The following is a 133,373-nucleotide window of genomic DNA, read 5'->3' as shown; positions in this document are numbered from 1 at the left end:
TTATACTATACTATACCATATTTAGTATAATGGAATGTATTAGGGTTATTCAGAGAAACAGAACCAATAGGATATGTATATTCAGCAATAAAGATTTTTTTTTGAGGAATTGGCTTATATGTTTATGGAGACTGGCAGGTCCACAAAATTTGCAGACTGGGCTGGCTGGCTAGAGACACAAAGAAGAGTCAATGTTGCAGTTCAGATCTGAAGGCCATCTGCTGGCAGAGTTCTTTCTTGTTTGTGGGAGCTCGGTCTTTATTCTGTTAAGGTCTTCACCTGATTGGATGAGGCCCACCCACATGATGGACGGCAATCTGCTTTACTCAAAATTTACTTTTCATGTTAATCTCACTGAAAAACCACCCTCACAGAAACATCCATAATAATAATTGACCAAATGACCCATGCCAAGGTGACACATAAAATTAACCATCACATGGAGATATAGTTTTTAATATATTGTCTAAGAATATATATATAGAGATATATCTATATCTATATCTAAAATGTATCTGTTAAAGGGAAAATCATATGGAAAGACCCATTTTAGGAATGCATATGTATCCTCAGTGATTCCTCCACTCCCAGATCCAGTGCTTCTGGCAAAATGCAATAGCTTGGAGGATAATTCAGACTTTGTCTTAGAAATAAAGAGAGGCCAATGAAGAGGTTCCATCACATGTGTGAATCATCTGCTCTACTTACTACAAAGCATTTCTCACATTAATATACTTACATTTAAGACCTAATTACAGTTAAAATATTTTAGTTTAATGGTCCTCAAACAGAATACATTTCCAATTTCAATGATCAGCTTTTATTAAATTTTAAAGAAGAATGTCAAAAGACTTTAAGCATTTCTTGCAATAATCCCTCATAGATTATTTCTGACACTTTCTTTCTAATGATGTGTTCTTTGCTATTCAGTTGAGGCTGCTCATATTGTGTTTAAGGATTTAAATTTAATCTTGTAATTTTCATGAGAGAACCAACCATTTTATACAGCTTCTCTGTAGTGCAGCTCAATAATCCCTGAGATTAATTCTATTTCTTGAGAAAGCATACCTTTAGATTTATTTGCACACCAAGATGATGAGAAACATATTATTAGTATAGGAAATTGCTTTATATTTAGGTAGCGTTTAATGAATCTTTCTAAAGCCAATACCTAAGTAAGTAACTACCACTGAGGGTAATACAGGGTAGAGGTATTGCTAATACAACATTTTCTAGCAGTGCCCCTAGTCCTGAATGCTCCATCCCTTTCACAATATTTTCCTTCCCAAGAGGGACCCAATATCCTGATTTTTTAAATCAGCATGTCCTGATTTGGGGGATAGTTTTCCCTATTGTGCAATTAAAAACTATTTTGGTTCCGTCTACATATTAATCATGTGATCTGTTTATAAGACCTTACTCTAACTTCTTTCAGAAAATAAATGTTTGTAAGATTCGCCCATATTGTTCCTTGTTTCTTTCTGGCATCCATTTTCATTCCTGCTGAGCACACCATGGTACACTTTTTCTATCCATTGAACTGCTGACGGGCCTTTGTTTTGCTTGTAGGATTTTACAATAACAATGCTGCTCTGGGACCTTTTGTCTTGTATTCTGATGCACATAAGAACATATTTCTTTCTGTCCCCACTGCCATAAATGAGGTGTCCAAATGTGCGTGGATCTCCTTTTGAGCTATTAGTGTAATACTGTGCAAATAGCCGAGATCAAATGATCTTTATTTCTACAGCTTTATAATATAACCTAATTTCTGGTAGAAAAGCTACCCTATCATTTTCCCCCCTTTTTAAGTATGTCTTTATGGTTGTTTGTCCTGTGAATTTCCTTGTGAATATCCTTATGAGTTTTAGAAAAATTAAAACAAGCGTTTTAGCACACTCTCACTATCCTTTTTGTTTCCTCACACTATCAACACAGCAGAAGCCAGTGCACTCTGGGGGGTCTAATTCTGACCTCCATCCACCTGGAAAAATTGAGGCAAAATTTTAATGGCCTAGAAGCCACTGAGGAGGCAGGAAGTATTTAAGGAAAACCCCTTCCCACTCTGTGAAGTAGAATAAAAGTTTATATAAATATCATCCAGGAAATATGTGCATTCCAACAGAATTTGCTCTTTGAGTAGTGTGGTGTGATGTGTATGTACATTTATTTTATCTTTGTTAATTTTAGACAATAATAAAACTTGCCAGAATATTATCCTCTGAGCATTCCAGTTAATTTTTCTTATTTGGATATTTTCTTTAAGAAGGTCATCATGGTAGGTCTCAGTTCGAAAAAATGAATTTGAGGGTCTAATGTCCTCACAAATATTTATTTTTCTCTTTTCCTTTCAAATATTCTTGGTGTAAATTTTTTTCCTTCAATACTTTCAAATTTTTGCTTCTTTATATACTTGCACCCACTGTAATTTTTGAGCTCAGTAAGCATGTGTGTAGACGTCTTCTTTGCCCTTCATACTCATTGTTTTATTATAATGTATCTGGATGTGTGTTTCTCTTTTTTAAACATCTCCTTTCAATATTCCCTTACCTTCTTTAATTCTGTTATCTGGGTGTGTCTGCTCCTATCATTGATACTTATTAGCATTTTTAGCTTTTCTTTAATATTTTCAGTGGCTTTGCCCCTTTCCAACTGCACTTGCAGTTTCCCTATCTGATAGTTCAGCTTCCCATTTCATATTTAACTACATCAGCCTTACTATTCCACTACTGTATTTTGACGATGATGTCTTATTCCCAATAATTCTACATTTCTACTTCCTTTTCTTGTTCTGTGCTATTAATAAACACCTCATTTTGAGCATAATCTTCATGTATCTTATTTCATAGACATATTTAGTCTGTGACAAAAGATATTTATTCAGTGTTATACACAGCCACATTTCATGGTGGTTGAACTTAGAGCTTTGAAAGAGAAGTGTAAGAAGAAGGTACCTTCTTTACCAGATATTGAAACACACTAGAAGGTGACAGTAATGGAATTAGGCGTTAGTGAGAGCCAGTTCCAGTCTGCAGCTAAGTGTACCCTAAATGATGAGTGGGAGTGGGGTGGCAAGGAACAAGGTGAGAAGGCTCACACCTCAGCAGAATCGGGGAGATAAATGAGAAACTTCCTCATGGCAGCCTCCTATAAGATAGGAAGGCAAGTGAGAAATACTGTGTGAAAACTCTTCATGAGGTCCTACCGTGTTCCTGGGACTTTCTGCCAACACATAGGTCAGACTGCAGTAGGGCCTTGCCCACATGGCTTTATGGAGACATGGAAGATCATAAGGATGCCTTGGTGAAGCTGTCCCCATATGTATGGTACTGGCACAAAAACAGACAAATAAATCTCAGAGACATTCTCAGACCCATATGGGAACTTTGGTATGATATATATAACGTCACAAATCAATGGCAGGGAGGTTTGATGTCTTGATATTCAGACTGCTTAGCTGGTCTTAGGCCTTATAATGGTCTTGTGGGAGGTGCCCCCAGCTGACCTCTCTGACTTCATCCCTTCCTGTTATCACTGACTTCTCAAATACACAAAGCCCTTTTGTCTTAGAGACCCTGAACTGATATCCCCATCTCCTGAGTGAAGTTATCCCAAATGTTCACATAGCTTGTTTCCTCATCTCCTTCATGTCAATATGCAAAAGTCAACCACCAAGAGATGTCTTCACTGAACAATCTAAAACACATCAAAACTATATTTTCTATTTCCAAAAGAAAATCCCTAATCCTGACAGATTTATAGGGGGAGGGCTCTATGAAATAGTCAATGAAATGATAAATCCCAATATACTCAAAATCTTTCAGAGATAATCAATTGCAAACTAATTTTATAAGGTTAGAATAATATTGTTGTATAAATGCTGATTAAATTCAGCAATGCATATAAATTGTATAACCTTGGGTTCATCTCAGAAATGGTTTATTATTAGGCAATACACAAATGTTATTCACCATATTAATGGATAAGACATAATCATATGATCATCTTAATAATGCAGAAAAACATGTACATAAAACCCAAATTTATTTACTTTAAAAATACAGACCTATCTTTTGGGAAAACGGGACAGCAGCATGTAAATCTTACACCACACACAAAAATCAACTTAAAATGGATCAAAGACTTAAACATAAGACAAGACACAATAAACCTCCTATAAGAAAATGTAGACAAAACATTATCTGACATGTATCTCAGAAACATTCTCCTAGGGCAGTCTACCCAAGCAATAGAAATAAAAGCAAGAATAAACAAATGGGACCTAATTAAACTTACAAGCTTCTGCACAGCAAAGGAAACCATAAGTAAAACAAAACGACAACCTACAGAATGGGGGAAAATTTTTGCAAATGAAACTGACAAAGGCTTGATCTCCAGAATATATAAGCAGCTCATACATCTTAACAAGAAAAAAACAACCCAGTCCAAAAATGGGCAGAAGACCTAAACAAGCAATTCTCCAAGGAGGAAACACAAATGATCAAGAGGCACATGAAAAAATGCTCAATACCACTAATTATCAGAGAAATGCAAATCAAAACAATGAGGTATCACCTCACACGGGTCGGAATGGCCATCATTCAAAAATCCACAAATGACAAATGCTGGAGAGGGTATGGAGAAAAGGGATCCCTCCTACACTGCTGGTGGGAATGCAGTTTGGTACAGACACTGTGGAAAACAGTATGGAGATTCCTCAAAAGACTAGGAATAGACTTACCATATGACCCAGGAATCCCACTTCTGGGCATATATCCAGTAGGAACCCTACTTCAAAAAGACACCTGCACCCCAATGTTCATAGCAGCATTATTTGCAATAGCCAAGACATGGAAACAGCCTAAATGTCCATCAACAGATGACTGGATAAAGAAGATGTGATATATTTACCCAATGGAATACTATTCAGCCATAAAAACCGACAGCATAACGCCATTTGCAGCAACGTGGATGTCCCTGGAGAATGTTATTCTAAGTGAAGTAAGCCAATAAGAGAAAAAAAATACCATATGAGATCACTCATATGTGGAATCTAAACAAAACAAAACATTAATGCAAAAAAGAAACAGGCTCATAGACATAGAATACAAACTTGTGGTTGCCAGTGGGTAGGGGGGTGGGAAGGGATGGACTGGGATTTCAAAATGTAGAATAGACCTGCCTCCCAGATCAAGGCTGTTTCTGACTTTCCTGAGTAAATATGTCCACATCTCTTGAAAGATAGGCCCTGGGTAGGAAAGACACTTGCCATTGGAGGAGGTTAAGAATTAAGCAGGTGAAAATATTCAGATTTCTCCAGTTGCCTACTGCTGCGTAACAAACAATGCTAAGGGTAAATGACTTGAAAGAAGAAACATTTCATTGACTTTCATGATTTTCTGGGTCAAGAATTTGAACTGGGCTCAGCTGAGTAAACTTCATTCATGTCGCTTCGGTGGAAGTCACGTGGTGGTACTCTGCTGATAGATGGATGGCAGCTTCATTCAAATACGTGTGCCTTGTTGCAGGCGACTGAAAGGCTGGGCTCAGATGAGACTCTTAAGCTGAGAACCTCCACGTGGTCAAAGTTCTTACATGGCAACACAGCACCCCCATGACTGTTCTAAGAGACCCCATAGACCACAGCAGTTGTAACTCCCTTTGCTTTGACCTATTCTCAGAATGTTACACCCATCAAAGCTTTTAATCAAGCTAGTTATTAAGGTCCATCCAGATTTAGAGGAATATGAATTAGACTCACTTTTCAATGGGAGAAGTAGTGAAGAACTTACTGCCATCTTCAATATACTGCAAGCACCACTGGGCAATGGGACACTACAATTGCAAAGCCCAAAAGACAAGCTGTGGGGAAGACTCCAAAAAATCCCAAACTCTAGACTAAATAACAAAGATTGGAATATTATGAGACCATTGAGGACAGAACAAGAATGTGGAAGTTTCTGAAGCCTTGGGAAATACAGGATTCTCAGAAGTGATCTTGAAGGAGGAAAGAGATGTCATCAGTGAAGAATTAAGTAATTTATCAGTTGTCAGTTACATAATAATCACCGATTCCTCTAGCACATAAAGATTTTGAGAGCAAAGGCGCCATGCCTGTCCTGTCCACAGTATGCACAGAATTTCACACAGCTGTCACAACAGAGTGAATGTTTGTGTCCCTCTAAAGTTCATTTGTTGAAATCCTAACCCCCAATGTGATGTGGTGGTATTAGGAGGTGGGGCTGTTAAGAGGTAATTAGGTCACGAGGCTGGCGCTTTCATGAATGGGGTTAGTGACCTTATAAAAGGACCCCAGAGAGTTCTCTGGCCCTCTTGTCACCACATGAGGATACAAGAAGTTGGCAGTCTGAAACCTAGAAGACGGCCCTCACCAGAACCTGATCATTCTGGCATCCAGCCTCCAGAACTATGAGAAATAAATTCCAGTTGTTTATAGGCACTCAGTCTATGGTATTTGGTTCTAATGGCCTAAACTGATAAGACAGGTATGATTTGTTCATCAGGTGTCATCAGGCAAAGGAGATCAGGTATGAAAAGTCACAAAAATACAAATGTAATATATGCAAAGAAAGGGGATGAGATGTGCAAGGTCAATGGTTTGTGTGCATGGAGACTACTGCCAGGAGGTGACCCTGCAGGAAGTGGTTAAACAACACATCGAGGGGCTTGGGGACCTCGCTAAGAATCCTATTCTCTATTTTAAGGGTTAGGTAAGTCGAGGAGGGTTTTAGGCAATAAATTTAGTGTTTTAGGAAAATAACACTGATTGACATGAAGTGAATGAGCCAGTGGGAAGAGAATGGATACAAAAAGCCCAGTCAGGAGGAGAATCTAATATTGTCAAAATTAAGACGTGTCCTTAACTATATTTACATGTTTTGAAATCATACTTGAATGGAAAAAAAAAAAGGTGATCTGTTTGCAGAAAAAAAAAAACCCTTGGAGACAAATAGATGACATGAATTATAAAAGACAAGTATAATGAAACTAAATATATGTAAACCAAAACTTGTTGCTGCCTCTACAGCCTGTTTAAATGAGATAAATCCTGGGATGGACACTTATGATTGACTACAGAGAAGCATGTGAGTCACTGACCTCCCATAGTGGAGGAAGCTTCCCCATAACCGTAAAAGGACTTTAGAACTGAGAGGGACCCGAGTAACTACACAGTGACTCATCTCCATTATCTGACCCTAGGTTTCTTTCACCATCGCTCTACCTTAATATGGGTTCACATTTATAGCCAAAATACACGTCGAAAAAACTTACATGTCCTACCACTAAAAATGAATAAATAGAATAATGCACATTCATAACATTTTCAATTACATGGAAGGTGTCTGTAATATAACGTTGCATATAAATAAGAAATTATATGAATAATAAATATGGGGTTTTGATTAACTGACTTTAGAATAGTTTTGGATTTAGAGAAAAACTGAGCAGCCACTACAGAGATCGCCCCGTACACCCCATCCCCACACTTAGTTCACCTATTATTGGCATCTCATATTAGTATGCTGCATTTGTTACAACTAATGAATCAAATTAAAGTTCATAGTTTTCTCAGATTCCCTTCTTTCACCTAATGTCTCTTTTCTCTTCCAGGATTCTATCCAAATGCCAAATTACATTTAGTTGTCATGTTTCCTTCCTTCTCTTGGCCGTGAAAATTCCTCAGATTTTGCTTTCTTTCTTTCTTTCTTTCTTTCTTTCTTTCTTTCTTTCTTTCTTTCTTTCTTTCTTTCTTTCTTTCTTTCTTTCTTTCTTTCTTTCTTTCTCTTGTTTTTTTCCATTTTCTTGAGCTATAATTGATATACAACAGTGTATTAAAGTTTAGAACATAATGATTTGCTATATGTATACATTGCAAAATGATCACCACAATAAGTTTAGTTAGCATTTTATCACCTCACATAGTTACAAATTTTTTTCTTATGAAAACTTTTAAGATCTACTCTTCTAGCAATTTTCAAATGTACAATACAGTATTGTTAACTAGAGTTAACATGCTAGATACGATCTCCCCCAGGACTTTTTTTTTATCTTACATCTGAAAGATTGTACCTTTGGCCACCTTCTTCCTTTTTCCCACCCCACCTCCCAACCTCTGGCAACCACAAGTATGTTCTCTGTTTCTGTGAGTTCAGGTTTTTTAGATTCTACATATAAGTGAGATCATACAGCCATTTGTCATTCTCTGTCTGCCTTATATCATGTAGCAAGATGCCATCAAGTTCCAGTCATGTTATTGCCAATAGAAGGATTTTCTTCTTTGTTATGGCTGAGTAATATTCCATTGTATATATGTATCAAATTTTCTTTATACATTCATCCATGGATGAACATTTAGATTGTTTCTATATCTTGGCTATTGTAAATAATTCTGCAATGAACATGGGGGTAAAGACATCACTTTCCTCATTACATATTTGGAAAGAGAAGAACACTCCAATGTGTATTTCATTTATGTGGGCTACCTAGGATAGTCAGTGTTTTCTGTACTTAAATCCTTTTGATATTAGGAAGTGGAGAAAAGTTTCCCTTAAAGTTGGTAATTCACCAGAGACATGAGGTCAGAGAGCAGAGAAGGCAGCTGGGAGTGTTGAATATATAGGAGGAGAAATAAAATGTGTATCTGGTGACCAAAGTGATGGATTATGCTGGAAACTGGCTAGATGCTCATCAATTTCTTTTTCTCTTTCTGGACTCCTGGTGGATAGCACATCTAAGATTCACTTACACTTACCATGCAAATTACTTGGTGCCAGTGGAAAATGGGCAGAAGTCATTGTGAAATTCTGCCTTATTAGGCTTTCTCATCTGTGCTCCTTCCTCGGATGGCTTTCTTATTCCTTAGTGGTTCCGTTTTTCCCACCTTCCCTGGATTTAGTACTCTCTTGGGGGTTTGCAGGTTCAGATGACGGGCAGGAGGTGTCTTGGTTAGGGTAAGACTTAGTGACCCCAAGCCACTGAGTGTCAGGCTGGTTGTCTCATGTCCACACATTTGTGCTGGGTCTGGCTGCCATGAGGATGGGAAGGGAGGCAGGGGCAGTCTTATCTTGAAAATAAGACATAAATGAGAGCATATCAGCTTATGTCACAAACTTGAAACCATGTCAGCTACACTCTCCACTGTGGCCTGAGGGCACTAATTCCAGATGTTTCCAAGGGTTGAGTCGTGTGGCCTAAAAGAATACATCCCTTGTATAACTGGTCTATCTTTAGTCTATGAAACCTCCTGCACGTGCTGCTTTTCAAAATTATTTGATGTGTCAAATAGTACAAAAGCGTGTATTTTGTAAAAATTTTAAACATTACTTATGACGCCACTTGCTGAGTCATTGTATTTTACGTTTTGAAAGATTTCACCAGTGACTCTGCAAAGACCCATCTCTGCCCTACCCTATGACTGGAGGATATGCAAGACCCTTATGATTATAGTGCTAATAATAACAGTTATATAACAGCACTGAGTGTGCGCCAGGCCCTGGGCTTTTCATGTCACTTCCTGTGAAACAAGTTTCCCATTTTAGCCACTGGAATTTTACTTAGAGTCGGTTCCAAAACTTGAGTGAACGTCAGAAGGCCCTTAATAGTACAAAGTAGAGTGCTGGACTCCACCAGAATCTTGCCGCAGTAGGTCTGGAATAGAGTCCAAGAACTTGTGTTTCTTACAAGTTGCCAGGTGATGTTGATGCTGTTCTTTCTGGTACTACGTTTAAGAACCTCTGAACTGGAGGGAAATTCACTGATACTATACTAACACCCTGGAGGGAGGTATTATCATCTTTACAAGTCAGTCCCTAGAGGCTCAAAGAGGTTAACTGCCTTGCCCAGGACCACACAGACTGAAAGGACAGAGACTTGATGTAGAGACCATGACAATCCCAAAACCTATCAGGACTCATGTGTCAAGGGGATTCTGAGGTGAGTTGTGGCCCACAGTAGCCCTGTAAATCTGGGTATGGCCCTTTAAGAGGAAGTGAAGCCTCACCTGGGGTGGTGGAATCTAGAGGCGTTTTTTTCCCAGTGACCTTCCCGTGTCTGTTGGTCTTTTCCAGGAACTAGAAGCTCTCCCCTAGTGAAACCAGGAGGGGCCCTGCGGGGCCCTGCCGGATACAAAGACTTCCTGTGTCCCCTGTTTCACGTTCATAGGAAAAGGCCTTAGTCTCCTAAACCTTCTCTGAGTTCCAAAGAGCAGATTCAAACCGGTAAACCGTCCTAACTAGAGAAGTGAGAGAACGCAGAAACAAAGGAAAAGCAAGCCCAACATAATCTTTTCCACGACTGTTAGCTTAAAAGGATGACTTGATTTATGATGCCAAGCTGTCGAGATAATGTCCTGTGGCTTCAACCAGCTGGCCCCAAGCAGATGACACCGGGAGGGGCATAAATTAAGAACTGAAACCCTTGAACTATCACGAAGGCTTTAAGTAAAAACAAAATGCCAACCATTGCTTTTGCTCTTTCCTAGAAAGAAGTTAAGGGGCCCAAGGCTGTGATTTACTAGTTTGCTGTGCAGGAAGACATAGATCAATCACAATTACCAGTGACACATGGAGTCACAAGATGGTGCCAGGAAGTCTGCAACTGAGGTCTTATCAGGAAGCTGTAGTGACAAAAAACCTCTCCTTTTACCTTTTTTGCCTTTAAAAACCTTGCACCCTAGCCAGCCAGCAAGACGGATTTGAGACAGTCTAGGTCTCCCATCTTCCGGGTTGGCACCTCCTCCACTTGCAAACCTTTCTCTGCTCCAAAATCTGACGTTTGGTTTTTTTGGCCTCACTGTGCCTGGGACACAAGAACTTGGGTTCAACAACACTAGCTTGGCAGGATGTGGTGCAAAAACTACATTACTGAAAATCCCATGTATTGACAGGGGCATGGATTGATCACAGCCCAGACGGGGAGTGAGTTTTTGCAGTTTGCAGGAGTGGGGACCGGACTTACGGCATTTCAGTCATTTAACTCATGACCAGTGGGTCCACACCTGCTGTGGAGAGCTGGGCTGAGCCGCCCTCCAGGTAGCTTTTGAAACCAAGCAGGGAAGGTTGGTGACGAAGATGAGGCCCATCACCATGTCCCTGTACAATTAGTGTCCCCCAGTGACCTCTTTGCCTTCCTGAGACTCTTGGTCCCTGACTGGGACCCTCCTTCCCCTCTCCCCCACCCCTGGGCGGCGCCCGGAGCCTTGTGCAAATTTTACTGGGGTGGGTTTGGGGGCATTGAGTAGGGGTAAAGGGGCCTGGTGAGTCCCAGGGACCTGCCCCATTTACCCACTTCTCACTGTCTCATTTTGCCCATAGGGTTCCTCACCCTCTCAAGCTCCCACTTTCTTGATCCTAGTGCACGTTATAGGGAGTTGTGGTGTCTGGAACTCTCCCTGCTCTTGCAAATGAAAACAAATCCAGACTTCAGTAAGAAGAGACCATTCAAAAAGACTGTCGCAATTGACAGAACTGTATCTCAGAAACCTGCAAGCATATCAATAGAAAAGGGTTTTTCTTTTATAGGGAGGGGTAAGCAAAAGCAGAAACTTTTAAAGGGAAGTTGGGCAAGCAAGGAATAGCATGATTGGCAGCAGTTTGATAGGAAAGTTGTCTTGCTCTTCTCAGCTGATGCTTAGGGTAAGCTGATGGGGTAGGAGGGGCGAATGGGGGGGGTCATGTTCTGCCTTTCATTGCTTGCTAAAGGCTTGGGGTCAAACCTGAGTTTAAGAGCAAGTGTGAGGAGAGAAGCCTGATTAAAGTTTGGTCCGGACAAAGCAGAAGACAAGAAGTGGGCACTCAAGCATTTGATGAGTCTGGAGACCCTGAGAGGCATCACTCCCATCCAGGGTCCTGAATGCAGGGGGTGTACGGAGAGGTCCCCAGTTTCAGTTCTAATCTTAAGTGAGTGATCTCGCTGCCCTCAGACTCCATTTCCTCTGGTCTAACAAGGAAGTGGTGACAATTCCTTTTCTTAGGTTGAGGGGACCTGATGAAAGTATATGTGTGATGTGTGTTCCCAGTGCCCAGTGAATCTTCATGCTTTTTGAAGGGAACAGCTCCTCTGAGGACTTTGATGATCTTTAGAGCTTATCTGGGGAAGAATCCTGCCCTGGAGCCTTCCCAGTCTGGCAGAATTGGCAAAACCCTCGAGGGCAAAGGCACAGTGGGAGGGACAGCATCTTTAGAATTGTAGCTTCTCTGCTGGGGCAGGAGGGCCCCCCGGGCAGTCTGGAAGTCCACAAGTTCACTGGATGTGTCTTTGTAGTTGCCATCTGTTTATGGCAAATGTATATGACTTTCCACTGATGGAGAATCCACATTTATTTTATTATGACATTTATTTGCATTTGAAAAGTGAGAGTTTTCAATAATGTAAATAAATGAAGAAATTCAATAATGATAGTGTGGAAGAGTATTCCGTTCCTTAGGGTATAAACACATAACAGGACCTGGGTTACTCTAGCATGTAGCCCTGCTGACATGCATCATAGCCATGATCATCAAGACCTTTCTTTTTTGTTCATTTATCTTCCCTTTGGTTCCCTCACTTTCTCCCTGCCTTGCTCTAGCATCCCATCCTCAAAGAGGCCTTCCCCAGTTGCCCCATGTAGAATCACTCCAGGTCTCTTTAATCTCTTCACTCTGTTTGGTTGTCTTCAGAATCTTTACGGTCATCTGACATTCTCTTCCTTATTTATTTAGTTCCTTTTTGTGGATCTGTCTTCAACCCTGGTACATGAGCTACTACTCTTCACCACTCTGTCCCCAAGACTAGAACCAGCTGGGCCTACAGCAGATGTTCAGTAAGTGACTGAAGAATGCATGATTCTACTTATGTGAACTCCAGCTTCGATTTCACAAGTTCACACTGCCTCCGTGATTTAACGCCATTTTTCCTGAGAAGAAGAGGATTAATTTATGATCCAATATGCTTCAGAGTGTTTAAGAATGATGGGACTATACTTCAATAAAAAATACATATATACTTCAATTAAAAAAAAGATTAAATTGCAATACAAAAAAAAAAAAGAAAAGAATGAAAAGAACAGATGGGTGTTTCAGACATGAGGAGCCTATGGTGAATTTACAGATGTAAATGATCTGGCCAACAAACAGCTGCTTGACCAAAAAAGCCTGTAGAGACAAAGTGGAAGAACATTTTTTGAGAGAAGGAAACTAGTTTCTACAAGGCTAGTAAGTAAAATTCTAAGTATTCCACATGCAAATACTCTGTTGAGAGGATGTTTAGCTTGATGTCAAAATATTGGGCTGTCACCAGGAATGATTGTAATGTGGGCTTGGTAAAACCAGACCTGTAAGTCAAAGTGAATTTTATGTTTTATTGTATTCAGTTTTAACACTACATAAAAGAAAGGAAAAGAATGTCATAAAGGCTACAGGCAGTTCAGAGAAGTTTTACTGGAAAAGGAAACAGAAAGAGTAAAAATATCCTAATGTACAATGGGACAGAAAGAAACATTTCTTTTAAATATAGATAATATCTGTTTAATTAGTCCTATTGTATTTACATTCTGTTTTTAAAAGTTCGTACTTTTACGTATCTTAAGAATACATAATATAGTGTACAAAATTTAAATATCTAGTAAAAAGTTAAAACGTTACATCAGAGGACAGAACCATTTTTCTCACACGTGTGTTTAATTCGTCTTAGTATTATTACTAACTGCCACTATGCTATTGATGTTCTATTTAATAACAGCATTTCAATAACAGAAAAGTAAGCAATACAGAACGATCATTTCAAACACCTATTTCTCATATTTTATGTTAAAGTCATAACACATTTTAGTATACATTATTATGGTTTGGGGAGTCTGGTATGGTAGTGTCCTGGGTTGACTCTCTACTTGGGGCCTCGGCGATCATGAACTCCTGCATCCTTGTGTCTGCATAGGTATTATTCGCCTCCTTCCGGGCCGCGACGCCCAACCAACAAAGCGCCAACTCTAACGTGGACAGTCAGGTCCTGGTGTCAGCGTGCGCCTGCGCATTCCCAGTGCCCACGAGAACTCCCAGAAGTGTCTGGGGCGCCGGGAGAGCGTTCGTCATGGGTAGCGGGCTGCACACGTTCTCCTGTTTTACAGCTCCAGACTACGTTTCCCACAGGCCACTGCGATCAGGCCTACTTAGTCTGGGACCACATTTCCCAAAGGCCGCCGGGGCAACGCGGAACTCGGCTTTTCTCCCTCTGCTGTTTGTGATTGTTGGCGTGGCAGTAAGCTGTGAACTTTGGTAAGGAAAGAGTCAATGCGCGATCGCCGGGGAGAGCTCTGCAGACTCGGACCAAGCCCACAGGATAACTTGGTTTTGGGAAGGGAAGCAGTGAGTGCCGGGCGTGCGGGCCGGTGCGGACCCCGGACCTTGCTAGACTGGGAAAGTGGGCCCGAGACGCTCTGGGAGTGGACGAGACGCTCGGGCGCTGACCCGGCTATTCCTGTCAGAGGAGGGAGGCTAATTGTGTGGCGCGGACGGGGAGCATTTGAGAGAGAGAGTGCGGAAGTGAGCCCTCGAAGACTGAGAGCGGGACCTCCCTGTGAACCGTGCGGACTTGGCTTCTCAGCTGAGAGGTGTGGCACTGTGACCCATATTGCAGGTGCTTGCTGCTGCCTGCCCCATTCCCCTCCCAGCCGCATGGGTCTGCCCCCAGACAGCTGGCCCCCAGAAGGAGGTCTGTTATTGAGCCCCAGAATGAAGTTTCCAGCAGGAAGGCATAGAACTGATCTGGAGATGGGAATTTTAGAACAGGAAAAATGACTGCCAAGGATCTGTTGCACTGATTACATTTCCACAAATTCATATAAGAAGAGAGAATAAGATGATATTGATCATAAACATTTACATCAATCTCCGTATTGCACAGAAACAATAGGACTCAACCTTTGTTAATTATTTCAGTTTTACATTTCATTGCAGAATGATGCCTCTGTCTGTAATTTCTACGGAGAAATTAATGGGGAAATTTAAATGTCAGAGAATCTTTTCTAATATTTTTTATAAGAAGAGTTGTATCATAAGGCCAGACTCTAAATGTTTTAGTTAGAATCTAAGAAAGCATGCTAGAGATAAGTAAAAATTGGAAACAAATTTTTACTTTTATGAAGGTGAAATAAGGGGCAGGTAATATTCTTCAATAATAATAACTAACCCATGTTAAACAATTATTCTATAACTGTTTCAATGGATTTTCTTATTCTTCTTATCCCTATTTTAATGATGAGAAAACTGAGCCACTGAGATGTTTGTAAATGCCTGATCAATATCGTCTATATTTTCCCTCTCCTGCGGTTTGACCGTATCCTAAGGCCACAAAAGAAGTTCTGGTTTGGGTGAGAAGGTCCCTTTTTCAGTTAGAATGTAGGAATGGAGAAGGAGAACCTGTTCACAGCAGAACTGTGCAGCCCAATCTTATATCCAGATCAGCTTTCCCAAAATGAAGGCTTAGCCAGAAAACCTGCTCAAGAGTCTGATTCCGGCTTCATTGAAGAATTGCTGTTGTTCTGCAACCAGCTGTTTGCAGTTTGGTTTACTGGAACTTGGATTTATCCAGAATCCCTCTGTTCTGTCACAAAATGTTATGTGAGGGTGGTTGTGGCATAGTTCGGAAACTGAAATTGGGTGACAAGGTTTATTGGCTGAAGTTGCTGAGGACACTAATGCCCCCTTTTCTTATTTCAGCTGTGGATTTTCTAGAGTTTGAACCTTTCTGGTAGAGGAACCCCAGGGAAGACTGATCGGTTCTTAAATTTCTAAAAGCATGGCTCACGTAAGTTGTTGTTTCTCTTTGAAATATTGGGGATCTTAGATTACATAGATAATTGTCATTAATTAACCTGAAGTGTTCTTCCTATGAGACCACCATCTAATTACCTGCTTCTTGATTCCTCCTTCATGAAACTGCCAAATAACTGCTTCCTCCTTAACAGGGGCCCATTTCTAATTGGTGTTCGTGAATTCATTGAGCAAATTACTGAACAGGCCCTGTATGATAAGTCTTTGCTGAAGGACTGTGATGGAGCAATGACAATATGAAGTCTCATGAAAAAATTATTTGAGCTTCCTTTGTCAGTCTGTGGTTTGGTAAGTTCAAGATACCGATCGGCCTCATTTTGACAAGACATCGGAAGACTTAAAATTTCCCACAGACCTAATAAGATGAGATTTTGTATTGGCTGGTCTCAGTCTTAAAATGGTGAGGTCACATGCTCTTTGAGGCTTTTAGGGACACATTAGAGCTGTGATTGTGATATTGATACCATGGTTCTTACCAGGTGGTGCCTGAGAGAGTGGTACTGGGTCAGTTTCGTTGTGGAATGGGACCTGCTGGACTTGAGAGACTTAAGATTTGGTTCTGAATCATCTTCATCAAAATCCACTAATTGAAGAATAGCCAAAGTGTGGAGTAAGGAATGCTGCATGACAATATACTAATAAGCATATTATAGATTACCAGAACTGGGAAAACCCAGGGCATTTGGTCAAATCTTGTATAAATGTTAAATAATTACCGACTCTGATATATATCCTTTAGATGTACTTTTATGCCACCATAAAAAATTTATCAATACAAGGAAAAACGCTTATGATACGATTTGACATGACGATCATGAAGACTGAGGAATTAACAAATTTGTATAACATATATTTTCTAAAATATATATTTTATGCTTGAAAAAAACTTTTTCTCTTAAAGGGAAAATAATGTAGAGACTAATAGTTCTTGAGAATGTATTAGGGTACCTAGCAGACAGTGTCGTTGTGTATATTATTGTATTTAACAGAGAAACTTGAATTATTTTATGCATTTCCCAACTGATCTGGAGTATTGTGGTATGCCACTACATAACAGAAAATTTTGTCCATAGCCCAGGATTCCTCCAGAACATGAAGATATTTTGCCTCATTTATTTCTTATATCGTAAGCCTCCAATCTAGTTGATTGCTATATTATTGCTCCTCTGATACATTGAAACTCTTTATTTCCTCTCCTTGCATCTTGAAAACATTTCCTTCAATTTCACCAGAAATATGTGGGTTTGCAGTTTCAGGGATCAGTGACATTCAGGGATGTGGCCATAGCCTTCTCTCAGCAAGAGTGGGAGAGTCTGGATTCTGCTCAGAAGGACTTGTACAGAGACGTGATGTTGGAGAACTATAGTAACGTGGTCTCCCTGGGTGAGTCTACTTTTCTCAAATAAATTAGAATCTGCTCCCTGAAATGCTTTCTTCATTGTACATTTTAGGGCTGTCTTAAGAAGTGAACATAATTTCTTCTCCCTGTTCCCAAAGAAATAGTTTGAGTTTGTTAGATTGAAATTAGTGAAATGGCAAGATTAAAATTCTAGGGTGCTTATTGCATAAACATTGACAAAGGCTAGATTTACTAGTGTGTTTATGCCAAAAATTGCTCTGTTAGTATGTGACCCACCTGCAGGCAAAATAACTAGACAAAGGTCCTCATTTGTCCTGTCAGAAGAGCCTGTGCAGTTTATATAGTGGTGGACTGGATAAACATAAATTATTTAAACCTGAAATGCTCTCATTTTATTTCTTACAAAACAATTTACCTGATTTTGTAGTTAAAATTTATAATCTATGAGCTTTGCATTTAAGATTAAATGAATATGCTATAGATACAGACATCTCAGGAAATGTTCTTTTATTCTCTTAGAAAAATAACAGTAATAATATTGATAACTCACGTTGTACTTACTATGTACCAGTCACTCTCTTAAGCTCTTTATAAAAGTAGTACCTCATAGGGTAGTTGTGAGGATAAAAATCAGTTAATATAAATCAAATACAAATATATGTAACTGTTTTCGATGAGAACGCTGAAGGACAGTGAGTTTAAGGGAGTTATCCAAGGTCACAGAGCTGGTATGTGACAGAACCAGGAATTTGAACCCAGGTACTCTGGTTCCAGTCTTTGTTCTCAATTACAAGGTCATGCTTTCTGTCAAGACTCAGAAGGCAGGCAGACAGGTAGGTAGGTAGGTAGGTAAGTAGATAGATAGATAGATAGATAGATAAATAGATTGATAGACTGATAGACTGATAGATTTCACTTAAAAATAAGACCCTTCCCCCTCCTGTCTGGATTCTTGAATCGCCTTGCAATTTTCTTCTCTGTAGTACTTATCAGTATCATTTTGACCTTTAGTTTATTGCAGATTTAACCCAAACTTAGAGTATTTTTGAATTCATCTTTTATTTCTTTTCTACATCATATGGCATTCTTACCTTGCCAGCAGGTCATTCCCGTTCTAAACCACATGTGATTACCTTACTGGAACAATGCAAAGAGCCCTGGATGGTAGTGAAGAAAGACCAGAGAAGACAATACACAGGTGAGTAAGAGCGTGTCAAGTAGAGAAGCCATCACTGCTGCAAAGAGCCCATGTGGTCAGGGAGTAGGCACATCTCTGTCCAGCTGTTTGGAAGTCTCTCTTCAGAGGCCTGAGGTGTGGGCGAAAGGTGAATATCTCACCAAATTTTCCAACTCTTTAGCAAGTTTAACATTCACTCACCTCGTATTTCCCCGTCACTTGATTAGGCTTATTCTCTTTCCTAGCACAGTATTTCAGCTGCTTTCAGTTCCTCTTTTGCTTTTAGATTATTTATATATTCTGAAGTGGTGATAATTGAACAGAGACCAGAACAAGAAATAAGAGCTTTGGCCATATGATTATGTAGACCATTTCAGGCAGAGTGAACAGCAAATGTAAATTCCTTGAGGTGGGAATGGGCTTTGTGTGATTCAGGAGCAATAAGCAGAGAAAAACAGAATTAACGAGGGGAGAGTAACAAGAAAAAAGGTAGAATGTTAGAAGGGGCCAGGTCATCTATGTATTCTTTGTTACTTATGAGGAATTTGGATTATCTTATGAAAATGACTAGAAGCCATGGTCTAATTTATGTTTTTTCCAGCTTTAATTTTTTTAAATGTCTATTAAATACAAGATGGAAACCAAGCAACCCCATTAAAATATACAGCTTAATGAGTTGTGATAAGGCAAAAAGCCTTATACCATCACCCTGAGCAGATGATAAAATGTTTTTAAAAAAAGAATTTCAGGCTTACAGAAAAGTTGCAAAATTATGCAAAGACTTTTCATATACTCTTCACTCACATTCTCCAAATGAAGAGACCAAACTTTTCTACTTCCCCCTTAAGCCCTTTGCTTGCCTCTGCTGAAATCACAGTCCTCTTTCTCCCTGTCTGATGAATGACTCCCAGCCACTTTAAACCTTAACCTCACTACCAGTTTCGCTAGCTTTTCTCAAATTACTCTAGTTCCCTTTCCAATAAATGTCCACTGGTTATTTTGGGGGTTCTCGGGCTGTCAGAGACCCCACATTGCTGCCGTCTGCTTTTTCCTGCACAGATGTGTAGAGGATAGACTGAAAGAGAACAAGAGTGAGACCAGGAAAGCCCGTTGGGAGGCCAGTCGTGTGGTGCAGACTGGGGTTGATAGAGGCTTGGATTAGAATGTTAGTGGTGGAAAGTGGTGAGAAGGTGTATTTTTAAAGTTTGCTGTACCATTTAAGTAAGTTGCACAAATTATAACACCTCATCCCTAAATACTTAAGAATGTACTAAGAATAAGGACTTTATTCTCCATACCCACAAAAAGAAAACCATAATTTTACCGGCAGTGCCCACCAGAGGGTCGTCTTAGACTCAACTGAACATTGAGACTTAGACTGCCCTTGTGACCATGGCTTCCTCTGTTCAGCATATCCCACAGTAGGAACCCCAGCTCGCCAGCAGGGCAGCATCTGCTGTCTCTTAGCATGAATCTTTAACAGTGATTCATGTAGGAGACCCATAACCGTCCGAAAAGGTAAGGTGCAGAAAGCCTCATGTTTCACAAAATTCAATGCCTGTAACAGTTCCATGGGATAGCTTCCAGGGTCCCCAAGAAGACATGCCATTTAAAGGAGATACTATATTTAGGGAAGCTCATAGTATGGGGTTACCATCACATATTTGCATTTTCTCTTAGTCCACATGCAGCGAATCAATCAGTGGTCTTTTTTATCATAAACTATATTGATAAGAAAGACAGAACACCACATACCATTTTCTCATCCAGAACAGTGCTGTCCAGTAGAAATGCAATGCAAGCTACGTATGTAATTTAAAATTTTCTAGTGGTCAAATTTAAAAAGAAAAAAGAATGGCGAAATTAACTGAATAATGTATTTTGTTTATTTCAATATATTCCCCCAGTACTATCCTTTTTCTATACAATCACTATAAAATTATTAATGAGATAATTTACACTTCTCTTTGCACTAAGTCTTGGACACCCCAGCACACCTCAGCTCAGTCTAGTCTCATAGCTAGTGGTTCCCATGTTGGACGTGCTGGTCCGCAGTGCTCCTCCCTTTCTCTCTGCATTCAACTGCTGATTTGTCTGATGTTTTATGAAATGTCTCCCTTTGTCAGTTTTCTTATCTTTGCTATTATAGGTGGATAATGAAAAATTTAGAGCTCTAAACTGTATTCAATAAAAGCTATATATTTTTTAAAAGACACAAAGATGACACCTTCAAGCTTCTTTCAAGCCTTAAAGGATGATGGCAGTCCTTTGAGCAACACAATAAGAAAATGGTGTAGGACGATGAAATAATGATGATTTATTTCACTAACTGTGCCATCTTCTTAGGCAGTGCCATCATTCTTCCATTTTCTTATTTTAGTCTCTTTTTTTTTGCTTACTTGGTGTAATTGGTGAGTAATGATGAAATAACTTTGAATGATGAAATGAAAGAATGTTCCACAGAACATTATTCTTACATTCTTAAAGGAAAAATGAGATGATTGCTATTCCGTAATATATCTTAGTTTTACAAAATAATCCAGTAGAACCCTATATATTTTTAAGATAGAAGATTTATACATATATATTCTTTTTCAGATTCTTTTCCATTATAGGTTATTACAAGATATTGAATATAACTCCCTGAGCTATACCTAGGACCTTGTTGTTTATCTATTCTATATAAAGTAGTGTGTATCTGTTAATCCCAAACTCCTAACCATCCCCCCGCCCCGCTTTACCCCTTTGGTGACCATAAGTTTGTTTTCTATGTCTGTTAGTCTGTTTCTGTTTTGTAGATAAATTCATTTGTTATCATTGTTTTTAAATTTCATGTACAAGTGATATCATATGATATTTGTCTTTCTCTGTCTGATTTACTTAGAATGGTCATTTCTAGGTCCATCCATGTTGCTGCAAATGGCGGTTTCATTCTTTTTTATGACTGAGTAATATTCCACTTTATATATATACTGCATGTTCATTCATCTTTTTTTAACATTTTTTATTGATTTATAATCATTTTACAATGTTGTGTCAAATTCCAGTGTTCAGCACAATTTTTCAGTCATTCATGGACATATACACACTCATTGTCACTTTTTTTCTGTGTGAGTTATCATAACATTTTGTGTATATTTCCCTGTGCTATACAGTGTAATCTTGTTTATCTATTCTACAATTTTGAAATCCCAGTCTATCCCTTCCCACCCTCCACCCCCCTGGTAACCACAAGTCTGTATTCTCTGTCTGTGAGTCTATTTCTGTCCTGTATTTATGCTTTGTTTTTGTTTGTTTGTTTGTTTTGTTTTTGTTTTTTAGATTCCACATATGAGCGATCTCATATGGTATTTTTCTTTCTCTTTCTGGCTTACTTCACTTAGAATAACATTCTCCAGGGACATCCATGTTGCTGCAAATGGCTTTATGTTGTCAGTTTTTATGGCTGAATAGTATTCCATTGTGTAAATATACCACATCTTCTTTATCCAGTCATCTGTCGATGGACATTTAGGCTGCTTCCATGTCTTGGCTATTGTAAATAGTGCTGCTATGAACATTGGGGTGCAGGTGTCTTTTTGAAGTAGGGTTCCTACTGGATATATGCCCAGAAGTGGGATTCCTGGGTCATATGGTAAGTCTATTCCTAGTCTTTTGAGGAATCTCCATACTGTTTTCCACAGTGGCTGCACTGAACTGCATTCCCACCAGCAGTGTAGGAGTGTTCCCTTTTCTCCACAGCCTCTCCAGCATTTATCGTTTGTGGACTTCTGAATGATGGCCATTCTGACCAGTGTGAGGTGATACCTCATTGTAGTTTTGATTTGCACTTCTCTGGTAATTAGTGATACTGAGCATTTTTTCATGTGCCTATTGATCATTTGTATTTCTTCCTTGGAGAATTGCTTGTTTAGGTCTTCTGCCCATTTTTGGATTGGGTTGTTTGTTTTTTTCTTATTAAGATGTATGAGCTGCTTATATATTCTGGAGATCAAGCCTTTGTTGGTTTCATTTGCAAAAATTTTCTCCCATTCCATAGGTTGTCGTTTTGTTTTACTTACGGTTTCCTTTGCTGTGCAGAAGCTTGTAAGTTTCATTAGGTTCCATTTGTTTATTCTTGCTTTTATTTCTATTGCTTGGGTAGACTGCCCTAGGAGAATGTTTTTGAGATGTATGTCAGATAATGTTTTGCCTATCTTTTCTTCTAGGAGGTTTATTGTATCTTGTCTTATGTTTAAGTCTTTGATCCATTTTAAGTTGATTTTTGTGTATGGTGTAAAGGAGTGTTCTAGCTTCATTGATTTGCATGCTGCTGTCCAGTTTTCCCAACACCATTTGCTGAAGAGACTGTCTTTATTCTATTGTATACTCTTGCCTCCTTTGTTGAAGATTACTTGACCAAGAGTTTGTGGGTTCATTTCTGGGCTCTCTATTTTGTTCCATTGGTCCATATGTCTGTTTTTGTACCAATACCATACTGTCTTGATTACTGTAGCTCTATAGTATTGTCTGAAGTGTAGGAGAGTTATTCCTCCAGCCTCTTTCTTTTTCTTCAGTAGTGTTTTGGCAATTCTAGGTCTTTTGTGGTTCCATATAAACTTTTTTATGATTTGTTTTAGTTCTGTGAAATATGTCCTGGGTAATTTGACAGGGATTGCATTAAATCTGTAGATTGCCTTGGGCAGTATGACCATTTTAAAAATATTGATTCTTCCAATCCAGGAGCATGGGATATCTTTCCACTTTTTTAAGTCTTCTTTAATTTCCTTAATCAGTGTTTTATAGTTTTCCATGTATAAGTCTTTCACCTCCTTGGTTAGATTTATTCCTAGGTATTTTATTACTTTGGGTGCTATTTTAAAGGGGATTGTTTCTTTACTTTCTTTTTCTGTTGATTCATTGTTTGTGTAAAGAAATGCAACCGATGTTTGAACGTTAATCTTGTAACCTGCTACCTTGCTGAATTCTTTGATTCGTTCTAGTAGTTTTTGTGTGGACCTTTTAGGGTTTTCTATATATAGTATCATGTCATCTGCATATAGTGACACTTTTACCTCTTCTTTCCAGTTTGGATCCCTTTTATTTCTCTCTTGCCTGATTGCTGTGGCTAGGATTTCCAAGACTGTGTTGAAGAGGAGTGGTGATAGTGGGCAGCCTTGTCTTGTCCCAGATTTTAGTGGGAAGCTTTTGAGTTTTTCACCATTGAGTAGCTGGCTGTAGGTTTGTCATGTATAGCTTTTAGTATGTTGAGATATGTCCCCTCTATACCCACTTTGGTGAGAGTTTTTATCATAAATGGGTGTTGAATTTTATCAAATGCTTTTTCTGCATCTATTGAGATGATCATGTGGTTTTTGTCCTTTCGCTTGTTGATGTGATGTGTAATATTGTCTTTTAACAATATCCTAAATTGTTTCTTTTGTCTCGGAATTTTTTTTTTTTGTAATCAATTTCTACTATGTTTAGAGGTTATAGTTCGGTGCTAAATGAAACAGAGGTTAGGCTTGCTTTAGGGGGTGTATTAATTAGTATTCCACTGCTGCATGACAAACTCCCACAAACTTAGTAGCTCCAAATTACACTTATTTATTATTTCGTAGTTCTGTAGGTCAGGAGTTCGGCACACGATGGCTAAATCAAGGTACCAGCTGTGACTGCAGTTCTTTAGGGCAGGGGGTCCTCTTCCAAGCTCACTGGTTATTGGCAGGATTTGTTTCTTCTTACATTTCCCATGTGGCCCCTCCAACTTCAAGCCAGCAACCAGGAAGTCTCAAGACTTTCAGTGTCTCTGATTCCCCTCCTTCCTTGAGCCAAGAGAAAGCTCTTTTAAGGACCTTTCCAGAGAATTCAAAATAATCATCATAAATCAACTAATTAGTAAACGTAATACCTTTTTCCATGTGAGACAACATATTCATGGGCATGATGAGGGCAAAGGTCATGAAGGCCAAAATGCTGTCTACCACAGGGAGGTTTGGGAGAAAGAAAAATCATAACAAAGAGAAATAACCGCAATTGAAAATAGGTAAGAATTACTGGATTGAAGCATAAGAACAGAAAAGGCATGGGCATCCTTAGACAAGGTCAGCAGTTTCCAGCACTCCTGATAAAGTTACATCTTACCTTAAACATATATAGGATGAGAAGGATCCAGTCTGCAAACAACACATGCCAAAGGGTTTGAGGGAGTTGAGGCCACCTGCAGATGGAACCGAAAGATGAGAAAATCTGTGACATTTTCCAGGTGCTGAAAGGGGGGGGTGAGGTAAATAGGGGGCAAAGGGAATTATGACTTGGTATGAGGCCTAATAGGTAAACAGGGACCATATTGTTCATGGAAAGATACATGGATTCTATTCTGAGTGTAAAGAGAAACCATGGAGGGTGGGAGGGGAATGAAATTTCATCTATATCAGAAATTGTTAGAAATGTGAAAAATGTTAGCACCCAGGAACTTTCCCTGTGTTTTCTGCTTCATGGGGTCTGGGATGGTGTTTGAACATCAGTTTTTTTAAACAAATTCTTCAAAGATTCTGACCCACCTGTAAATATCAGAAATGGAACCCATTTTACTGATCACCAGCTTAACTATTTTACATCAACTCTCATTAATCTCCACATTTCTCCTTGCTCTTTTTTTAATTTCATAACAGCATTTTAGTATTATCTAGTTACTTGTTTCTAATGGATATGATTTTCAATTTGTCTCTTGCACTGACATCTAACTTTTTTCATAGGAAAACAAAATATTTGGGAGTTTTTTGTTTTCTTTCAGATTTTCAGCCGAAGGATGAGATAATCAGCCATAAAGAAGTTACCACCTATGAAAAATGTACATCTTTTGCTCAACATCAGAGAATTCTTCATAGAGAGAAACTATGTGGATGTCAGGAATGTGGGAAGACTTCTTGTCAAGCCTCAAAGCATGTTCCACATGACAGAATACATTCTAGTGAAAAAACCTACAAATGTGAAGAATGTGGAAAGAACTTTAGTAACGGACGTCAGCTTACTATACATCAGAGATTGCATGTTGGTGAGAAGTCCTATAAATGTAAGGAATGTGGGAAAATTTATATTAGAAGCTCAGCCCTTGTTAAACATGGAAGAATTCATAGTGGTGAGAAGCCATATGTCTGTAAGGAGTATGGGAAGACCTTTAGCAGTAGCCATCAATTTACTGAACAGCAGAGTCCACATACTGGTAAGAAACCATATGAATGTCTAGACTGTGGAAAAGCTTTTTATAGTAACTCATACCTTGTTCAACATCAAAGAATCCATAATGGTGAGAAACCTTATGAATGTAAGGAATGTGGAAAAGCTTTTATAGTGTATGGAAAACTCATTCGGCATCAAAGTATTCATACTGGTGAAAAACCTTTTGTATGTGAAAAATGTGGAAAGGCCTTTAGTACTCGCTCCCCCCTTGTTAAACATCAGAGAATTCATACTGGCGAGAAACCCTATAAGTGTAAGGAATGTGGCAAAGCCTTTACTGCGTATGGGCAGCTTACTCGACATCAGAGTATTCATACTGGCGAGAAGCCCTTTGAATGTAAGGAATGTGGAAAGGCCTTTAGACTTAACTCATTTCTTAATGCACATCGGAGAATTCATGCAGGGGTTAAGTCCCATGAGTGCAAGGAATGTGGGAAGGCCTTTAGTCGTGCCTCATACCTTGTTCAACATGAAAGGGTTCATACAGGTGAGAGACCCTATGAGTGTAAGGAGTGCAGCAAGGCCTTCAGCACTGGCTCCCACCTTGTCCAGCATCAGAGGATTCATACTGGTGAGAAGCCCTATGGATGTCAGGTATGTGGCAAGGCATTTATTAGCCGCCATCAACTTACTGTACATCAAAGGGTTCACAGTGGTGAGAAACCCTATGAATGCAAGGAGTGTGGAAAGGCCTTTAGAGTGCATGTACATCTTACACAACATCAGAAGATTCATATTGACGTGAAACCCTATGAATGTAAGGAATGTGGAAAAACTTTCAGTCGGGCCTCATACCTCGTACAACATGGGAGAATTCATACTGGTGAGAAGCCCTATGAGTGTAAGGAATGTGGGAAGGCCTTTAGTTCTGGCTCTTACCTCATTCAACATCAAAGGATTCATACTGGTGAGAAACCTTATGAATGTAAGGAATGTGGAAAAGCTTTTATAGTGTATGGAAAACTCATTCGGCATCAGAATATTCATACTGGTGAAAAACCTTTCGTATGTGAAGAATGTGGAAAGGCCTTTAGTACCTTCTCATACCTCGTTCAACATCAGCGAATTCATACTGGCGAAAAGCCCTATGAATGTAAAGAATGTGGAAAGGCCTTTAGTTCTAGCTCCCCCCTTGTTCAACATCAGAGAATTCATACTGGCGAGAAACCCTATAAGTGTAAGGAATGTGGCAAAGCCTTTACTGCGTATGGGCAGCTTACTCGACATCAGAGTATTCATACTGGCGAGAAGCCCTTTGAATGTAAGGAATGTGGAAAGGCCTTTAGACTTAACTCATTTCTTAATGCACATCGGAGAATTCATGCAGGGGTTAAGCCCCATGAGTGCAAGGAATGTGGGAAGGCCTTTAGTTGTGCCTCATACCTTGTTCAACATGAAAGGGTTCATACAGGTGAGAGACCCTATGAGTGTAAGGAGTGCAGCAAGGCCTTCAGCACTGGCTCCTACCTTGTCCAGCATCAGAGGATTCATACTGGTGAGAAGCCCTATGGATGTCAGGTATGTGGCAAGGCATTTATTAGCCGCCATCAACTTACTGTACATCAAAGGGTTCACAGTAGTGAGAAACCCTATGAAACCCTATGAATGTAAGGAATGTGGAAGAACTTTCAGTCGGGCCTCATACCTTGTACAACATGGGAGAATTCATACTGGTGAGAAGCCCTGTGAGTGTAAGGAACGTGGGATGGCCTTTAGTTCTGGCTCTTACCTCATTCATCATCAGAAGATTCATACTGGTGAGAAACCTTATGAATATAACAAGTGTGGGAAAGCCTTTACTGTGTATGGACAGCTTATTGGACATCAGAGTGTTCATACAGGTGAGAAGCCTTTTGAATGTAAGGAATGTGGGAAGACCCTCAGACTTAATTCATTCCTTACTGAACATCAGAGGATACACGCTGGTGAGAAACCCTTCAGATACAAAAAATGTGGGAAGGCCTTTAGATACAGTTCAGCCCTTAAAGCACATCAGAGAAACCATGTGTGTATAAAACCCTAAGAATTTAAGGAATTTGGAAAGTCCTTTTTGTATAGCTCAACAATCGTTCAACGTCAGAGAATTCATGCTGGTGAAACTTTTGAATATAAAATGTGTTGATCAGCCTTTAGAAAATATTCTCACCTTTCTTTTATTAGAGAATTGATAATGTAATTCAGGAAACATGAGAAAGCGTTCATTCATCATTCCTGTGTTTACAGTATCAGAATATCATCACCCTCTGGTTCAGAAAAAGGTGGGAAGCATTAATGCTCATAGCATGAAATTTTGTGACATAGTCTACTATGACTGGATGAGTAAGTGACTTTAAAAAACCTTCCAGTTGCTTTTAAAGCATTTGAAACTTCAGATAATTCATCCGAATTTCTTAAAACCATTAATGTGATATATTTGGGAAAGCCTTTAGCTGTGGGACACGTGTTAGCTCTCGTCATTGTCATTCTGACCTGACAACCTGTGTGACACCAGGTACTGTACTTTTCATCTCAGGGCATTGTTTTAAAATGGTGATGATGACAGAACCTATGAACTTGTGAAAACCTCTGTTCATTGTTTATTAGTTTTATTATTACATTATTTTTTTTAACTGCTAGTGAAATTTTGAGAGTACGACCCTACAGGTGTAGTTAATTTAGAAATGTCCCTCTAGCCATGGACCCATTTTAGAATTTTAGATAAATCTTCCTGCATAAAACTTTGTAGAAAGGAAGAAAAATGAGAGGATATTTATTTAGAACTCATCTCTTAAGTTGAATCAAACAATTCATCAAATATGCCCAGCCTTTCAGTGGATGTGAAGTTGTTGAGAATAGCCTCTAATCCACATTATTTGTCCAAAATTCAAGATATGTTGGAAATTAATAATAGGTAATAGATAGGAAAAATAAACTGTCCACTTGGAAATTTCTTTCGCAACTTTTTAAAAATGGAAATTTCAATGTAGAGAAAAGTAAAAGGAATAGTAAAATTGCCACCATCTTTGGTATCATTTGCCTTATTTATTGCACTCTGTCTCCCCCTCTGTCCATCTGTACATGGTTATGTCTGCATGTGAGAGTAAGCTGGAGACTTTGTCCCTAAATATTAATCTTTTACTCTTGAGCCCCACCTTTTCACTTGGTTTTTTATTTTTTGAAAAGTCCAAGGAAGTTGTGTTACAGAATGCGTTGCATTCTGTATTTAATTGTTTCCTCACACTGCTGTGTAATTGGTTCCTTTATCCTAGGTTTTTTTTTCTGTATTGAAAGTTAAAAAGATTTCATTGGGTTGTGGAGAACACTTTCAAGGTAAGGCTGCAAATATTTGCAAACACATTATACCAGATTTTCCCATAATTAGTAGTACTAATTGGTAATTGGCAAAGATAGTCACTGCCAGAACTTTCCATCATACAGCTCCTTTTTGCAGTTAGTGATCTGAATAGGTATATTTGTAACATCTCCATTTGGCAAGTGACCAACGTGTGTAAGTATAAATTTGAAATTATGGCCTATTGAGGAAAGAATAATAATAAGGTGCCTATGTAACAACTTTTGGCATGAGGTCAGAGCTGTAATTGGAAAATTAACTTTTTAAATAACCAAATTAAAAAACCAAATTAAAAACTAGAAAAATAATGCCTACAGGAAACCAGGATTAAAAGCCAGAATTTCACTTTGCTCACCTCTTTATTCCTACCACCTATACAATAATTGTCACAGTGTATGCGATTAATAAAGCTGTTAAAAGAGGGAATGATCATTCACTTATTCTAGGATCATTTCAGGAGTATTGATTACCATACATCTCAAAATGGCTTTGTTGAAGATTTTTTCATTTATATATTTTTAAATCAGCTTGTCAGTTTCTATGAGGGAAAATGGATTTGAGGATTATAATGTGGATTGTATTGAATCTATAGATCAATATGGACATAATTCACATCTTAGCACTGTGGAGTCCACCAATCCATGAACATATATGTCTCCTTTTATTTAGGTCTTTAATTTCTCTGAGTAATGTCTTGTAATATTTAGTGTTCAGGTTTCCTACATTTTTTTTAAACTTATTCTTAAGTGTGTTGTAATTCTTGGTGTTAATGATAAATGCTATTGTTGAATTATCAGTTTATATATGTATATAATGTTTCTGCATATTGACTACTGTAACTAAGTTTGTTTATGAGTTTTAGTTGCCTTTTTGTAGACGTCTTAGAATTTTCTACATACAAAACCATGTCCTTCGGGAATAAAGACACTAGCATCCAGTACAATGTGGAATAGAAGGGATGAGAGTGGACATCTTGGCTTTTGTCTAATCTTGGGGAGAAAACATTTAGTTCTTTACCATTAAGCCATTAAGTATAATGTTAGCTTTTGATTTTTCGTAGACGCCGCTTATCAGAGTGAAGGATTGCCCTTTTATCATTAAAGTGAGTTGATTTTTTCTTCATCAGTTGAGATTATCATACAGTTCTTCTTTATTGTCTTCATACAGCGATTTACATTGATTTTCAAATGTTAATACCTGTTTCATTCCTAAGATCATCGTATATGTGTCATACACTTCTGCTTTCACTTTGCTGTTTATTAAAGAATGTTTACATCTGTCTTGATGATGCTGGTTTTTAGTTTGAGGTTACTGAGGTATAATTTATATACAGTAAAATTCACTCTTTTGGGTGTACAGTTCAGTTCCATGGTTGTTGACAGATACATGCAGTTGCATAACCATAAGCACAATCAAGATACAGAATGTTTCTATCACCCTAAAAACTTCCCTCATACCCCTGGGTAGTCCATTACCTTCCTCCAACCCCAGCTCGTGGCAACAACTGATCTATATTTTTGTTGTTTCAAGAATGTCATGCAAATAGTTGGTAGAATTTTGTTCCTGGCTTTTTTCATTTAGTATAGTGCACTTACGATTCAACCATTTTGTTGTGCTTATCAGTTGTTCTTTTTTTCAGTAGTATTCCATTGTGTGGGTAAACCAAAATCTAAACCAAAATCTCTATTTGTCTTTTCCATTTTGCCACTTTGTAGGACTCATTAGGATGGTGTTTCACCAGATGATAGAAATTTGGGTTATTTCCAGGTTTTGACAATCATGAATAAAGGTACCATTTCCACATTTGTGTGAAAAAATATTTGCATTTCTTTAGGTAAATACCTAGGGATAGAAGTGTTATATGGTAATTATATGGTTTTTTTCCTTTTTTAACATTTTTTCTTTTTTTTTAAATGTGTTTAATTTTATAAGAAATTGCCAAGCTGTTTTTCCAAAGTGGCTGTAACATTTGACATTCCTCCATCAGTGTACGAGGGTTCTATTCTTACACATCCTCACCAGCACTTGGTGTTGTCAGTTTGTTTTGGTTTTCAGCCATTATAATAGGTGTCAGGTAGAATCTCATTGTGGTTTTAATTTGCATTCTCATAATGGCTAATGATGTTCACCCATATTTGACATCCATATATGTTTCGTGAAGTATTTGTTCAAATTGTTTTGCCATTTTAAAAACTGGGTTGTTCGTTTTTGTACTGTTGAGTTTTGAAGATTTCTTTATATATTCTGGATATAAGTTCTTTGTTGGATTTGCAAAGTTTCTTTCCCAATCCAATTTCATTCTCTTTATTGTCTTTTGTAGAGTAAAGTTATTCATTTATATAGTCCAACTTATCATTTACTTTATGGATAGTGCATTTGGTGTTTTATAGTTTCACAGTTTACATTTAGATCCATGATCCATTTTGAAATAACTTTTGTGTAAGATGTGAGGTTACAGGTTGAGGTTCATTTTTTTGCATGTGAATATTCAGTTGTTCCAACAGCATTGTTGAACAGATTATCCTTTCTCTATTGAATTGCCTTTACAGCCTTGTGAAAAATGAATCTTCCATCTCCTGATAAATATCATTGTGCCTATTACTGGCCCAAGGAAGACTAGATGTATCAGAAAAAAATATGAATAATGATGGAGACTTATCAATAGGTTCTGATCAATTTATAACCACACGCTATGAATTCTGTTTTCCTTCTTTGGCACTATGTTTTGGGCTCCATAGTGTTCATCTTGTACCAGGCAATAGCAGTGAGTCCAATATGTTCACAGCACCAGCCTCTCCCCTAACGTGATGGCCACCCACACTATCATATGAGTTTTTATGTCTCTATTTGTCTTTTCCATTTTGCCACTTTGTAGGACTCATTAGGATGGTGTTTCAGTGTTTCCTCTCTGAGGAAACTATCGAACCCCCTGAAATATGCCCAAGGATACTGATATTTGGCATAATCACAATGAAATGATGGCAAAAATCATAACTGTGGCATAATTTGAAGCAGAGCTACAAATCAATTGTTCATTGCTGGACTTTTAAATATAAATGGATAGCTATGGATCACTGGATATTTGAAAAATAAGAAAAAGTAAATAATAGAGGAAATATGGAGTAAAAACTGCAGGGGAAGAAAACGTTGAATTTTAAGTATTGTCAGGGAATATGAGAATACGTTGCATCCATGAAATAACAAGATTCTGTTCAAAATAATACAAGAATGAAAAGAATTATTGAACATTAAAATGAATGTATATTTTTAAAGTGTTCAGTAGAGAGGTTGAAAGGTAATGTTCAGGAAATATTCCTAAAATTGGGGAGGAGGGACATAGAGGAAAAGAGAAAAGCAAAGAAAGTAAAAGAAATAAAGATCTGAATGGAAATCAATGAAGTAAACTGAATAAACTGTAGAGAAAATCAGTGAAACCAAAAGCCTTAAGAATAATAAACTAGATAAACTTCTAGCCAATACCAAGAATAAGAAAGGAGACATCACTATAGATTATACAAATATGAAAAAGGAATAAGTGGAAATTTTGAATCTATTTATACCAAACAAATGGATAACAAATTTAATGGAAAAATTCCTTTAAGGTACAAATGACTAAAGTTCACATAAGAAAAGATAACCTGTAGAGTCCTACACCTCCTCAAGAAATTAAATTTGGAATTACAGACATTTACACAAAGCAAACTTCAGGCATAAATGCTTCAGTGGTGGGTTCTACTAAACATTTAAAGAAACCATACCAATTGTACACAAACTACCCCAAAAAATTGAAAAGTAGGAACTGCTTTTCACCTTACTCTGTGAAGGTAACATTTCAGTGACACCAAAAACCAGACAAAGGTATTACAGAAGAAGCATAGACCAATACCCTTCATTAACATAGATGCAGAACCGGAATAAACATTTAGCAAATCAAATCCAACAATAGAACATATCAAGAAAAAGTAGAGTTTATCCAAGAAATGCAAGGTTTGATATTTTTAAATTAATGTTAAAAAAGGTAGAATATACAATTGTTGGGGGGGTCTAGGATGATCCCCCAACTTCCTACTTCTCAGTACCCTCACTCTTGTACAGCCCTCTCTCATTTTACCAGAATTGACCTATGTGAACCAAATAATATGGCAAAAGTAAGGGCAAATCACCGCCAATTTTTGGTTATCAAAGACACCGGTTTCCTTCTTGGGTGCGCTTTCTTGCTCTTGAATCACTTGCTTTATTTGGGAGAATCCATCTTGCTGTATTTCAGAGAATCCATCATGATCATCCCTATGGAGAGACCCATGTGGCAAGGAGCTGAACCTTCCTGTCAACAGCTGGTGGGGAAGAGCTTGGAACTGAAACTTCCAGCCTCAGGCAAGTCTTCAGGGACTGCAGCCCCAGTAGGCAGCTTGCCTGCAATTTCATAGGGAATCTTGAACCCTAACTGCCTACCTAAACTGCCCCCAGATTAATGTAATTTTCTTGAAAAAAAATGTAAACAAATACATAGCAACAGAAAGCAGATCAGTGGTTTCCTGCAGATGGATGAGTACAGAAGGACTCAAAGAAAGGGCTCAAGAAACCTTAAATTTCATAGGTATAAATATGTATCAAATTATACATATTAAATATGTGTAGTTTAGACTTGAGGAAGGGTGGGGCTTTTTTTAAGCTAATAGATACTCAAAACTCACCATTCATTATTTTACTGTATTTTACTGTTATCTGTGCTTTGAGGTTAATTATATTTATTTAATGTATCTATATGTAGAAACAGAACACAAGGGTGTGCTACTGTGCAGCTTTCCCCAGCTTCACATTCAGAGACATCGTGTCGCAGCTTGAAATTGGTTGTGTGGTAAACATTACAACTCAGAGCTTAGTTTATTGTTTCGTTGGCTGTGAAGATGTAAGAAAGTAGAGACTAACTCAGATTAAATTTAAAAATATATTGTGTTTGTAGTTTTCCACTGGGAACAGCACAGAATTGTGAGAAAATAATCTTTCAGTATTCAAAAATTTTTACCCCATTAAGCAAATAAATTACTGACATCATTGATAAATGACTGACATTCCAACGAATTTCTTTGCTGTTTCATTATATTCCTGTTAATGAAAATAAAAAATCAACCAATATTCATTTTTACAATTGACCAAAAATATGGACATTTTGCCACAGAAGATATATGAGTGGAAAATAAACACATAAAAAATGCTCAAAATTATGAGTCATTAGAGAAAATTCAAGGTAAACCACAATGAGATTCTACTAGCACATGCCTATTAGTATCGCAAACATTAAGAACACTGAGCATAGCAATTGTTGGTGAATACATGGAAGAACTGGTACTTGGAGTCAGTGCTGGATGAATCATATATGGTACAGCCACTTTAGGACGCAATTTGGCAATTTGCAAAAATTTGAAATATTCAGCTGCCCTATAATGAAGGCATTGCACTCCTACATATTAACAAGAGAAACAAAAGCATAGGCCCACATGAAGACCTGTAAATTCATGGTCATAGTAGCTTCATTTGCAATAGCTAAAAATCCAAATGTCATTTGGTAGAAGGAAGGGTTAAAAAAATTGCAGTGCATTTGACTAAAGAATCTGGGAGGACAATAGAGCAGGAAGCACCAGGAATTTATGTCCCCAAATGGACAACAATTGTACTGACAGAATGTGCTTCATATAACTGTTTTGGAGCTCTGTGGTTTATTCAAAAGCTTACAACTTCAGAGGAAGGCTTAGGCAGTAAATTGCAGTTAACTTTGGTCAATTCCAGCCCTTAGCACTGTAGTAGCTACCCACTCCCCCATACCTTTGCCATGTGGCAGGCTGTTGTGCATGTGTCCCTGGAACAGCATGCATGCAGTTGGTGGGAACCTGGGTGAAACGCTGCTCTCCAAATGCTGAGGATATGCGCTCTGATCTATTGCTGCTTCTGATTGCAGAGGTGAAGACATAGAAGTGGGCAGCCAATTGTGTAATCATCATCCCATTTTTGGAAGCCCCTCCCTCTTCAGCTGAAGCAACTTCCAGAGGATTTAAGGTACCAGAACATATTCCCTGCTTCATTTTTCTCCTTTCTCCTTTTGGGAGCTAGCTTTTTAGGGCTAAGACATTCCAAAGCAATCACATATTCAGAGGAACTTAGAAAGTCACTGTACATGGAAAGGCATGGAAAAGGCCTGAGAAGACCTTAAATTTACACCTAAGGTTGATCACCAGCAGAAATAGCCTACAACAACTAAATTTTTAATGAATAAAAATGGCAAACCTTGGGGAAAGTAAAGAATCTGATTTCCAAAGTTAGTCATTCAAATGTCTACTGTTCAACAAAAAATTACAAAGCATACAAAAAAACAGGAAAGCATGGCCCATTCCAGGGAAAAATAATAAATCACCAGAAACTGTCCCTTAAAAACACTTGGTGGCAGATCTACTAGACAGACTTTAAAACAACTGACTTGTAGATAATCAAAGAACTAAGGTAGGACATGGAGAAAGTAAAGAAAATGATATATGGACAAAATGGAAATATCTCAAAAGAGGGAGAAAGCATAAAAAGAAACCAAAAAGAAATTCTGGAGCTAAAATTACCATAACTGGAAAAAAAAACTGCTAGAGGGATTGAAAAGCAGATTTGAGAAAACAGAAGAATCAGTGAACTTCAAGATAGGAAAATTGAAAAAGAAAAAAAAATCTAAAGAAAAGTGAACAGAATATATAGTACCTCTGGAACACCTTCAAAAGGAAAAACATGCACATTGTGGGAGTCCCAGAAGAGAGAAAGGGGCAGAGAGATAGCCTGAAAAATTAATGACTGACAACTTCCCAATTTTGATGAAAGATATGAATACTAACATCCCAAAGGCTCAATGAACCCCAAGAATGAACTCAAAGGGACCCAAATCAAAACAGCTCACAAAATGCCCTAAAACAGAGACAAAGAATCTTGAAAGAAACAAGAAGTGAGTTGTCACATTCAAAAGATACTCAATAAGATTATCCACAGATTTTTCATCAGAAACCTTGAAGGCCAGAAAGCAGTGGACATATTATGTTCAAAGTGCTGAAGGAAAAAACCAAGAATCCTATATTTGGCAAAATTGTCTTTCAAAAGGGAGAGGAAAATTAAGAAATCCCAGATAAACAAAAGCTAAGGGAGTTTGTTACCACTAGACCTGCCCAGCAAGAAATGCTGAAGGAAGTCTTTCAAGTTGAAATAAAAGGACATTAGACTAACTCAAAGCCATATGAAGGAATAAAGATCTCTGGTAAAGGTACATACATGGGCAATTTTTTAAACTAGTATTGTTGTAACTTTGGTTTGTAACTCCATTTTAAAATTTCTATGTTATTTGAGGAAACAATACATTAAAAATTATCAGTCTATGTTTCTAGATATACAATGTATAAAGATGTAATTTTGTGACATCAGTAACTGAAAGGGTTGGGGGTGGATGGAACTGCAAAGGAGCAGAGTTTCTGTATGTTATTGAAGTTAGGCTGGTATAAATCCAAATTATAGTTGTTATCATTTTAGGATATTTAATGTAATCCCCATGGTAACCACAAAGAAGATAGAATATATACAAAAGGAAATGAGAAGGGAATTAAAACAGTTCACATCAAAAACATTAAAAACAAAAGAAGACAGTAGTGCAGGAAATGGGGGACCAAAAAAAGCTACAAGGCATTTAGGAAACAAATAGCAAATGACAGAAGTAAATCCATCCTTATCAGGAATTACTTTAAATGTGAATGGATTAAACTCTCCAATCAAAAGACAGAGATTAACAGAATGGATTTTTTTTAAAAAATGATCCAACTACATGCTGACTACAGAGGCTAACTTTAGATGCAAAGACATAAGCAGGTTGAAAGTAAAAGGATGGAAAAACATATTCCATGAAAATAATAACCAAAGAGAGTAAGGGTGGCTATACTAATAGCAGAGAAAATTGACTTTGTTAAAAAAAAAAAGTTACAAGAGCCAAAGAAAGCCATTTTCATCTAGCAATAAAATGTTCTACACAGCAAGAAGATATAAGAATTATAAACATTTATGCACCTAATAATAGACCAAGAAAATATACGAAGCAAAAGTGGACAAAATTAAAGGACTAAATAGACAGTTTTACAATAGCTGGAGACTTTAATACCTAACTCTCAATAATGGATAGAACAAACAGGGGGGAAAAAAAAGAAAGAAAGAAAAAATCAAAGAGAGAATAGAGAACTTGAATAACAGAATAAACCAGTTAGGTCTAACAGAATTGTACATAATACTTTACCCAACAACAGCAGAAAATACTATCAACAAAGTAAAAAGGCAACCCACAGAATGGGAGAAATTATCTGCAAATGACACATTTGATAAGAGATTAATATCCAGCATATAGAGAAATCCTAAAACTCAATGACAACAAAACACAAGCCAACTCAAAACTGGGGAAATGACTTGAATAGGTATTTTCCTAAAGAAGATATACAAATAACCAATAAGCACATGAAATGATAGTCACCATCATGAGTCATTAGAGAACTACAAATCAAAACGACAATGAGAAATGGCTTCCTACCTATTAGGATAGATACTATTCAAAAAAACAAGTGTTAGTGAGGTTTCAAAAGACACCTGTAGACTCACGTTCATAGCAGCATTAATCACAACAACCAAAAGGTGGAAGTAAATCAAGTATCCTTTGAGGGATGAATGAATAAGCAAAATATAGCATATACACAACAATGGAATATTATTCAGCCTTAAAAAGGAAGGTAATTCTGACACATGCTGTAACATGGATTAACCGTGAGGACATTATACTAAGTGAAATAAGCCAGTCACAAAATGACAAATATATGACTCTATTTATATGAAGTACCTAGAGTAGTCAGATTCATTTATAGAAAGTAGAATGGTGGTTTCCAGAGGTTTGGGCAGGGGAAATAGAGAGTTATTGTTTAATGGGTTTAGTTTCAGGTTTGAAAGATGAAAAGACCTCTGGAGATGAATGATGGTGATGGTTGCACAATATGACTGTACTTAATATCACTGAACTGTAACCGAAAGATGGTTAAGACACTAAATTTTATGTTATGTTTATTTTACAAGATTTTTTAAATTAAAAAAAAGGCATAAAAATTGTGGTATTCATTCAATAGAGCACTACTCAGTGAAAGGAATGAGCTATTTATACATATAGAATGGATGATTCTCAAGACAATTATACTATATGAAGGAAAACAGACCAAAAATAGATATAAATACTTTATGATTCCAATTATATAAAATTCTGAGAAAGACAAAGCTTAGTGAAAAAAATACAAATATAGTGAAAATATAATGAAAAAAATACAGATCAGTGGTTTCCTTGGGATGTCGCTAATGGTTTCCTGAGGAAGACAAGAACGAATAGTAAAGGGGCACGAGGTAGCTTTCTGGGTGATGGATAAGTTCATTATCATAATTATGGTGTCGACTCCCTGAGTGTATACATATTTAAAAACTTATCAAACTATACACATCAAAATGTACAACCAATTATTGCATGAAAATTATATCTCAACAAAGCATTAAAAGAAATTGTCACACATAAAAATCTGATCTCCCACTCCTTTTAGAAAACTAGAAGATTTGGCAACCCCACATTGACTCTATTGCCTCTCTCCTCATGCACTGGCAGCAAAGATGGCTGGGTGTGCCACAAATGCCTCATCCCTGGCACAGAGAAGCGACCTCTTCATAGTCCCCATTTTCCTGCCAACACAGCAATGGTTTTGACATGAATCATGCAGAGAGCCTGTGGTAACCCACTAAACCTTTAGATTATTTGCTCTCCCAATGACCTTAGTCATAGGACAGAGGTCTGAAGGTCCTGAGAATTTCTGCAAATCCTGAACCCTGCACAGTCACACTTAAGGGAACCTTTTGAGATGCACTTTTATGTCAGGTACATCCCCTCCAGTTTGCCAGCTGGGCCCAGTTAAGTCTTACAGTTGGTGACACAGACTGGATATTAGACATCAAGGCATATGATTCCTTGGGAGGAGCCAGGTAAACAGTGTCTGTTTAACAGTGCTAGGGAATATGAGGCATCTTCAGGAAACAAAGGGCCCAAATCACGCTGCTTCCGGATGCACTGAAGGTTGCACAACCTCCCCTTCCTCAGGGTAATCTCTAGTCCACAAAATTTCATGCCATTCAGACAACAACATTAGGTCCACAAGCCCTGCAAACTTCCCTAGGAGGCCTTGGGTAGCAACACAAGTGAGGCCCAGATCTGGACTGAGAGCTGTTCTCTGTCATCCTGCTCCTCCCTGAGGCAATAAACTAGGAGACCCCTTTAGCTTGGTAGACCTTAAGTCTATTTTCAACCCACTCAACACAGTTATCAGACCACAGGAGATTAAAGGTGGCTTTATCAATAAGGCTCTTATTATCACTCAAACCAGAGCAATGTTAAGTAAACAGTTGCTGAGATGGGTAATGTGGAAACTGGACGAATCCATCATGAGCATCATACATGATCAACAATGTCCTCGAAAAAGGGAAACTTCTGCAAGCTGCCAGTAGGACCCAGTTCAAGTCTTCATGGTCAAAGACGGGTCATGTCCACAGGGGAGGGATGACATCTTCCTGTGGCCTCAGGCCACTCACCATTCCCTCTTGGGAAGTGGACACAGAGGCCTGAGCATGGGGAGTGGCCGACATACACTCTGGAGACCTGCCGGTGGGTAGATGGCTTCTGCCACCACACTAGCAGTGACAAAACTCTGGCAAAGTCTGTGGTCAGAAAATAAAACCCTGATCCAGAAAGCTTACAACACATCTAGCATCCACTGGGAATCTCTTCAGCGTAGATATTTGGATGAACAAGGTTCAACTTCTGGCTGACAACTCCTCATAAAGACCATTCTCAGAGCTAATCACTAGTGTGTGCCGCTGTGTTGCAGAAGGAGAGAGCACATTTTCTGAACTCCTTTCTCTAGCATGAATTTTCTGATGCCGGATGAGGGTAGACCTTTGGCTGAAGGCTTTTCCACATTCACTGCACTTATATGGCTTATCTGGTTTGTGAACTTTCTGGTGCTGCCTCAGGTTTGAACTTTGCCTGAAGGTTTTCCCACATTCAAGGCACTCATAGGGCCGCTCACCCGTGTGAAGTCTCCGATGGTTATTGAAGCTGGAGCGTTGGCTAAAGAATTTCCCGCATTCAGGGCACTGATAAGGCCGTTCACCAGTGTGAAGTCTCCGATGGCTATTGAGGCTCGAGCTTTGGCTAAACAATTTCCCACATTCATTGCACTCATAGGGCCGTTCACCAGTGTGGACTCGCTGATGTTTCAAGAGGTCAGAGCTCCGGCTGAAGGCTTTCCCACATACGCTGCACCCATAGGGCCGTTCACCAGAGTGAACTATCTGATGTTGAACAAGACCATCAAAGTGGCTAAAGAATTTCCCACACTCGTTGCACTTATAAGGTTTTTCTCCAGTGTGAACTCTCCAGTGTTTAATTAGGCTGGAGTTGCAGTTGAAGGATTTCCCACATTCACTGCACTCATGGGCACTTTTACCAGTATGAACCCTCTTATGATGAATGAGGTTGGAGCGTTGGCTAAAGAATTTCCCACACTCACTGCACTCATAAGGTTTCTCTCCAGTGTGAACCCTCTTGTGTTGAATGAGATTGGAGCTTCGGCTAAAGAATTTCCCACATTCGCTGCACACGTGAGGACTTTCACCGGTGTGAACTCTCTGATGCTTGATGAGACTGGAGTGCTGGCTAAAGAATTTCCCACACTGGCAACACTCATAAGGCTTTCCTCTATTGTGATCTCTCTGGTGTTGAAAGAGGCCGGCGGCATAGCTGAAGAATATCCCACATTTGCTGCATTCATAAAGCCTTTCTCCAGTGGGGGTTCTCTGCTGAACGAGTGAGGGTTTGTCACTGAGCGCATTCTCAAATTCACTGCACTTCTTATGGCATTGCACAGTGGGAAAATCCACCACGCCTTCGGAGCTGTGGTGTGGCTCCCAGACACTGGGAGGGGCCTGACGCTGGAGAAAACCACATCTGGCCACAAAGTCCTTCCCGCCCTCCCTCAGTGGGAAAGGTTTCCTTGATGTGTCATCGCTGCAGCCCTTCACAAGCGCGGCCCTGCCTGCCTTCCTTCCAATAGGCTTGTCTCCATTCTGCTGCATCTGTTGCTGGTGAAGGTTGGCAATGAACTTGAACTCCTTCCTGTATGCCTCACATACATGTGGTTTCTGCTTGGGATGTGTTGCCTGGTGTTCAGCCAGATGCAAAATGTCTTTCAAGTGTAGGCCACACGTGTCATAGGGGTAGTGCTTCTGGATGGATGGTGCTGCCTTGGGATTCATGTCCTGTGACACTTCTACAGAAACACAAAGTTCAGAAGGTGACTCCTCACTGTCTCTTCCATGGCAAAAGTCTGAAAGCAGAGAGTGCTGGTGAAATTCACGTTAATTTTTATAGGCAGAAACAACCCCATCACAAATGCAAGTCTGACCCAAGAATGAGTCCGTAGGATTGTTGGCAAGATAAGAGGCCTGAGGTCAGGATAAGGTATGGTCTTCTCCACAGTACTGTGCCTGGTAAGGTCACAGAATAGAGGGAGACTTCCCAGGAGCAAGGACACGAGGGTGCAGTATCAGGTGGAAAGGCAGATCTCCAACTCACTTCTCTATAAAGGCTTTTCAAAGGGCACTGGCTGCTGTAGCCCATGAGGGCTGTGCAGAAGGGTACATCCAGGCCCAGGAAAATCTGACTGCAACTGGATAACTGGTGTTCAGGGACTATCAGAGGAAATGTGCACATGTCACAACATACCAAGTGTAGACCCACGTTGGAGAGAGCTGTGGAAAGAGTGAGACGTGGAGGCCAGAAATGTGGGGCACAGTCTGGGGCCTGGTGTTAGAGTAAGAATGGGCAACTTGTCAAGAACAGGAAAGGAAAGGAAAGGAAAGGTAGAAGAGATAAAAGCCCATTGGCCTTGGCACCAAAACAATGATGAACATGAGAAAAGTTGCAGGTATGATTTGAAGACAGCAGTGACATCACATTCTCCCCCACCTCCCACTTACCCGAGCCAGGCCCTTTATACGCCCCTCTTGCCATGGCTGAAGTCATGTCCACTTGGTCGGGAACCCAGGGCTCTGCCCCCATCTCCAGCTGGGCCACTACGTGGGACCTGAAAGACGTAAGTCCTAAGGGAAACACAGGGCAGGTAAGGGGCCAGCTCTTGCCCAGGTGAACTACCCCACAACGGGTCATAGGAAAGAAAACAAAATACTACAGAAGTAACACACAAGGGAGGTCTGGAGGGAACATCCCAATAGTCATGGCAAGTGGTAACCACGTTAGTGCCTAGAATCCCTGGCGTTCAGGATTAGGAAATGTTAGCTAAAGGAAAGGAGCCGAATAGAACTGTCATAGATCTGGACAATCACCCAGGCGGGCAGCGGCCGAGTCAGGTGGGACCTGCCGGGCTGACTGCAAGACTTCATTCTGGGACCTTTCCCCGTAAGACTTCAGGGCAGCAGGTGTTGGGGCTGTCTGGGGAGAGCATGGGACCCTGCACACAGCTCAACTCTGGAACCCAAAAAACATATACCAGGAAGTGGGAAGGAAGCAGGGCCTATGGTCCAGCTGTGAGAAGGAAGGAGCTGCCTCTTCAGAAAAGAGGACCGAAAATGATGTGCTCAGGACACCTGAGTGGATGTGAAAGGCTTACCCAGTGAGGCTATCAGTGCAAAGTTCTCCAGCATCACATCGCAGTACAGGAGTCTCTGAGCCTCATCAAGGAGTCCCCACTCCTCCTGGGAGAAGTAAATGGTCACGTCCTCAAAGGTCACACAGCCCTGCCATGAGGGGACAGTTCATTCCATGATCAGCCTCTCTCCTCAGGACTCCCTGTCTATCCCCTGTTCACCCTCCTCCCCAGCTCCCCGACTCAGAGAGGACCCCAGGCCCTGGTTCCCCACCTTATACGACTGCTATGTCAGCCCACAGCAATGCCAGGGAGTGGGCAGAGAGACACCAGCTAAGCTCTGGGCCTGAAGGGCAGGGCCCTTAACATCACCAACGTCATGCCTCCCAGATACAAACCAACAGGGGCTCAGTCTTCTCCTTTAATCCCCAGTACCAGGGCCCTGGGGCCAGCAGCTCACACACACTCCCCACATGCATAGCACTTTTAGGACTACGCCTTCCCCAAACTCTAGCCCTCACCACTGCAACCCCACTGTTGCTAGCCACATCGTTGCTCTGCACATGGCACTGTTGGGGCCCAGGGTAGGCCACGCCAGAATGTGCCTCAATGGCATTGGTTACTGATTATCTTTTTTATTGAAGTATAGTTGGTTTACAATGCTGTGTTAATTTCTGGTGTACAACATAGCGATTCAGTTATACATAGATACGTAGTCCTTTTCATACTCATTTTCATTATAGGCTATTACAAGATATTAAATATAGTTCCCTGGGTTGCTTATCCAGTTTCCGGAAGATTTCCTTGTAGTTCCACTGGTATGAGCCCTTCTGTCAAAGTTCAGTAAGTGTTCTGTGAGAACTGCGCCACGTGCAGGTGTGTTTTTGATGTATTCATGGGAGGTGAGCTCCGCGTCCTTCTGTTCCGCCATCTGGAAGCCCCTCCACTCATACTGATGATTTTGAATTAAAGTTACTTAAGAAATGGCCAACACAAAAGAGATACTCTGACTCTCCTTTCTGTCTCTCTGAAAGCAAGAAATGAGTCTCTCATGTAAAAGGTGCACTCCCTCAGTCTGGGGATAGAAAGACACCCTCATCACCAAAGACAGGGAACTCGGGGCCAAGAAGCCTCTATAAACAAACTTCGTCACTTCTTTCATTTACTACCCCAAGCCCAAGCTCTGTTTAGATTCTTCACTAACTGGGCACCCAAAACCTAAGTTTCTTTGTGCGGTTAATTCCTCACAAATTTACTGTTTCTTTGTCTAAAAATATACAAGCTGCCTGCTTTTGGCAACCTCTTAGGTCCCGTTTCTGTGTGACTTCCATGTGCATAAGTTAAAATGTGTTTCTTTTTCTCCTTTTAACCTGTCTTGTGTCAATTTTTCTTACAAGTCCAGCCACAAGAACTCAAAATAAAGGTAGAGGGGCAATTTCCCCGTTCCTGACATCTAGTGAGCCAGGCAGGCAGCTGGCTGGACCCTGCCTCCCGCCCCAAGGCTGCTGAGAGATCCCGGGGCCCCTGACAAAGGCTGCAGAAGGTGAAATTTCTTACCAAGTTGGCCTCCCAGACCTCTGCCTGCAAGGTCTGGCGGAAAGGAGAGTGGTGACAGTCCCTTTTCTCTGACTGTAAATCTAGATTAGCAGGAGGAAATATTTGTGGAGCTGTTTGGTTCCCTGGATTAGTGACTCAGGAATCTTTATCATTTTCCTCCCAGAGATGGTCACTGTCATCCTCTGTCTCTGTCTGCTGTGTTGTTTGTTGTGAGGAAGAACCACGGGGCAGAACACAGGCAGAGGCCCCCTGAATCTGTTGTCTGAGCCGGCCTCCCGGACTCACTGGTTCTCTCCAGACCAGCATCAGTTTAGGCAAACTTTGCTGCGGGTCCTCTGTCTAAACACCAGATGAGGTTTTTCCTTCCATCTTGTTTTATGTCCAGAGAGCTTGGCTTAGGGTCCAGTGAGCACTTTCTCTCTGGTCTCTGACATCTGGAAGGTGCACTGACCGGGGTGCATCTGGTGGCCATACCAGCTCTCAGGGGAATTTCAAAAGGAGTCCTGGGCCATAAGGGGCCTTTGTCATCTCAACCTTCATTGAATTGTTAGTGCTGGAAAAGTCCCATTCCTGCCTGATACCATAAATTATCTGCTTTATGGCTGGAGGTGTCTCGCATTTTTGTGGGTCACCGGGGACACTGTTTCCACTACACCATTCTCACCACCTGCAGCAACAAAGGGGTTCTACTGTCTTAGACTAACTCTGGGGGTGAACTGCCTGGATCTTGTGAGGGCTGTATATTCTTCTTGTGGGATGCCTCTTGCATCTTTGGTTAAGCCGTAACACAACATATATTGAGTCACTGTATGAAATTAATATAAGATCCTTCACATCAATGGTCAGATGATAGATGCTTTAAATAGGCTATATTTAAAAGGAAAAAATATTTTGAGTGCTCTCCTCATAAACACAGGAGGATCAAATTAAAAGGGAAAAAAAAAGGTTTAACAACTAGCCTTAAAGAATCCATATTAAGATGGGAGTAAAAAACCCCAGAAATTAGACTTAAAACAAAAATTGAACAAAAATTCTCCTTCTTAAAAACCACCCGATCTCCTCAGCAGTTCCCCAGGCCCTCCTACAAATAATCAGAAACTGAATCAGCTGGAGGCCAAGATTTAAGGCTTAATAGAAACAATTGTCTTTGTCTTGCAAATCTCTACAAAACCAGAAGTACAGCTGTAGAAAGAAGTCAAAGCCCGCCTGGCTTGGCCAGTCCCCAGGCCTCATCCAGTTCTCTCAAGACGTTTGTAGATATTATAATAGATCAGGATATTGGAGCAAAATTGTCCTGTACTTAAGAAAAAAAATTAATAATAATTACCCTAAGATTTATGATAATAGACAAATATACTTCAAAACACCTAGGAGAAAACTTATATTTTCAGAATTGTTTCTTCAACTTATAAATTATATGTCTTTGAAGTGTAAACACAGCCCACATGGCCTGAAACTGAGCCGGGATTAACTCAATCAGGGGAACCTGAAATTACAGGGGGAAAAAAAGAGCGAGAGAAAGAGGCTTTAGCAGTTCTGATAAAAGGACACTTGCTCAGACTCTAATAAGTCACAGCCTCCTTGAATTGCTTTCCAAGGGCAAATACAGATCTTAAAAGTCTTCTCCACTTAACCAGTAATACAAGACTGGTTAAGCTGAGCAAATAATCTAATTTATTTCAAATGTTATTCATAAACTAGTGAGTTTTTTATTGTACCTGATTTATGACTAAAGTTTTAAAGTGAAAATTATGAGATCTCTGGTTGTATCTGTCTATATGTGTATATTACCTCCAGATGGTATTGATAAAATTAGTTTGTAAAAGAGCTCTATTTAATTGGCTTAAATAAAAAAGCACTTATATAAAAATTCTCAAATATATAATAAAAAATAACCCAAATGTTTTTCAACTTCACACAATCTAGGATAATCTTTAGTAAATAAGAGCTACTTTTAAGCTGGTTAAATTAATACAGGTATGTCTTCAGAGTTAGCATTAAATATGATGGAGATAAACCACTTTTGTTCTACCTGGATTTACTAGTCAATGGGCTAATGTTGTCTCTGTTGCGAAGTTTGTCAGCAAAAAAACAAAAAACAAAACAAACTTAAGATAATGACTAACTGCTTTAATGTCTCATCAGATTTTCCTGAATAATCTAAATATGATTGCTAAAAACACATAGATTAAGTAGATGTAAATGTGATCAGAGTTTTTAGGTGAACTTTTAAACAATAATTGTTTTATGATATATCCACTTATATAGTTTCCTAAATCCCTTTAGTAATTTATACCCTTAGAGTTTTGCTAAGTTAAATTAAATTATAAGAATTCATTCATTATCTAGACCATTTCCAAATAAGATAAAGTGCTGAAATATTCATTGCTAAGCAAGTCTAAGGTTATACCTTCTTATGGCCTCTTATTACAGAGAAATTAAGTCTTTGGCTCTGGTAAATATATCTTGTGCTTTATTGAAAGACTGCACTATGAAGTAGCATATGTGTCTATATGTAATTATTGTATTTATAAGTACAACATATAAGTTATAAAATGTATTTGAAGTGTGCCAAGCCACAAAATGTTAATAAAATTCACAATTGTTTATGTCTTTATTTTCACTAAAAAAAAATTAAGATTTCAAAGGGTTAATAAATCTAATTAATATATGCAGTTAAAGCTGCCAGGTACAATAACAGAGATAGAATGTGTTTCGGGGTAAGAAAAGGTATAAGGTATGGAGATGTTCTTGTTAAGGGAAAAAAAAGGTGATCTTGTCCAAAAGCTGGTTATTGCTAAATGGAAAAGAAAACAAAAGACCAACTAAAATGGACACAGAAAATTATAGAAGGTTTGTGAAAAAGGAATCCTCAGAAAGGAATTTTTTGTGTGGTCAGAACTGAATATGATTGAAATTAATGTAATTAAGTATATAAGTTTTAATATCAAAGTAAACTGGCATAAAATTGGAATTTGGTTTTCTCTCTGTTAAAAGAAATTGTTTTGTATTTCTTATTGGTCTGCTCTTGATAATAAAGAGACTCTGAAAGGCTTTTCTTTATCTTGAAGTAATGTGCTAGGAAAAAAACAAAGATCTTTTGTCTTGTCAAGAGTCACTTATAGCATGAGGTCCTGGGTTCAATTCCCAGTACCTCCTCTAAAAATAAATAAACAAATAAACCTAATTTAAAAAAAAAAAGAGTCACTTATGTTCTATGTTTTCTTATCCGGTCTTTGATTACTTAAGTAAACCTAGTCCTCTCGATATTAAAAGAGCCAAATTTTGCTCAGAACTACACAACCTCTATTTGCCAATGAAGTCTTTAACTGTTATTTTGGTTAAATGGATAACTAAGCATTGCTTCACAGTGACCTATTCTACTGTTTTAAAACCTTTTTGACATTTTTGACAAACTTCCCCCAAATCAAATTCTAAACAAAATCTTTTTGACTTAGAAATAACTGTGAGATATGAGAGATTTCAGAGGATCCCTGAAGTACCTCAAAGACTTATTCTCTCTCTTTGTAAAAAGAGAGATATTAAACTAATTAGGTGTACTTGATAAGTTAAATTACAAGGAAACCATTGTCAACTAAGAAATCATGTTAAGCCTTCTTCATGTGGTGTCTGTATAGGTATGTATTATAAGTGTTTCAAAAAATATGTGAAATTCCTGATGTCATCTATGTCCTGGCATAAAATGTTATCTGTCATCAAAATGGAGGCTCACCCTAAAGGAACTGAGCTGGAGTATCAGGGAAGTGCCCTGACTTTCTCACAAAAGCAGCAACAACAGAGTCTCTAGATTGCGGCACATGGAGATAAAATCTGCTCTGCTTCTGCAAAAGAAACTGACCCCTTGTTGCCAGACGTTTGCCATCCTCATGTCCTTGAACCACGGCAAAAGTCTGCTCCTGAATAAGAGAAGTTAAAATGGGCAAACAATAGCAGTAAATTAAACAAATGGTCAGGGTTATAGGAAACGCAAGATGGCCACTTGGTTTACCCAGCTCCCTAGCAAACCTCATCTTTTTTTCTTGCGTTCCTCCACTCACCGTTGTGCATTTAAGATGCATTTAACTAGACATTGGCAGGAAGATTTCTATAAAGTTACAAAAACAGCTTATCAGCAATGTCTGACCTGTCAGGTCCATTACCCTAGAAAAATCTTCTCTCTGGACCCTTTGAGCACCGGTGGCTGGACTTCATTCAACTGCCACTAAGTATGGGTCATCAAAATGTTCTTGTTATTATATGTCTGTTTTCTGGGTGGGCTGAAGCCTTCCCTTGGTGCAAGGCTGATGCTTTCAAAATGGCAATGAAACATTTTTTAAAAAATTTGTTTTCCACTTGGGGCATACTTCCCACAACCTCCAGTGATCAAGGTGCCTACCTCACTGGGCAAATCATAAGAGCCTTAACAAAAACCTTGCAGACTTCTTGGAATTATCACTGTAAATATCACCCTCAATCATCAGGCAAGGTCAAGAGAACTAATGGAAGAAATGGACTCAAAGCAGAACAAGAATTAATTACAGGGGATTGAATGAACTGATGAATAGGATTATAATTTTTATGACTTTTTGTCTAAAATATTACTGATTTTTTAACCTTTTGTTTTCCAGATGCAAGGAAATTTTTTTTAAGATTCACAGCAATTTGGTAAATTATACCTTTGCAAGCAGAAAGGAAACATTTATCCTTTTCTCCCTATCTGATCTGTCCCCAGAATTCAGAAACTCTCAGTAAGTGTTCTTATTTTCTTAGCAACATCGTTATTTGCATAAGTTCAATAAGAATCTGTTCTCTTTATAATAGGACACGATTAGAAACTGCTTATATTACCAAAGCTTTGACTGGAATATCATATATAAGAGAAACATATGTAGACTCAGGAATGATCAGACAGCTAGAAGGAACTAAGGTTGACTTTATGGACCAGTTTAGCCCCTTGGAAAGGCAGCCTGGTACGTTGCTTACAGGGTTCCCAGCAGCCTTACCAGGTGAGTAAGGAAGGTCACTTCCTGGTGGGTGCAGGAACCTCAGGATATTTGGGGAACCTCAAGAAGAGAGGAATTCACCCAAATCTATAGGTATTATAGATAAGTCTGATGAGAAGTCTTTGGCATGACTTCCTGGCCTCAAGAGGCTATTAAAAGTCCAATTTAGAAATTCCTTATGAAAAGTTCCACCAAAGCAGATTTAAGGACCTGTGCGGCCAATCACTATTCTGGCTGGACTTGTGAAATAATCAGGCCAATTTTATTGAGTTTAGACTTATTCTGCAAACAGATTAGTCTTAATTTGTCTATCTTTGATAGAAATGAGGGTGATTTTAGAAAGAAAAATTTTGTTTCAGTAGAAACTATAATACACACCTATGGATATTAGATTCTAGTGCTATTAATTTTCATTGAGGTTTTTATTTACCTGAAAATTGGACTGGATCCTGCATTTTTCTACTTTCCTCCAACGTCTGGCTACAACTAACTAACGTTTCCAATTTTCTCTCACCCTTCTGACTTGGAATCGTTGAGAACTAAAATTGCCCTTTTCCTGAAGCCCTGCAGATTGAAGCTAGGCAACATGATATAAACCTCAGATAAGTTGCCACAACAGCTCATATTAAACAATCCTCAGATCCACTTTTCCCTCCACACAGCCCCCGTCCCAACCACCACCATGAACACTAACTCTCCTTTGTCTGTCTTTATGATGCCACACAAGCCAGACAAAGTACCCAAGCAAGAGACTCTGTTCTCAGTTTGTGGACCCCACCTCCCTCCTCCCCCTAATGTCACTGCCACCATGACCTGAAGTTTCATCCTCCTAAATCCTAAATCAGACACACAGTTCCACCCTTGTCCATACACCAGATGCCACATTTTGGATGTTTGGCTTTCTGTTTTTTTAATTGAAGTATAGTGGATTTATAATGTGTTAGTTTCTGGTATATAGCATTGTGATTCAGTTATATACATTTATATTATTTTTCATAACAGGTTACTACAAGCCATTAAATATAGTTCCCTGTGCTATACCGTAGTACCTTGTTATTTATCTATTTTATATATAGTTGTGTGTATCTGCTATATATGAACACCCATTTTATCCTTCTTTACCCCTCTGCCCCCTGGTAACCATAAGTTTGTTTTCCATGCACATTTGGATGTTTCTAGCTGTGAAAATAAACAAAAACCAACCAAATAAAAAAAGCAAAGGCTATTTATTCTGAGTTTGTTATAGCAAGGGAGTCGGCCACTTACATTTTGGCAGAGACTCTAAGGCAGGCAGAGGAATGGGCAAACTTTGCAGTAGGGAAAAAACGGAAGGCTTCAGGGATGCCCTGTTGGCATAGGGAAGCTGGAGGCAGGCTAACTAGAAGCAAGGCATCCTGTGTGATTGGCTGGGGTGCATATTTGGCTTTCTCTGGTTGGTGCTAAGCTGGAAGTAGGAACAAAAATTAAAGCAGCTGTCAGTTGTGAAGTCCTGGTCATTTGGAAATAACTGTTACAGAAGTTATTGTTTAACTATCTGGATTGTCACTAGAGATAGCAATCTGGCTTCCGGCAAGTCTAACTTCCAGCAGGATGGCTTCCTGGGTTGTTTATTGCAGATAAGGGGGTTGGTTTCCCGGGAGGTTGCTGCAGGTTGTGGGGCAGAGTTCTGTCTTATATGGTCTGCCAGTTGTATATTCAGTGTCTCATAACCTAAACGAAGCTGCCCCAGAACACCGTAACTGTGTCCAGCTGCCCACTCTTCAGCCCCACCCAGGGGTCTCCAGAACACCAGAGTTCCACATGGCCAAAACCAAACTTCTGCTATTTCCAGTGAAAATTCCTTCTACAACCAATCTCCCCTTCTCAGTTGATGGTTCATCCATCTTTCCAGCAGCTAAAACCCAAAAGCAGGGAGTCACCTTTTTTTCTTTCTCAACCTCCACATCAGAAAATCTGGTGAGCCTAACTTGAAAGACACATCTAGAATCCAATCACTTCTACCTCGGGTCACCACTCCTCTCCAGCCACCCGCCCAACTTACACGGACGGCAATGTTGCAGCAGCCTACTCCTCGTTCTCCCTGCCTTCGCCCTCAGCCCCTATTCAGTGTTCCACTCGCATACGTTGGGGGCCTGTTAAGACCTGAGTCAGATAGTCTTCCTCCTCTGCTCTAAACCTTCTGTGGCTCCAAGCACTCTCGGAATAGAAGTCCAGCTCCTCAATCCGCCATTCCAGGGCTGACATCAGCCCACCTGCTCTCTGAACACTCCCAGCTCAATCTCACAGTCAGGTATTTGCATATGCTGGTTCCAGTGCCTCGGAAACCCTTGCCAGCCTCATTCCGCTAGACTTCAGAAATGGGAACCGCGCTGTATGATCCCTGGCCTGGATTTAGGACCCTAGGCTGGGAGTGGCTCCTCACCCAACCCCACCACACCCCCAGGGTCCCCAGACTCGAAAGCAGAATTGAGAAAGGCTTGAAGTCGTGGAATTACGCGCATCTCTGACATCCCGGCCCGGGGCACGTGAGGGTGGGGGTCTGAGCGGCCGAGGGCCGGGAGCGCACCCACTCACCTGCGCCGGGTCCAGCAGCGCCGCCGCCGCCGCCATCGCAGCCTGTGGATGGACGCAGCGGGGCCCCAAGAGACGGGTGATCGAGACGGGTGTCGCAGGCGCAGCCCGCCACCGACCACCTGGCCCGGCCCCAGGCGCGGTGGGACTTCAGTGTCCCCGGGGTCAAGCGCGCCAGGGGCTCGGGGGCCGCCTGTGGGGCCGCGGAGAGCGCGCGGCCCGGCGGGACCCCGGCGGTCACTAGTTCAAAGGCGCGGAGGAGGATCCTGGCCTCCCTGCCTTTCCCCACCCGGTCCCGAAAACGGCCTGGAAAGCGGTACCGGCCCAGCCCCGGCCCGCGCTTCGGAGCGCACAGACCCGGCCCGGGGAAATGACTTGCTGGACTGAAACGCAGGAAGTTCCGGCCCCCACCTCCCCGGCTCTAAGAAACGACACCCTCCGGGGCTGTCATTGGCCCAGCGCCAGCCGGTGACGCACCGGCACAGCCTCCTGGATCGCGTTTTCTGTCCTGCATCCGGCCAGGCAGGTCCGGGGCGGCGGGGAGGAGGCGGGCGGACCTCGCAGGTTGTCGGTGACTTTGGCGGAGCTTTTCCTCTTTAAGGGGCTGTCCCCAGACTTCTGGGACTGCCTGGGGCCAAGTCCCGCCCGGCAGAGGTCCGTATTACGAGACTCACACGTGCCTGTGTGGACGTAGGCAAGCCCCTTTACCTCTCAGATTCTCTGGGACCTAGATTCACATTGAAAAACGAAGATGGTATCTAATTTACTGGTTCTTCGTGTGCTAATGTTAAATGTTGCTATAGTTCAGTGCTTCTCAAAGCGGTAACATCAGCACCACGTGGGAATTTGGTTAAAAAGACGCAAGTTCTTGGGCAATAACCCAGACCTAGGGACTCAGAAATCCTGGGCCAGGGGGCCCAGCCTGCCGTGTGTCAACAAACCTTCCAGGGGTTGAGAAGGAGAGCCTGAGCGTGTTGAATAGGTAGGAGGAATAAATGGGTATTTGTTTAACAAATTGTTCTTGAAACTGGTTATATGCTTGGGGTGTTGACTGGGGGAAAAATGCACCACCTTAAAGTTACGAATTATGTTTTATTTGCAGCATTAGTGAGGGCTATAGCCCAGGAAGGCAGCCGCTCAGATAACTCTGAGGAACTGGTCAGAAGAGGTAAAGAAGGAGCCAGGATAAGTAAGAGTTTTACGGGGGGGGGTGGGGAGGAGACCACAAAAATCATTTAGTTGAATGTCAAAAGATTACTGCTAATCACAAAAAACAGACGTCTCAAGTTAATGATTTTAGTGCTTTTCTACGTATGGGAAGATGCAAGAGTCTGAGCTCACTGAAATGACTCCTTTGATATGCATCTTAACTAACAGTTTTCTTCATCCTAAATTCCCCGGGGCGCACCGTGGGAATGGGGAGGAGGGGCAGCTGCAGTGGCTGATGCCTTGATGGGGAACAACATTTGCTGTTTACTGGTGTGAATGGAACATGTTGCCTGCCATATCAGTAAACAAAAGATGTTGCAGCCATCAAACCACTACAGTTACCCCAGACGGTGAGCGGGAGGGAACCCAGGATGGATACAAGCAGGCTGCCCGTTGCCAAGCCCTCAGCCTCTGCAGCCACCCTCAGTGGTGCACCCAGAGGGGACTCAGCACGGGAAAGAACTGGACACTGGCCCTGGATAGCTAGGTGCATATCAAAGGAATGATTTCAATGAGCCCAGACTCTTGCATCTTCCCATAAATAGAAAAGTGCTAAATTTAGTAACTAAAGTCTGGTTTTCTTTAATTAACAATAATCTTTTGATATTCCAACTACCTGGTCTTTGTTGCAAAAACCCATATATACCATGGCTCCTCCCTTACCCCTTGGGAGCAGTTCCTCAGAGCGATCTAAAAGGCTGTCATCCCGGCTTGAACTTCTCCATCTGCCAAATAAAATATAACTCTCAACTTTTAGGTTGTGCATTTTTTTCAGTTGACTCCGGAATGTCAGGCAGTATTTTTTGTCCACAGCAATAACATAGTGTTTGTCTTTCCCTGCTGACTCGTCTCACTAAGCATTGTTGCAAATGGCAGACTTTCTTTTTTTTTTTTATGAAATATCTTTTTCCATCCCCTCATTTTCAGTGTGTGCCTTTAGTTTTGAAGTGAGTCTCTTGTAAGCAGCATATCGATGGGTCTTGTTTTTTCATCCAGTCAGCTACCCTATGTCTTTTGATTGGTGGATTTAGTCCTTTGACATTTAAAGTAATTATTAAGAGGTATGTACTTACTGCCATTTTATTACTTGTTTCTTGGCTGTTTGTGTAGTTCTTCCTTGTTCTTATCTTCTCCTTTTAGTTTCTTTCCTTGTAGTCTGATGATTTTCTTTAAGCGGTATCTTTGTGTTGCTTTCTCTCTTGTTTTTGTGTATCTATTGTAGGTTTTTGATTTGTGGTTACCACAGCGTTCATATATGTTGACCTATAACTGTATCTATTTGCTTTTTTTGTTTTTTTATATTGAGTTATAGTCAGTTTACCATGCTGTGTCAATTTCTGGTGTACAGCATGATTTTTCAGTCATATATTCAATTTCATATTCTTTTTCCCCGTGAGCTACCACAAGATCTTGGATATATTTCCCTGTGCTATACAGTATAAACTTGTTTATCTATTCTATACATACCTGTTAGTATCCACCAATCTCAAACTCCCAGTCTGTCCCTTCCCACCCGCCTCCCCCCTGGCAACCATGTTTGTATTCTATGTCTGTGAGTCTGTTTCTGTTTTATATTTAAGTTCGTTTGTCTTCTTTTTTAAAAAATTTGTTTTAAACAGGTAGTCCTTTAAGTTCAAATGCATTCTAAAAAATCTACTTTTTCTATTCCCTTCCTCCACACTTTGTGTTTTTTATGTCATGTTTTACATCTTCATATTTATCCCTTTACTGATTATTGCGGTTACACTTGATTTTGCAATTTTTTTGTCTTTTAATCTTTGCACTAGTTCATTTAAGTGATTGACCCTCAACCTTTACTATATAGGTGCCTTACTAGTAGGATTTTTCCTTTCCTATAGATACTTCTTGTTAGAGCCTTTTCTTTTCCACTTAGAGAACACCCTTTAATATTTCTTTTAGGGTAGGTTTAGCATTGATGAACTCTGTTGGTTTTCACTTGTCTGAGAAGTTCTTTCTCTCTCCTATTCTAAATAATAATCTTGCTGGGTAGAGTATCCTAGGCTGCAGGTTTTCCCTTTCAGAGCTTTGAATATATCATGCCACTGCCTTCTGACCTGCAAAGTTTCTGCAAAAAAATCAGTTGATAGCCTGATGGGGGTTGCCTTGTATATGAGATGTCAGACAATTTTAATGGCTCAAAATGCCCTTCAGGAGAGATTAAATTTAAAAATCAATAGGTACTATTTTTCAGAGCAATTTTAATTTCATAAATGAGCAGGAAGTATACTGTTCCCAGGTTCTCTCCCCAACACATGACTCAGGCCCTCCCTCATTCAACATCTGCATCCATGTGGTGCATTTGCTCCAGTCCATGAACTAGCACTGTGTTGAAGAAAAATTAATCACTAGTCAATCTAAGAAAGAAATGGAAAATTTTATTTGAGCCAGCCTAAGGATTATGACCCAGGGGACAGTCTTTCAGAGAGCTCTGAGGGCTGTTCTGCCCGTTAGAGGCTAAAGCACAGTTATCTACATTTTTGAGACAAAGGGTTATACTTTAATGACATCCTGGCACGTTATACAATCCAGATCTGCATGTACAAAGTGAGTAGCAGGTCATTGTGGCCCCTTCCAAGATTAAGAAGAAATATCTCCTAAGGAGGTTGATGCAGATGCACAATACACACTGAAGGGGAGGAAGGAGGTCCAAATAGGCAAAGAAATTTTTTATGTTTAAATTTTTCTTGTCTTGCCATAAAATATGAATTTCATTTCATCAACTGACAAATCATTATTAAACAAAGACCATAGTTCACATTAGCATTTACTGTATGAGTTGCACTTTCTGTGAGTTTTGGCAAATGTATAATGTCATGTACCCATCATTATAGTTTTATACAAAATAATTTCACTGCCTTAAAAATCCCATGTTCCCCCTACTCATCCCTCCCTGCCCCCTAACCCCTGGCAACCACTGAACTTTTTACTGTCTCCATAGTTTTGCCTTAACCAGAATGTCATAAAGTTGGAATCCTACAATATGTAGCATTTTCAGATTGGCTTCTTTCACTTAGTTATATACATTTAAATTTTCTTCATATCTTTTCATGGCTTGATAGCTCATTTTTCAGTGCTACATAATATTCCACCATCTAGATGTACCACACTTTATCCGTTCACATACTGAAGGACATTTTGGTTACTTTTGCAATTTGAGGCAATTATGAATAAAGCTGCTGTAAACATCCATATGCAAGTTTTTTTTTTTTTTTGACGTAAGTTTCCAACTCTTTTGGGTAAATACCAAGGCGTGCAACTGTTGGATTGTATGGTAGAAATATGCTTAGTTTTGTAAGAAACTGCCAAATTGTACCATTTTGCATTTCCATTAGCAATGAGTGAGAGTTCTTGTTGCTCCTCACCACCAACGTTTGGTGTTGTCAGTGTTTTAGATTTTAGCAATTCTGATAGGTGTGTAGTGGTATCTTGTGGTTGTGTTAATTTGTATTTTCCTAATAATGTCTGGTGCTGAGCTTCTTTTCATATGCATATTTTCCATCTTGATGACGAGGCATATATTCAATTGTTTGCCCATTTTTTAATTGGGTTGTTTATTTTCTTTCTTTTGAGTTGAGTCCTTTGCATGTTTTAGATCACAGTCCATTACAAGATATTTCTTTTGAAAAAATTTTCTCCCAGTTTGAGGCTTGTCTCCTTATTCCATTGACAGTGTCTTTCCCAGAGCAGAAGTTTTAAATTTTAATGAAGTTCAGCGTATCATTTTTTTCTTTCACTGACTGTGCCTTTGGTATTGTATATAAAAAGTTATAGCCAAATAAAAGGTCATTTAAATTTTCTGTGCTATCTGCCAGGAGATTTTTAGTTTTGCATTTTAAATTTAGACCATGATCCATTTTGCATGTGACTGTCCAGTTGTTCCAGCATCATTTGCTGAAAAGATTATCCTCACTCCAGTGAATTGTCTTTGCTATTTTGTCAAACAAAAGTTGACTAAATTTGTTCGGGTCTATTTCTGAGCTCTCTATTCTGTTCCATTGATCTATTTGTCTATTTCTTTGCCACACTGTCTTGATTACTGTAGCTTTATAGTAAGTCTTGAAATCAGGTAGTGTTTGTTTTCCAATTGATTCTTCTCCTTTGATTTTGGGTTGGCTATTCTGGGTCTTTTGCCTCTCTGTGTAAACTTAGTGTAGGTTTATTGATATCTACAAAATAACTTCCTGGGATTTTTTTTGATTGGAATTGCATTGAATCTATATATCAAGTTGGGAAGAACCGACATCACAACAGAATTGAGTCTTCCTATCCATGAACATGGAATATCTCTGCATTTAGTTCTTCTTTGATTTCTTTCAACAGAATTTCATAGTTTTCCTCATGTAGATCTTGTATATATTATGTTAGGTTTACACCTAAGTATTTCATATTTTTCATGCTAATGTAAATGATACTATATTTTAATTTCAAATTCCAGTTGTTCATTTTAGTATATAGGAAAGCAATTGATTTCTGTGCATTAACCTTGTAACCTGCAACTTTGCTATAATTGCTTATTAGTTCCAAGAGGATTTTTTTTTTGTTTATTTGTTTTGAGGGGGCTTTGGGGTCAATTCTTTAGAATTTCTACATAGACAGTCATGTAATCTGTGAACAAAAACAGTTTTATTTCTTTTTAATCCATATACCTTTTATTTCTTTTTCATGTCTTACTACATTATCTAGGAAATGCAGTGTGATGTTAAATAGGAGTGATGTGAGGTGGACATCCTTGCCTTGTTCCTGTCTTAGTGGGAAAGAATCTAGTTTCTCACCATTAAGTATGATATAGGTTTTTAAGATGTTATTTATCAAGTTGAGGAAGTTCCCCTTTATTCCTGGATTGCCAAGATTTATTTTTTTTTAACATGAATGGATATTGGATTTTTATCAAATGCATTTGTTTATGCATCTGTTGATTAATTCCAAGAGCTTTAGGAGCTTTTTTTCAGGAACCAGGGACAAAGACCAAATTTATTTATTATACCACAGTGCCTTTGATACGATGTGAGGAAAATAACACTTTACCTCTATGCTCTTCTTCCCCAAATCTCATCAACCCAGCCTATTCATGAAAAAAAATCATCAGATAAATTCCCATAGAGACATCTGTATGACAATAGAGCTGACCAGTACTACTCAAAACTGTCAAGGTCACTTAAAAAACAAGGAAAGTGAGAAACTGTCACTTTGACAGTTTTGACCTAATGAGAGAGCACGTGAATAATGACAAGGACATATTCACAACCATAAAATACCGGGAGCTGAATAAAATCTAATTTCCAGTGGAGAAAGAGTCCCGCTGGAGGAGGCTGTCTTCCTGTGCCATCTATTTTTGGCAGATGAGGCAAAAGGAAACCATTTGTTCCAGGGAGGGAGTACAATTCTCCCACTGTCATCAGTTGGGGAGCTGATCTATTTTTTCTTTCTTGTTTTGTGAATGCCAAAGATGAAATTTCAGGCAAGGGATTGAGGAGAGACTAAATGACCATCTGGGTGTCTCCAAAGTTTATCTGGGTGAATAAGACAGCCAGCTGTTTCCAGTTAGCCTTTTAATCTCAGGGGCTTTGCATGGAGAGACTTTCATTTCCTTTCTTCGAGGGTCAGGTGATAGGCAGAGTAGGTTTAATATTCTCTCTGGTTGTAGCGGGATTGGGGCAGACTGAGGAGCTGCTAGCATGTTTATCAGTGAACAAGTTCCCTCTTTGCTTTGGGATCTTACTGCCCATATGAGCTTCTATTTTAAATCCATCCACTTCTTTCAGTAATAAATCCTCTAATTGATCAGCCATCCATTTCCCATTTTTAGTTGGTGTTCCAGTTGTAGTCATAAATCCCCTGGCTTTCTTTGACATACTAGTCAGGCACTAACTCAAATGCGTATGTGCTGTCTCCATAGATGTTAATTCTCTTGTTCTTAACTACAGTGCAGGGCCTGGGATAATACACGTTCTGCTCTCTGCAATGATCTGGTGTCAGGCAGTGACTCCTACTCCACAGGGCTTTGGAAATCTGTAATAGCAGATCCTGTCTGGAATGTTCCTTCTGAGATGCAGAGATAAGCTCTATCCACAAAGAGGGTGAGCTCCGGTTCTGCAAGGGTAACCTCTAGAGGTCAGGATGAGGAAGGGTTAGCGTGCAGGTGGCTGCTGTGCAGTCTGTGGTTATCCTTCAGTTGGGACAGGAAGGAGAGCGTCAGGGTTAAGATTTTGAGCAGGGAACAGTGATGTGAGAAGGGGAAACCAGAAGGGTGGCGGTCAAGGAAAAGTATTGAGTGTTTCAGTTAGGAGAAGGATTTGGGCAGCCTGGGGTACATAAATTTCAGGATGTGACCGAGCAGAAGATCAGCTGTATCTTGGACCAATTTTGCCACAACCTGCTTGAAAACAGGAAGAGAATGCTTTACTAACAGGGTCTAAAGTGAGGCTAAAATACCCAAGGGGCCTTTGGTTTCCATTATGGCTCTGAAACAGGGCACCTAGTGGGGAGGGTATAGCTCAGAGGTAAAGTGTGTGCCCAGCATGCACAAGGTCCTGGGTTCAATCCCCAGTCCCTCCATTTAGGAAAAAAAAAAGTAATAATTAATGTTTCAAAAACCTAATTACCTCCCCCCACCACCGAAAGAAAAGAAAGAAAGAAATAGGGCACCTGAACCAAGCCCTCCTCGCTCATGAATGAATAGGGAAAAGACAAGGGTGGTTTGGGAGCCCCAAGTTGGAGGCAGAGAAATGGGAAGTTTTTAAGGATTCAAATGCCTTCACGGAAAATGAGTCCCGTTGTAGAAGTTCAAGCATAGTTTCCTAAATTACACCATAAATACAGGGGATGCTACAGCAGAAAAAGTCGGAATCTACGTCCTACAGTATCCAGTTAATCCTAGAAAGCCTCAGTGTTGTCTTTTTGTTCCAGGCAGAGTGTAGTTAAGAATGGTCTTGATAGTTCTGAGGACAAAATTTTTCCCTTCGGGAGATATAGTGTCCCAGATAATGCACCGGAAGACAACAAAGTTGCATTTTTGTCCCTTGAAACCTTATGTTCCTTGCAAGCCAGAGTCTCTAATAAGTATTGGGTGTGACTATGAGTTACTGAACCTAGTAGAACAAAGAAGGTCTTCTACATATTGAATGAGGGTTGAATTACAAGACCCAATTCTTTAGTTTTACACTTTACGTCCTGGCAAAAGAAGTGAGGGCTTCTGAAAATCCCTGGAGAGTGACCGTCCAAGTAGACTGTTGTTTTTCCCACGGAAAGGCAAACAGGTATTGGGAGTTGCGATGAAATTACAAAGAAAGCAGAGCCTAAGTCAACAGTGATGAAAACAGTAGTATCGGAGGGTATAGAAGCAAGCATTGGGGTTTGGGAACAAAAACAATCGTAGGTTTTACAATTTTTTTTATGGCTCATAATTCTTGTACCTAATTGGGTTCTTTACAGGTAGAACAGGTGTGTCGCAGGGGCCAGATGCGGAGATGAGAAGCCCCTTGTCAAGGAATCCGTGAGTAATAGATCTGAGACCATAAATGACCTCCGGTTGTAGAGTATTGGGTTAGTTTCGGGAGATGCATAGTGAGGTCTATATCTGCCCCCGCCCCCGCGCCCATAAAGACTCTGCTTTTGTCCTACATCTGTCATTCCTTTAGCCCAAAGTGAGTTGGGACTGTGAGTGAGCATGTTCTGAATGTGGGGATTAGCCAGGGTTGGGATGCTGCGAGGGGTCAAGGAAACGCAGGTCACCCATCAGAGCTGTCCAAGCACCAAGTGAGGGAGGGAGAGAGGGAGGAGTCTGCAAAGTTGAATGAACATGAAACAGTAACACTACAAATAGAAATTAGAACATATGTACGGATATGCATGACTGGGACATTGTGCTGTACACCAGAAATTGACACACTGTAACTGACTACTTCAATTTAAAAAAAGAAAGAAAGAAATGAAATCTCTGCCCGATATAGTAAAAGGAGTTGTGGAACTTAACAAAAAGCTATGTTAAGCATCGTGGGGTCCAAGAGATACAGAGAGGGGTTTTATTTTTTATTTTTATTTTATTTATTTATTTATTTTAAAAATTAACTCTCAGAAAGGGGTTTTAAAAGGGACAGGCCATGTGGTAAATAACCCCACTATGGAGGAGATTTGTGTCTTCTGAGGAATTTTGGTGGGGAATTGTGAGGTGTTGAGGGTGGAGGAGGCGGCTCCAGGGTCTACCAGAAAGATGATGGGTGCTCATAGATTGAGATTATCACTTCACCCAGCATTCAAGAGTGGCTTGGGGAAGACAGGAAAATATTCCTCGGAGGAGAGGCACTGGGACTCCTGCAATTATTGGCTTTTTTTTTCTTTAATGTTGGACAATCTTTAGTCCAATGTCCTTCTTCCCTGCAGTACTGGCAAGTATATCTTTAAAACTTCTTTTAAAAAAGTTTTTTAGAAGGGGGGGGAAGGTGTAGCTCAAGTGGTAGAGCGTATGCTTAGCATACACAAGGTCCTGGGTTCAATCCCCAGTACCTCCTCTACAATTAAATAAATAAGTTAACCTAACTACCTACCCCCCCAAAAAAATTTTAAAATAAAAAAATTTTAGATAAAGTTTTAGTGGAACAAAATTCCCTCGAGTCGTTTAAGTTGAAGAGCCATGAGTTTGCATTGTGTGGATTTTGTTTTATCAGACTTTGCATCCTCTAAGGCATGGCTCTCAGTGAGATGAGTATTTGCTAATGAAGAGGATGTTTTTGAAAAGCCTCTCAGTTCCTCACCAAACCCTGTTAGCAAAGCGAGTCCTTAAAGCAGACACCATATGATCATCTAGGGTTAGACCCGAGTAAACCTTCCAGGTATCTTCTAAGTAGAGCCTGTGGTTAGAGAACTCTCTCCAGCTGCCTTGGTTTGGTTCCCTGTGCAGGATGGCTTCTGTCCGGGCCTGGGTCCCACCCTGGGGTGCGTGGCTCATTCAGATTGAATTAAGGCCAAATTGCGATCCGGCATTGGAAAATACTTAAAAATAAGGGCTTTTGGATCTCATATGTCTGCTCTGAATCCTCATAAAAACTATGACATTGGCCAGGACATCTAATTTCTCTGTGCTTACAGATTCCTAATCCGTAAAGCAGGGGTGACAGGAGGGGATGAAGATAATTTACAGCAATTGGGAAAACATTAACTTCAATATAAAAGGCTTTATTCATGATACGTGCTCAATTCATGCTCACTGTGATGAGGAATATTTTATTATGTTAGCTCATTTGGCACGAAGCATGGATCTTATTTGTTGATATAACCCCTGATCTTAGCTCAATGCCAAGACACAATATGGCCACAACAAACATTTTCTGAATGAATAGATGAATGGATGAGACAGTAAACAAAGAGGTTATGAGGCTAAGTGTGAGAGTGGGAGGAGCCAAAAGCTAAAATGTTAGCGGGCACTGGGTCTGCAGTTTTGAGGACGTGGTGTCTGAACTCTGAACCACAGGTTGTGGGAAACAGTGCAAGTGGAAGGGCAGTTGGCACACAAACACGGGTGGGAATGGCCTGATCGCGAACCTTCCAGACTCCTCCCTTTGCCTCCTCTTCCAACGCCCAGGCCTGTCGTTCTGGGAAGATCTCCCTCCCTGAGGTTACTTCTCAGTCCACAGCCTCTCCTCCAGGACCTAATCCAGGCCTCAACCTTCTGTCCTGACACCTGGACAAAATCCCAGTCGGCTCAGCGCCCCGGCACCTCTTCTTGGGAGTGTCCCCACCCTGCCCTGCTCCCCACCCACCCACCATCAGCAATATGCTTGGCTCTGATCGCCTGGGTGGCCAGCAGCCATCAGTGTACATGGCGGAACCCATGCCTCGCTTTCTCCCCGGCAGTCAGTTTGGGTCTCCTCCTGTGCCTAGTGTCCTGGTGCACAAAAAGCCCTCGGTGTGAGGATTAAATTAATCAAAAAGAAGTAAATTCATGATTTAAGAGGTGAATAATTAAAAGAATAATGATGACACCTGACTAATGGAAATCTGGAGGCTGACGACTGAATTGACGGGAAGGTATAGACCGTTGAATGAATAAATGCTCTGAGGAATGGATGGATTTTATTCAACCTTTCTGCAGTATTTGACCCAAATCGCTTTCTCCTGCACCTCCTGCCTTACCGACCCTCTCAATCATCACATTCTCCTGTTTTCCTTACCCTCCTCACTGCCTTTCCCCTTTTAACCAGTCCTGTATTGATACTGTCCACCTACATGAGTCTTCCTGCCCACCACTCCGATCCCCAGACTCTAAATTTTGAGGTCTTTGCCACAGGGTCCTGGTGCCTCTTGGCTTTCTGTTGCCTCAGATGAGTTCCTTCATCCCCCTGACAATGAATGCTGTACTTTTCCTCCTGATTTCCAGAGTTATAGTGCCAGCTCTTCTCTGTACTTTCAGTCTGTATTTCCAATGAATATCTCACAGCCCTCTCAAAGGGCTCCCTCCAAATCTATTCCTTCTCCAGCATTTCCCATCAGTCAGGGAGAGAGAAATGAGAAGATTGTTTCAGACAGAGGCATGCAGAGAGGGAGAGGGAGAGAGAGAGGACACAAACAGAGAAGGCAAACCCAGGCTCGGAACCCCACAAAATGACAGATTAGCTGAGCAGGTCTGGCCCAGCCGCACTAAGGACAGCCCAGCAAGAGCGTGGGAGCCTGAATCCAGGTACAGGGAAGGGGGTCCCCAGTTCCGACTACTTTCCTAGCCAGGACTGAGCCCTGGAGAGCACCCGCATTTAAATATCAGGGGCCACTCAAATGGGGGGCACCCTGCAGGCTGGGAGTTTAGGTGCAGTTGCCTGGGCTCATTATCCTCGCCAACACGCACCTGACTCACGCCTCACCCCTCTGTCCCCCTGCTCCCGCAGGCGGTGTCTGAGCCCTGCAGACTCCCCATCATCCGCCAGCTATGGTGGTCCAGGCCACCCTCATCTCCTGCTGGAATTCCTGAGCCAGCCGCCTCCCCAGCTCTTCCGGGAAGCCTCCACACCCACCAGATGTTATTCACCCCTCCCAGCTCCTCCCCTCTGGCAGAGACCACTAGGGCTCTGACCGCAGCTGTCTGCAGTCCTGGCGTCTGTGTGGTGGTTTCCTAACTAGTCCTGCTGAATCCTTTTCCATGATGTGGGAGGTGACTAGGCGGTACCTAGAGTTTGCTTAGCTCCAGAATGTGGAAAACATCCTCTTCTATGTCTGGGCCTGGAAACCACTGCAGATGTGAACCCCAAATCCAGGGGAAGCGCTCTTTCCGCTAATATTTGAGAACCAAAGCAGATCCGTTTTTCTTGGTTTTCTTGGTATGTGGTGTTTTGGTTCTGGTTTACAGAATGTAAATGAAAAATGGAACGTGTAAGGAGGGAGGGTGTAGCTCAGTGGTAGAGTGCATGCTTAGCACGCACGAGGTCCTGGGTTCAATGCCCAGTACCTCCATTAAATAAATAATGTAATGTGTGAAGACAAAAGGGAAGATCTAGGGTATGAAGGTAGGGGAAACAACTAATGTTGCCACATAATATAAGCAAGGATTAGAATTCCTCAGTCAAAAAAATTGGGTAGAAATTTAAAAAAATTCCTCAGTCAGCTGTACTGGGTAAGACTTCTTTTCAGATTCCAACATTAAGAAGCAAAAAGGCTTCTGGTCCGAGGACGCCAGTGCAGAACTGTCAGAGAACAAGAGGCAGGAACTCAAATGAGAGAAAGTTCATGACTTGGAGGAAATGGTCCTTCCTGCTGCAGGAAGAGCCGGTGTATCCTGAGGAAGCCACATGTTTTGCAGAGCCCAAGCTCAGCCTAGCCCAGGGGGAGGACACATGAATTTGCAATATTCAGGGGTAGAGCATTGTGTCTGAGGTTTTACCTGATTCAGATGGAATCTGACCCAGGCTCCAGGGGAGATTTATTGGGGCAATGCATAGAGTTAAATGTTCCAAGACAGGCTCAGCAAACACAGGTCCAGACACCAAGAAGGAAGCCAGCCGGCCAGTGCAGAACTGAAATACTGCTTCACTTGGACAGAGGCGGGCACACCCGGGTGAGAACCCTGGTGTTGACGGGGGTGGATTGGGGCGCATGTTCAGCCTGCACGTGACTGGGGTTCTGATAAAGAAATGACGCGCGGCAGCTCGAGGAGGGCGGGTGTATCCATGTTATCTATTGCTGCCTAACATGTTATTCCCAAACTTAGAGGCTTAGCGCAACACACATTTATTATCTCCCAGTTTCTGTGGGTCAGGAGTCCAGGCAAAGCTTAGCTGCGTCCCTTGCTCAAGGTCTCTCCCAAGGCTGCGGTCAAGGAGCCGGCCAGAGCTGGTGTTTCATCTCATGGCTCAGCTGGGAAGGAGACCCTTCCAAGTTCATGTCTTTTCTCATAGGCTGAGGGCTGTTAGACTCAGTTCCTCGCTGGCTGTTGGCCAGAGGCTGCCTTCGGGTCCTCCTCTCCAACCTGGCAGCTTGCATCGTCAAAGTGTGCAAGCTAAAGGGGCAATTGGGAGGGTCTGCCAGCAAGACAGAGGTCACAATCTTTTGTAACCAACCATGGAAGTGACATCCCCTCACCTTTGCCATATTCTGTTGGGAAGCAAGTCATGAAGTCAAGTCCACACTCACGGAAGGGGATCACACAAGGGCCCCAGTAACAGGAGGTGGAGGTTGTCGGAGGCCATTTCGGAACTCGGCCTCCCACGGGTGGGGGAGCACCTGCAGACAAATTCCTAACACTATCCTTCCCTCTGGGTCTTGACTATTCTTGAGAACTATCTAAGAAGACAGCCTTTTAAAAGAATTAAATAGCAAAGAAGAAAAGTCATAAAAATGCCGATGTTTCTAAAAAAATCTCAGGGCTGATTTCCAAATAGTTTATTAGCACTGAACTTATTTTCTAATCAGACTGCCTTTAAAAAAATAGGAACTAATAAAAAACAGGTAACTCACATGTAATCAAAACCAAAGGTTCCCCATCCCCACCCCGACACCCAGTTAGATTCAGTGTGTTGTTCTCCAGAGAGAGTCTGAGGGTGTTCCAGTCACCTACTCTCACATAACAATGAGATAAAGTTTAGAGGTTTAAAACATTTATTTTGCTCCCAGATCTGCAATTTGGACAGGGCTCAGTGGAAGCAGCTCATATCTGGGGCATTTTTTGAAGAAAGAATCTTCCGAAGGCTGTCTCTCTCTCTCTCTCTCTCACAAGTCTTCAACTGATGGTGGTTCCCAGTAGGGGCTGTGGCCAGGACACCTGCAGGGGACCCTTCTGGATGGCTGCTTGGACGTCCTCACAGCATGGTGCCTGGGTTCCAAGGATGATCATCCTGAGAGAGCAAACCAGGCAGATATGTCTGTCACCTTTTATCACTTAGCCTCGAAAGTCACCTCACGTCACTCTCACCATAGTCTTAGATCTGCTAGATTCAAGAGGATGGAACTTAGATCCAATTTCTTGATGGAGGAGTGTCAAGATCATATTATAAAAAGGGCACACGGGCTGGGACTCGTCTTTGGAGAAATACAGTCTGCCACAGAGAATAAACTAGCCCCCTGCACCATCCTTGAGCTTTCATGAATGTCAGTGACAACAGACACCATAAGGTGAAATGAAGTGTGCAGTCATGAAGAAATAAGGCAGCAAGTACAATCTTGATAAATGAGAAATACCATCCTTTCTGCCTCTTCTCCCATTGGGTTGGAAGTTGGGAACGGATCCATCCGCCTGGGCTAGAAAAGAGATATTGTGCAGAGTTTCCGGGCCAAGCCCGTGGACTTAGGATTCTCACCTGACCTGTTATTCTAAAGCCTATAAAACTCCCTTTATTAGTTTATGTTGTTGCATGACAAATTACCATAAATTTGGCAGCTTAAACAATACCCATTTATTACTTCACAGTTTTGTAAGTTAGGAGTCGAGGATCAGGAATCTAGGCAGGTTTGTGCTCGGGTTATTACGAGGCTGAAATGAAGATGTCAGTGGTCTGGCTGTGGGGAAGAGTCTGTCAATACTCCAGAAATTGTATCAGTTCTTCTGGGCTGGGTGCTGCTAGGGAGTTTTTGACCACCAGGGGGCGCAAGAACCACAATCCCTATGGCTGGGGAGCGTGGCCTGAGTTCCAGCTCCCTTCTGCCAACTTGGTCCAGTAACCAGCAGCATTCCCCTGGGAACTTGTCAGAAAAGCAGAATCTCAGGCCCCAAACCTAGACCTGCTGAATCAAAATCTGCATTTTGTCAAGACTCAGGCAATGCGTGTGCACACTGAAGTTAGAGGAGCACTCCAGCTCACGGCTTCTCAACCTTGGAGCCACGTTAGAATCACCCCAGGAATTTAAAAAATTCCTGATGCAAGGGCAGTACCCCACAGAGATTCTGATTTTGACATTCCTGGGGTCCAGACTGTTAAAAGCTCCCCCTGAGAATTTTAACGTGCAGCCAAGTTTGAGAATCGCTGCCTACTCCTTACTGTAAGAAAACCTGCGTGTGTTCTGTGGTCCACCTGGGTGTAGATGCCGGAGAAGGACATACAGCCTCGGGGATCTGCTGGGACGCAAGACCCTGGACCTCAGGGGCCTCCAGGTTATAGTGAAGTCAGGGAAAAGTGAAAATGTGAAGCTCTGAGGCAGTGTTATCTTGCTTTCAAAGTGCTTCAAAGACCCAAGTCAAGCACCAGCTCCTCAGACAGAAATTCTACCCCCACCCCCGCCGGTCTTGGTGATGATGCTCCCTGATTAGTGCTCCCTGATCGGTAATGGTGCCTCCTGATCTCCAGTGGGGGCTCCTTGAGGGCAGGAAATGTGTCTCTTCTCCCCTGCAGTGTCTGCTGGATGAAGCACCCTCCACAAATGCTATCGTGACCTGGGCAGACCCTGGTTGGTGGTGGAAGCAGTGAGTTGAACTTTGAGAAAGAAGGTGCCTGGAGGACTGGGGAGCTTGGCAGGGTTATGATAGACTTTTAAAAATATTTATTCTTTCCTATTTATATAGTGCTTTACAATCCAATGCACTTTTATGTGCATTATTTCATTTTCACAATTCCATCTGTGATAAGTTAACTGTACAGTAGTGGAAAACCGAGTGACAGAGAGGTGAACAGATATACTGAAATTTACAGGATGAATCAGACAGAACTAAAACAAGAAGTTGCCTTCTTAAATTTCCTGATTTTCTAAGTGCTATTTCCAGGATGTGGCAATTTCTAACTTCTGACCTCTCTCTTTCTTCACTGTTTGGGAGCATTTCTGGGGATTTTGTCTTTGTTCTTTCTTCTCCATTCTCCTCCCCCAGGTGGAGGGTTTGTTTTGTCATCCTGGAATTCTCAGGCAATCTCCTCCCTGATGGCCACTGATTTATATGACTTCTCATTTTCCACAGAAGATTCATCAGGTATGGAGTAAATTCTCAATGTGTGCTAGCCATCATGATCATGATTTCATGATATATTTCTTCAATGCAAAGAACTTGTTTCCCTTTGTAAACTTATTTCCCTTTGTATCTCTAGCACTTTAATGAAATATTTGTGGAATGAATGACTCGCACATGAAGTGGAGGGATTTGCGAAGTTAAACCTGAGAAAGGGAAGAAGCAGACGCAGAGGGTGAAACCTGCCGTGAGTCGGCTGGTGGGGTGTTGGGGCCAGGTTCTAACCTCTGATCCAAGAGCTGTGAAGGGCGGTGCAGGTAGAAATAGTCAGTACCATGGGAAGAAGTTGGTTTTATCTTCTCCAGTCATGGACATCTAGCTCTCCTGTTGGTGCTGTCCGTGGGGCAGGAAAAGGAAGTCTGTGTGTATTTCCTGTTCAAACGAGATGCCGTTTTGCCCTTTGAAGAATTCTATATGTTTAATCCTGTTTCCAGTTGATTGCTAGTTGATAGAAGTCCCAGGTGTGCTTTTTATTATTATTCTCTGTATTTATCTTCGGTTTTATTTATTTCATTTTTAAACATGTGCGATGGATTTATTCTTTGGGTGTGTTGGGCTTCGCAGCCCAGCAGCTTTTTTCACTTACGTAATCTTCATCTGAAATTGTTCTACTGTGGCTTTTCTCCTTTTTTCTGCTGACATCTTTGTTCTACTCCTGAGCGTATCCTTTTTCCCTCCAACTGTTTAATGAAAACTTTCAGGAGAGCTGAAGGAGCTGTACAATGAACGCCTGTGTATACCTGCCACCTAGATTCTGCCATTAACATTTCACTCTGCTTGGTTCAGCTTATTTTTTACACATTGACAGTAAGTTGCAAACATCAAGTCTCTACCCCTAAATCCATCAAGTATATAAAAATTAAAAAATACAAAATAAAAACAAACAAACAAACAAAACTTCCAGTTACCTCTGACCCATGAGTGAGGAGAACTCTTCATCCCAACTGGCTGAAGGTGAGGGTGGGGGCTGCTGTTCCTGCCCAGCCAGAAATCTCCCTGGGTTCCAGTGGAGTTCATGATTCAGAGGGCTACTTGCTCTTGTGAGCCCTTTAACCATCTCTGCCCCAGCAAGCCCGGAGGGGCAGCAGGAAAGGCCTGACAATGCACCTTATAATCTCCCCTGCCGGTGGCTTCCTGTCTGATCTCAATGCCAGGCAGTTACAGGAAAGTTCCAACTGCCAGACTGTACATCCCACTCTTCCTGTTCCAACCAAGGAACTGCTCGTTACCCGTCAGAACGAGCCTCCTGTGCTTCGCAGGCTCAGCCTGAGGTCATAACGGGGAGTGATCCTCTTTGGTTTCCCCTTAGACCCGTTTGGCTTTCACTGTATTGGCCGCCTGTCCTCCCAGACCAGGGTCTGGTCTTTCAGAGACCCCACCCCACCCCCCAGTTATGCGGGAAGCGGAGGGTGCACATCTGCTTCTAAGTTCTCCTTGCTGGTTTGGTGTAATTCCTGAAAGAAAGCATTCAGCAGTCATTTTATTTGCAAAAACTTTAAACATAAACTTGTTTATGTTGTGGGGATGGGGGAGCATGTGGAGAGAAGCAAGAGGACACTTTGGGGGGTGATGGACATGTTGGTCAGCTTGGTCGTGGTGATGGTTTCAGTACTGTATGTATATGTCAATATCATCAAATTGCGTGCTTAAATATGTGCAGTTTCTCGTACATCAAGTATGCTTCAATAAAGCTGTTAATAGGTTTAATGTTGGTAATATAGTGCAGCTTATTAAAATTTTATTTTTTATCTCTTTATTGAGGTAAGCATGCATACAGTAATGTGCATAAATCTTAAATGCACAGCATAAGTAATTTTTCATATGTGTACCGTCGCCATGCATGTTAAAATATAGAACACTTCCAATAGCTCAGAAGCTCCCTTGTGCCCTCCCAGTCGTTAACCCCTAGAGGTCAGCACTGCTCTGAGCGCTGGCACCACAAATCAGTTTTGCCTGCTCTTGAACTTCATGTTAATGGACGTGCACCTCAGTTGATGCCTATGTGGGAGTTTGCTCATTCTCATTGCCATAGGGTATGACTCTATCACTATTTATTTGATCATTCTATTGTTGATGGACATGTGGGTGGTTTCCAGTTTGGGGCTGCCATGAATCAAGCTGCCATTGTCATCCTCACACGTCTCCTTTAGTGGATATTGCCGGTCTCTTCTCTTGAAAGATGTGATGGGTTGAATGGTGGGCACTGCCCTCCCAGAAAGGTAAGTCCACAGCCTCACCCTCAGACCCTGTGAATGTGACCTTGTTTGAAGAAAGGGTCTTTACAGATGTAATTGAGTCTCTGAGATCACCTTGGATTATAGGAGTGGGCCCTCAATCCAAGGACACGAGTCCTGAGAAGAGACACTCAGAGAGGAGAAGGCCTGGGGAAGATGGAGGTGTAGACTGTGGTTGTGCGGGTACAGACCAAGGACCACGTGGAGCTCTGGAGAGAGCGTGGTCCTGTCAACACTTCGACTCAGGCCTGCAGCCCTCAGAGCCCTGAGATAGCACATCTCTGCTGTTGTAAGCGGCCAGGTCCCGGGGAGTGTGTAACGGCAGCCCCAGGAAGCGCAGACGGGGGTCATTTACAGTGTAACTTTATTAATATCCATTTACATTTGTGCGCACCACTCACACTGAAATTTTTAAGGCATTTTGAATGCAGACGTTCCCAAGCCCGACTGGGTTTTTCCCCCATCTCTGAGTTCAGGTAGTGTTTGCTTAACGTCCCAGAGTTGAGAAGGCCCCAGCAGGCCTGTCGGAGTGTGTTTGTGATCCAGTCCGTCCCAGTGGGGTTTCCATGGAGAGCCGGCTGCTCCTTACGCAGCCTGTGCCTCCTCTGCTTCGGCGGCTGGTTCCCCTGCTGCTGCCCTGCCCTTTCTCAGGCTTGCAGGAGCAAGGCCATTTGTTTCCTATTAAAATTAGCCATACTTAAATTAAAAAAAATTTTTTTTAATAAAAGCGAAATATATACATGACACCGATGCATAAAACAGAAAAAGAAATTAACCACATTAAACCTGCCCTGTTTGGAGGGCTCGCCTTCTCACAGAGGTGACGGTGGAGCAAAATGAAATCATTCCAGTTCTTTCCTTCTTTGGTCTCTTAGCATGCAAGCATGCATCTCCTTCTCATTTTAAGATTTGCCTAGCAAGCGATGTGGAAGAACGCCCAGAGTTAAACAAAACCAACTTGGGGACATGACAAGCATTCTAGAATTTTCTCACACTTCTAGCTCTGTTTCCCCAGCATCTGGTTTCCAGCATCTTGCAGAGCGTGATTGTTGAAATCCTGAACCATACGTGCTCATTCAAACCCTGCCCCGACCCGGGAACATGTAACAAAAGCTAAAACAGTGATGGGAGGCTCACTGTGTGTTTAAGCCCAGGCGAAGCACTTAACTTATATTATCTCACTGGATTCTCTCAAAATCCTTGGAGGGAGGTCATAACATTTTCCATGCTGCACAGGTGAGGGCTGTGAGCTCACTGACCACAGGAACCACGTCTGTCTGTCTGTCTGTGGCTTCAGTCCCATTTTCTAGAAGAGCAGCCAACAGTAGGTATGTCAGTGGGAAGGGAGACAGCCTAGAAAACCATTGCAGTTTATCAAAAGGCTCCCCCACCCTCACTGCTGAAACGAAGCCTCCAATATCTAAACGTTTCCTTGAAGATTTCCCAGGCTGGGTGAAATACAGAATAGAAGTTTTACTGGGGCTTTTTTATAAAGCCCTCCAAAATGATCATTTTCTACAGAAAATGTTACATTTGGTCCTGATGATTCCTTGCAGAAATGAACCCAAATGGTGAGAAAAAAATGCGATTCTTTAGGTTTTATAACAGGCCATCCAGTCTTAGACTATGTCTTGGGCCCCTCTTTGTGGTTTTCAGGGTGAGGAAAAAAATACATAAAATTAGAAAGCAAAACAGAAAAACAGATACTGGGAAGGAAACTCAGGGGAAGGAAGAAACCCTTGGGAAACCCAGTCCTTCATGCTCTGGTTGACAAAATGCAAAAAAATCCATCTTCATCCCTCCTACCTTGTCCTTGTCGAGGTGCAAATTCTTTGGGAACTCAAGGTACACCAAGCTTCCTCCCCAGATAGCCCCAAGTTCAAGGGCAGGAAATGGTCTCAGACCGGGTGTCTTTGCTCTGAGAGCAGCAGCACCCACAATTTGCCCCGAGATGGTGGGGAGATAAAGCGGAAGTTCATGAGAAACCGACACCCCAATGACATTACATGGGAGGTCAAGGCAGAGGGTGGCCGGAAGGGACTGTCTGGTTGGCCCCAGTGACAGCCATTTAGCACCTGGGAATGCCCATCTCTTTTGTAGAAAATGGGGCTCAGTTCAGCCCAAAGAGACAGCTCTCAATATACAAACAGAGAACAGAAGGGGAGGACATCAGACAATTTGGGACTTTCCCAGGGTGCGGGGTGTGGGAAGGGATTTGTTTAAATCAGACACTTGGGGGAAGAAATGTTACGTACGCAGGGGGCGTGGGTGAGATTAAGTAGGAAGTCAAAAATCACCAGACCCCTTGTGGACACACTCAGAGGCGAAACCAGAAGTCACAGTTCACTGGAAACAGATTAACAGTGAGGAAATCCTGAAGTATCCAGAGAGCGCAAATAACACATTATAGCTTATTATTTATCAGAAGTACACAAACCCACGCTCTTTTAAGCACCCACATGGGAGTGGAAGATGGAAGTCAGCACAGACTCTGGGCATCAACCTTCATGTGGGAAAATGCTGCAGAAATGGCGCACAATCTGGACGCCCTCAGCTCACCACCCCACCCCACCCCACCCCACCCCAGCTGGGAGGAGCGCCAGTGAGCAGCTTCATGACCCTGCTACTCTCCGGAATGAGGGGAAGCAGAAATAATGGAATAAGAGGCAAGTGGTTTTCAACCCACACAGATCTGAGATGGAGAAACATGGGGACTTTCACAGAGCAGGGGGGGCTCACATGGGGTGTTCTTATGTAGCCCTGCTCTGTCCAGGATTTCATTTCCACACGCCAGTCCTTCCTGTTTCCAAGGACATTGGGTTCTGATGAGTTTCCTTCTTTCCACAGTCCTAACACCAGCCATGAACTTCACTCAACCCCTAAGAGAGAATTTGAATCCAGCTCTATTTTTCATGAAGACAGTACTCCTGTGCAGGAAGAGAAGGGTGGGTTCTGGGAAAAGATGCGCCGGGGGAGGTGAGGGACATCTTCACTCTACACATCGTGATGGGTAGGGGGTGATCACTGTCAACATGTGGGGGGGGGCTGCGGGGGCCAGTCCTGGTCTCTGTCTGCCTGCTGCCTACTGGACCTCTCCATCTGGACCTTCCCTCAGCATCACCAACAAGTTGTCCTAAACAGAACTCTTGAAGTTATTCTGCAAAATATTGGCTTATTTCAGTCTTCACTGCCCCCTCAGCTGTTATGCCGCAGGCTGAACCTCATGCTGGGCCCCATTTCTAAATATGAACCAATGGGCAAGGACCCTGCACACCTGATGGAAGTGCTAACATGAAAAGGAAAAGCCAATGTACTGTCTACATATATACACACGTGTATGTAATTAATATATATACATATATGCACATATTTATAATATATATGTGGTTTTTCAACTAGCCTTGAGATACACACACACACACATATGATAATTAGGATGTTGTGTTTTTTTGGAGAGGGATAAACAAATGGACCAATGAAGCTCTGAAACACCTACAGTGGATGTATGTATGTATGTATGGATGGATGGATGGATGGAAAGATACTTGATGCGTGACAGAGAGGAACACACAGAGACATGTACGAGAATGTTTACCGTAACACTATATTTAACAGTCCAAACTAGGAAGACCTCAAATATCCATCGACCTAACTGATAAGTCAATAGTGGTATTTAAGCTACAATTTATTTCCTCAGTGGAATAAAATACGATATGAAAAATGAACAAATTTCAGCCATGCACAATAAAGTGGATGGTTCACAAGCAGAATGTTAAGTGGAAAAAGCCAAACACAAAAGACTTCACAGTGTGTTCCTCCATTTATATGAGATTCAGAAGCAGGCAAAACTAAACTCGGGTGTTGGGGAACATGTGCTCAGGTAGCAAAACGCTAAAAAAAAAAAAAAAAGGGAAGGCAGGATTAACAAAGAAGGTCTTTGGAGGGGAGGAGGGTTTGGCTGGGAAGGCACCGGTGGCGGCTGGTGGAGGGTGGGGGCTGGGCAATTATATACTTTTTCTTGACCTGGGTGGTGGGTTCATGAGAGTTCCCTTTATAAGCATATATTAAACCATTTATATTTTATGCCATTTCTTGTGTGTATTATCTGTGACACACACACACAAAAAGCTTTTTAAAACATAAACTACCAAAGGGAAAAAAAGTCTAAGAAAAGACATGATGGAACTTAACAAGAAACATTTGTTTTTCAAAAGTACCTAAACACATGGTGGTGATGGTTTCAGAATAACGTGAATGATCTTGATGCCACAGAACTGTACGCTTAAAAATGGTTAAGACAATAACGTTTGTGTTACGTGCATTTTGCAAGGCAGGACTTTGAAAAAAACCCTAAACACTCAGAGAGTGACATTAAAACATATCTAAATACATGGAGTGTGACCCCATGTGGACACTTTGGAAAAGTCAGTATTGTAAAGCTACCAGGTGTTGACTAGAGCATAACAAACTCCCACGGTTGATTTTCCCTCCTTGGAACTTGCCAAGCTGACTCTGATGGAAAAGGAACAAGATCAAAAGACTTTCTTCCCCGGATGTCAGGACTTACTTTAGAGTTAAAGTAATTGACGCAGTGTCTTACAGACGCAGGGCGAGACAAAGCCATGCGACCAACCTGAGCACTTAGAGACACAGCCGCACAGGTGAGCCCCCACGGCCCGGGGATCGGTGGGATGCTGGCTAACCCAGGAGCTACCCAAGAGGCACATCCAGGAACATTCAGGGCGGCTCCGTTCATCAGAGCAGAGAGCCAGAAACACCCCAGTGCCCATGAGCAGGAGAAACGGATAAACAAACCGTGGTGTCAGCCCCACAAAGGGATATTGTGCAGCAGCAAAAACAGATGGAGTGGAACTTCCTGCTCCATGATGGACGAATCTCAGAAATAATGCCGAAGGAGAAAAGCAAGTCACAGAATATGCCACGTGGTATGACCCCACTTTAGAAAGCTTGAAAGCAAGTAAAACTGAAAATTATAATGCTTAGGAATGCATACCAACCTGATTTTTTAAAAAATTTTTAAGATGTGAGGGAATGATAATGGACAAATGAGGGGTGATGGAAACTTCTGGAAGGGAGGCAGGGGTGGGACTGGGCAGTCACGGGGCACTCATAGTGATGTGCTGGCTCTCAAACTGGGTAAGCCGGGCGATGGGGTTCTTTTTATTGATATACTTGGTAACTCCTGATATGGAGCCTTTTGCATATTGTTATGTAATAAAATTGGAAAACTGCTCCATGGCGAATGCCAGCTTTTACAGATCAGGTGGAGGAGATGGAGCTGTGCACAAAAGTGAGGTGGAGCTGTCAGCAGGGTGCCTTTGAGTGCCGCGAGAACCCCCCAGAAGGAAGGAGGTCTCCCAGGTCCCCGCCTCTAAGGTCTCTATGAGGACTGGAAGGAGGCTTGGATATGGCCACCTGGGGGTGATCCCTGGGCTTGAAGGAGCAGTTCTGGGAGAGGAGTGGGGACAGAAGCTACATGGCAGCTGGCTGCCGGCCACCGGGAGAGGTGGAGCAGTACAAGCTGAGGGTGAGCATAGCCCCTTCCTCCATCAGGCGGTCAAGACGGAAGGGCCTCTTCTGTGGGAAGAAGGTCCTCCACCCCCACTCCGTCCCTTTTCCCAGGAACAGCTGGCCAGAGGGGAACATGACTCCAGCCGGACATGCCATTCTGGCTGGCAAGGTCGTGACTCTTTGGCCCAGCCAGGACTCCTGGGGGAGAGAAGGGCCTGGTCACTTGCCTTTACCCTGGAAGTCCGAGCAGAGCCTGTGAGGACGGAGGAGGAGGAAGCCGTAAGGTAGGGGCATCGGGGTGCCTGGGAAGGACTCTGGGGTCCAGGCCTGGCCTGTAAGGGTCAGGGTCTTCCCAAACTAGGGTCCCACGGGGCCTCCTTCCCTGTTCGCCCAGCAGCTGGGTGCCAAGAAGCCTTTGCCATGTTCTGCTGTGAGAACAGACACTAATCTGATCTCCCCAGACCCAGGCAGCTTCCAGTATCACAGCCACAACCGCAGGAACTGGTCTGCTCCCTCCTTTTGTTTGTCTTGGGAGGGGTAATTACTGAGCAAACAGGGAAGGGAAATCCTGGATTCTGAGTCTCTTCTCTGCTTGATCAGCCGTTACTCAGGCCCAAGGCCTCTGGGGCCCCCTCAGGCCTGGCTCCTTCCTGGCCCTGCATGGGGAAGGGAGCTAGGGTAGAGGGTGTACAGAAACCCAGGGCTTGGCCTTGGTGAATACTCAGAGAAAATAAATCCCAGCCCCGGGGCATAAACAGATGTTCACTGAACACTTGCTGTGTCGAGCCCTGGGCTCCCTGATGCTGCCCAGCCTCCCTAGGGTGTCGCCATCAGGACCTCCTGTTTCCAGAAGAGGAACCTGAGGCTCAGGGTCAATTAGGAGGGTGTTGGCAGATGTGGGAATCCCACCCAGACCTCTCTGACCCTCAGCTCACCTCTCCTTTCGCTGGAGCAGCAGGTGGAGGTGGTGAGGGGCAGGGATTGCACGAGAACTCACCCCTTTACTTCCTTTTTCCCTCTTGCAGAGACCGCATCACTGTCCAAGACCCCCAGCTGGGCAGGCAGAACCCTCCCCATGGCCGAGCTCCTGCCTCTGCTACCCTGTGTGGCCCCACTGACCCAGGATGGCGGTGCCCGGGACTCCCCTGTCCCTCCAGCCGAGTGGCAGAGCCAGCAGCCACAGGGTGGCAGGGCCGAGGGCCTGGCCCCTAAGCCCTGGAGACCCCTGGAGGTGCCCTCCATTCAGATAACACCAGCCAGTGACGGGGAGTCGCCCCCCTGCACCCCACCCCCCCAGCGCCTGCGGCGGCTGCAGACTTCAGATTCGGAGAGTTTGCCCAAGGACAGGTCAGACCCAGGTGGTGGACTGGGGAAGGGGTTCTCTCTCTGTCAGGACTCATACTCGAAGGTGGGGTTCCTGTGTCTGGCCAGTCCAGGTTACAGGGCACTGAAGGTCAGTTAGAATGTGGCCTTAGCCCCGCAGGGGCCTGACTGGAAGTTGTGAAATAGATGCAGAGATAAAAACTGCAACTGGGAGTATGTGTTGGGACAACCAGCTGAGCTCAGCTGAGCACTGCTTACTAAGACTGGAGGTAGATAATGCCTTTCAGCCCGCCTTGTGTTTTTCAAACTGTGGGTCATAACGCATTTAAAGGCCGTGAAACCAATCAGCACTTTTTTCCAACTAGAACCAGGATACAGTGTATGAGACAGTGAACAAGAGTGGCTTCCTGCAAATTTTGTGACATTACATATACAGTTGTCCCTCGATATTCATGGGGGTGTTCCAAGACCCCCTCGGATATCAAAATTTACGGATGTTCAAGTCCCTTATATAAAATGGCATAATATTTGCATGTAACCTATTCACATCCCCCTGTATACTTTATCTCTAGATTATTTACAATACCTAATGCAGTATAAATGCTATGTAAGTGGTTGTAAATACAATGTAAATACTATGTAAATAGTTGCCAGCCAGCAAATTCAAGTTTTGCTTTCTGGAACTTTTTGGAATTAAAAAAAATATATATTTTCAATCCTTGATTGGTTGAGTACACGGATGTGGAACTTAAAGATATGGAGGGCCGAACGTGTTTCTGAGTGTGTACTTGGACACCAATGTAAAAGGTATTTCCTGCTGTAGCCCCCCGGGGCAAAAAAAGAAAAGTTTAAAAAAAAAAAAAAACTTCTGCAAAGAAACACTACATCTGGCACAAGGAGACAGGAACAGGGGGGTTCAAGGCTATCGGGGGAAAGAGGAAAGAACTTCACTGCACTGGCCTTGAATAGAAATGTCCATTGTGGTTTCTTCCCACAATGAACACTCAATTAGAGTTAAGGTTTATGAAGTAAAGCTCTGTGTATTAACAATGATGATGGAGAAAGCAGGTTGCAAAATGATACAGTAGGAGCCTAATTATGTATCTTTTAAAAAGACATTGAACAACAGGACATCTTATTAGGGGATGCATCCTGATACAGAAAAAGGATAGGAAAGTATATGGGAAGAACACACACTTCAGGGCAGTGGGTACCGCGAGGGGCAGGAACAGAGAAAGGAGGGGTGGAGAGTTGGGCCTTTGACTGTAACTATAGTCATTTATTTCTTAAAAAAAAGAAAAAAGGAAAGAGAAAAGGAGAAGGTTCTGAAGCAAAAATGGCAAAACGTCCACATCTATTGTACATGGTTGGTGGGGGACATAGATGACTGTTGTATTTTTTCCTGTTTGAAATAAATATTTCCTAATTAAACCTTTTTAAGTATTTCAAAAGAAGGAACAGGCAAAGAGAACTATAAAGAGAGCCAAGAGCCAGAGGGGGGCGGTGAAAGGAGGGCCTCTGACATCTAAGGGTGAGTGGCAGTCCAGGGAAGAACTGTGGGAAGAGCTTCCTGCAGAAGGAAAGCAAGTGCAAAGGCCTGGGGACAGAAGTGTGTCTGGTCAGTTAGAGGAACAGCAGACAGACAGTGAGCAAGGGGGAGCCGGAGAAGTCAGAGCGGTGCCTTGGGCACCTAGAGGAGGACTAAGTTTTAGCTGGAGTGAAGTGGAGCCCCAGGAGGGCTCTGTGCCCCCAAAACTGACACCAGTTCACAGGCCCCCTCTGGCAGTGTGGAGGGAACAGACTGTAAAGGGAAGGATAGGAGCTGGGAAACCAGGGAGGAGGCTGTGTTGTGGTCCAGGGCAGTGATGGGGAGGGAGTTCAGATGCTGGATAGCCTTTGTAGTGGAGCGCACAGGGTTTGCTGAGAGCCTGGATGTGGGCGTGAGGGAAAAGAGAGGGGTGAGGAAAGGCTGGAGTGTTGAGCCTGCCATCTGCCAAAAGGAGAAGTCAATGGGGTTCTCTGGAGGGAGGGGGTACAAGGGTGGGAGAGCAATGGGAATGGAGTGTTTTCAAGAGGTAGGAACAATCTGTCCTGGAGAGGGGTGGGGAGGCAGTCTCTGTGCTGGGGCGCCTGTGGCCAGGAGCTGTGAGGTGGGATTCACGTATCTGTGTTCTTGTTCTTGTCCCGGACAAGGAGTCTAGGACACTGACACACTCAGGCAGCCACTGCAGAGATAGGTGCGGGTTACCGCGCCAGAGGAGGGTTGCGCCAACAACAGCGACCTCGGCAAGTCACTTCCCATCTTTAAGGCCAGGCTTCCCCTTCTGTAAAAGGGCTGCACCTCCCACCCCCGCCCTCCCTGTCCCGTGGGAAAGCCCTGACCACAGAGTTAGTGGTATCCTCAGGACTGGGGTGATTTGCCGGAGGTGAGCGCCAGGGTGGCTGGAATCAACTTGGTCTGGCAGGCGCAGGCTGGGACGGAGAGGGGTCCCCAGAGACCGAGGCACTGGGACCTCCTTGGGCCAGCAGGCGGGGCTCAGAGATGGGGAGAGAGAGGCGGCCCAGGGCCCCACCCCCTTCCCGCCAGCAGCGGTTCCTCGCGTACCTACAGCCCCAACACCTCCGTTTCCCCGAATCTCCATCCCACCCCCAGCTCCGCCCCACCTCTCAGGTTCCGCCCGGGGTCGGGGTGCTGAGAGCGCCCGGCCAGGAGCCTAACTGGAGCTGAGGACCCCTTTCCGGGTACCGGGGGAGCGGTCGGGCCTGTGCCGAGGCAGCTGGCTGCCATGGCGGTGTTTTGTTTTAATTAAGTCTGTTTTTCTTTGTCTTTCCCCCTCCCCGGTTCATTTCTCCGTCTCGCGCCTTAGATCCTCTGTCACTCTTTTTCTCTTCCTCTCTCCTGCTCTCTCCCTGTGTCTGGCGTCCCAGCCGCCCTCTGCATTTCTGCTCGCTCTTCCTGCCGCTGCGCCCCAGTCCCTCCATCTCTAATCGTCCCCCCCGCCTCTCCCTCCTGGGGGCCTCGCTCTGTCCCCGCCGGCCCTCCCTCGCCTTGGCCACCCCCCCGCCCCGTCAACCTCTCGCCCTCACCTCCCGCTCCCCCGACTCCCGCCGGTCCCTTCTCCCTCTGGGTATCTGAGTCTCTCCGTCTAGGCCCCGCCGCCGTGACGCGCAGGGGCGGGGGCAGGAAGGGGGAGCTGACGCCGCGGCGCGGCCTCCGGCGGCCCCCGCCTTTTGTGCGGGCTGCTGGCGGCGCGCGGCGGGCGGCCGGGTCGGGTGGGGGCGGCGGCCGACCGAGGCGAGGCGGCTGCCCCGCGGGGACACTCTGCGCAGCCCAGCCCCGCTCAGCCGGGTCCGGCCCTGCCCCGCGGCTGGGCGCGCCGGCCGCACCGCATCCATGTTCGAGTAAGGACCGCGGCGGGGGCGCGGGGAGCCCTGGGGGTTGGCGCGGCCGCAGCCGAGGTCCGGGAGCTTGTGCACCGGCGGCGGGCCGTGAGGAGGGAGGCCTGGGGCGCGGGGTGCAGGGGCGCACTCGGGAGCGGGGCGCTGATGGCAGGGAGGCCCCCCTCCCCCAGGGTCGGCTCGTCACTGCCGGGGCTCGCTGCGCCGGCTTGGCCCGGCTTTGGCAGGAGGTCCCGGGCTCATCCCGCGGGGAGCGTGGCCTGCGGGGAGCGCCCCCAGCCTGGTTCGCCCCCGCCTGGGAGGCGAGGGGTGGGCTCGAGGCTGCCCCTGGTCTTCGGGCCTGCGGTGGAGGCCGGAGGCCGGGCGTAGACAAGCCCCCGCCGGCGGGCTCACAGGCTCCGGAGCCCGGGGCAGGCCCGGGAGCATCTCGTTCGGGGCTGGGCCCCTTCTCGCCGTCGTAGTCTGTCGCGACTCTCCGGGCTGCTGGGGTGGGGGCTTCTGCACGGCCGGCCGCGTGCCTGAGATCCTGTGGGGCCGTGGGCACAGAACTGACCTACTCCCTGCCTGGGCCCGGAGTGTTTTCGTTACGAATTGTGGATGTTTTGGAAGTGTGTATGCGTGTCTGTTCTAGTGTGCAGACAGCTGTGATCCTCTTTGGCTTTGTTTGTGTGTGATTTACCTCGAATTCCATCTGTGTCTCCATGTGTTACTGTAAGCTCCCTGTGTGTGTCTGTGACTGTAGGCTGTGTCTGGGGCTCTCTGTGCCTGGCTGTGACCTTCTGTGGTTGTATGTGTGTAATGTATGTCATCCCGGCAGACCCATGGGTGTCTGGTTGTGACTTTGGAGTGTGTGTCCGTGTGTCTAAGTCTCCTACCATGCGGACAGCTGTGATCCTCCTTGGCTGTGTGTGTGTGCGAATTTACCTCTGATTCCATCTGTGGTTCCAAGTGTCACTGTAAGTTGCCGGTGTGTTCAGTTGTGACTTTGGGGTGTGTGTGCATATGTGTCTGGGGCTCTGTATTTGCTGCTATGACCCCCGCCTCTGTGTGTGCCTGTAAATTTACTTCTGAACCTATTAGCTCTGTGCAAATGTAAGTCAGTCCATGTGTGACATTATGTGTTTGAGACTCGGTGGGTGTGACTGAGACCCTCTGGGGTTGTGCCTGGAATCTACTTCTGGTTCTTTGTGTGAAAATTCCTGTGTGTGTCCCTTTGTGACATTACTGTGTGTACCTGGGCTTCCATGTGAGCAGCTGGGACCATCTGGGGCTTTGTGTGTGTAAAGAGTAAGAGAGAGAGAGACCCCTTGTGGCTCCTAGTGGTCCTGGGACCCTCCCTCCTGAGACCTTGGGTGTACCCTCGACTCTCTGGGAGCAATAATGGTAACTGACATCGTCCCCCTGTTGCGATTTATAAAGCATGTCCCGTGCATAATTTCAGTACCTGGCCACTGTGTTGTCGAGGCGTGTCCCCAGCCTCCTGGGGCTGCATTATTCCTGAGCCTTTCATGGCCGTCTGAGTGTCGGGGCACCCTGTCAGTTACAACAGCAGTTGACATGTCCATCCCATGTCATGTAAGGCAGGCCTTTGCTCTGTCTTCCCCTCCAGACAGGGAACGCCAGGAGAGCTGAGCTGACCCCAGACTTCATTTACCTGCCTTGTGCACATGTTCGCTGGGGTCCTCTGTGACTGCTCCGTGTGGCTCTCTCTGTGACAGCAGGAATGGTGCTTGCTTTCAGCTCTTCCCTGAGACTTTCCTGTGGCTGGATGTGTGACTGTCACTCACCTGGGACTTTCCATGGTTTTCTGTTTCTGTGACCCTCTGCTGCCACATGTGTGTATACATGCACGTGCATGTGTGGGTCACTTCTGGGACTTTGGGTGTGGCTGTAGCATGCTTGTAGTGCTGAGCATGTGTGTAATGGGACCCGGTGGCTTTGTGTGTGAATGTAATACACCTGTGATATACTGCTGGGTGTGTGGTGGGGGCGGGGGGAGACTTCTGATAACTGTGGGGAACTGCAGTTTGCCTGTGACACTGGCTGTGTGTGACCCACGTCGAGGTTCCCTTTTGTGCACACCTGTCCCTGCCTCTGCCCCTCTCTGACCAGAGGGAGCTCTGGGCCTCTTTAGGCCCAGGAAGCTGGAAGAGAGGTGTCTGCAGTGGCAAAACCCCATTCTCTTCCAAGTCCCTGCCCCCCCCATAACGGCCCTCCAGCCATGTCGGGCTCCTCCCTTCCCTCTCCTGATGCCTGCTTAGCTGGGCAGCCTCAGGGCTGTCAGGCCTGAGCACTTCCTCTTTGTCCTGCCAAGGAGCAGGATCTGGGGGCACAGGCCGTGCTGTGTCCGTGTGTGTCAGACCTGCCCTCCGATGCCCTCTCGAGCCCTGTGGCCACAGGAGAGTTGGCCGGGTGGAGGAGGGGTCTGTGATTCTGGCTAGAGGGGCAGCAAGAAGATGAGGCAGGAGGAATGTGGCCACCCCTCCTTCAGAACCCTTCCCAAGTTCACCAGGGCTCGGGGTGAAGCCCAAACTCTGGCCCAGGGCCCACAAGGCCTGCGGGAGGACCTGTGCCCTCCTGTCCTCCTTCCCCAGCCCCACTGGCCCCCCGCGCTCCTCCTCAGACCTGCCAAGCTCAGCCCTGTCCCGGAACTCACTGTTCCGGCCCCTGAAACAGCCTTTTCCGGCCCTTTGCCAGATCTGCTCCTTGTCTTCTGGGCTCAGCTCAAGTGTGCCTTGCATAGCAGCCCCACCCCTACCCCCGGTCCTCTTTTATCTCTGTGGTCCTCAAACTAGAACACGCATTAGGGTCTCCTGGGCTCCACCCCCAGGCTCTGATTCAGGGGGTCTGCAGTAGGTCCCAGACTCTGCGTTTCCAACCACTTCCAGGTGCTGCCGGGGCTGCTCCTGGGAGCGGCGCTGCTCTGTAGCGGTGACGAGTGCCTGAGAGCATCTCCCTCACTCCATGTGCTCTTACTGATTGTCTGTCCCCCAGCGGGGGTGGTTCCGTTTTGCTCACTTCCGTGTCCCAGTGCCTGGTGCAGGGCAGGTGCTTCTTGTGCTCTTGGAGAGTAAATGACTGGAGCTGGGGGTCAGTTTGGGCTCCGAACGCCAGGCTGAGGTGTTTGTTCAGTACCTTTTGGGGTCAGCGTATCACCTTGGACTCAGGTACACTGGGGTGTGTCGGCAGGGCTGTGTGCTCCATTTTTGTCTGACAACCACTAATAAACCAAGGTGGCTTCCAGGTAGGGGCTTTATGTATGCATGCCCTCCTCCAGACAGCCCTGTGAGATAGATACTCTTATTGTTCCCGTTATACTCAAGAAGAAACTGAGGCACAGAAAGGTCCAGACACTTGCCCAAGGTCACACAGCAAAGTGGCCCAGCTGCGATCTGTGGTGGTCTCAGCCTGCCAAGGGCTGGGCAAGTCACACACCTGGTTGAATCCAAGTTTGGGAGGGGGAGAGGTGTCAATCACTGGTTCAGTCCACAAGAGCAAAGCCGGCTGAGCACCTGCTGTGTGCCAGGCCTCACTCTAGGCAAGGGGGTGCGGCTGGAGTGCACCTCCTGGCGTAGGAGGATTCAAAATGGAGAAAATACGGAAGGTCGGGTGGGACAAGTGCCGAGGAGAAAGATGAAGAGGGAAGGGGCTCAGGAGAGGTGCGGGAAGGAGTCTTGGAGAAATGTCTCCGAGCAGAGCCCTAAAGGAGGCTGGGAGCCTGTGGACATCTGGGAGGACAGCTGTTTGGGCCAAGGGAGCAGCCGAAGCAGAGGCTGGGTGGAGAGTGAGCGAGGGGGTGATGAGAGGGTCCAGCTCTGGCCTTTCAGCTGGAGTGAGGTACAGCCAGGGGAGACCTCCCAGGAGGGGTCCAACCTGACTCAGGTGTTCCCCGGCTCCGTCTGGCTGCAGGTGGGGAGCAGACTGAAGGGGACAGGGACAGGGATGGGAGCAGGGGACCTGCAAGAAGGTGGCTTCCGTAGCCCAGAGGAATGGCGGTGGCCCGGGTCACCATCTATTTCGTTTATTTATTCTCCCCACAAATTCATTTCACAAGTGTGACACAAATGCCTACCTTGGCCCCATCCTGAGCAATACTGGGACAGAGTAGTGATCAAGACCAAGACTTGCCATCAAGGAGCTCACAGACCTGTGGAGAAAACACAGAGCTGTCATCAGGCAGTGACGGCCCTGGGCAGTCAGTTCTGGGTTGTGGGAAGAGCGGGCAGAATGGTTAGGGGTGGGATGGGAGCTGCCAGGGGGTGGTGGGGACCCGCAGAAGGGAGGCAGCATCCCGGAGGGAGGGACTGTATGAGCAAGAATCCTGAAGGATGCAGAAGAATTTGCCGGGCACAGAAGAAAAAGGACGGTGTGGACAGAGGGAACAGCTTGTGCTAAAGCTTAGAGGCAAGAGAGAGAAGTTTGCAGAGCCCTGAGTGGTTAAGGGACTCCCACCTCCACCCCAGGGTAGATGGAGGCCCCCACGTTGGAATCCTGCCCTGAATTAAATCAGCCATGTGTTGCTTTGCACCTCAGTTTCTTCCTCTTTAGGGGATGGTAGTAATATCAAAGGCATGGGGTGTGTGAGGAGTAATAACTCATCATATAGAGAGTTTGCTGTAGTCCTGATACAGAGTCCACGTTTATTTATTCAATCTCTTGAGGGTTCTGTTTGTTCAGCGTCTGCCTCCCACCAGAAGGCTAATTTCCCAAGGTGGGTACCCTCTCTGGCTGGCTGCACCCAGCTCCAGCCAGCGCACGGTTATTCACGTAGTTGAGAATGTTTATTGATAATTGACTGTGCCAGGTACAGTGTGGGGCGCTGGGGACACAGTGGCAACCAAGAGGTGGAGTTCACAGTCGGGGGCAGACAATTAACAGACTGAATAAGTGAGCAGGATGAGTTGAGATGATGAGACGGGGAAACTGGGGTTTGGGGAGCCCCTCCAGGCTGGTCCCCAGGGGAGGAGGAGCGGTTGAGCAGAGAGAGGTGATTCAGTTATGCTGGGGCTGTGGAAGGACATTCCGGCCAGAGGGGACAGCAGGTGCAGAGGCCTTGACGCGGGCATGTAGCTGGTGAGCTTCAGGAAGGGAGTAAAGGAGGCAGGGATGGTTGGAGAGGAGGGCGTGACGGCGACCACACCAGGGCCACCACACCAGGGCCGGGGCTGCAAGGTGAGGACTTTGCTTTTACCTGGAGTGAGATGTAGCCGGGGGAGGGCCCTGACCTGACCAGGGAGGGGGCTGCTGAGATGTCCCGGAAGGAGAGGATGGAGGCTGGACCAGGGCACTGGAGCAGAGGGAAGTGGACATAATAGAAATAATGGAAATGGATTTTAGAGCTGGAGCGGGTGGGACTTGGTAACTGATGAAACAGGAGGGGTGAGGTAAGAAAGAAGGTGCTTAGGGTTTTAGCTCAAGCAGATGAGTGGAAAGTGGTCATTCAAGAAATATTTATTGTATGAATGAATAAGTTCATTTTAAAAACAGCAGGCATTACTGAGAGCTCGCTACGTGCCAGGCTCCGTTACTCTTTTAGAAGCATCTCACGTGTGTTGATTCTTTTAACCCTCCAAACCACCAGACGAGGACATGTGTTTCTCCGCCCTGGATTACAGATGAGCTAACTGAGGCTCGGGGAGCTAGGGAATCTGGTCACACTGCGAGGAGGTGGAGTAGGGTGGGTGGGTGGGGATCAATGGGCTGATGGGTGGGCCCCCCCAGACAGGCCCATCCTCACTCATAGTGCCCCTTTTCCTCTCTCCCCACCCAGCACCACCCCCCACTCTGGCCGGAGCACGCCAAGCAGCTCCCCATCTCTCCGGAAGCGGCTGCAGCTCTTGCCCCCAAGCCGACCCCCACCTGAGCCGGAACCAGGCACCATGGTGGAGAAGGGCTCAGACAGCTCCTCAGAGAAGGGTGGGGTGCCGGGGACACCCAGCATCCAGAGCCTGGGCAGCCGGAACTTCATCCGCAACAGCAAGGTTGGTGTAGGCCCAGGTGGCATGGAGGAAGGGGAGGAAGGGCAGAGGGACCCAGGGGCTCATTCTGACTCCACTCCTTTCTTTTACAGAAGATGCAGAGCTGGTACAGCGTAAGTATCTGGGCAGGGGGCCATGCTGGAGGGGTGAGGGTGGGGGACAGGTGCTGGGCCAGGAGCCCCTGGCTGCATAGTCAAAGAGTGGGTGCTGCCGTCAGCAGACCTAGGGTCTCATCCTGCACTTAACATGCTGTGTGACCTTAAGTGAGTTGCTTAGCCTCTCTGGGCTTCTCTCGCCTTGAGAAACAGTTCCAACCTTACAAGACTGAAGGGAACATTCACTGAGAGTCAGTGATGCTGGTGGGTATGTGGCATGGGGTCTGGCTTACACAGAAAGCAGTGAATGGCTCTTTTCATGGTTATTCTTTTTTAAAAAATCTTTTAGACAATTTTTTATTGAACTATAGTTGATTCATAATGTTGCAGGTGTACAACAAAGTGATTCATTATATATACATATTGGTTTTCAAATTCTTTTCCATTATAGGTTATTCTAAGATATTTAATATAGTTCCTTGTGCTATACAGTAGGTCCTTGTTGTTTATCCATTTTTTGTATATGTATTTTTTATTGAACTGTAGTCAGTTCACAATGTTGTGTCAATTTCTGGTATACAGCATAATGCTTCAGTCATACATGAACATACATATATTCATTTTCGTATAAGTGAGCTAGACACTGAAGCCACAGCCCGCCCCGGGCCGAGGACACTGAGGCAAGCTGGGAGCCTCCTGGGGCAGGATTAGGGGCGTGAACCCCCATCCAGGTTCTCACCCCCCAACCTCCCCCAGATGCTGAGCCCCACGTACAAACAGCGGAACGAGGACTTCCGGAAGCTGTTCAACAAACTCCCTGAAGCCGAACGCCTCATTGTGGGTGAGTCCTCCAGCCCGACCAGCACTGGTCCCGACCCCGATCTCCGGCCCTGCCCTCCCGACTCCCCCGCCTGTGCCACCGGGCCAGGACAGCCGTGTGACTCGGGTGTCTGCCCATCTCTCCCTCGGCCTCAGATTACTCCTGTGCCTTGCAGCGCGAGATCCTCCTCCAGGGCCGCCTCTATCTCTCCGAGAACTGGATCTGCTTCTACAGCAACATCTTCCGCTGGGAGACAACAGTGAGCCAGGGGCGAGGAGGGGCCCGGGCTGGGCAGGGCCCTGCCCTTCCTGACCCGCCTTTCGTCCTCAGATTTCCATCCAGTTGAAGGAAGTGACGTGTCTAAAGAAGGAAAAGACGGCCAAGCTGATCCCCAACGCCATCCAGATCTGCACGGAGAACGAGAAGGTGAGAGGGGACTGGCTGACAGGGCCTCCTCTCTCCTCCCCACCACCCAGAGCCCTGTTGACTCCGCACCCAGCTGTTCCCCGCCTTCCCTTTCTCTTTATTCTCCCAGCCCTGGCCCAGCTCCCACCGTCTCCCACCTGGACCCCCACACCGGCTCCTGTCTCAGGCCCTGTCCCCTCTGTCCCCTCACACAGCTGCTCAGGAAGAGTGTTAATAGTAACAGTCTATCAGCTCAGATGCCTCCTCCCCCAGGAGGCCTTCCCTCGTGCTCCATTCTGTCATGATTGTTGCCTCATGGTCCCAAGACGGCTGCCTCCCACCTGTGGCTCAGACAGGACAGGAAAAGGAAATGGGGAGGGAAGACTTCACAGCAGACTTTCCTTTGTGTCTTATTGGCCAAAAGTGGATTCGTTGGCCACACCCTCAGTGGGCACAGGAGACTGGGAAAGTGCCCTGGGCTTCCTCTGAGCAGCCCAGCCGCTCTGGGCTGACCCTGTCTCCCACCCTGGACTGTGAGCCTGGGGGCAGGACCAGGGGCCATCTCCTCGTCACGGTGATGCCAGGTCATCCAGTGCTGGGCTGGGTGCAGGACACACATTTTGTGGAATGAGCGAAGGAATGAGTAGCCACACGGGGATGGAGAGCCGGGAACCCAGTGTGCGTGGGGTGGCGCCCCCTCCCCGCCCTCACACCCCTCTCTCTCCTGCAGCACTTCTTCACCTCCTTCGGGGCCCGGGACCGCTGCTTCCTCCTCATCTTCCGTCTCTGGCAAAATGCGCTGCTTGAAAAGGTGGGCTGGGATGCGGCCTGGGGAGGTGGGGTGAGGGCGGGCCGGGGGGGGGGGCGCCTTAGAGCCAGAGGTGCCCTCCAGCGCTCCTCCGTGGGCCCCACTAGGGGGCCACCACAGGCCCCAGGGCCAGACCTTGCCCACAAGAAATGCATGTCCCCAGCCCCTCATTCACCATCTACAAATCAGAAATGCTCTGAAACTGGGGAGGTTTGGGGTGTGTTTGGCAGTAGACTCTGACCTGAGCGCACGTGGTTATTTATAGTCCCTGTCGGCACTAAGAGAGCTTGGTGCTGGGCTGTCCGGTGTGGTAGCCACTGGCCACCAGCGCCCCCTTGAACTCAAAATGTGGCTCGTGGGACTGAGGATCTGCATTTTTAATTTATTTTCATTTTTAAGTAACTTAAATGGCCACGTGTCTGTCTTGTATAGCACAGGTCTACATCTCAATTAACGTGACTCTTCATATGTTTCAGGACTGAAAAAATATGAATGTGTATGACTGGGGTAAATCTTAAATGTAATCGTGATTCAGTGTAAAGTTATAGGATCCAGTATAGAATATACCAGTGGTCCTTAAACTTTAGAGCGTCAGGAACCCTTTACACTCTTTAAAATAATTGTAGACTCTAAAGAGCTTTTGTTTAAGTGAGGTATGTCCATCAGTATATACTGAAACTGAAACTGGGAGATTTTTAAGCACGAGATGCACAAGCACGCATCGCATTAGCCATCAGAACAATGACAGCATCAAATGTCCTATAGGCTCTGAGAAACGCCACTGTACACTCACGAAAGAATAAAACTGAGAAAGGCAAGTAGCATCTCATACTACTAGTAACACATCATACTTCCAAAAATAATTTGGACCCCCAGAAATCCTTGAATCATATATTGAGAACATCAAGTACAGTATACACTGTACTAAATGTATTGTAGCCATTATACTGGATACGAAATAAATTATAGCTAGTATTATTGGTTCTGTATCACAGTATAGGCACTGCATTATCTTCCTTAAATCCCCCAGTTTCTTAATTTTGAATCAAGTCTTACCTCATAGATTTAGAGTAAGGGATTTTAGACTTTCTGACATTCTAATAGTCCATTGAGGGCCAGCCCTGAGGGGGCTCTCCTGGAATACCCACTTCGGTTGCGTGAGTTTATGTAGGATGCATTTGGCGACAGGTAACTGAACATTCAACCAAACAATGGTTTAAACAGTTAGATAGTGAGTAATTTCAGAAGGTAATAATAATAGCTAACACTTATGGTGCTACTGGGTGCCGGGCACTGTTCTGAACCTTACGTGAATTAACTCATTTAATCTTAACAGCCACCGTTTGAGGCAGTAGAGTTACTATCTTTATTTCAGCAGTAGGGCACACAGGGATAGACTTGTCCGTGGTCACATATGCTTTTCTGGGGCAGAGTTGAGGTTCTGATCCCGTACAGTCAGGTTCTGGAGTCTACCTGAATCACTGCATCGGGCTCATGTAACAAGAGATCTGGAGGCAGGCAGTCCAGAATGGGTGTGAGAGCTCCCTATGTCATCAAGGACCCAAGCTCTTATCCATTACTCCACCCCATCATCCTGCATATTAATGTTTTGTGCACATGCTTGTTGCCTCATGGTTGCAAGATGGCTGCTACACCTCCAGGTGTCATGCCATCACACAAGTGTCCCAACATAAAGGAAGGAAGGGATGGATGGAAAATGAGCATTCCTTTATCAGCAAGGGAAATCCTCCTTTAGCTGACTTCTTGCATTTCTCTGGCTAAAACTTGGTTGCATGGGAGGCTGGGTATGTGGCCAAAAAACAAAAAAACAAAAAAAACAAAACTGAATTGGTATAAGCCAGTTAAAATTACCTGGGGCTGGAGAAGATTTTCACCCCAAACAGATCAGGGTTCTGCTGGCAGGGAGGGAGGGTGGATAGATGTGAGTAGGCATCGCACCGAGTCTGCTGCTGCTGGCCTGTAACCCCTGGGAAGGCCCAAACCCACTCCTCCAGCAGGACTGCAGTCACGTCCTGTCCTGGGGCAGCTCCAGCTATGGCCGTCCTCGAGGGCAAGGGTGCTGGAGCAGGAGCCTGAGGGAGCGACAGTGCAGTCAGCTTCCAAGGAAGGCAGCCAGGCTGGTGGGGATGGAGTTCAGCCCCATCACTGAAGAACTGAGTGCAAGCCACTGAACGCCGTTGGTCAGCTGGGGACCACCCCTCCTTCACAGCACCCAGGCTGGGCCCAGAATAAGTGCTTGGTAATGTCAGCTCTTGGGGGGCAGTGCGGTCCAGTGGTTAGTCCCAGGGCTAGTCCAGTCCCCTGGGATCCCATCTCAGCAGTGCCACTTCCTGATTGGGTGACATTACCCACTTCTGTGCCTCAGCATCATTATCTTAAATTGATGACGACATTAGCACCTACTTTACAGAACTGTTGGGAAGACTTGTTAAGTTAGCACAGAGTTGACCGCAAGCACGTGACTTCTCCACCCTGGGCCTTGTATTCCCCTTTGTAAAGCTGGGAACATTAACCTGTAGCTGTGGAAGTATTGTGAGGGCCTAAGGGCGCAGGCTCCTAGAATGTGGAGCAGATCGAGGGAGGTCTGGGATGGGAGAGCTTGCTGCCCCCTTGTGGGCACCAGGGGAACTGCTGAAGCTGAGGGCTGGTGAGGACAGGTGGGAATGGCTCTGGCTCTTGATCAGGTGGAGGCCAACCCAATGTCCTTCCTGCCCAGACGCTGAGTCCCCGCGAGCTCTGGCACCTGGTACATCAGTGTTACGGCTCAGAGCTGGGCCTCACCAGCGAGGATGAGGACTACGTCTGCCCCTTGCAGCTGAATGGTCTAGGGTGAGTCTGAGGTTGGTGGCTGGTTCCTGGGGTCAGGGAGACAGGAGGGGCTGCATGCAGAGCTCCAGGAGTCCTGAATGGACTGAGGTGGATGCACAAAGTCTGGGAGACCAGGTGGATGTGTGGGGTCTCAAAGATAGAGCAGTCCCCACCCTCTCCTTCTCCATAGGAGCCCCAAGGAAGTGGGAGACGAAATCGCCCTGAGTGACATCACCCCCTCAGGGGCGGCTAACCACAGCCAGGAGCCAAGCCCGGCAGGTTCTCGCCGTGGCCGCATCACCCCCAACCTCTCCCAGGCCAGCAGTGATGCAGACCATGGGGTGAGCAGAAGGCAGGAGGAGAGAGGAGGTGCTGGGTGGTGCTGGGGAGAGGGACAGTTTGACGGGGGGGAGGGTAGGGAATGGACAGAGAAGAGGTGGATAGAGGGGTACGTGAGGGTGTGGATGGAGGGATGGGATGGAGCTGGGAAGATGGGAAGGGAAAATAGGGACAGGTGAGGAAAGAGAAGGCAAAGATGGGGACAGGTAGACAGATGGAAAGGGTGAGAGACAGAAGAGGCAAGAGAGGGAGGGAGGGAGGGATGGATGGATGGATGGATGGATGGATAGGGTAGGAAACAGACAGATGAGGCATGGACAAGATGGACAGATGGACAGGACAGGCGTAAGAAAGCTTATGGCCCAGGCATCGAAGACAGGCTTGGCAGAGGCTGAGAGAAGTCCTTGCCTGGGTTGCCCAGGGCCCCCCGGAGCTCAGCTATGAGCCCTGGGTACGCACATGACCTCCCCAGTCTCGAAGCCTTCTGCTGGGTGTGGGCACACAAGGACCCTCAGGCTGGGATGGAGGTGGGACAAGGCTATATTAAGCTTTTCTCTGCAGGCAGAGGAGGACAAGGAGGAGCAGACAGACAGCCAACCAGACGCCTCCTCCAGCCAGACAGTGACCCCAGTGGCTGAACCCCCGAGCGCAGAGCCCACCCCACCTGACGGGCCCACCTCCCTGGGTCCCTTGGATCTGCTGCCCAGTGAGGAGCTGTTGACGGACACAAGTAACTCCTCCTCGTCCACGGGGGAGGAAGGTGAGGCAGCGGGTCCAGTTCATTTGCTTTGGTTACACGTGACAAACCTTACTCAGACCAAGGGATCTGCTGGCTCACAGGACTCAAAAATCCAAGGGTGACCAGGTGAGGCATTCAGACGGTGTTACCAGAAATCTGTCCATATTTAGCTCTGCTCTGAAGGCAGTGTAGGAGAGTGGATAGGCACATAGACTCTGAAGCCAGATTGCTGGACCTCCAATCCTGGCCACACCGCTTTTGGCTGTGTAACTTGGGCAGATTATTCAACCACTCTGAGCTTCATTTTCCTCATCTGAAAAAAAATGGGGTTAGCAGTAGTAACATCCACTTCATAGGGTTGTCATTAAGAGAATTGAGTTAATACACGTGAAGTGCTGGGACCAGTTCGTAGGTGTTGGCTGTTACTACTTCCATCATCATCATCATCATTTCCATTTCTCTGTGCCAACTCCATTCTCAGGTAGTTTCCACTCTTATGGGGGCAGAGAGCCCAGACCTGCCCCAGGCAAGCCTTGCAGAGAGAAAGCATGCTTCTCCCAGTGGCTGCTCCAGGAGCTCTCGGGTTGGCTCTGATTGGAGAGCGAGCCCACCCCTGAGCCCATGGCTGGGCTGATGGCCTGGCCTGGGCCTCACCCACATGGGCACACACGCACACGCACACGCACACGCACACCCCGACCCAATCACTGGCCGAAAGCTCAGGCCTGGAGTCTGGGAGCGCATGCGCACCCCTGTCATCACTGGGCTTGCGGGCGGCTGGGCCTACGCGTGCGTGCCATCTTGAACCCATCGTGGTGGCTCTGCTTGTCTGGGCCTGGGGCGCACGCCCATCCTAAAGCCACCCTCGTGGCAGAGGGGACCTAGTAGCGCTCTGGTCCAGGAGGACGGGGCTCCCCAGCCACCCCACAAGGCCTGGGAGTGGGGAGGAGCTGTCACCCAGAGGGAGACCGAGGAACGCTGCGGACTCACCCCCTGTCCTCCCTGTTGCCCAGCCGACCTGGCGGCCCTGCTTCCCGACCTCTCCGGCCGGCTCCTCATCAACTCCGTCTTCCACGTGGGGGCCGAGCGGCTCCAGCAGATGCTCTTCTCAGACTCGCCCTTCCTGCAGGGCTTTCTGCAGCAGTGCAAGTTCACAGGTCAGGGGCTCAGGGGGCCCGGGAACAGGGGAGGGGGCAGGGAGGAGCAGGCATGGCTGTGCAGCCCGGGTGGGCGGGTTGGGGAGTGAAAGCGAGACCAGAGGGGCCGCGCCTCTTACTAGCTGGGTGGCCCTGGGCCAGGTGTGGAGCCTCTCTGCGCCTCGGTGTCTCCTGTGTGATGGTCATGCCTGCCTTGTCAGGGTCTTGTGAGAACTAAATGAGTTAATACTAGAAAAGTGCCTAGAATAGGAGCAGATAGTAAGCATTTAATTAATATGAGTTAACGAGCACACTTCTGTGCCCACTCTGTCAAACCGGTGCAGAGACCAGGGTGGATGAACTCCAGAATCTAGTGGGAATGGTAGCAAATAGATACTCACACAGATAAGTGAATATCAGAGGGGTGGCTGTGGCTGGGGGCTATCAGGAAAGGCTGCTGGAAGGATATGAAATTGAAACTAAGGCCTGAAGGAGGAACTTTTCCAGGGAAGAGGGTGGGGGAAAGGAAGCCAGGAGGCCAGGAGGGTACCTGCAAAGGCCCTGAGGCTGGAGGCAGCACTAGGAGAAACCCCTTGGGGCTGGGCCCCTGTGGATGGATGTGGAGAGGGGAAGCCACAGCACGGGGGGAGGCGGAAGAGCTGACCAGGGGGCCAGTAGGGAGCTCAGGAGGCTTCAAAAGAGATTCAAGTAGGGGAGGGACTAGTCAGATGCTAATTTTTCTCTACTTATTTTTTCTGTATTAATGAAAATGAACCAGGCAGAATGAGTAAGACTATGCCTTGTGTTGGGGGCACATGAGTCCCTCAAACTATGCTTATATCCTGGAGAGACTGACACATCAGATTGAGGAACTCAGACTCTGTCCAGGGGTACTGGGGAGCCATGGAATGTTGTAGGCAGATAAGGGACAGGGTCAGGGTTGGCTTTAAGAAGCTATCCCTAAGCCAGAGGTGGAGACTGAGGCTAGGACCTCAGGGGGAGGCTGGAGAGAGGCCCTGGGCAGGCAGGGATAGGCTGAACCAGGACAATGCTCATGTGGTCGTGAATAGACGGGGAGAGAGTATCCAGGACAAGGCCCAGTGCTCTGTGGGGAGCCTGGAGGACAGTGGGGCTACCCCTGAGATGGGGCCTGGTGTGTATGAGGGCCCTGGGGACTTCCAGGGGAAGGTGTTCAGGAGGGCACAGGACCCTAGGTCTGAGGCTCAGGGGAGAGGCTAGGACTGGTAAGGAGAGGAGACAGGGGCTGCCGGAATGGATGAGATGGCCTGGGCAGGGGTGAGAAGTGTAGGCAGGGGAGGGGATCCAGCTCTGACGATCACCACCACCTGAAGTTTTAGGTGTCCAGAAGGAAGGTAGGGCAGACACCAGGGTGGGGACATGCAGGAGGGGGGTTGGGGACAAGTCCCCAGAGAACTGGAACTTTCCAAAAGGCTGAGTCTCCCACAGCCTAGGGATACAGGATGGGACAATAGTGTCTTCATTCTGCCCCTCCCTCCCCCAGACGTGACCTTGAGCCCATGGAGCGGGGACAGCAAGTGCCACCAGCGCCGAGTGCTGACCTACACCATTCCCATCAGCAACCCACTGGGGCCCAAGAGCGCCTCGGTGGTGGAGACGCAGGTGTGCCAGGCGGGGTGGCTGGTGGGTGGGTAGCCAGGGTGTGGGTGGCGGGTGGTGCTGACTCCTTGCTCCTTTCTCGGCCCCGCAGACACTGTTCCGGCGTGGCCCACAGGCGGGCGGGTGTGTGGTGGACTCGGAGGTGCTGACGCAGGGCATCCCTTACCAGGACTACTTCTACACTGCCCACCGCTACTGCATCCTGGGCCTCGCCCGGAACAAGGCCCGTCTCCGGTGAGCAGCTGCCCGGCCCCTCCACCGGATGTCCTGGTGGCCACAGAGCCCCTGCCCCAGTCTCACCACCGCAGATTGTTGGTTGCCTCCCTGGCAGACGAGCAGAAGTCAGGAACACCCTGAGGTGTTTGGCCTGAGCCACCAGGAGGATGGAGATGCCACTGATTGGGGCGGGGCGGGGTGGGGAGGGGTAGGTTTGGGGAAGATCAGTAGCTCAGCTTGGGACACGTTGGTCTCTTAAACCCCATGTGGAGTTGGACGCAGCAGCAAGATGGAAGGGGTTCAGGGGTGAGGTGTAGGCTAAGATGCAGTTTGGGACAGGCAGCACCTAAGGAGGGAGACTTGCCAAGGCAGTGGGTGTAGACAGAGAAGGGGCTGCAGGCTGACTGGCCGCCTTGGGGGTGAGTGGGGTGCTAAGCGGGGATCACAGAGAATCCTTGCAGGGGGTGTGTCTGTTTTGTCTGGGTGACAAAACAGAATTAGGGGAAGGAAAGCACCCCCCAACCGCCATGGGGGATGGGGCAGACCCTGACCCCCCGCCCCTCCCCAGGGTGTCCTCCGAGATCCGCTACCGGAAGCAGCCCTGGAGCCTCGTGAAGTCTCTCATTGAGAAGAACTCGTGGAGCGGCATCGAGGACTACTTCCACCACCTGGGTAGGGAGCAGAGGTCCGGCCAGGGGGCAGATGGGGTCATGGCCTGGCCAGGTGCAGACTCGCAGAGCCCTCTCTTGTGTCCGCAGAGCGAGAGCTCGCCAAGGCCGAGAAGCTGTCTCTGGAGGAAGGCGGGAAGGATGCCCGGGGGCTGCTGTCCGGTCTGCGGAGGCGGAAGCGGCCCCTGAGCTGGAGGGGTCATGGTGATGGGCCCCAGCACCCGGACCCTGACCCCTGCGCCCGGGCTGGCATGCACACCTCAGGTGCGTTCCGTCAGGCCTGGTCGGATGGGTGGAGGAGCTGGGGGCTGGCCTGGGGTGAGCTGGGACGAGTCTGTCTGACTGCGAGTTGCTCTCCCGCAGGCTCCCTCAGCTCCCACTTCTCGGAACCGTCAGTGGACCAGGGCCCGGGGGCAGGCATCCCCAGCGCCCTGGTTCTCATCAGCATTGTGTGAGTAAGGGGGCCAGGCTTTGGGGTCAGACAGGCCTGGATCTGCACCCTGGTTGTGTGACCTTGGGCAAGTCCTTGGCCTCTCTGGGCTTCTGCTTACGTGGGAATGTGGGCTCACCCCCATAGCTAGGATTATAGGAGGCAATGATTGGGGTGTGCCCAGCAGGGCGCCTCACACGGCGTACTGCTCAGTCTGCCACGGAGAAGTCTTCCCTGCAGGGAGAGGGAAGCCTGGGGAGCTTCGGGAGGTCAGAGCGGCCCGACCTCACCCAGGGGGCTGGAGGAGTAGGCTCCCAAAGTAGGCTGGAATTAGGTGAACCAGGAGAGGTGTGCAAAAGAAGCAATGTCGCTTACACACTTCATTCAGGTTTTCCGTGCCCAGCCCTGAGCTGTGTGATGCGAGGGACATGGTAGAGATGGACAGACCTGGCCCCAGACCAGAGGGAGGGGATTGTGATGGAGGAAACACGGGCAGAGGGGACAGGGCCGGGACGGGAAAGCCAGGAAAGGCTTCTTCCAGGCTAGGCAGGCAGCCGTCAGGGAAGGCCTCCCAGGATAGCAGAGGACTCAAGCTGAGACCCCAGAGGCCCCAGGCAGGGAGACAGACATGCACAGAGGCCTGGGCATGGGGGACAGGGTGCTCTGAGGAAATGGAAATGAGACCCATGCTTCTGGCAGACCTTGGGAGGTGACAGTGTCTCTGGTCTCAGTCTCCCAATAACAGTGGTCCAGAGAGAGGCTGTGTGGTGAGCTCAGCTCAGAGCTGCCGGGGTTGGGGTTCAGGGTTCGGGGGTCAGGAGATGGCCAGGACAGGCTGAGTAGCTCTCCTCTCTTTGTCTCCTCCTCTCTGCCTCCTCAGGATCTGTGTGAGGTAGGGTCCGGCATCCCGCCCTCCCCTTACCTCGTGTCTCACCCCCAGCTGCAGCCCCTTCTCCCTGTTCTGTGCCCCCGACCCCTGCTCCCCCAACCAGGTGACCTGGAGTGACAGTTAAGGGTGTGGGTGTCAGAAAGGACTGGGTTTGAACCCTGACTTTGCTGCTTATGGACTGTGTGACCCTAAGGATGTCTGTCACCCTCTCTGAATCTTAGTTTCCTCCTCTGAAAAGAGGGGTAACTGTGGTGCCCCTTCAGGGTGTGGTTGTGTGGGTGCCCGACTCGTGGGAGCATTGGTAACCTGACTTCTGACCTCTGACTCCTGCCCCCCAGCCTCATCATCCTCATCGCCCTCAACGTCCTCCTCTTTTACCGCCTCTGGTCCCTTGAGAGGACAGCTCACACTTTCGAGTCCTGGCACAGTCTGGCCCTGGCCAAGGGGTGAGTGGCCAGCCCAAGGGGATTGGGAGCTTGGGCAGGTGAGGGGAGGCCAGGACCCCACTCAGGCCCTGTATCCCCCACAGCAAGTTTCCCCAGACGGCCACCGAGTGGGCGGAGATCCTGGCCCTGCAGAAGCAGTTCCACAGCGTCGAGGTACACAAGTGGAGGCAGATCCTGCGGGCTTCTGTGGAGCTCCTGGACGAGGTGAGGCACCGGGGCTGTGGGACTGGGGCTGCGGGATCCTGCATTCAAATCCCAAGACGTATGCATCTGGGCCTCACTTTCCTCCTCTGTAAAATGAGGAAGCCATTCATAGTCCCCACCTCCCAGGGTTCCTGGAAAAATCTGTGGGATGGAAGAAAGAATTTACTGGTTCTCATTCTGGGAAAAAAGTCCAGGGATGTCTGACTTCAGGCACAGCTGGATCCAGCCACTCAGTAGTAGTAAGAACCGGTCTCATACCATCTCTTGACTCTGCCCACCCCCGGGGTTGGCTTTGTTTTGGGCATCCTTTCCCCTAGGATGACCAAAACGGTACCTGCAGCTCCAGGGTAACATCCAAAGGAAGGAGCTCACTCTCCCTGGCTGCTGGGGTCACACGCCCGTCCCTGAACCAGTCACAGCAGCCAGGGGTAGATGAGGATTGGTCCCTGAACCCCTCCCCGCCTATGATGTGACTAAGGGGTCACATGAGGGTAGGAGAGAGGTTCTCCAAAGGGGTCTCACCTCCAGAAGGGGTTGCCCCAAACACCCCCTGTAGTTCAGGGGCAGCATCTATTCAGACGGTCAAGTTCAAATTCTGACATGTGACCTGTGCAAGTGACTTCACCACTGGGGCCTTGGCTTCCTCCTCTGTAAATGGGATAATAATCGATGTTACCTCGAAGGCTGCTGTGAGGATTAAGTGACTTAACGTCTGAGTAGCGCAGAGGTCATGCAAACAGCTGATCTGTGTTTGCTGTTACTAGTGTGATCCCGCAAAGCAGGTGCTCAGTAAATGTAGTAGTGGGTCCGCACAGATGTCAGGCCTGCGGTAAGTGCCTGGGGTGGGGAGGAGGGCCGTGGCAGGCTGGGGAGCATCTGGCATTGGCTGGGTGCCCAAGGGCATCACAGCCCACATCGGTGGGTGATGGTGAAAATCACCATGGACCGTTCCGCTGAGCCCCACCTTTAGGGGCCTCACTGCAGCCTGAAGTCATGCTCAGAGGGGGATGCTTACACAGGGAAGGGCTGTGCAGGACAGGGGAGAGGGGGCATCGAGCCTGCGGTCCCATCGCTCAGCGAGAGGGAGGTCAGGGCCTTCCTATCATGAGTTAAATTCTGATTATTTTCCTCTCAAATTGCCAAGGGCACGGAATTAACTGCACAAACTAATGCTAACAGCAGACACCAATCGAGCTAGGCTGTTCTAAGAGCTAGAATGACCAACTGGTTTGCTTCTCATGGCTGGCCTATAGGACGGGAGTGCACTTGTTACAACCCCCACCCCATCTAATGGACAGGAACGATGAGGCAGAGGGGTGCCCAAGGCCACGCGGCAGCGGGTGACAATAGCTAACGGGTATTGAGTGCCTCCTGTGCTCCAGGTCCTAGGAGTTCACCCACCCGGTCGCTGAAATCATCCTGTGAGGCAGGTATTTACCGACCCGTGTTTTGGCTGAGGGACCTGGGACCCGTAAAGGGCCTGCCCAAGGTTACCCAGTAAGGAACAGAGCCGAGACTTGAACCCAGGCCATCTGGGCCCCTTCCACCTGCTGCCTGTGAGAAGTCAAACTGGATGCAGAGTGGCTCCGCTCTCATTAAGGGTGACCTTGGCCTCTCTGGACCTTCCCCAGTTCCTCAAACGCAGAACTGGGGGATACCTTACCCCTACCAGCACTTAACCCACCCTTGCCCACCTCTTCCCCCAGATGAAGTTCTCGCTGGAGAAGCTGCATCAAGGCATCACCGTCTCAGAGCCTCCCTTCGACTCCCAGCCACAGCCTGATGACAGCTTCTCCTGAGGACACCTGGCCACGTGGCCGTCCCCCTAAATGGACAGATGGACACAGAGGCTCGGTGGCCACTGCTGGCACGGTGTGAGCACCGGGAGCCTCCCACCCACCCCTCCCAGTGGCCCGGCCAGGGGGCCGCACAGACACGGGGACCACAGAACCGAGATGCACTTTAGACCAGCGTGTGCGAGTCCAGCTGCCATCGCCTGCCCAGCCAGGGAGCTGGCCCGGCCTCCGGCAGGCCCTCTGCTAACTTATTTTGCCCGACTGGGGTTGTGGGGGGCGCCTCCCAGGGTGCACGATTCCCTCAGCTCTGGGTTTAATGTATTATATTTATTTGGGGCTGACAGGGCCCCAATAAAGGGTTGGAAATGGCTGTGGCTGTGGCTGTGGCTGCGGGGCCCGGGGGAGCAGGTGGGAGCCTCCTGTTGCCCTCAGTTCCCGCCGTGGTCGGGAAGAGGGTTCATTTTCTGGGGCCACGGTCACTGACACAACCTGGAATTCCCCAGCATCTTTCACAAGCCTTGCGCCATCGGGTGCCAGTGTGGGGTCTCTGAGGACAGCCTGGTGGCCAATGGCTTGGGTTCAGTCCTCCTTCTGATAACTTGGCAGCCATGTTGCCCGGAGCAGGTCAACCCCTCTGAGCTTCAGTTTCCTCTTCTGCACAATGAGCATTAGAACAGCGCTTGTCTCCCAGGGTTGTTAGAAGTGAGTCGTTCTCGAACTTTAGCTGCATCAGAATCTCCTGGAGGGCTCTTTACAAAGCAGACTGCCGAACCCCACCCTCAGTTTCTGTCTTAGCACATCTAGGGTGGGTGGAGATTCTGTGCTTCCAACAGGTTCCCAGGTGATGCTGAGTGCCCAGGGACCCCACTTTGAAAACCACTTGATAAGGATTCAAGGAGTTAATAAAAGTGGTTACTTAAAACAGGGCCAGGACAAAGTATTCCATAAATGTTACTCTAATGGCAGAAAAATTGAGGAAGAAGTAATGTAGTGAGCACCAAGTACATACCAGGCTCTGTGCCAGGCTCTGATGTTCACTTCATTCTCAGTGACTCCATGGGATGGAGACAAACAGCTAAATGCCTGGGGCCTCTCAGCAGGGAGGCAGGGTCTAGCCCCTGGCATCTCCACATTTAGATGCCAGAGCCTCCTTCAGGACCCCACACCAGCCTGTCCAGGTTGAGGCCAACTGGACCCCGTCTCACTGATGTGGAAATGGGCCTAGAGGCACGGTCTCTGGTCGAGGTAGAACACAGGTCTCACTTAAACCCTGTGCTGGTTCCAGAGTGAATGAGCGGTAAAAAAAAAAAGACCTTTGACAAGCCAAGTCGGGCTGTAAGAATCTTAATTGATGGTTTGGAGAAGAAGACTGGAGGAAGGGTTGGACAGGGGCAGGATGGACCACAAGTGGCAAAGAGCAGAGCCAGCCTCTCCTATCCTCTAGCTATGTGATCATGGCAAATTACACACCCTGAGCCTCAGTTTCCCATACCTGTAAAATGGGCATAATGGTAATACCCACCTTGTAGGAAGAATTAAATGAGTTAGTATTAGTAATGTGCTTACAACAGCACCAAGCCCATAGTAGGTGCTCAGTGACATGTTTTTAGGGCTGTCACTAGGTACCCCTGCCTGGTGCCTGAGGCCTGTCCTTACTGTGCCTCTGCCTGCCACCCCCCCCCTACGAAAGGGAGGAATCAGAACAGCCAGAGAGTTATTTTCTGCAGGGGAATTTCACAGCCCAGGAGGTACTGGCACAGAGGCCCAGACCACAAAGTTGTCCAGTGTCCCTGGCTTGGAATCCCTGGCTTCCTGTCCCTCCACCCCGGGGCCAGCTCCACCCTTGGTTTGTCTTGCCTGGTAGGGCTGGGCTGGGGGGTTTCTAGAACTTCACCCCACCCAGAACTGGAGGTCAGGACCTCTGAGGAATGACCCTCAGCTACAATTCTCATTCCCACCCTGGTCCTGACAGCCCAGAGCCCACCCTCATCCTCTCCATTTAGCAGAATCTATTGATAGGATGAGCCACCTGCCATTGCCCGGTCGTGTTCCAGATACATCTGCGGCCAGCTGCTGCCTCAGTTTCCTTGCCTGTAAAATGCAGATAATAACAGAAATTGCTGAGAATGGGGAGGTAGAAGAGGATGCAGCATCTTAGAAGGCCTCTGGCATTGGCAGTTATTTATTCATTTGATGACTGTTTATTGAGCACCTACAATGTGACAGGCACAGTTGAAGGTGCTGGAGACACAGCAGTGCACAGGACAATGTCCTCACCTGGGGGAAGCTCATTTTCCAGGGTTGCAGAGACAAGCAGTGAACGGAGAAACCATGTAAAGAAGAGGATAATGTCAGGTAGTGACAACCACTATGGAAAAGAAAAAAAAAAAAAACTAGTAAAGGAGGTCAAGTAAGGGATGGCGGAGGCAGTTTGCCCTGAATGGACAGAAGGCCTGATGAAGGTGACATTGGAGCCAAGAGCTGCAGGAGGAAAAGAAGTGAGCCCTTTGGTCACCTCAGGGAAGAGTGGTCCAAGCAAAGAAGAGCAAGGGTGAAGTCCCCGAGGTGGGAATGAGCTTGGTGTGTTGGAAACAGCAAAGGCCTGGACAACAGTGGGGAGTCGGGGGGGAAAGGGGAGTAGATGACGTCAGAGACAAAAAGGGAAGGGGGGTCGTGAAGGACCCTCGTCTTGAAACATGGCACCCCAAATCCCCAAAGCAGCCTCTGGTTCGGATTCAGGTTGCCTCTTGTGTTTGGGAGGGGTCTGGAGTATTACGGCTTAACCCTAGCTTGGCACTACCCGCCCCATGCCCACCTGGGTTCCCACACAGTGACCTCCAGGCCAGAGTGCCAGGGATCTGAGGGGGAGGTCGCTTAGAAGGTCCAGCCAAGTTTCCCTGGAGATCCCATGAGAATGACCTCCATAATTTGAAGTCCGAAGCCCGGCCCTCAAACCACCCTCCAAGCCCTCTCATGACTCTGGGGGTGACTTTCCCAGACTCTGATCCTGGGGGTCTCCAGAGTCTTGGAGGGGTCGCACACCCAGACCATGCGCCCCACGCCCCAGAAGCCGTGGTCCCTGCGCCACCGGAGAGGCCGGTGCAGCGGGCGCCTCCCGGGCCGCTGCGGCAAAGGCTGGGCAGCCGCGCCCTCCCCCCGCGGTGATTCATCCCGCCCCCTCCCTCTCCCTCCTCCCTCCCGTGGCCGCCGCCGCCGCTGCAGTGCGCAGGAGACCGCGGCCCGCGCCCTAGAGCGCCCGAGCCGGAGCGGGGCCGGGGTCCGCGCACCTGGCGGATGTGCCCGGCTGTGCGCGCCAGCGCAGCAGCCCCAGCAGCGGCCGCCGCCCGCGCGGCGGGGATGCCCGGACGCCGGGCCCCGGGGCTGGGCCCCCGGCGGTAACCGGAGCGGGGGGGCCGCGCCCCCCCTCCTCCCCCCTCGCCGGTCCCAGAGCCGCAGCTGCTGCGCCCGCGCGCTCCCGGGGACATTCTAAGCGCCGCCGGGTCCCGCCGCCTCTCGCCCCGCTATTAATACCGGCGGCCCGGGAGGGGGGCGCAGCGTGCGCAGCGCAGCCATGGGGACGCTGCTGGCCTTCGTGGTCGGCGCGGCACTGGGTGAGTGCGCGGGGGGCGCAGCCGGGGCACTGACCGGGCGGCGGGATTCGCGCTCTGGACTCGGGCCCGCCGGCGCGGGCGGCCCGCCGCCCATCCCCCGGCCCGGCTAAGTCCGCTTCAGAAGTTGAGAGCGCGGAGAGCCGGGCTAGGGAGGGCGCGGGTGGGCGCGAGCGGGCGGGGGCCGGGCTGGCACAGCTTGGCGGCTGCGGGCGCCCAGCCGGGGGCGAGGAAACGCGGAGTCAGCTGCTCCTGGAGCCCCGCAGGCTGCAATGTGACACCCACAGCCGCGGGAGGGGGTGGGGGGAAGGCGGCGCGCAGAGATTGGGACGGAGAGACTGAGAGACAGGGAGAGATGGAGACGAAAGGGAAGGGGCAAGAGACATAGAAGGTCTCGGAGTACTCTTAAGTGCTCTGCTGGGAGACTGGGGAGGTGGAAGTAAAGGCCGGGACACAGAGATGCAGAGTGTGCTCGAGAGAGAGAGACTGAAGAGAGTTAAGAATCTGAGCGGTGGAGAGAGAAAAACTTGAGAGAGGCAGAAAAAGATGGAGACACAGGGAGAGATGGAGTTTCAAAAGGACAGGGAAAGGTGGAGAGAGAGATAGTGAGAGGCCAGAAGAAGGTGTCTGAGCCTGGGGAAAGGACACAAAGTGGTGGGATCTTCAGAGAGGTCCCGAAGAGAGAGAAAAGAGTGAGAGACAGGCCCTCAGGGGGACGCAGAGACAGCAGAAGAGGAGGGCAGAAAGCCCGAGATTAATAGAGGAAAGAATCATCAGGGACAAAGAGACCCAGGGCTGGAGACACACAGCATTCGCTAGTGAGCAGGAAGGGGGTTGGCAGGTAAGAATGTGGAGGAGGGACTCAAAGGGACTGGAATCCTGTGGGGGTGCAAAGGCCCTGCAGCGGCAGGAAAGAGCTCAGGAAGTTTTGAGAAGCTGACAGGAGGTGGGATTGGCATCAGGAAGTGAGGAGCCTGGGAACAGAGGGGACTGAGGCAGAATTGGGGAGGGGTGGATGGCGCAGGAACTTATGAGACTGGGGAGCAGGGCTGGAGTGTGGATCTGCCCTGGTTCCCGTGCGCATCTCCTTCTTGGAGGCCTTGCCTTCTCCCAACTCATTTCTCTGGGGCTGGCTGGTCCTACAGAGCAATAATGGTAGAGCTGACACCACCACCTTGAACTTCTAAACAGCTGGAATTCTGGTCCCACCACTAGATGCTGCAGTACCTTGGGCAAGTGGCCTTCTGAACAAGGGGAACTTGGGTAGCAAAGGCTCTGAGTTACTGACAACAGTAACACCCTATTGATTGGGGGCGTCCTGTGTGCCAGGCCCCCTGCTGGGGCCTTACCTCAAATAACCTGCTCAGCAACCCTCAGAAGCAGAGATGATGGTTTCCCTCCCCATTCACAGAGGGAAACTGAGGCTCAGAGAAGATGCAGGGCTTGCCAAGGGCATGCAGCAGGTGGCAGGGCCAGGCTCTGGTCAGGTTCTGTCCATTCTGATCATTAAGGGGAAACAGATGGTCTCCAAGGGGCCCGAGAGCCAACAGCCAGTGAGTCGGGCATTGCTGAGGGTGATGGGAGCCTGATGTCCCCGCAGTGTCCTCAGCCTGGGGGGGCTGTGTGGAGGTGGACTCGGAGACCGAGGCCGTGTACGGGATGACCTTCAAAATTCTGTGCATCTCCTGCAAGCGCCGCAGCGAGACCAACGCCGAGACCTTCACAGAGTGGACCTTCCGCCAGAAGGGCACTGAGGATTTTGTCAAGGTGCGTGGTCGCCTGGCACGGCGCGATGGGTGGGTGTCTGTGTGCGAGTGGGGAGGGGCAGGGTTCCAGTGGGGACTGGTTGGTTGTTTTCAGTAATGTGCTATTACTGATGACCTGGATCCAGATTCCAGCTCCACCACTGACTGGCTGGTGACCTTGGGCAAGTCATTAAGCCTCTCTGAACCTCAGTTTCCTCCTCTGTAAAGATAGGGTGGAGGTGGTCTCTAACTTCAAGGCTTGTGTGAGGATTGATTGAGTTGCTGCTCTTGGCACGTGCTTGGCACAAAATAAATGTCACTGGAATTATTCACTACCAGCAAAAATGTCTCAGAGAGTCATCACAGAAGGCAACAGAACTTTTGTGACCTCCTTTTCGCTACGTGTATTTTGAATTACGTATGAAGGGGCACCACGCACTTTAGATCTGCTGGAGAGCTGGGGTCTACAGCGGTCGGAATCAGGCCTTCTTTCTCCCTGGCTGAGGAGTGTGTCTGGGGGCAGAGGAAGAATTGTGGAGAATGAAGGCCAGGAAGGCCGGACTGGGGCCTGGGAGGATGACTGAGGCACACGTGCGTGAGCATGTGTGTCAGGGCTTGGGCACAATCAGGGTCTGGGGTAGGCCCAGTCGTGAACCTTGACCCCTGTCCCCTCCGTGCCTGAGCCCATGCTCGTGTCTGTCTGTGTGTGTCGTGGGGAGGGACCGAATAGAGGGCCCGGTGTGGGAGGTGCCCGGCCGTGACTCCGCCCCCCGCCGCCCCCAGATCCTGCGCTATGAGAACGAGGTGCTGCAGCTGGAGGAGGACGAGCGCTTTGAGGGCCGGGTGGTGTGGAACGGCAGCCGGGGCACCAAGGACCTGCAGGACCTGTCCATCTTCATCACCAATGTCACCTACAACCACTCGGGCGACTACGAGTGCCACGTCTACCGCCTGCTCTTCTTCGAGAATTATGAGCACAACACCAGCGTCGTCAAGAAGATCCACCTTGAGGTGGTGGACAAAGGTGAGTCCAGCCCACCGGCAGCCAGATGGAGGGACAGATGGCGGGGAGGGGACGGGCTGGCTCCGCGCCTGGGCCAGCCAACCACCCACGGCTGCAGGGGCAGCAGCACCTCCTTTCTGTTTCCTGGACTCCAACTCTGGGCTCCTCCGTTTCCCTTCAGCCACGGAGAGGTCACAGCAGGCCACTCCCGGAAGTGCCGGGTGCAGAACTCAACTCTGCCACCTGTGCTGTGTGACCTCCGGCAGGTGTCTCCCTGTCTCTGAGCTGAAGGTTTGTTCTGTATGGACACAGGATGGTCATATTATCTCCCTCTCCTGGTGGTGTTGGTGAGGACTGAGGGACAACTGGGTGTCAGCTGCTGGCCTGCCGGTCACAGTGGGATCTCAGCACATGGGGGCGTTGGTGGTGGTGCTTCTGATTGTCGCTTAGCCTCGACCCTGCCTCCCTCTGTCATATGGGGTGAGAGACAGGAGTGTGTCACCTGAAGCTTCATTTACAACAAGCTCTCAGGTGAGGCCAAAGCTGCAGGTCTAGGGCCACAATGAGCAGCAAAGATCTAAGGTGTTTTTGAACCATTTCATTTTGGTTTCAGCTGCCTTGAACCCTTTCCCTGAACCATCTTCTGATGGGTGTAAATTGGAAAATTTCCAGGGCCCTCTGGCCCGTTAGCTTTGAGAGTCAGGGAGATACCTTGTGCTACCAAAGAGCCTGGCAAGTGGGTCCCACGGGGCCCACAAGGCACACACATCATCACGGGCATTGTGCATTGTCCCCAGTTCCCTGAGACAGGTGCTGCCCTCAGCACCTTATGTGGAGCCCCTCACTGAAGCCTCCCACCCACCCTCTGGGAGCAGAAGCTCTTCCTGTCCCCGTTTTACAGATAGGGAAACCAAGGCTTAGGGAGGTAGGATCACACGGCCAAGGTCACAGAGCTGGGACCTGGATTTCAACCCAACTGAGCCTGTGTGACTTTTGTTCCTGTTCTTGGCATGATTCACTATACTCTGCTGTCAGCCAGAGCCTGTGGGTTTCTTTTGATAATTAGCATTTTTACGTTTATTATCAAAGTGATCCAGCAGAATTCAATTCAGGAGACATATCTGAGTGACTTGGTGTAGGTCATGATGCTGGGTGGGCGGCCGCCCACAGAGAGAGAAGATGGAGCCCCGCCTGCATGAGTGGGGGGAAAGTAGAGTGGTTGTAACAAAAATGCTCCCAAATACTGTGGCTTAACCGAATCTGTGCCAGTGCTGTCTCCCAAGTCTGTGTTGAGTTGAAGGGTCAGGAGGCAGGGAGGCTCTGTGATGCCCTTCAGGCTCCCAGGTTCTTTCCACATTGTGGCTCGGCCCTTGCTCAGGATACCGTCTCATCTGCTCATAGGCTCAGTCATGCCCGTGACCCAGTAGAGCCTCCCTTTGTTAACATTGTGTACCACATTCTACTACCTGCCAGAGCCTGCGTTCTCATATCTATATTATATTATATGTAATATCGAGCTCTTTCTGTTACCTCCCAGAGTCTGTGTGTTTAGCATCATCTACCATACTTCTGTTTTTTATCCACCATAGTATTGCTTTTTTTTAAACCCCACCCAGGGCAGTGTAGTATTTTATATTATACTATATGCTGTACTGTTTTCACATACATACAACAGTGTGTTTGCGGAGAGGGTGGTAATTATGTTTATTTATTTTTAGAGGAGGCACTGGGGATTGAACCTGGGACCTCATGCACCCTAAGCATGTGCTCTACCTCTGAGCTATGCCGTCCCACTTCATACAGCAGTATTTTTGATCATAACCATCATACCAGAGTCTTTTTAGTGTTATCAGCCATACTATCATATTTTTATCATTACCTACTGTGCTAGAGAATTCTAAAATACTATCAATCAGATTGTAGTATTTAAAATTTTTGCTTGGTTTACTATACTATACTCAGCATCACCCATCATACTGTAATATTTTTAACGTTATGTATCACTCTACACTATTCCTTTCATTCCCCATGATATTATTGTATTGTTAGCCTTGCTGGCTGTGCTGTATTTTTTTTTTTATTATAATCCAGTGTCTCACTGCAGTTTCAAATGTTCCCAGTCAGTCTGTATTGCCTCCTGGTAATAACCCCTTAGCAATGAACTGAGTCATTTCCAAAGGAGGGGCAGTGGGTGCAGGTGGTGGGGCCTTCGCTGACCTGGCAGAGTTGCCGAAGATGGCAGGAAGCACCTGAGGGTCCCCCACCGGGAGCGGGGCCAGCAGTGGGGGACAGGAGGGCTAAATCTATTTAGATGCGCCCAGTACAAGGGGAGAATGTGTGGAGGTGAAGCAGTTTCTGAGGTCGGTGAGGCCTCCTGCCTGCAGAGGTGCAGGTTGGGGCTTCAGATCTGCGGGCTGCCTCTGTGGGCAGGCAGGTGAAGCCCTCAGAAGATTTGGGGTTTTGAAGAAATCAAAGGTCTCCCCGGAGAAGGTGCCTCTGCTCCTCCGTGTCGCCCCTCTGCCTCAGTTCCTCATCTGGGCAGTGGGAGATTGACAGTCCCACCTCCTGAGATGTCCGGTGGGTTAATGGAGACTGCGCCCCACATGCCACAGCTGTTCCCAAGTCTCTCTTAGGCTCTGGGAGCTTCCCAGAGGAGATGAGAACTCGGACTCTGCGGTCAGTTACACTTGGGGTTGAATCTTGGCTTTGAGAGCAATCCTGGCTGTGCATCCTTGTCCAGCACCTTCCCCTCTCTGGGCCTCAGTGTCTTTGTCTGGAAAGTGGGCTGCAGAGCCGTGCCTGTCACTGTCCTCATCTGATTGGGAGAGCAGGAGATACCATATTACCTGAATCCCTTTGGGCATTGAGTTCTGGGAGGAGTGAGAATTCCAGTTTTTGAGTTTTATCCAACATGTATCCAACTCGGTGTGCTTCTGGAAGTCAGCTGACATGGGAAGCCTGGACTGTCTCTCTCCTTGAGGTTGTTTCAAAGAGTCCAGGAGATGCTCAGATAAAGAACTCAGCACAGAGCCTGGCTGAGAGCAGACACTCACTGCATGAGACAAATTCATGGTATCTTTTGAGTGAAAGAACGAATGAACAAAAAGATGAAGTGTGGAACCCTGTTCCCGGCTCTTCCTCTGGGAAGCAGGGGAGAAACTTCCGGCCCTGCACCCACCTCACGGTGGCCCAAAAAGCACTGGTGCCATCTGCCCCAGGTGGAGAGGCAGAAAGTGCCCGCTCCCAGGGGAGGAAGACCACGTGAGAACCCGGGAAAATGAGATCCTGGCCGCCAGAAGGAGGGGGCCAGGGAAGTGGAGGGGACACCTGCGAAATCCGGCCGAGGATGCCACAGTGGCCTTCCGCTCTGGTCCCCTGGCTGAGCATGCTCCCTTAGTTTAAATTTAGGCTCAATGAAAGGAAGTTGACATTGGCAAGAGCAAGTGCTGCGGAAAGGATAGAGGGTTTCCGGAAACCACCAGCAAATAACCAACACTTAGGCACTGTTGATGGCAAGCACGTCCAAGGATGCCGTTTACAGATGATAACGCATTTCCTCCTCCCAGCAACTCCATGAGAAGACATGAGCATTATCATCCTTATTTTCAGGGGGGGAATAGAGGCCCAGAGAGGTGGAGTCATTTGCCTAAGGTCACACAGCTAATAAGAGGCAGAGACAGGATTTGAACCTTGACAGTCTGGCCCCAGAGCCCCTGTTCTTAACTACTATGCTGTACTGCCCCAATAATAACAGAAATAATTGTAACAGTAGTAAGCATTGGTCGCTTGCTATCTACATGTCAAGCACTATTCTAAGGATTGTTAAAGCTTATATAATTCTCGTACCACTCCCATGAAGGAGATACTGTGATTATCAACTTTTTACAGGTGGGGAAACTGAGACCCAGAGAGGTTGAATCACTTGCCCAAGGTCACACAGCTGGCAAGTGGCAGAGCCAGGATTTGAATCTGAGCCTTCTGGTTACAGAGCTGCAGCTTTTAGGCACCTACAGCCACCTAATGACATGGCGGTACCCTCAAGTTACACAGGGAGGCAGGTTGAGGGTGACCCCAAAGCCCGTCCAAGGCTGAGAACCACAGTAACAACAGTGACTGTAGCGAAGCAGCATGGCCCCGTTTGCAGACCAGGCCCAGGGAGGTCAAGCCCCTTGCCCAGGCCCACTCAGCAAACTCGAGGCGCACTCAGGCTGCCACCTGACCCCGCCTGGCCCCTGCAGCCAACAGAGACATGGCGTCCATCGTGTCTGAGATCATGATGTACGTGCTCATCGTGGTGTTGACCATATGGCTCGTGGCAGAGATGATTTACTGCTACAAGAAGATCGCTGCTGCCACGGAGGCTGCTGCACAAGAAAATGCGTAAGTGGGGTCGGCGAGGAGGGGGAGAGGCGGCCCAGGACCCCCAGCACTTCCCAGGGGCAGCATGAGCTGAGTAGGGAGGCGAGCAGGGGAGCAACCCAGGGCGCCGTCTGCCAGTCTTCCCTAGAGGGGAGCATTTGGTGTCAGAGGTGGGACAAGGTCGTGGTCAGTTCCCAGCCCCTCCTCCCTCGGACCCTCAGCCCCTACTTCTGTCAGGACCCAGGGCTCAGTCCTAGTATCCTCTGCCCCAGAGATGCAGGAGTCCAGGCCCCAGCCCTTTCTTTCCTCAGGACCCAGGAGTCCGAGCCTCCCACTCCCCTCCCCAGTCTTGTCCTTCCTCACTCTCGACTTCAGGTCCCCAGCCTGGGCTTCTTTCAGATCCCTCGGGTCCAGCCTGCAGCCCCCTCCTCTCTCTGACTCTGGATCCCTGTACGCCTGGGACAGAGACCTCAACCCTCAGTCTCCTGGGGGTGGGCCAGCCTGGTGATGGGTTGCTGTGCACATGGTCTTTGCCCCCACAGCTCGGAATACCTGGCCATCACCTCAGAAAGCAAGGAGAACTGTACGGGCGTCCAGGTGGCTGAATAGCCCCGGTAAGTTGGGTGGGTGGACAGGGGCTGGAGGGTCCGGGAGGTGTCAGCCGTTAGGTCCCTGATCCTGTGTCTCCCTCACCTTTAGGCCCTGGGCTCCACCTCAAGGAAGAGCCAGCCCTAATGGGGAACATCCGGGCACAGCCTTCCCCACAATGGGGGTTGGCCATTCCTGGGCCTCCGCAAGCCTCAGAGACCTGCCAATGGAGCCTCCAGGGTGGGAGGGGCAGGGGGCTTGGCTCACACCCCTAATCCAGCCTCTTCCTCCTGCCCCATCACCCACCCGCGCCATGCATGATGGGTCAAGCAATACTGCCGCTGCCCCCACCCCTGCTTCTGCTGCCTGTTTGGGAGGAGGGGGCGGTGAGGTGGGGGCAGCGGCTCCGCACCCCTCCTTCTTGCTGATTTGCACACGTTGGCCGCTTCGGACACGCACTGCTGGGGGCCCAGCCCCTCCCCGCCCCCTCCCTGCCCAGCGGGGGTTGTGATGGGCTGGAACAGTTTGGGGCAGGGGCTTCTGGGACCCACTCTGACCCCCAGCGACATGTCCCTTCCTGCTTCCTCTGGCTGGACCTGGGGTCTCCTCTCCCTGTGATGCACTCTTGCCCCAGCCCAACCCGCCCTCTCTCACCAGCCTTGGATTGTGGCCACTTAGAAAGGGGCCCATTCAGCCTCGTCTCTCTTTACACAAGTAGTTTTGTTCATGAAATAAAGATTCTTGGACTTGATTCATAGTCTCTCTTGTGAGCCCATCACCTTCTACACCCCCTTCAAATCCAAGAGCTTCCGTTTTCCCAGGCGGGGCAGCATCTGAGGCCCAGCGCCGACCTGCCGGCCCAGTGGGTGCAGTCACTTAACTACCTGATTAATGTTGGGGTTGGGGGAGTCATTAGCTCAGTGGGGACCAAGAGTTTCAAGGGAACCAGACGGAAGCCAAGGAGGCGGACCAGTGGATTAGGGAAAGGGAGAGGGAAGGAGAAAGGGCTGTGAACAGAGAGACAGAGAGAGGCAGGCTGGCAGCGCCAAGGCTACACCAGCGTGTCTCCCTGGGGGACGCTGTGGCTCTGAGTGGATGGGGTGCGTGAGGCGAGCGGGTGGGTCCAGCTGTGCAGGGCCGGCCTATCTGGGGTGAGCAGCGGTGGTCTGATTGTGTTTAGGTGCATGGCTGTCCACAGGCAGGTGTCTGCTGGTGACCCTTGTGTGTCTGGGTGTTTATCTGGCCCCAGGGTCTGACGTGGATGACTCTTGGCTGCTGGCGGGACAGTGTGTATCTGCCTCTGGACACTTCCGGCCACTTGGCCTGGGCCTCAGCCCTCAGTGCTGCCTTTTCCAGGCCAAGTCCCCATCCCCCCCGTCTCGGACTTCCCAGCTCCAGAGGTCACTGCTGCAGGCAGCAGAGAGGCTGCCAAAGCAAACCAGCCCCCGTGACTTGTAGGAAAGCAGCTGGGGGGAGGGGGCTGGGGGGAGGAGGAGCAGGGGCTGGGGCAGGCTTGGGACCGGGGCTGGGCTGGGGACATGGGAAGAGGCGGAGGCTGGAGCAGGAGTTGGGGTGCTGGAAGAGTCTGGGGCAAAGCCTGGAACTGGGACTGTCTTGTTGTCCACCTGTGCTGGACAAGGGGTGCAGGGGCAGTGGGGGGGTCTGGAGCTGGGCAGGGGGTGTTGGAAGGGTCCAGGACATGGACAGGGACAGGTTAGGCTGACTGGGGCAGGGCGGGGGCGGGGCAGGAGGCAGGAGAAGCGGTTGGGTGGGCTAGGGCAGCCAGGCCCCTCCGTGGGATTTCCTCCAATTCGTACCTCCTTCCTTCGGTCCTTATAAGCAACCCCAGTCTGCCCTGTCTGCCCAAACTCCCAGCCCTCAGGCCGAGCCTGTCCATGCTCCCACCTCCCCTCAGACTGGCACACCTGGGCCCCCTCCAGGCCAGAGGCCGGTTGCTGGGCCGGCCTGGTCCAGCCCCTGCAAACCCTGCCCCACCAGCCAGGTGGCCTCCAGCGCTGCCAATCCCTTTGCCCTGCCCCTCCCCGCCCCTTCCCCCGCCTCTTGCCCAGCCCCCTCCTCCTCAGGTGAGGCAGCCAGGCCTAGCAGGCCCCACGCCGCTGCTGCCGCTGCCTCTGCCTCCTCCGGGGCCACCGCTGCGCGGGGCCACCATGCTTCTGCCCAGGCCTGGAGACTGACCCTAAACCGGCACCATCTCTCAGCTCCGTCCCCACCTGCTGGACCCCAGGGTAAGAACCAGGGTCCTCAGTTTCAGTCCCCAGGACACGGGTCCCCTCACCTGCACCCAACCTCATACCCACCTCCCAGTAGAGTGGCTCCCAGGGCCCCCAAGAGTGGGCTGTCTGTCTGACTTCTCCCCAAGGACCTTGGAGTTGTAGCCCCACTTCTTCAGACTCCAAGATCAGGCCCCAGTCTCCTCCCTCAGACCCAGAAGTCCAGGCCCCCATGCCCCTCCTCCCTCATAGAAAGGGTGCTGGCCCCCATCCCTCTCTTCCCAGGACTCAGGAGGTGAGGCCCCCAGCTGTCCTCCCTCAGACCCAGGAGCTCAGACCCTCATTCCCCTCCTCACCCAGGCCCAGACATGGGGTCCCTCAACCCTGCAAATCCAGGCGCCCCCGCTGGCTACTGGTCAGACACTGACCCCATCCTTGAACCCAGCCCAATCTGTGTCCGTGATCACTGCGTGCTCTGGCTGGGGCCCAGTCCCTCCTGCCTCCCTGGATGGGCGCCTGGGACTTGGGGGCACTGAGGCTGGGCTGGGCTCCCCCAGGCCCTGCCTCCCTGCTCATCTCCCCACAGGTCCCACCCCGGCCCAGGAGGTCAGCCGGGGAATCATTAACTAGAGGCCGTGACATGGCGGAGAAGGAGGGTGAGTCCCCTTTCCCTGACTTGGGCTCTACCTGGCGCCCCTCCCTCTGTGCTCTCTTCCATCCGCCCCCTCAGAGCCCCCTGTTTCTGGTACCCCTCCTGGGCCCATCCCCACCCACTTCTGAAGCCTCCTCCACCCGATTAACTATTAACCAAGTTTTCTGTGGGGCTGTGCCGTCCCCTGCCTCCCTGCCAGCGCATATGACCTTCCTGGCTCCTTGCCTCAGTTTCCCCTCATTCCCCAGCGATTTCTCAGCTAACCTTGGACCTGGCCTCCACTTGGGGCCAAGGCGAGCAGACTAGCTATCACCATTAAGGACACAGACTCTGGAGTCGAGTACGCAGGCCTGCGTTCGAATCTGCTTCTGCCACTTTTTTTTACTGTGCAATCTTGTGAAAGTCTGTTGTTTCTCTGGGCTTCAGTTTCCCGCTGGGTCAGGCATGGATCCTAATGCTGTCGCTTACCTACGCGAGGTTGTTGGGAGCATGGAACACACGTGAGGCACCAGTGTGGGGCTCAGCGTGTAAGACACATCATGCCATGTGCCAGAGCTGTCACGACAGAGGTCGGCTTGGAGTCCCACGGACCCAAAAGCCCCACCAATTCCTGACATTCTTCACACTGTGGGTGGATGAGCAGAGGGAGGACTTTGGACTTGACCTGGATGGATGGAGAGAAGAGAGACAACAGAGAAACCACTCCCCGGTGTGGCAGGCACTTGAGGGCTCGTGGAAGCCCCTGGGTCGGGCTCCAGACAGCCTAGCTCTCTCTCAGCCTCCTCCACGCTTGGGAGCCACCTGGAGGGGCCTGGTTAAGGGTGGCCTTTCCTTCCCACCCTCCCCAGCTGAGGCTGACTCCCTCTTCTTCCTGGAACCAGGCTAGCTGGGTTCGGTCCCAGACAGTAGCACTTTCTAGCTGTGTGGCCCTGGGCAAGCAGCTCACTCTCTGTGGGCCTCGTTTCTTCCTCTGAAAAACAGAGACAGGGCTAACAGCGCACAGCTCGCAGGGTGGTGTGAGGATTTAAATGCCATGATTAGGAGGAAGCACGGAGTGTGTTGGCGGACACGATCAGTATGGATATCTGGCCTCCTGGAGTCTCAGCATAGTTGGCAAATCAGACCCCAAACCATTCAGCTGTGGCCCAGAGTAACCGGTCTCCCAGGGGCTCAGGAGAAGGCCCTGCGCTCTTGCTGAGCAGATGGGCCGCAGAGCCCTGCACCTTGGCGATGATTCCTCCCCGGAGCCAACTGAAGGGAGTCACCAGGCCTGGGGCCTACAGGTGAATGAAAGAAAAGCAGAGAGTGCCCAGAAGGGTGACCAGAGCCTGGCCTGGGGACAGAGAGAACCGAGGTGCACTGGGCTCCAGCGCACCCCCAGGCAGCCCGGGCCGGGTCTTGGGGGGGAGTCCTGCAGTCGTGTCAGACCTGGACACGAAGGCTGAAAGGTTCTGGTGCTGCGCTTACTTGCTGGGTGACCCGGGGTAGGTGGCTGCACCTCTCTGGGCCCCCTTGCCTCGTCTGTAAACCAGGGATGGTGATTATGATACTGTCCTCGTTAACAGTTCCAAGGATTTCAGGAAACTGCAGGACGGGGTTTGGACAGGGCTAGGGTTGGCGTCGTGGCTACAGTTGTGCTAATGTTTGTGTCACCATTCTGCTGTTGAAGTACATACGCCCAAGGCCAGGTTCTTGTTGCTCCCTAGGGACTCAGACTCAGGAGAGGTGATATCCGAGTTGACACGCGGGATGAGGAGGGAGTAGGTAGGTACGTCCGGCTGAGGGAGGAGCAAGGCTGACAGCTGGGGGTGACAGACTGCTAGGTGTGCAGTGCAGTGCAATGGCCCGTAGATAATTCAGTATTTCTGGAGGTAAAGTTGGAAAAGGAGCCGGGAGGGTGATGAAGTGTGCAAACTGGACCAAGGAAGGTCTGGACCAAGGTAAGAAGCAGGCTGATGCCTGGGCGGTGCTGGGTCTCTCCACAAGATGGCGCTGGTGGTTATCCTGTATTTTACAAGTCCTGTGGTTTTGGTTGCTTTCGGGAAGCTCTGTCAGTTGTTTGATAAGGATCCCTATGGCTGTCTGGGAATTTGAGGGAAAATGTTCAACCCCCCAAATCTCTAATAGCCATGTTTATATCATACAGGGATTGGTACCATGGTCCTGGGGGTCTTAGCCTCTGTCCTGGGGGGCACTGGGGAGTCATGGAGGGTCCTAGGTAAAGAAGGGACAGGTTGGATTTGGTGTTTAGGAAGAGTCCCTAGGCTTCCGTGTGGAGGCTGGACCAGGAGAGAATGAACCCAGGGGTTGATGGGGCAGGGGGGAGGGAAGGAGAGAGCTGAAAGGGGACACTCCGAAGGCCTGTAACTGTGGGCAGAGTGAGGCGTCCTACAGACGAGGGACTGTCTTGAGGATAAGGGCCTCTGAGACGGGACCTGGGGGTTTGGGGGGACACTGAGGCCAGTATGGGACATGGGAGGTGTGAGGGACCTACGGGATTCTAAGAGGCTGCGGGACCCCTGATCTGGGACTAATGAGAGTCCAGGGCTGGGGACAGAAAAGGGAAGCAGGCTGTGGGCGTGGGTAGGACAGACAGGAGCTGGGAGGCATGAGGGTGAGGAGGCCATGGCCACCCTGCGAACCCCAGATTTCAAGGAGTGTGTGGAGGGTCAGGGGATGGAAAAGTAGGAGGTGAATCAGGGTCAGGCAGTGTCCCCGAGGTCAGACGAAGAGAGACTTTCATTCAGGAAGTTGGAGTTGGGTACGTTGAGGAGAGACATGGAGCTGTCAGTTGAGTGGAGTTTTAGAGACAAGGAGCCAAAGACATCACTTGTGAGGGTTTTGTAGCCACGTGGTGGGGGCAGACGAACTGTCCTTTGGGAAGACAAGGGCTGCTTAGTGGCCCCAGAGGAGCAGAGTCAGAGCCTCAGGGAGGTCGGGGGCTTATTCAGCCCTATCCGCCCCCAAAGAATCACGCAAAGATGCTGCCTCTCACACAGGGAGCACCCTTCCTGCCTCAGCAAAGGTACACAGTGAGGACTCCTCTCACCCTGGGGACCCAGAGCAAGATACTTCCTGTCCCACCAGAGGCACCTGTTTGGGGGGTGCCCAAAGTCCCTTGAACCAGAGGGCTTGGAAGCAGGTTCTTCCTCTTACCCTAAGAGACACAGGGTGACAATGCTTCCCACTCCGGCAGAGGAACCAGAGCCTCTAGCCTGGGCTCTGAGTGGCCCAAAGCTCTGGCAGGCGTATCTGAAAACAAAGGAACCAGGACCGGCCTGATGGCTCGAGGAGCGATGACCTCCCACTGGAGTGGGAAGATGGTTGGGGCCTCAGTGGGGACTGAGCCTAAGAGGCCCCCTCAGGGAGACAGCGGAGGGTAAGGGGGTCAGCCAGCAGGGGTGGGACCAGGCTGGCCCCCTGGGGCCTCTGGAGGGAGGAGTGCCCCACGGAAACGGATGAACTCTCAAATTCTGAAGACACCCAGACAATGGCCATCCCAGGTCCTATGAGGATGGCAGTCCTTCCAGGCACTGGCCTGGCCCTGTGCCCATAGCCGTATTTCCACGACACAGATGGGAGAGCTGGGTGGTTCTACAGCCCAGGCGGGCCTTGCAGATGCTGAGAGAAGTCAGGCACATACCCGGCCTGGCGAAGGCTCTCACCTGCCCTTTCTATTTGGCTGTTCCACAGTCCCTAGCAAACGGGTTGGCTTTTTAGCCTCAGGGCCCCCGTTGCACTTGAGAATCAAATCCCTCTTCCCCTCGGGCTGCCAGGCTTCCCCAGCTGGCCCCAGCCTTGGCCCCACTGCCTTCCCAAAGCTCATGCCACTCTGGCCACATCCATGGCCTCTCTCACCGTCTCACACGTGACATTTATTCTTGCCTCAAGGCCTTTGTCTGCGCTGTCCTCTCTGCCCACTGTGCCCTTCCATGAGAGGTCTTTGCCTGGCTGGCCTCACCCTTCTGGTCTCAGCTTAAAAGTCACTTCTGGGGGGAGGCCCTCACTGAGCACCTGCTGCCCTCAACCTGCATTATTTTCTCCATAGACTCTGCCACCATCTGGAAATGATCAAGTTCATTTCCTTGTTCACTTACTTATGTCTCCCTCTCATGGGAGGGAGACATATGCCCATGAGAATGTGGGTGTCATGAGAACCAGCATCTCATCTGTCTTCTTAGGGGATGAGTCCCCGGAGCCTAGAATGGTGCCAGGGACACACTGGATGCTCAGTAGGATAACAAACGATTAAAGCCACATTTTACTGAGGGGAAAACAGGTCCAGAGAGGTGAAGGGAGTTGCCCAGGGCCACACAGCTCTAACGATTTGCAAGCATTTATTGAGAACTTGCTGTCTGCCAAGTACTACAGCACAGGGAGGGGTAGCATGGCTTAGTGGTTATACACTTGGGCCCCAGCACCAAATCTACCCACGGTTCAGGATTCAGCACTGCCTCCTCCTGACTGAGTCATTTTAGGCAGGTGACACCACTTCTCTGAGCCTCGGTTTTCCCTTTCTGAAAAATAGGAATCTTCACAGAGATAAGGACTGAGTAAGAATGTGCAGTGCTGGGCACATAAAGCATCTGATAAGAGTTTGGCTATGATTATGTTTAAAAAGAAATTTAAAGTATTATCTTTGAAGGTGAGTGCTAGGTGGACACCCATTAAATAGATGAGGAGGCTGAGGCTCAAAGAGATGATGCCACCCGCCCAAGGTCCCAGATAGGAGTAGGTAAGGCCAATATTTTTAAGTGAGGCTGGAAATTTCCAAATTTAGGTTCTCAGCCTCCAAGGGCAAATTTGACCTTGGAGCTGGGTCCTCTGGGAGAGCTCTGGTTTTGGTGGGTTCCCAGGGACAGGGTCTGGAATAGCAGAGAGAAATGAGGCAGTGAGGAAATGCCAACAGCAGGGAAGAGAGCTGCCAAGAGGGCAAAGGTCAGAGGTCACAGCCCCCAAGAGGCTCCAAGAACCTCTGGGAAATTGAGCAGAAGTTAGAGGTCTAAGAAAAGGCACAATGTGACAAGGGAGAAAAGAAGGGCCACTTCAAGGGAGGAGAAATCCTTTACGTGCCAGGAGAGGAGGCTGGGAAGGTGGCAGCTGTCCCAGCCACGCCCCTTCCCAGCTGGAACCCGTTGGGGGCTAGACACCTACCTGGTTGTCCTCACTGCAGGAGAGGGATGGCCCTGACAACTGCTCAGCCCCAGGAACCGGGCCCAGGACCCGGCAGGCTCAGGCATGCTAAGTTAGCCCTGGGGGGCAGGGCAGAGCTGGTCCCATGCCCAAATCCTGCTACAGTGAGGACAGACCTGGCGGTGGCCCCAGCACAGTGTCTGTTGCAGGTGGCCGGACTGTGTCGTGCTGCTCTGGACCCAAGGTGGCAGCTCTCACTGTGGGGACCGTGCTGCTCCTGACAGGCATCGGGGCGGCGTCCTGGGCCATTGGTGAGAGTGGCTCCCTGCGCCTCTACCCTCCCCTGCCCCCTGCGGCCCCCAGCCTGCCTGCCCTCACCTCTGCCTTCTCTGCAGTGACTGTTCTACTCAGGAGCGAGCAGGAGCCGCTGTATCCAGGTGAGTAGATTAGGCAGGGACCCTCTGGGGAGCCCCCGCAGAAACCCGTACCTGGTGGGAACCCAATGAAAGGATTTTTGAATGAATGCACGAACGCCTGCGGAAATGCTGCTGGCGCTCATACACTCACATCATGGGCCTGCCCTGGGCCACATGCTGCCCTGAGCACCTCACTTATCTAACCTAGTGTTTTTCAGACTCTAAATGTGTTGCCCATTAGTGCATCATGAAATTAAATTAGTGAGTTGAATACCATATTTTTAAAAGTCTGATGATGATTAAATTAAAATAGCAGAGTGCATCTCTCTCAGTAAGAAAGAGTTTTGTTCATCTTTCTTTTGGTTTTATGAGAGTGGGACTGTTATTCTCTCCATTTTCCAGAGGGGGAAACTGAGGCTTAAAGCAATGCAATAGTTTGTCCCAGAAAACAGAAGGTCAGGGTGACATCATAACGTAAAATGTCTCTTACTGCAGAGTGTGATCAAAACGTGTTTGAGAGGTGCTAGATGAATTCAGCGAACTTTCCAACTCTCCTTGGAGGTAGCTGCTGTCATTATCCCCATTTACAGATATGGAAAGTGAGGACTAGAGAGGACATGCAGCTGGTGAATGATGGGGCCAGAAATCGCCCTTAGACGTGATTGGTAGAGATTGTCTGCAGGCAGGTGGGAAGGAAAGGCCACATGAATAAATAGATGCAGAAACTGATTGTGGAATGAATGAATGAATCTTCCCCAATGCCACCTCCAACCTGCCATTCAACTGCCCAGGGCAGCAGGAAGAAGGAGGAAGTTGTGTGATGGGATGTATTTTTCACTCCCAGAAGCCTCATCTAGTTCCATTAAAAACTCAGCTCACATTAAGAGAAGAAATGAACAGATCAACAGGGTCCTACTGTTTAGCACAGGGAACTATATTCAATATCTTGTAGTAGCCGACAATGATAAAGAATATGAAAAAGAATGTGTCTATGTATATAACTGAATCAGTACGCTGCACACCAGAAACTAACACAACATTGTAAATCAACTGTACTTCGATTAAAAAAAAGAGAGAAGAAATGAACATCCAGACAAGGAAAGCCAACATCAAGGTCAACCACCATAGCCGGCACTCAGAGAGTATTAGTCTGTGCCAGGCACAAGCCTCAGGGCTTTGCAGATGTTCATTCATTAAATCCTCACCACTGCCCATTTTAATATGGGGAAATGAGGCATGGAAAAACCAAGAGACTTGCCCCAGGTCACTGGGATCGGGACCCAGGCAGCCTGGATCCGGCCCTTGTGTAGAACACTATCCTCTATTGTTTTTCAAGAAACAGCCGCGTGCGTTGCCATAGTGACAGCTAACACATGCAGGGCCCTGGCTGCAGCCTTTGCACAATAGCCCTGTGAACTTGGGGCTGTTGTCATCACCCTGATTTTGCAGTTGGGGTAAACTGAGGCCCAGTGAAGTGGACTGACTTGTCCAAGCCCGCATGTCAAATAAGTGGCAGGGTGGAGGCTTGCACGCCTGCCGGAAGCCCCTCCATGGCTCCCTACCGCCACTGGGCTAAAATCCCAACTCCTGGCAGGTTCCAAGTCTCCTAGTGGGCGGCCCCTCTCCATCCTCATCTCATGCTCACTCCCGGCGCTCTCCGGTCTCCAGCCCACAGGCTGCTGTCAGGCCCTCAGCCTTTGCTCACTGCCCCTTTTCCCACTCACATCCCGAGGCCAGTTTCAGGGTCCTGCACCATCACTGAGCTGAAGGTGAGCTGAGGCTCACACCTGTCCTGCCCTCTCTAAGTCTCTGTGTCCTAGTCTGGAAACTTGGGATGAGAATCGGAGGTGGCAATGATCCATGCAACACTTGGGTTTCAACCAACTTTGTTACCATTGGCTTTGGCATCTCACACTTCAGGTTTTAACTTTCCTGAGCGAGGCCTTTCGGCCCCCAGGCTCTATGCTTCCCCTACCCCACAGCCACCCTGTCACCCTCAGGAAAACTCCTCACGCTCCCCATCCATCATTTATTCCTGGTGAATTTCAGGAGGGCAGAGGCATTTTTTTTTACTGCCCCCGGACAGTGTCAGGTGCACAGTAGATACTGAGGAATCTCTGCTGAGTGAGTAGCAGGAGGACCAATCACTGAGACGAACTAACTTGTCCCACGCCTCCAGCTGGGAGGTAGCTGGGCCATGATTCAGACCAGGCTCTGGCCAACGCCAGTACCCTGCCCTTCCATTGTACTTGGGGTTTTCAAAAACACTGGGAAATTCCGAAACAAACAAACAAAAACAACCCAGAAACGATATTCCCCACCTCATTTTTCTGGGATTTTCACATCTCTAAATATACCAGATGAGTTGGTAAGCAAACCAGGTGACCCAGAACATACTTTGCATTGCTTAAAATAATACAAATAAGAATAAAGAGTTTCAAAGTGAGAAACAGTGGCACAGGATGTAGCTTTAAAAATACTTGGAGGGGGCATTTGATATTCCTTCCTCCCTCCCTCTCCCCTCCCTCCAAATACATCCATAAAGTGATAGTTCTTTCCTAAAACCTCATACTTTCTGGAAATCACATTTCTGGAGCCCTTAGAAGTCATTTAAAAATAAGAATTCATTCCCACCCTCCCTTAGTGTTTCAAACCCCAAGTCTTGGTCTGGGAACTTAGGAGATGGTGGGTACCACCCAGCAGAGATGCCCAGCATCCCCTGTCTTGACCCGGGAGCAGGAGGCCATGACTAAGGCAAGCCAGCCAGAAAGCTGCTAGTCTGGGCTGAGGGTGAGTATATTTGGGCTGGGGGGCAGGTAAGGGTCAGTGTGAGACCCATGGAAGGAGCAGGAGTATACAGGTCAGCAGGCCTGTGTTCAAATCCTGGCTTTGCCTGTTCTTAGCTGTATCCCCCCAGGCAAATATAGCCTCTCCAAGGCTCAGTTTCCCCAACTGCAAGATGAGCTTAGAAATGGTCTCTACCTCCCATGATGGTTGTGGGACTTCAGATAGCATGGGGTCAACCCACTGACACCTCCAGGAAACATAATAGCCTGTGTTATTATTACTGTGTCATTATTTAACCTTAAGGAGGAAAGTCACTTGAGAGGCTGTCTAGGGCAATGTTAAAAGCCTGGGGTTTGAAGTCACTCAGGCCTGAATGCAAATCCTCTCTCTGCCCGTCTCTGTCTTCAGCAGGACAGGGTTCTCCCTGGAAGTCCTGCCTCCCTTTGTCCAGATCTGTGGAGATGTGGGCAGACCACTCAGCTGGAGTGTGGCCTCGCCAAGTTCTTCCTAAGAGGATGCAAAACTGAGTTTGCACCAGATTCACTTTCCTAGAATGTGCTCTCAGAACACCAGCCATGCAGGCGGCTCAGGAGAAAAGGGGTTCACAGTTGATCTTTCCCCAAGCCTACTCCTCCCCTGCTTCCCCATCTCAGCCAACAGCAGCGCCATCCTTCCAGTGGCTCAGGCTAAACACCTTGGAATTGCCCTCGACCCCTCTTTCCCTCACACCCACCTCCAGTCTCTTTGAGCTCCATCTACAGACTCTATCTAGAATCTAAACACTGCCTCCCCACTGCCCCTGCTCAGGCCCAGCCTCTATCCTCTCCCTCCTGGACCATCACACAGCCTCCTCCCTGGTCTCCCTGCTCCCATCCCCACCCTCTATAGTCTGTGCCCCACACACAGCCAGAGGGAGCCTGTGAACCCCTAAGTCAGATCAGGGCCCTCCTGGCTCAGAGCCCGCCCCTGGCTACACCTCACTCCTGGGAAAAGCCAAATCTAGTCTTTTCTCCCATCTCCCCCGACACCCCCCACACCCCCCTTCTTGGAATCTTTGCACTTGCAGTTCCCTTGGCCCAATTCTCTGTTCCTCACCTGTCTTCACGACTCTCTTCCTCACCTCCTTCAGATCTGTGCTTGCATACCACCTGCTCAGCGAAGCTTTCCCTGTGCACCCATTGGCAGTGCAACCTCTCCACCCCCAACGCCAGCACTCCCTTGTCTCTGCCAATCTTGATTTCTCTCCCTGGCCCCTTCTTTTGTGACACACCTTCTATTTTACTTCTCTGTCCCATTCGTTATTCATCTCATCTATTGGCCTTGGAGCTCCGCAGAGCTTGGGGTTTTGTCTGATTTGTTCATTGCCCAAAATAGAGCCTGGTACATACTGAGTCTCTGCTAAATGTAAACAAATACGCCAAAGGGCTGTGACTTGGCTTAGGGTCCTCTGGCTGTGTGTGAGAAGCAGCCTGTGAGGGGCTGAGGGTTGGCATCACTTGTCAACACAGTAAGCCCCGGGCATGATGGATTCTCCATAAACTCTCTCCAGACTGCCTGTGTATCTCCACCCTACTTCTTCTCTTTTTTTTAACCAGTGTCTGTCTCACCCACCCATAGACTTTGGCTTGGTGAGGGCACAGCCCAGGGCCTTCTTGGTCATCTTTACCTCCCCAGCATCACCCTACACAGGACTGGGCATGGAGGATGTGTCTAGTTAACACTTGCTGAATGAACAGATGAATGAATACTGCATCCTCTGCTAAGAGAATTATCATGCAATTTAGTGTGTATTCAAGGCTCTGACAAGTCCTGCAGTAAGGACAGATTTTTTTTTAAGCTTGTAGGAAATCTATTTAAATATTTTGGCAGTGTGATGTGTTAGTCAAGGGTCTTCAGGCTGCAGAAGACAAAAGGAAAAACTAAGAAACTGGCTAAACAAAAAGAGAAATGATTAACTCACTTAAGTTACAATTCTGGGGCTTCTTCAGGCCTGATCCATTAAGACTTTAAAAATGTTATCAGAAATCTCTTGGCCTTCTCTATGTAGGCTTATTTTTCCCCTCCTAGGGGCAAAGATGGGCCCCAGTAGGTCCAGCTCGCATGCCATTCTCCTGGGAGCTTGGTTAAAACAGTTGCCCTCCTTCCAAATCTCTCAGCAAAGTTCCAGATTTCCAGCTCCCGGGCTGCCAGCTCAGGAATCCTGGTGGTGGGAAGAAGCCCCCGGGTTCCGGTGAGGCAGCCAGTCCCAGGATCCAGCTCGAGTCCTGGGCCCTTCCAGACGCAGTCAGGGATGTGGGGGACCCTGGGTGCGCCGATCTGGCCTTTGGCGCCTCAAGACTAGGCACTTGCGGGCGGAGAACAGGCCAGGAGGGCTCGGGCGGGGAGGCGACCCAGGCGGCCGTCCTGTCGCCCTGCAGTGCAGGTCGGCCCGTCCGATGCTCGGCTCACCGTGTTCGACGAGACGGAGGGCACGTGGCGCCTGCTGTGTTCCTCGCGCTCCAACGCCAGGGCGGCGGGGCTCAGCTGCGAGGAGATGGGCTTCCTCAGGTACCCGGGGAGGTGGGGGGCCCCTGTGGGTGGGGGGCGCCGGGAGGGCGGGAGGCGCGGGCCTGACCCCTCCCCCCCCAGGGCCGTGAACCACTCGGAGCTGGACGTGCGGACGGCGGGCGCCAACGGCACGTCGGGCTTCTTCTGCGTGGACGAGGGGAGGCTGCCGCACGCGCAGAGGCTGCTCGAGGTCCTCTCCGTGTGGTGAGGAGGGCGGCGGGCGGGTGGGGCGCACACCGCGGGCCCCACAGCCCCCGGGCACCCGCACCGCGCTCCCTCCGTGTGCCCTTCCTCCCTCTTAATTGGCTGATCATCCGCCTTTTGCCCCCCTCCGGTGTCTCCATCCCTGCCTCTCTCACAGCGACTGTCCCCGGGGCCGTTTCCTGGCTGCCAACTGCCTAGGTGAGAAACTCAGAGCCCTCTTCTGAGACCCTTCCCAGGGCCAGGCCATGTTCCCGTAGGTCCCCCAAAGATGGGGCTGTGTTTTCTAAGAGCCCCCCAGGGTGGGGCCATGTGCCCTCAGGTCCCCAGGGATGGAGCTGTGTCTCCTCAGACCACCCCAGGGTGGGGCCATGTCCTCTTGGACCCTTTGGGGCAGGGGGTCCAGGCCTCCCACTGCCCCCTACTGCCCCTTCTCCCACAGACTGTGGCCACAGGAAGCTGCCCGTTGATCGCATCGTGGGAGGCCAGGACACCAGCTTGGGCAGGTGGCCATGGCAAGTCAGTCTTCGCTATGACGGAGCACACCTCTGTGGGGGATCCCTGCTCTCCAGAGACTGGGTGCTGACAGCCGCCCACTGCTTCCCTGAGTGAGTGTCTCCCACACTGCTGAGAGGGGAGGCAGGGGAATGGTGAGGGGGGGGGGCAGCTGTACCCGGACAAGCTGCCACCCTCCCCTCCTATCCCTGGTAGGCGGAACCGGGTCCTGTCCCGATGGCGCGTGTTTGCCGGTGCTGTGGCCCAGACCTCACCCCACGGCCTGCAACTGGGGGTGCAGGCAGTGATCTATCATGGGGGCTACCTCCCCTTTCGGGACCCCAACAGTGAGGAGAACAGCAATGATATCGCCCTGGTCCACCTCTCCAGTGCCCTGCCCCTCACAGGTAAGTCGGGGTGGGATCCCTGGCCTGGGGACTCCAGGGGCCGGGAGGACAGAGAAGGGGCTAGGCAGTAGGAATCCATGTGATTAGGAAGATGATCTTGAGGAGCACAAATTGCGCATTCACTAGACAGGAACAATTTGGTGCGGCCACTTTGGAAAAACCACATGGCGATTCCTCAAATAGTGAAACACGGAGTACCATTTGGCCCAGCAGTTCCACCCCTAGGTGCATACCCCAGAGAAATGAAGACACCAAGCCACACAAAAACTAGTGCCCAATGCTCACAGCAGAGTCGTTCACAGTCAAAAGATGGAAACATCTCAGATGTCCATCATCTGACCCGTGGATAAATACAGTGTGTTAGATCCATACAATGGAACCATATGAGGCCGTGAAAAAGAATGAGGTCCTGATTCATAATACACAATGGATGACCGTTGAAAGCATTGTGCTAAGGAAGAAGTCAGACACCAAGCCACCACCAGGATGTGGGATTCCATCTGTGTGAAATGTCCAGACTAGGCAAATGTGTAGAGACAGAAGGTAGATTAGTGCCTCTCCGGGGCTGGCGGTGGCATGCGGATAGGGACATTGAGAGGTCATAGGTAAAGGGGAGTGATGAAATGTCCTAAAATCAATTGTGCTGCTGGCTGCACCTTCCTCTTGCCAGGCAGGCCACTTACCTGTATCTAAAACCCCTCTAAAAACCATTGACTTGTTTCCTTGCTTTCAATGAGCAAGGCTCACCTGGGTGCCGATGTGTCTTTAACACCTCACCAACACGTGCCTTTTAGATAAGAGCAGACCGTGGGCTTCAGCTTTCAGAAGGCTACGATGGAGGAGGAGAACAGGAGGAGGAGTAATAAGAATAAATAATAACGATTATTGATAAGTGATAATGATGATGAAAGAATACTAGAGTAATGATGGTGGGATGAACACTGCCACTTACACACGCCTCCTGTGTGCAGGCACTGCTCTCAGCCTGTCCCAAGCATGCACCCATTTCGTTGTCACAGCCACCCAGGGAGGGTGGGTTCCCTTATGATCCTGTTTTCTTACAAGGGGAAGGGTCCCCACACAAAGAAGGTAAACAGTGCCCCCAGTTTCCACAACTGGCAAAGGCAAAGATTTGAGCCCTGGCTGCCTGGTGCTAGAATCCGTGCCTGTAAACCCCAGGCTGCACCGCCAGGGGAGTCAGTACCATTTTGCGGTTTGCATTATTCTTATTTTTATGGTTATTTTCTTTTTAATGATCCATGGAAATTGCTTTTGTATTTCAGAGTGTGAGACATGTTTTTTTTTTTTAAACAAAACAAACCCTTCTCTTTAGTGAATGGAGTGACAGGTTTAAGAAGACTGAAGTGGGGGAGTATCCGTGGTGCACAGGTGGATGGGCGGGGGTGGCCTGGGTTTGAGACACACGGCTGCGGGGGAACAGCGTAGGCTTTGGGGTCAGGTACCTGCCAGCTCTGCGATCTTGGGCACGTGGCTTCCCCTCTCCATGCCTCAGTTTCTCGCATCTGCTAAATGACTTCTGAGGGTTATTGAGACAACGAAAAGGTGAATATGAGTCAAGAGCCTAGAGCCATGCCAACGCAACAATCATTGCTATTGTTGTTTATCACTGTTACTAGTTATGTGAGCATCTCCTATTAGCCAGGCATGCTATTCAATGCTTCACCAACTTGTCACGATACCCTTCTGGGGGGAAATGATTATTTTTTCCATTTTCCACTGAGAGCGCTGAGCTCAGGCTTCACCTGCATGAGCTGTCACCTGCAGGCAGGGCTGCCAGGACCTCTTGTGTGGGTTGTGCACTGCACAAGGACATCACCTCTCAGGGACGCCCTTCTTACCATGGCCAGGGTAGACTGGTGTATTTCTTATGATTTTTTGACAGGTGGAAGTCCAGTATCTCAAGATAAGGTGCCTGTTTAAATTTCTCACAGAGGCACCCTCTAGGCAAGGGCAGCTCCATGCGCCATCGTTAAGAACACAGGCTTGGAAATTGGGCCAACCTGGATTCAAATTCTGGCTTGGTCATTGACTCCTTCTGAGCCTCTGGATAAGTGACATGGCCTTGTCCCCCTCTTTAAATGGGGGTGGTAATAGGCTCTGCCTCCCTGGGCTGATGGGATAGTAGAGGAAGTGACCCAGGAGGGCACCTAGTACATAGTGAGCGCTCAGTAGAAGGCAGCTGCTGCTGTGGTTGTTGTAAAATAACAGAGGAAAGGGCGGGCATGAGGCACTGGAGCCAGCTGGACGGAGGTGTGTCCCAGGAAGGGCAGGCCAGCAGGGCCTGGACCAGCATGGTCTCTCTCACAGAATACATCCAGCCCGTGTGCCTCCCAGCTGCCGGCCAGGCCCTGGTGGACGGCAAGATCTGCACTGTGACTGGCTGGGGCAACACACAGTACTATGGTGAGTCCGGTCCTCTGCGCATCAAGACACCATTAGGGAGAGTCTGAACCGGGCTGGGGACGGGCAGTGGGGCTGGTTGAATGCCTCTTGGCCCCGGGGTGTAGGGACACTGAGGAGTCCCGGGGGCCACCAGGAGGGAAGGGGAGTGTGCATGCTCCCCAGCTTCGGCCAGCCTTGCCTGCACACCCCCAGGCCAACAGGCTGGGGTACTCCAGGAGGCCCGAGTCCCCATAATCAGCAATGATGTCTGCAACGGCCCTGACTTCTACGGGAACCAGATCAAGCCCAAGATGTTCTGTGCCGGCTACCCTGAGGGTGGCATCGATGCCTGCCAGGTGAGGGACTGCGGGGGGCAGCACCGGCCCCAGCCTCTCCAGGGATGGAGACACAGGGCAGTGGGCAGACAGGCTCCCTGTCTCAGGACCAGAAGGCTCTGTGACCATAGCCCACGGCCACCCGAGGAGGGCCTCCCGGCCAGCCATCTTGATCTCCAGCCAGGCCTTCCTTCCCACACCAGGGCGACAGTGGTGGCCCCTTCGTGTGTGAGGACAGCATCTCTCGGATGCCACGTTGGCGGCTGTGTGGCATTGTGAGCTGGGGCACTGGCTGTGCCCTGGCCCAGAAGCCAGGCGTCTACACCAAAGTCAGTGACTTCCGGGAGTGGATCTTCCAGGCCATAAAGGTGAAATTTGGGCCCAGAAGGGAGCCAGAGGGCGGGATGGTTTGGGACTCTCGGTGGGGGAGGGGAGGCAGGGTTTTCTGGAAACCTATGCTCAGGCCTATAAGAGGGAACAGATCACTTTCAAAGGGCTCCTGGGGAGAGAGTCAGTTGTGGGACTTCTGGGGAAGCCTCTCAGACCTCAGAAGCCCCCAGTTGTCTTTCCCCAGACTCACTCCGAAGCTAGCGGCATGATGACCCAGCTCTGACCTGTGGATTCTCCTCGCTGCACATGCCTCCAGGGCCTGAGCGGATCTCAGTGGCTCCAGCCCCACATGATGGGGTTCACCCTGGGCCAGGGATGGAACATTTTTCTTCTTGGGCCCAGCCCACAGGTCCAGGGATACCCTCCCTTCAAGGTCCTCTCTTCCACAGTGGCGGGCCCACTCAGCCCTGGGACCACCCGAGCCTCACCCTCCTGATCCCCATGTAAATACTGTTCTGCCGTCTGGGAACCCCCATCTAGTGGCCTTGATGACAGGATGCTCTTTAAATAATAAAAATGGTTTTGATTAATGTGGTCTCTTGAGTTTGCAAACACAAGCAGCAATGAGGACATTTTGAAGGGAGGGAAGAGAGCAATTCAGGCCTGGCACACATCAGACAGGGAGTGTGATCCTCCAATTCCCACTGGCTTAAAAGAAAAGATTTTAATTGGTTCTCTTAACTGGAATCCAGTTTCAGGTACTGCTGGATCCAGCTGCTCAAATATTTTTCATCAGGACTGTGCCTCATTTCCTCTCTCAATCTGCTTTTCTCTGTGTCAGCTTTATTTCTAAGCAAGCTCTCCTACAACCAGAGATAGAGATGTCCCACCAACCCACCCAGACTCTAGGCTTATGTGCCATGGACTAAGCAGTCCCAGGGAAAAGGAATGCTTCTTTCCCAATAACTACAGCAAAAATGCCCCAGGCTTGGCTCTCACCGGCAGATTTGGGTCATATGCTCGTCCCTCATCAAATCACTGTGCACCTGTGCATGGGGTGGGGAGGAGATTTGATTCCCAAGAACTGTATTGATTGAGTGTGAGGGATTCCCCAAAGGAAAATAGGGTGCTGTTTCCAGAAAAAAAGGGGCACAGATGCCCGGTGAGAAAAAAAGACATTCACTGCAGATCAGAACGGGAAACAGGGCTTTATAGGATGAGACAGAAGCACCAAGCCCTCCGAGCACAGCCTGAGACCCTCTTCTCTTCCTTCATCTGGACTGGAGATCAGGTCCTAGCTTCTGGGGACTCGTTTCCCTGGAGCATATGCAGATCTTGTGGGACCCCTGATGGCCACCAGGGGGCACTTCTGCCCCTAAACTGTGAGAAATTAAGGTGTTTCCTGGCTAGTCTTGTCCAGGTGTTGCTGAACACCAGATGCTCTGCAGGAAAGTGCCCACCATATGCCTGTTTCCCATGACTTTGTTAAAAACTTTTTTTTTATTTAGTGGGGTGGGGAGTGAGGGAGAGATAATTAGGTTTATTTATTTCTTAATGGAGGTACCGTGGATTGAACCCAGGACCTTGTGCATGCTAGGCATGTGCTCTACCTCTGAGCTATACCCACCCCTCTCCCATGAGTTTCAATGATAAAATAAAAATTTACAATGTCAACTGCCCATCAACTACAAGCTCCCAAGCAATTTCCTAAAAGTTAAATAGACACAGGGCAGCGCCTTTGAATAATGTACAACTTTCCATTTGGAAAATGCTCCAAGCATCTGTTCTAAATCCTTAGCAAAGTTGATCCCCACCATTGCTTTGTCCGTCAGGAGCATCCCGGTCCCACATCACCATGCAGCTCTTCCAAACTTCTGCACGGGGCTGCTCTGTCCTACCCATCATATTGGAGATGTAATTTGAGACTTGACTCACTCATAGAAATGTATTGCTAGAAATGTATTGAGTTACAGGGAAAGGACTAAATTCCCTTTTGCTATTGTCAGCTGGAAAATGTACTATAGGTGTGCTTTATGAAGTTTGGGGACTCAGAGAGAACATGGAATCCTTGGGGATTCTGAGTAGATGTGACAATTTCCTGGGGATCTGAGGGGACACAGCTCACCCTGGCAGGGAGGGGACCAGTCTGAGTAGAAACAACACTGCTCTGTGTGGGACTAAAAAGGGCATGGTCCAGCCCTGGGAGACCTGAGGGTATGCAGCCAGATTTGAGAATCTGGTGGAAGTTTGGACATTAAAAGTCCACAGAGGGTCCACTGGGAAGATGTTAACCAGGGTGCCACTCTGGGTTCTGCCCGCATTATTGCTCTTGGAGCAGGAAGCGGGGTGGGGAGACTGTGATTCACATCTCCTTCGTTTGCCAGGGATCAGTGAGTCTCAGTTTCTCCTGCTCCCACCGACCTTGCCACCCACCCCACGGAGGCACGCAGATATTCTAATAACAATAACAATCACAGGGTTGCTTTGAAGCTCTGCTCAGATCTCCATCTTCAGAAAGGCCCAATAGCAAAACTCTTTCTTCCGTATCATTGCCACGCACCCCCACGCCAGAAGTATTTGGCCCATTTTATCTAATTGATTTAACCCCCTCAGGAATACAAGTAAGGCTTTGCATTCTTGGCGAGTGTTTATATCTGAATATTCACTTTCCAATGTAGAAAGCCTTCTGGATGTAACTGGGAATGGAAAGCTCCATATGTGGTTTACAAGTTGGCATTCTCCCAGTCAAGCTGAAGGAGAAACGTACAATGATTTTTCCATCGGAGTTACTCTGCAAGTAAATTGCCACCGTAATTAACCATGATTGTGATGGCCATGAATTCTGTATTCAGAGATAATTATTGTGAACGTTCAAATAGTGCTGTCAGTCGAGAATAGAGTTTGGTGTCTGCAGAAAAAGTAACACTATTTAAATGCTGCAGTTCTTCAGTGAGCAGCTGTCCCAGTTCTGCTGCCGCGTAACAGACCACCGCAAACTGTGTGCCGTAAAATAGCAAGTGTTTTATTATGCTCAGAAAATTGCATTGCAGTGTCGGGGGTGGGGGGTGGCGGGCAGCAGGGACAGCTTGTCTTGCTCTGCGATGTCCAGGTCCTCAGCTAGAAGTCCTAAAGGGTGGAGTGATTTGGTGTACAGGGTTTCCTTACCCCCACGTCTGGTGCCTGGGCTGGAACAGCCCAGAGGCCAGGCTCAGCTGGGACCACCCTTGCTTTGTCTGTTCAAGGGACTTGGGCCTGGGACATGTGGACTTCTCACGCAGCTTGGGGCTCCAGAGTGAGCATTCCAGCAAATGCTGCCCTGTACACCCCGGCCTCACTTCTCTTCTACTCTGTCAGTTAAAGCAATTACAAACTTGCCCATACTCAAGGAGAGGAAACAGAGACAGACCCTTCTTCACGGTGGGAGGTTAGGCAAAAAATTCAGCTTACTGACTGTAGAAGCATGCTGGCTGCCAACAAAGGGGAGAAATTATCCCTCACTAAAGCGTTCAACCTGGAAGATTCACCTGCTACCATTGTACACAATAAAATTGTGACAGTAATACATTTTTAAATACATTTTCAGATTTTTTTATGTCTCAGAAGTGATAATATGATGATATTCAGCTCTGGGCGTATCTTGATAATAATACTCAGCTAGTCAGCATTTGGCAAGAATACCTCCTTGTTGTACTTCTAAGAAGTAATGATTTTTAGAATAATAGCATATTTACGATTTTTTGAGACTTTCGTATGTGCTGGGCATTGCTGAGAGCTTTATGCA

The 133,373-nt window shown here is 47.3% G+C and overlaps 5 protein-coding genes and 1 long non-coding RNA gene across 14 annotated transcripts; 5 read left to right on the top strand and 1 right to left on the bottom strand.

The window, feature by feature from the left end:
- Positions 1 to 14,260: 14,260 nt before the first annotated feature.
- ZNF30 (zinc finger protein 30) lies at positions 14,261 to 31,277 on the top strand. Its single transcript, XM_031672041.2, is given in 6 exon segments — positions 14,261 to 14,360; positions 15,714 to 15,801; positions 17,078 to 17,210; positions 18,287 to 18,385; positions 25,140 to 27,178; positions 27,180 to 31,277. Coding segments are annotated over 5 exon segments (2,709 nt in total). The 5' UTR covers positions 14,261 to 14,360; positions 15,714 to 15,792; the 3' UTR covers positions 27,609 to 31,277.
- A 6,695-nt stretch (positions 31,278 to 37,972) lies between these two features.
- ZNF792 (zinc finger protein 792) lies at positions 37,973 to 69,850 on the bottom strand. Of its 6 annotated transcripts, XM_072967237.1 has the most exons (5): positions 51,793 to 52,238; positions 50,485 to 50,662; positions 42,683 to 42,809; positions 42,033 to 42,155; positions 37,973 to 41,380 (listed from the first exon to the last, which is right to left on the bottom strand). In XM_072967237.1, exons 3-5 carry the CDS (start codon positions 42,714 to 42,716, stop codon positions 39,807 to 39,809), a joined length of 1,731 nt encoding a protein of 576 aa, XP_072823338.1. In that variant the 5' UTR covers positions 42,717 to 42,809; positions 50,485 to 50,662; positions 51,793 to 52,238; the 3' UTR covers positions 37,973 to 39,806. The 6 variants fall into 6 exon arrangements, 5 of the variants coding, with proteins under 5 accessions (XP_072823338.1, XP_072823336.1, XP_072823337.1 ...); XM_072967235.1 differs by lacking the exon at positions 50,485 to 50,662; XM_072967236.1 differs by lacking the exon at positions 50,485 to 50,662 and having other exon boundaries at positions 37,973 to 41,323.
- LOC116277573 (uncharacterized) lies at positions 52,571 to 73,581 on the top strand. Its single transcript, XR_012075555.1, has 3 exons — positions 52,571 to 52,771; positions 60,451 to 60,511; positions 73,510 to 73,581. It is a non-coding gene; the product is annotated as an uncharacterized lncRNA (long non-coding RNA).
- A 2,755-nt stretch (positions 73,582 to 76,336) lies between these two features.
- On the top strand, positions 76,337 to 100,722 carry GRAMD1A (GRAM domain containing 1A). 3 transcript variants are annotated; one of them, XM_015250209.3, is made up of 20 exons: positions 76,337 to 76,478; positions 77,220 to 77,541; positions 86,687 to 86,897; positions 86,987 to 87,007; positions 87,746 to 87,830; positions 87,965 to 88,068; positions 88,140 to 88,235; positions 88,945 to 89,025; positions 91,760 to 91,872; positions 92,042 to 92,192; positions 92,752 to 92,950; positions 93,943 to 94,086; positions 95,588 to 95,706; positions 95,795 to 95,937; positions 96,488 to 96,591; positions 96,678 to 96,851; positions 96,951 to 97,038; positions 98,245 to 98,352; positions 98,436 to 98,556; positions 100,263 to 100,722. In XM_015250209.3, exons 2-20 carry the CDS (start codon positions 77,270 to 77,272, stop codon positions 100,353 to 100,355), a joined length of 2,427 nt encoding a protein of 808 aa, XP_015105695.1. In that variant the 5' UTR covers positions 76,337 to 76,478; positions 77,220 to 77,269; the 3' UTR covers positions 100,356 to 100,722. The 3 variants fall into 3 exon arrangements, with proteins under 3 accessions (XP_015105695.1, XP_072823334.1, XP_072823335.1); XM_072967233.1 differs by lacking the exons at positions 76,337 to 76,478; positions 77,220 to 77,541 and adding an exon at positions 80,115 to 80,919; XM_072967234.1 differs by lacking the exons at positions 76,337 to 76,478; positions 77,220 to 77,541 and adding an exon at positions 85,224 to 86,088.
- Positions 100,723 to 103,572: 2,850 nt separating this feature from the next.
- SCN1B (sodium voltage-gated channel beta subunit 1) lies at positions 103,573 to 112,406 on the top strand. Its single transcript, XM_072967232.1, has 6 exons — positions 103,573 to 103,963; positions 105,561 to 105,727; positions 106,489 to 106,729; positions 110,947 to 111,088; positions 111,610 to 111,681; positions 111,767 to 112,406. The coding sequence occupies exons 1-5, from the start codon at positions 103,924 to 103,926 to the stop codon at positions 111,674 to 111,676; spliced, it is 657 nt and encodes a 218-aa protein (XP_072823333.1). The 5' UTR covers positions 103,573 to 103,923; the 3' UTR covers positions 111,677 to 111,681; positions 111,767 to 112,406.
- A 1,302-nt stretch (positions 112,407 to 113,708) lies between these two features.
- HPN (hepsin) lies at positions 113,709 to 130,182 on the top strand. 2 transcript variants are annotated; one of them, XM_072967230.1, is made up of 13 exons: positions 113,709 to 113,901; positions 114,473 to 114,542; positions 119,881 to 119,982; positions 120,067 to 120,108; positions 125,292 to 125,421; positions 125,503 to 125,625; positions 125,783 to 125,823; positions 126,065 to 126,230; positions 126,334 to 126,524; positions 128,853 to 128,948; positions 129,141 to 129,283; positions 129,466 to 129,630; positions 129,837 to 130,182. In XM_072967230.1, exons 2-13 carry the CDS (start codon positions 114,527 to 114,529, stop codon positions 129,873 to 129,875), a joined length of 1,254 nt encoding a protein of 417 aa, XP_072823331.1. In that variant the 5' UTR covers positions 113,709 to 113,901; positions 114,473 to 114,526; the 3' UTR covers positions 129,876 to 130,182. The 2 variants fall into 2 exon arrangements, with proteins under 2 accessions (XP_072823331.1, XP_072823332.1); XM_072967231.1 differs by having other exon boundaries at positions 113,741 to 113,901; positions 129,823 to 130,182.
- Positions 130,183 to 133,373: the final 3,191 nt, after the last annotated feature.

This window comes from Vicugna pacos, chromosome 9 (genome assembly GCF_048564905.1).
Source record: "Vicugna pacos chromosome 9, VicPac4, whole genome shotgun sequence".
NCBI classification, from domain to species: domain Eukaryota; kingdom Metazoa; phylum Chordata; class Mammalia; order Artiodactyla; family Camelidae; genus Vicugna; species Vicugna pacos.
Note: the sequence above shows the minus strand (reverse complement) of the source record. Positions and strands in the feature narration are given on the sequence as shown.

Coding starts and splice junctions, on each gene's coding strand:
- SCN1B (XM_072967232.1), top strand. CDS start 103,924: ATGGGGACGCTGCTGGCCTTCGTGGTCGGCGCGGCACTGG. Junction 105,728..106,488: donor GCACTGAGGATTTTGTCAAG/GTGCGTGGTCGC, acceptor CGCCGCCCCCAG/ATCCTGCGCTATGAGAACGA. Junction 106,730..110,946: donor CCTTGAGGTGGTGGACAAAG/GTGAGTCCAGCC, acceptor TGGCCCCTGCAG/CCAACAGAGACATGGCGTCC.
- ZNF792 (XM_072967235.1), bottom strand. CDS start 51,828: ATGGCGGCGGCGGCGGCGCTGCTGGACCCGGCGCAG. Junction 42,810..51,792: donor CGCTGCTGGACCCGGCGCAG/GTGAGTGGGTGC, acceptor CCCTCATGGCAG/GGCTGTGTGACCTTTGAGGA. Junction 41,381..42,032: donor GTATAAAGGGCCTGGCTCGG/GTAAGTGGGAGG, acceptor CTCTGCTTTCAG/ACTTTTGCCATGGAAGAGAC.
- HPN (XM_072967230.1), top strand. Junction 120,109..125,291: donor GCAGGAGCCGCTGTATCCAG/GTGAGTAGATTA, acceptor GTCGCCCTGCAG/TGCAGGTCGGCCCGTCCGAT. Junction 125,626..125,782: donor CTCGAGGTCCTCTCCGTGTG/GTGAGGAGGGCG, acceptor CCTCTCTCACAG/CGACTGTCCCCGGGGCCGTT.
- GRAMD1A (XM_015250209.3), top strand. CDS start 77,270: ATGGCCGAGCTCCTGCCTCTGCTACCCTGTGTGGCCCCACTGACCCAG. Junction 91,873..92,041: donor TTGCAGCTGAATGGTCTAGG/GTGAGTCTGAGG, acceptor CCTTCTCCATAG/GAGCCCCAAGGAAGTGGGAG. Junction 96,852..96,950: donor GGCTGGCATGCACACCTCAG/GTGCGTTCCGTC, acceptor GCTCTCCCGCAG/GCTCCCTCAGCTCCCACTTC.